General features: G+C 37.7%; 4 protein-coding genes across 6 annotated transcripts; 2 read left to right on the forward strand and 2 right to left on the reverse strand.

Moving 5' to 3' along the window:
- The first annotated feature begins 1,284 nt into the window (after positions 1-1,284).
- On the forward strand, positions 1,285-94,226 carry LOC134796353 (cationic amino acid transporter 2-like). Its single transcript, XM_063768507.1, has 15 exons — positions 1,285-1,588; positions 7,695-7,943; positions 10,821-10,949; positions 11,357-11,512; positions 12,436-12,540; positions 12,906-13,040; positions 13,291-13,439; positions 13,792-13,889; positions 14,183-14,322; positions 14,541-14,643; positions 15,065-15,213; positions 15,954-16,117; positions 16,240-16,348; positions 27,506-29,850; positions 94,214-94,226. The coding sequence occupies exons 1-14, from the start codon at positions 1,495-1,497 to the stop codon at positions 27,631-27,633; spliced, it is 1,908 nt and encodes a 635-aa protein (XP_063624577.1). The 5' UTR covers positions 1,285-1,494; the 3' UTR covers positions 27,634-29,850; positions 94,214-94,226.
- Positions 31,188-80,651, reverse strand: LOC134796356 (cationic amino acid transporter 3-like). 2 transcript variants are annotated; one of them, XM_063768516.1, is made up of 12 exons: positions 47,395-47,608; positions 39,781-40,012; positions 38,392-38,540; positions 37,840-37,975; positions 37,371-37,475; positions 36,770-37,056; positions 35,812-36,049; positions 34,416-34,518; positions 33,806-33,957; positions 33,191-33,342; positions 32,688-32,796; positions 31,188-32,166 (listed from the first exon to the last, which is right to left on the reverse strand). In XM_063768516.1, exons 1-12 carry the CDS (start codon positions 47,434-47,436, stop codon positions 32,057-32,059), a joined length of 1,815 nt encoding a protein of 604 aa, XP_063624586.1. In that variant the 5' UTR covers positions 47,437-47,608; the 3' UTR covers positions 31,188-32,056. The 2 variants fall into 2 exon arrangements, with proteins under 2 accessions (XP_063624586.1, XP_063624587.1); XM_063768517.1 differs by lacking the exon at positions 47,395-47,608 and adding an exon at positions 80,496-80,651 and having other exon boundaries at positions 31,189-32,166.
- Positions 94,227-95,105: 879 nt separating the features above from the next.
- On the reverse strand, positions 95,106-99,097 carry LOC134795952 (zinc finger protein OZF-like). 2 transcript variants are annotated; one of them, XM_063767842.1, is made up of 5 exons: positions 98,846-99,097; positions 98,384-98,522; positions 97,917-97,979; positions 97,642-97,707; positions 95,106-96,374 (listed from the first exon to the last, which is right to left on the reverse strand). In XM_063767842.1, exons 1-5 carry the CDS (start codon positions 98,999-99,001, stop codon positions 95,179-95,181), a joined length of 1,620 nt encoding a protein of 539 aa, XP_063623912.1. In that variant the 5' UTR covers positions 99,002-99,097; the 3' UTR covers positions 95,106-95,178. The 2 variants fall into 2 exon arrangements, with proteins under 2 accessions (XP_063623912.1, XP_063623913.1); XM_063767843.1 differs by lacking the exon at positions 97,917-97,979 and having other exon boundaries at positions 95,107-96,374.
- A 6,067-nt stretch (positions 99,098-105,164) lies between these two features.
- Positions 105,165-122,280, forward strand: LOC134796345 (calpain-7-like). Its single transcript, XM_063768498.1, has 15 exons — positions 105,165-105,445; positions 106,221-106,363; positions 106,756-106,882; positions 107,203-107,359; positions 107,822-107,981; positions 108,298-108,474; positions 108,871-109,017; positions 113,817-113,936; positions 114,485-114,589; positions 114,862-115,106; positions 115,480-115,682; positions 117,268-117,473; positions 118,622-118,695; positions 119,942-120,100; positions 121,242-122,280. Exons 1-15 carry the CDS (start codon positions 105,235-105,237, stop codon positions 121,384-121,386), a joined length of 2,379 nt encoding a protein of 792 aa, XP_063624568.1. The 5' UTR covers positions 105,165-105,234; the 3' UTR covers positions 121,387-122,280.
- Positions 122,281-144,179: the final 21,899 nt, after the last annotated feature.

Here is a 144,179-nt window from a genome sequence, read left to right on the forward strand (position 1 = left end):
AAGCTTACGACGTGAAAAGTTTGGAAAACACTGCGACTGCTGACACTGAGCGAGAAGGAAATAACAATTAACACGCGTTCGACAAGGATGACGGTCAGGGCATGAAGTTATCTAGATCCGAATTGTCAAATGTGACAGCGCTATCCTGTGTTGCCAGTAATGTAAACAGAATTACCCGAACGTCTGAAATTTCTTTCGTGAATCGGAAGATATTGCTAACGAATAATTAAAAATGACGTGTTATTGTAAAATTTAAGATAAAAAACATATAAATGAAAATTATAAAATTATAAAGAAATATTTTAACTTATTAACCATAGGTATAATGTACCCATGTAACATGTTATGTTGCAATAAAGTGGCAATGTTATTGTGACGTAGGCCCGTGTCACTCTGGGAATAGAAGACCATGTTTTATTAGACCATGGTATGTATTATGGTGGGCAACAAATAAATTCGACCAATCATAGTGTCGCATTGCATATGTTTTGTCCCTCACGGAGGCACGCGTATTCCACTTCTATACTCCTACTGTCCTACTTTCTATGTTTACAATGGTCGAATTCCACGAACAGTTGTGGATTTTCCAGTAAAATTGAACGCAGCCGATGATGCAACGTTATCAGCAGGTTGCATTTGACACTTGACATTTGTAGAGTTGTAATAAGTTCATGTTATCGATATCGATAAAAAAAGTATCGATATTTAAATCAGTATTTTTATTGTATTTTCTCTAACAAACATAATTACAAATAACAAACGGTACCTATTTAAATGGTATTCATGTATTTCAGTGTGGATTGTTGAACACTCAAGTCTTACTTTAATATTTTCAGCAGAACAATAACATCTGTTGTTCATCAAATGTAGAAATTTAGTGAATTGAAATATCAATGGATTGATTGTTTTACAACATTGAATTTAAGTGTTGTTGTTAATATATTGTAAATAGATTTTGCATCTAATTTTTTATTCATTGGGTTAAGAACTTGTAAACTCATAGCAACACATATCCTTTAAAATTGCTTTCGTGATTATTTTATCAATATTGCAAATTCGTTTTATGTTTTCAGTATTTTATCTAATTAAAAAAGTTGAAAACATAAAAACTAGTGGAGCTACAAAAATACCAGAGATTAGTTGGAAATGTTGGAAAATAAGGTTTTCTATAGGTTTATTTATTAACATCATCATTCAAAATTTGACGAAAAGTGTCGATATCGATACCGGTATTTTGACTGCTTGCCGTACCATACATCACTAGTTAGTATTGTCAAAGTTGCCTTCGTGATCGGTAGTGTCGTTAGCTAAAATGTTTTATAATTATTAAAATACGCCTTGTTACTTAATGAAAACCAATTATTCGAGGTCTTAGAACAGTATATATCTTCCCGTCATACACAGTTTATTTATGACGCAAGTTTCTTTAGTGATATTACTAAATTAGGTTAGGTGCGGTGGTGTCAAGTTCTAAAGGTTAGAAAAACTACGAAAATGACTTTTCCTGAAGGTCCCGGGTATGCTAATTACGAAGCCGTGCAGCCTAGGGCCGAACCGGCCAACGGAGTTCGACAGGCCTATAAAGATGGTAAGTTTTTTATTTAAAATTATATTCGTAAAAATTTAGACTGCGGTTTACCGCGTTAGATTTTTTTCAAGGTTTCGACGCGTTATTGACACGGCGGTTATAGATATAACTGTAAAATCGTCTAGAAATAACTACCACGTGTTTTACTTATTAAGGTTATGCTTTTATATTTTCGCGCAAAAATATTACAGTCGCAAGATAAGCTACTGTTTACAAATGCATAGGTATTGGCAGGAAGGGATTCTAAAGCCTAATACATGTATGTATTAATACTCTTAATAGTATTACGATTAAACAACACAAAGTTTCCACAAGATACCAGCCACAAGTTTCTCATAGAAATCAAGCTGATATTTGGTGAGGGTACATTCACAGATAATACTGTGTTCCACAGGGGTCAATATTGGGGCCTTTCCTGTTCCTTATCTACATAAATGACTTGCCATTCCTTATTAAGACCCACCATGATATAGTATTGTTTGCAGACGACACCTCACTTATTTTCAAAGTCAAACGACAGCAACAAGCTTACAATGATGTAAACAATGCTATTTCAAAAGTAGTAAATTGGTTCAATGTTAATAATTAACTGTTAAATGAGAAAAAGACTAAATGTATTAAGTTTGTCACTAGTAGTAATGTAAGGCATGTGCAAACAAGTGTCATTGTGAAGGATGAGGAATTGGAATTAGTTGATAGTACAGTTTTTCTTGGTATAACTTTAGATTCTAAACTCCAGTGGGGTCCCCATATTGCTACTCTTTCGAATAGACTGAGCTCTGCAGCTTTTGCAGTGAGCAAAATCCGTCAGTTAACTGATGTGAAAACAGCTCGATTAGTATATTTTAGTTACTTCCATAGCATTATGGCATATGGTATTTTACTGTGGGGCGGTGCTTCAGAGATAAATACCATTTTAGTTCTGCAGAAGAGGGCTATTCGAGCAATATACAAAATGAACCATAGAGACTCACTTAGAGATAAATTTAAGGAAATTGACATAATGACAGTGCACTGTCAATACATTTATGAGAATATTCTGTACGTACATAAAAATATTGTAAATTTTAGGAAAAATTGTGAAATTCATAATATTAATACTAGAAATAAACATAAGCTCGCAGTGCCCTTCACTCGGCTCCATAAAATTAAAAAATCATTCATGGGTAATTGTGTAAGATTTTATAATAAACTTCCAAACCATATTACTGAATTATCTATTAATAAATTTAAGAATTATGTAAAGCGTAAACTTATTTCTAAAGCTTATTATACCACACAAGACTACATGAATGATATTACAACGTGGGATTAATTGTTATTCGAAATGATTATTTATTTATTAGGTATATTTGATTATTGATGAGGAAATGGATATTCCGATGTAATACTATCTACTTCTTTTGTCACTTATGCTTTTTTTGTGACATTTAGATTTTATTCTAGAAATTCTAGACTAGTATTTTTTTATACAATCTTTTTAATGTTTGACGATCCTTTTGTGAAATTTTTAGTGTTAAATTTGATATGTATAATAATCCAATTTTATTATGGAATAATATTAACATCAATAAATTGCTCTGATAATTAGATTAAGATTAATTACGATTCATAAGAGCTTGTTGCTAATACATGAATAAAGTAAATTTTGTTGTTTGTTTTGTTTAATATGGTCCATGCTCTGCACCGCAGCTCTGCACTTGCATGCTGGAGACTCTCCAGCCACATCAGAGCAGAAGCTCGCGTATCCTATCGCAACCAGTTGTAGTCAATTAAGCTACTTTGCCTGGGTTTGACTGCCAAAGATGACAGCTGATGCGTGCAGCTACAGCAAAATCAACCATCATGCATACCGACAAGGTTTATGATGTCAAGTCGCACACAACATGTGTTGCATTTAAAGGGTTAATGTTAAAATGTAGATAGTAATCTTCAAACATTGATCTCATAATCCAAGGCACAATATAGGTATCTTAACAACTTCAATCAATAGGAAGTACTATAGTTTCCATTGACCTTGGAAAGATAACATATCACATAATTGTGGGTTTCCATGTTAGAAGCCAAAAGGTACCTTATACACTTGCCATAAAACAGTTTTTGATTGGGAAATATGCATTCAATGTGACTTCCTTCCTATTGTACCAATCATTGACCGAAGCGAAGCGAAGGTCTACGTTTTGACTCGGGCGTTTTGCTTTTGTATGTCCGGATGTTCTCCTCTACAGGTCGCAATTCTTAACCGATTCTCGTGAAATTTTGAATTCTATGAACAGCCAAAATTTTTTTGTTGAGCCGGTTTTTGAAAATTTTTCAAACTGGAAAAGTTGTGATAGCTCGCGCTTATACAAATAGTCGTATCAGTATCATAAGAGTGTATTCTTTTTGAGATGTGTTTATAGATTGAATGGTTATTGTCCATTTTTGGAATAACCCAACTTACTAAACTATTTATAATTACCTAAATACAAATGTACATATGGTAGTCAAACATGGTCACTCACAGGAGATATCATCAAACGAATTCAAGTATGTCAACGGTCAATAGAAAGAAGTGTCCTTAACATAAAGTTATCAAACAGAGTTAGAAACACAGAGATAAGAAGAAGAACAAGATTTATAGATGCAGCAATACATATATTGAAACAAAAATACAATTGGGCCGGGCACATAGCCAGGATGAAAAACAACAGATGGACAAAAATAGCAACAAATTGGAATCCAAAAATTGGTAAAAGAAAAAAGGGCAAACCAAAAACAAGATGGGAAAAAGACCTAATAGAAACAATAGGAAAAGACTGGAAAGAAATGGCAATAGATAGACAAGAATGGAAGAAAATGTTGGACAAATACTTAAATATATTAGAAAAAGGCGATTCGGAAGAGGCCTAGGTCAAAAAGACCTTACTAACATGCATATAGAAATATACATACATAAAATTATAATTGTTAAATGAAATGTTAACAGTTCGTATAAGAAAGGCTTTAATAATAATAATAATAACCCTGCGGGGGCAGCGAGCTGACGGTGAGTGGCGACACCGCGGACCCCTATTCCAGAGGGCACTTTCATCTGGCCCTCGCCTCTGTGCTTGCCTTGATTGGCCGGCCAGAGTGGAGTCGCAAGAGCGGGACCTATGCTCCAGGTTGGAAGTGTAAAATGTCATAACGCCGGCGGCCTGCTGAACGGATTACCGGGATCTGGCTACCGCAGACTCACCTCTCGACAACCTCACAGCCACTCCAAAGTGTTGCCCTGTTGTCGCACTGTGCGTGCGGCCATTGCGGGGCCCACTCAATGAGTTGGCGAGTCACCACCAGTTGTCTTATACAATTTTGAGACTGATTGTCACGGCAGGTGTCCGCTAGTCTCCTCCCATAGCCCTAAATCCAGTCCATCCAACATTCAAATCAAATAGCCTATGACCTTAGTTTCCATCGCAGCACAAAAGTGCTGCACTGCAATAGTCTTTGCACCTGGCGGGGACCATCTCCGGATGTATCACATTGTGCGTTCGGGGATGGTATCCGCCACGTGTATCCCTTGCTTTTAGATTAAAGTGTCTTAAAGGGCCTCTGCGCTGTTGGCTTCGGCCCCACGTACGCCTCCCAAAGGTCCGGGACCCCATGGTCCCGAGATATGGAACAGACATACAAATAATAATAATAATAAGGATTCTCTGCCTCTGGCTTGCCTTAGCCGGCCGGCCAGAGTGGAGTCGTTAGAGCTATAAGCTCCAGGGGTGGAAGTGAAATATGCATAAGACGCGAGTTGGCACAGTGGCTGTTAACAGCCACTGGGTAGAAAGCGGCGCACACCTCTCGACACCCCTGAGCCGCTCACACCGGTGTTGCCCTTGAGCCATCCTAGATGTCGCTTTTTGTGGGGGCCCATCTTGTGAGGGCGAGTCACCTTCTGCCGGAAATAAAATTGCATACCGTTTTATTAGGCAGGCGTCCGGTTTTTTACCCCATAGCTCAGTTCTTAGTCCATCGCTTTCACCCAATAACCTAGTTCATTTTAGATTCCATCAACTCTCAATAGTCCTTACACCCTGGCGGGTGCTGCCTCTGCGTGCGTCCCATGACACTGGCAAGGGCAGCCTCCGCTCGGTGTACCCCTTACATTTCATTAAAGTGTCAAAAGGGCCTCTACGTGTTGGCTTCGGCTCCGCGCACGCCTCCCAAAGGTCCGGAACACCATTGTTCCGTGATGGGAAAGACATACAAATAATAATAAAATACAAATGTAGATTTATCTTTAACTAGCTTCTGCCTGCAACTTCATCTGCATAGAGGGTTCATAATCAGTGGCGGGTTTACAGTCTTTGCCGCCCTAGGCCCTGTAGTAAGTACTCGCCGCCCCTTTCTCAGGACCCACCATATATACTGCCTCCCCTAAGATCTGGCCGCCCTAGACCCGGGCCTATTGGGCCTTAAGGGAAATCCACCACTGTTGATAATGATAATGATTGATAAAAACTATCCTGATGTTCTTTCCCAGTCCACAAACTATCTCCATACTAAATGTCATTATTTGGTTCAGCGGTTTAAGCATAAAAAGGTAACAAACAGATAGAGTTACTATCGCATTTTTAATATTAGTTGGGATTAGAATGAAATAAATATGAATATGGATCCCTAAAATCTATACTCCTAGGTCATCATAAATAAGACATGCGCCCAAATGCGCACAATGAGCATAATATGATTTACATGCAACATATTGGTGTCAAATGAAACTAACAGCAACACATCAATGGACCTTATGTTATTGCAATAAGGTTTAGAATAGTAAATCTACTGGAATTTACCAGCTAGGTTAGCTGAATCAGCAATAGTTTACAATGGAGAGATGGGATAGTATGCTATATATAGATTTAGATTTTAGATTCTACTTAGATAGGTCTAATATGAGTCAGTTGCATTGTAAAAGGTTTTAAGAGAGAGAGAGAGAGTAGTTATACCAGTACTGCAGTACTCTTTAACTTTAGTGGACCTTAATTATATCTGAGGTCTAAGAATTGCCAGTTAACATTAAGGAAGATAGTACAATCAGAGTACTGTGTCCAACAGTGTACTTATAGAGATTAACTGATAGTAATTACAACTCCCAGACCAATAAAGATTTCAGTCAATGGTTGTTTGTGTTGTGTTAAGTGTTTGAAGTCTAGCCTAGAATAATGTGTGAGTGTGACAATTCCGATGGTGATGATACAGTTGTTATTTGTGATGTTTCTAATGCCGGTGGTAAGTTTTCATGGTGTAGTACCCATTAACCTGTTTTCTCCATATCTTTTTGTTTAACCCCTGTCTTTCCGTTGTACATCCTTGGCGAATTTTGAACAGCGCTGTGGCGCGAGTTTAGCTTTTACTGGTTCAAGTAATGAAGTCTTTAACCTTTCACATGCCGTTCCGTTCCGTTCAGTGCGGATCCACGTCATTAGATATTGAGCTCTAATTAAAACTTAATAAGGATTTAGAACATACTGCACGGACCTACCTTCCGGCATGCGAAAGGTAAGTAGACTGTTTAGTTGCATTGGGAAGTGGCATTCTGGTGGTATGCTACTTATAAAAATTATACAAACTTCTCTATAGTATTACTCGTAGTAAGTTTAATGAGCATTATTAATGCTGTAAGTACCTACCGCTAAAAATGCCGTTAATAATTGGATGCAAATCAATTAAATCTTGAACTGACTGGGCTCTGACCGTAGGCAACTGCCTATAACTGAAATCAGTTGTCTGATTGAGTTGATTAACTGCCGATTCTGCCGAATTGGCGACGGGTGGCCGGGCGAAACGCGCGTGTGCTACGGACATGTGGCTCATGTGGTTGATATGTAAGTGGAAATACGGTTTTAGTAAATTGTTAGTGTGTTATATGTCAATAAGGATAGATGGATAGATTGGATACTTGCAAGAACATTGGAAGAACATTAAATATTTGTGTAGATTAAAAAAATATCCGTCGCTGATTCTGAGCTGAACCTGAAAAGCGGCGCGGTGCACATACTTTCTCGTTCTCAGCTCGAAATTCCTCAAGACTTGCTGTGCGAACTATAGTCTTATAGTCACAAGATAATAATGACACAATTTTCAGGTGGCGTAAAAGCAGGCGCGAGCCGCGCTTTCCGCCTCGCCTATGGAGTCCTATCCCGCCGAAAAGCCGCAGAAGAGGGCGCAGCGCGCCTAGCCCGTGTTCTCTCTGCCTTGGATCTGACTGCACTGGGTGTTGGCAGTACCCTGGGTGTCGGCGTCTACGTGTTAGCTGGAGATGTGGCCAAGAACTACGCGGGTCCGGCGGTTATACTGTCCTTTCTACTCGCTGCAGTGGCTAGCGTGTTTGCTGGTGAGTTAATATCCTCTAGTTGTAAAAAAAGCTTTTGTTTTCAAGTAAATGGCGTAAGATTGCAGAAAATGGTAAAGCGTGGTTACCCAGGGCATTTTCTTTCCTAATGTAAAGCTTGAGAAGAAGAGGCGGCGGCGGCGTGTCTTTATTGAAAGAATGTAAGACCTAAACGGCTCGATTCGGAAAATGAATTAGATTTCTACTAGACTTCAACAAGTTACGATACGGATAATTTAAAGATATTTGTAAGATAGATATGTCAAATTTGAACGATTTCGACAAGTTATGACTTAGATATCCAAGTCACATCTAGTCGATATCTAATGTAGATCTAGTTGATCTCTAAATCGTCTCAAGACCTTGTGATTATCTCGAAATCCGAATAGGCCTGAAAGACTAAATTGAAGCTCTGCATTACCTACCTACGTCATAATTCTGTAAAACAGCTGTGTTTACAATGTTTTCATGAAACGTCAGTAATTTGGCGCTGATTGGAAAACACTGCTACCTATCTGTTACCGTTGGACAAACATTAATTGTTAAGTCAATTTAAATATTATATTGCACCTAAACTGAAAATGGTGTAGGAAATACATATAAGATCTTCAATAATAATAGAATTCTAGTTTGACCTCTTTCTTATATTAAAAACGTGATGAAATGTTTACTTTCACTCCAAAACGAGCCGGTCAACTCAGCAAAAAATCTGAAACGTTAGCTTTAGTGAAATTAATAAATCAGCGCATACGACAGACAGCGAGGCAAAAATTTGTTTTGATTTCTATGCAATTAAATTTCACCAACACTTTCGGGGCGCACCGAAATCGATAAACACTATTTACCTACTACCGATATCGTCTGCTTATACTGAAGTGAACATTAAAGTAGTGATGATAAGGTTAACTTTTCCGTGCGAGAGCGGCATACGACGCATTTGTAAGATTTTTTTAAAGTCACAGATTATTATCGCAATAGTGCCTTTTTACGATCAAAGAATTTTTAACAATGTTTGAATTGTAAATGCTGTTTTATTCCAATCAACTATTGAACATGGTTCCTTTTATTCGTTTTAAGTTCGTTATTGGTACAATAATTATCGAACGAGCGAGCGAAGCGAAGCGAAGTTCTTACATTCGACTTGGATCACGCGGCTGGCTAGCGGCACGTCCCGGCATTTCGATGTTTTTAAGCTGAACTGTCAGAAGATAGTTTGATACTCAAGAACTTAAGTAAATTTGTTCTAATTCAAATGAAATTGGGTAAACGTGTAGTTGAGGGCATTATATTTTAGTGATTAAATTAAGAGCAGGCTCGATCAAGGGATTATTGAGGTTGAAGAGCTTAGAAGGCCAAAAAGTTGTTTGTGAGAGGCCTAGCTATTCTGGTAATTTTATTTGCAAAAAACATGGTCGAATTTAGTATCAAATGAAAGTGCTCGGTTTGCACTTTTATAATATCGTTTTTAAATTTACCTTTTTGAAATAATTAGCAAGATAAAAATAAAATAATATAAACATAATATAGGTATTGACATTTGACAGGAAATTTTTCGGCTTAGCACAGATACAGTTTATTTTAATCTCTATGATTTCTATGATGACTTAAATCCGGGGGAGGGACAGTCGTATATAAAGCACTTTATTCGAAAAAATAGCGACATCTATATTACTTAACGCTAAACTTTTTTTTTATATCGCTTCACTTAATTCGTCAGAACGTCTTAAAAGTCTTGTATCTAATCTAAGGCATGGATCAAACAAAAAAACATCTGTTAGGACAGATTATTTATGGATCCTCGTTGCCATGGAGGCGATTGTCACAAAAAACAACTTTGTCAAATAAAACTCAAAATATTATAACACCCCATTTATTAAATATATTAATACGGGTCACTCACGGAAGTTTTGTTATTAAAACACCCCATTTATTGTCTGTACTATGACATAATTCAGATAAATAAAACTACTTTCAGTTTTACAATGTAAAAAAAAAAACAAAGTTTTCATACGCCATCACAGTTGCTGAAAACTTTATTACCAAAAAATTTAGAAAAATTATGGCGGGTAGATTCACAACCTGCTGCGTGTAATTGTGTTTCGTGGTCAATTGTGTGTTACTCCAGCCGTGTATGATAGTAATTTATTTACATCAACAGTCAAGTTAAAAGTATCTAATCTGTTTTCGTGTATTCATAAATATCCTGAAGCCTTTCTTCAAAGTCAAATTTTTATACGTTCGCAACATACTTACCCCCTTATTCATAAACGTTTACTAAAGTTGACAAGCCGATAATAATCGTTTGTCCCTTTCCATCACACCAATACGTCGGAAAGGGACAAACGATTATTATCGGCTTGTCAACTTTAGTTAACGTTTATGAATAAGGGGGTTAGACGCTATTTATGCCTCTCCCCCCTGATATTGACGTTGATATTTCTGGTTAAGAATTACAGATGGCACTTCAAAATGGATGCAAAGTTCCACGAGAGAGCTCTCTTTGTCCTATATATTATACATACTACTCTTTGCTTAAATCTATCAGTCAAGGACTCCACAGACCTTGCAATAAATCCAGGCGATTTTTGATCAATTGCAGCCTATAGTGCGACATGAAGTAGTAGAAATTGAATAAAATGGAACTCAAAAATGTCCATAAATTGTTCCCATGTGTAAGCATTTTACGTCAAAAATGTGACAGTTACGTAGAAAGTGGTGCTCTCATTTATTTTCTACTATTTCATGACGCACTATACGATACCTAAGTAGGTGCAACAAAGTCAATCGCTCTATAATAATTTTTGGTTAACTGCGAGTTCTCAGTTCGGGGCGAACTACTAGTATATATATATGTATCTAACGAATGTTCGTCTGTTCCAGGTCTCTGCTACGCCGAATTCGGCGCTCGCGTGCCTAAAGCCGGCTCGGCCTACGTGTACAGCTATGTGTGTGTGGGCGAATTCATCGCCTTTATCATCGGGTGGAATCTTATACTGGAGTATATTATAGGTAAACATGTCTGTTTGAACGCGGCTAGGTATTAATTACCTTGTCAATTTATTTATTCGTTAATAATTAGCCTTGCATTTGGATGACGCAATATTTGCTCTGTAAAATTGAGTAGGGTTCATGTTAAAGAATGAATCATCGATACCTTTGCGTTTAGAGTTGCAAACAATCTTATTTGATTTGGACTGAAAAAAATGCTAATGTATGTTTAGTGTTTTATATGATATAGATAATATTATAATATTAAATATTACTTATATATCATGCTAAGTCGCATTGTTCATCGAAAATCACATAAATAATCAAAACCATCGTAAGATAATTTTACGATATTAACGTAAATAAATAAATAGTTTCAAGTTTTGGAAATTAATTTGAAAACCTCACCCATATTTTTTTTTGCCCAGGCGCGGCTTCGGTAGTAAAAGCCCTGAGCGAATACTTGGACTCACTGCTAGATAAAGCTATCTCGACCAACCTGCAGGCGATGATGCCTATGGACTCGCCACACTTAGCGCGGTATCCGGACCTGTTCGCGTTCTCCGTCATCATGCTATTCTCAGGTATACCTACATGTTAGGATTTCACAAATAAGCAAAAATTTGACTCGCTTCTCATTCGGTTAATAATGCCCCTTATTCTTAATGTTAATTTGACTTTTAGACATCAATTTTATGAAGTTGTCTGATATTGTAAAGATAACATTCCGTCTTTATAATTTGAGTTGAACAGTTAAATTGACTTGTCAAAGTTGTATTTAGAGATCATGAATCACTGAACTGATATTGGCTGTTTAATAATGACATAATTTACGAGTGCGAGTCAATAACAGCCGCTGATAGAGCTCGTTGGCTCAATTGAAGTGAACCCGACTGATTAACTATTGCTGGGTCTTTGATTCGTGCAGATTTAACACACAAAATGGGTGGTTCTTTATTATTATTAATGCATTATTTACTGTAAAACATAGTGATACCAAATTTATAATTTTTGACACCACTGTAACAGTTTTACCTATGTTTTACAAATAAACACTTTGAGTTTGAGTTTTTTAAAGCCTGACCAGGAATATATGATCACGCGCCATGTTGCGGAGCTTCACTGGAACTATTTTTTTCATACAATACTGAACTGCCACCCTATACATGAGAGTAACAGCGCCCTCTGGACAATGATCATATATTACTGGCCAGGCTTTACTTTACTTTTAAATTTAGATTCATAAACAATATAAGGATTTTCAGAAAATAACATTGGCAAAAATAGTTTCACATAAATTTTAAATCTAAATGCATCTAGAGTAGTTCCGCTTCATAAGCCTACTTCTATATATTCATCCATCGAAGAGGCATCCATTAATTGACACTTACTAAATTACGTTTCAGTTGATCAATTTAATACTTTGTACGATTTTTTCTAAACGATATAAAGTTTGATGATTAGCTAAATATCTGTTTGTACGATATAATTGTCTGTTTGTTTACAGTGGGTCTGGCATTCGGCGTAAAGGAGTCTACCAAGTTCAATAACTTCTGTACGGGTGTCAATCTCTGCGTTGTGCTGTTCGTCATTATCTCTGGCTCTTTCAAAGGTAGACATGCGCTTTTGGAAGATTGATTTTAAAATTTATTTTGGTAATAATTTCAAATACGCGTTAAAGTCATTGGCACTCGCTCCTTGCTTTACTGTGGCGCCTCCCTGGTGGCTGTCGGACATATTGTTTATTTGACAGTTGGCAGCTGTCAAATAGTATGAAGAAGTCGTCCCCCAAAAGTTCATATTTTCACCACGTCGTGCGCTGGCGTCGCTTGTATTTCCCCCACCACCAACTTCGCATATAGTCAATAGTGATTAGTGACAATCAATTTCGATTGAGTTTCGATATAAATCGTACCTGCAGTTATTTTTAGGAACATTTTTACTAAACTTAATTAATCACAACTTATTGTTCGTCAGCCGACAGCAAGAACTGGCGTATCCCTGAATCCGAGGTGCCTAAAGGAGGCAAAAACTTTGGAACTGGAGGTTTCGCGCCGTACGGCGTCGCGGGCATCATCAAGGGTGCCGCCGTGTGCTTCTACGGGTTTATCGGTGAGTACAAATACTAGTCGCCATCGCCAACCAACCCATATGAAACAGCAATAAATAATTTTATTCCAATCTGAAATGGAGACATTCGCCCTGCGTCGGGCAATAAACGGACTTCGGAAAAATATAATTACTATTAAATGTTAATGACCGATTTCAAATGTTTTAATGCACACATTCTTACTTACTTGCTCTTTAGGTAATCTTAAACATGCCAGCTTGTATTACAATATACATATTATTTTCCCTCCAGGATTTGACTGCGTAGCAACAGCGGGCGAGGAAGCGAGACGGCCACAAAAAACTATTCCTTTCGCCGTTGTGGCATCACTTCTAGTCGTGTTCCTCGCTTACTGCGGAGTGTCTTCCGTGCTGACACTTATGATGCCCTATTACATGCAGGTTGGTTGTCAAAATATAAACACAACTTTGTTATATTAGTGACTTTTTTGGCCAAGCCGAAATGGAGACCCTCTGCTCGCGCTTTCGCGCTTGCTCGGTCAATAACGCCAAGTTTAATTATTATGCTTTGCGAAAATCGAAGCATACAGTAAAATAAAAGTTTCGTGGGGCTTTCGTACTAAGTTTAGTAACGAAGCTACCTACTTATAAGTAGCTCACGCTTCAATCTATTTTCAATTCTGCTCTCTTAACTGATGCCCCCTACAAGGGCTTCGCCAAAGGACAAAACTAGGGCAAGTGATTTAAGAACAAAAACGACGAAGGAGACTCAGTTCATTGGTATTGTTTTCAGGATGAAAAAGCGCCTTTCCCGTTCGTGTACGACCAGCTGGGCTGGCCGTGGGCCAAGTACGCCGTCAGCGTCGGCGCCATCTGCGCGCTCTGCTCCAGGTTCACACTTTAACTGACAATTCCTATACTTTATTGTGAAGACATAGGGTCTAGTGACGGTCAAACATTTCTCAGAGACTTGTTAGGCCCCAAAAAAACCTTATCTTAGGTATAAAATATTTTAGTGTGAAATTTCACATGATCTATTAACGGCAACTATTCGGTTCTGGTTAAGATAACACCGAAAAAGTTTTGAAATTGAAACTGTTTTGTAGAAATTTTGGAAATGGGCCTTTTGAGAGAAAATATAAATATGAAATATTTGGATGTAGAACTTTCTTGTCTTGTTCCAGTTTATTAGGAGCTGTGTTTCCTCTGCCCCGTATCATTTACGCCATGTCATCTGACGGTCTGCTGTACCGCTTCATGGGGCGCGTCAGCGAGAGATTCCAGACCCCACTAGTGGGCACTATGATCGCTGGATTATTCACAGGTATATATTACATACATTAGGTACATACATTCCAAGCTGGTAGTGGGTCCGAAACGAATTCACAATGAGCCAACCTCGCTCGGCTCGGCGATTAACTGAATCTCATCAACGCCATCGCGTAAAATCTGTCAGATTTACTTGATTATACACATGAAGATCTGAATTTGAAGCCCTTATCCGGTCGGTTGACGTGTTTTCATACGAATTATAATTTGCAGGCACATTGGCCATGATCTTCGAGTTGGAACAGCTGATCCACATGATGTCCATCGGGACTCTACTGGCCTACTCCATGGTTGCCTCCTGTGTGCTGTTGCTCAGGTAAATAAGACAGAGAGTATGAACATAAATAAAAGCCGCTATAGTGTTTTTCACATAGCCTGGGTACGGAGACAGCTGTCATCTCAATACTATTTTGCGTTTTAAATATAAATTAATTGAGAACCCCTACCCCTAATTTATGTGAAAAATATCATAGTCTATAGTTTCTGTCCACTATATGTTAATGTAATAATAGATTTTTTTTAATATAAATTCCTATAACGTATAAAGGATTTGCAAAATTGATAAAAGTATGAACATTTTGGGATTTTTGTGGTTTATTTTATATTACCGTGTTTTTTCCTACCTACTGTGTTAAACTCAAACACATTAAAACAGAAACAGAAAGCTTGCATGACCATTTGTGTTGAGCTTTTCCTGTTTATCTTCGTTGTAGTTAAACCATGCCTATTTGTTATAGGTATGAGCGCAGCGTGTCCGCCCATAAGGCTGTGGAACCACTGAACCTCACCATCCGCTCCGCTCTTCGTCAGTTGGTGAACGCGGACAGTCACGCCACACCCACAAGACTCAGCGCGCTGACTGTCAGCGTCTTAGTTACACTCTATGGTAAGAGGAACGATTACATTACATAATACAGGTATTAACAGTAGTTAATACAGGTATTCTTTAATTAATTAATGAAATGAAATTATTTATAATAATGGCTATACATAAATGATCTTATTCTATAGACAGTGTCTCCATCTCATCTTGGCTATGAGTGATTTAAGCCAAAGTCCATGACAAAATCTATTATTCAGTTTAGGAATGCCGCAAGGTCGCAACTTCGGAAATGTTATCTTCAATAAATTTAAAAGTGGAAAAATTACTGTCTTGGGTGAGACTTGAACTCACAGCCTCTGGATCGATACTCCAGCGCCTGCCATCTGAGCCACCAAGACCTCATCCATAGCCAGCAAATCTTTCCACCATATTATAGGTCAAGGGGACCTTATCTTCTTGTTATCTTCAATGTTTCATTTGCTAAATTTTCATTTGTTCGTGCTCGTTTCTTTTTTACTTCTATACAAAACCTTTATTTTGTTGTGAAAAATGCATCCTGTAAATATTGGGTTAGGTTAGATTCGTAACCTTTCTGAAAAGGTTTTTGGGAAAAATGCGTTCGGTCGGACGAAAATATGGCAAATGAAATGACACATCGGACAAAAATGTTTTAAGATAAAGATAAGTAACCTAACCTACCATATTCTCCAAGTTTAAAACAGCTTCGATGAATCGACCTACAAAATTTTGTTAAAAATCCATACAAAACAAATATTAATTTCATCATGACATGTGTTCCTCAGGTATCTGGTGCTTCATAATGATGTCGTGTGTGAACCACTACGGCACGCGGGTGTGGTCGGAGCCCGCCGCGCTGGCCGTGTTCTCCGTCGGCACCGTGCTCGTGCTCGCCACGCTCGTAGCTATATCGCGGCAGCCCGTGTCTGAAAAGAAACTCGCTTTCTCTGTAAGTCAAATAAGTTACTATTGAATTTCATGGACATATCTTTTTTATATTCAATAGCCTTAGGACAACATGTGGCTAGAGTTGTCCTAACCAAACTTAACCTAAAATTCTCAATTGTCCAGGTCCCGCTGGTCCCCTGGTTGCCCGGCCTCAGCATCCTCATCAACGTTTACCTCATGTTGAACCTGGACTACATGACGTGGCTGCGTTTTGCCGTGTGGATCGCTGCCGGTGAGTGAAATGCCACGGACAAAGAGAATTAAGACTAGAGGAATATTGTCAAAGTAAATTATGTAGTCAGTACATTTACTGCTATCTTTCGACACAAATGATTAACAATTTTAGAACGCCATTTGACTTTGATCCTTATTGACGTGAAACGGTAGGTGAACGTCTTTAAAAACCCGTAGTAGAGGTGCCGCTGCCGGACCAAAAACCAAGTGTAACGAAAAGTGTTATGGCGCGGAGGCTTATATCTCCATAACTATAATACCTATATGTATAATTTTGACATCAGTGTATAGAGGAAAGTAGCCATTACTCTGAAATACATGTGCCGCTGACATAGATGGCGCCGATTCTACGCTAGAAACGACGCATTCGGAGCTAAAATGACCCCTATTTTCAGTGTTCATTTAGTAATGACTCATCAGCCCATTAACCGATTTCGATAAAATTGGTGTCATTTGATACATCTTATTTTATTTTAATGAAATATGAGTGAAATAAAGCACGCGGAATTATAATAAGCTTCTAAAAAATAAAAATGTGACAGTTTTTACAGAATTTTTATCACTGCTCTTGTTTGAGGCCACCGTGTGCGAAAAAAAGGGCATAAAACTGACGCAAAATACCTGAAGTAGTAAGATAAAGCAAAAACGGTTCTTTACATACCACTTTTACCCTAGTAAAACATGCTAATCTCGTCAAATAATGCATTAGAATCTATGGCGGCGCAGCAGCGCGAGTTAGTTTGATAGAACACATAGAACGTATGACGGCTGCTTTACAATCTCGAGTTCCTATTGCTAATTACTATCTTAGTTGGGTACTTTCTGATGTACCTATGGGAAAAACATATTTTAGAAAAGGTCACTTCTGTGGACAATACTATAAAAGGTAACGACTCTGGTACATATATATCCCGTTTTTCTCATTTGAGTCTCAAGTACCTACTGAAAAAAAATATTCCGCATGTAAAAGTGCTGCGTGAAAAATTGCTTTTATATTCCCTTATATTTGCGATGGCTACAGGAAAGACATGAACGAATTTGCTATAAAACGTGTATTACGTATAAAATATCTATTCTCGTAATTTTGGGGTGTAATTACAAAAAACCGGCCAAGTGCGAGTCGGACTCGCGTTCCAAGGGTTCCGTATATTACATAATTTTTAACAATCAGTGCCGGATTAAGATATTTTGATGCCCTAAGCATTTCTAGGTGCCCGCTCTCCTAGGGTCATCAAGATTACATTGATTTTTTGGTAAATTGAGAGAAGTTCATTGCCGCATTACAGCTGAGAATGGAAATCAGTCACATCATTTTATCACGAAAATTGACAGTGCCGCAGCAGTAATGTTGCAACAGAGTACCTAATGCTGTTGCAGTCGCCACCCGAATGTCACCTTTATCATAGCGTAGAAAGTAATAGAAACGCGAGCGAAGCGAGCGCGGAAATTTTTAAAATTTTTTTTTATAAAAACGCAATATGATAGACAGTTGTACATTTTTACTTTTAGTATGGAAATCAGTCACATCATTTTATCACGGAAGTTGACAGTACTGCAGCAGTAACGTTGCAACAGAGTAATGTTGCTGCAGTCGCCACCCGAATGTCACCTTTATCATACCTTTTAAAGTAATTGAAAACGCGAGCGAAGCGAGCGCGAAAATTTTTCGATATAAAAACGCAATTTTAGTTTTAGTCCCAACCAGGCGCGAATCCAGGATTTCATACAGAGAAGGGATGGGACAGTTTTCTATCAGCCTAGCTTCGCATAGGGCTCGATATTTAAGGGTCTCAGCGAGGTTGTTTTCATGCATAAAATATGCAAGAAAGCAGAGAGCTTGGAATTGAATTGGCGAAGTGTGAGTAAAGGCAGTAGGCCCAGCTGCGAAAGAGGAAAGCTTGGATTTGGATCCACGCCCAAGTGTAATTAAGGCAGAAGATCAACTTTGCCGTAAGGCAGAAGGCCTCGCATAAGACCTAACGCCGAACCGCAAAAGAATGGGTTGAAATCGAATCTATGCATGTAATCACGACTCTTCTACTGCTACCGATTGTTTCCCAAAGAATTACGCGCCATTATTTTTGCAAATTAGCTTTTGGACAGCTAAAAAAATCGTGTGGTAAAAACGATGTGTCTGTCCCTAATTTTAAAATTTGTTCACCTTTTTCAACCTGGCATTTTGGTGCCCTCCCTCAACGTGGTGCCGTAAGCACGTGCTTGTTTTGCTTATTGGTTACAAAGTCTTTATTAATTCAACCATTAAAGTCGACGAGTACAAAAAACTTTAAGCTAGCTCTCAATTTAACTTTTTTTTTAAACATTATTTTTAATTTGACCTTACAATTACTCGTAAGTAGGTAAGACCGTTAAATATTTAAAAGGATTATCTTATCAGAAAATTATCACCAATTACTCTAAGAAAACTACTACTCTAAGTAATCCGGCACTGTTAACAATGTATTTTTTATGTGAAACGTGAGTGAAATCTCTTTAAAAAATCCGTAGGGGTCGGATTAAAAACTGTAATTAAGTCCGACTCGCGCTTGACTGTACATTTCTAATAGGTTTTCCTGTCATCTATAGGTATAGACCTATTTTATGTATTTTTTTCAAAATTTTAGACCTAGTAGTTTCGGAGATAAGGGGGGGGGAATGGTCATTTTTTGCCTATTTTCTTGAATAACTTCTAAACTGTTGATTCGAAAATTATAAAAAAAAAATATTTGAAATCCTTACAATAAGCTCTTTTATTTGATATGTAACATGATATAGTTTGAAAAATTTTTTTTTTCATTTTTTCATTTACCCCCCAAAAGTGGCCCCCATGTTTAAAATTCATTTGTTTACGTTACATGTCCGTATTCGGGTCACAAACTTACATATGTGTACCAAATTTCAACTTGATTGGTCCAGTAGTTCCGGAGAAAATCGGCTGTGACAGACGGACAGACAGACAGACAGACAGACAGACAGACAGACAGACAGACAGACGCACGAGTGATCCTATAAGGGTTCCGTTTTTTCCTTTTGAGGTACGGAACCCTAAAAAATAGTACCTAATCGTTACATTCATTACTCCAAAATGAAATGATCATATAATTAAATAGGTGTGACGCTGTAATTAATTGTTTTAAAATTACCCATCAAATGCTGTATTCAAGTTCATTTAGATACAGTGAATCATTATGACCTCAAATAATCTTTACAGATAAAATTTAAGATATTACTGAAAAGAATTATAATACATCAAGCATTCGCGAGATGCGCGACATTTCGGTATGGAAACACAAAGCAATAGTACAAGAGTCTAACTAAACGCGAAGGCCGAAGGCTGAGCTCTGCGTAGGACTGATTCGAAGGTCCGAAGCGTCCGACAGACGCGCGCCACCCGTAACTTTTCCAAGTATTTTAAAGTACAAGTGTCTAAATCGCATGATCCAAAGGTTGAAGTCGCGTAGGGCCGAAGGCCCGAAGCATCCAGAAGGTCAGTTCTAAACACAGGTCAATAGTACAAGTGTCTAAATGCGAAGGCCGAAGGCCGAGCTCCGCGTAGGGCCGAAGGCCCGAAGCGTCCAGGATGTCAGTGGTTAAACACAGAACAGACAGCCTGGACGCTTCGGGCCTACGGCCCTACGCGGAGCTCGGCCTTCGGCCCTCGCACTTAGACACTTGTACTATTGTTCTGTGTTTAAGCACTAACATCCTGGACGCCACGGGCCTTCGGCCCTACGCGGAGCTCGGCCTTCGGCCTTCGCATTTAGAAACTTGTACTATTGCCCTGTGCTAAGGAACTGACATACTGGACGCTTCGGGCCTTCGGCCCTACGCGGAGCTCAGCCTTCGGCCTTCGCATTTAGACACTTGTACTATTGTTCTGTGTTAAAGCACTAACATCCTGCACGCTTCGGGTCTTCGGCCCTACGCGGAGCTCGGCCTTCGGCCTTCGCATTTAGACACTTGTGCTATTGCTCTGTGCTAAAGCACTGACGTCTTGGACGCTTCGGGCCTTCGGCCCTACGCGGAGCTCGGCCTTCGGCCTTCGCATTTAAACACTTGTACTATTGTTCTGTGTTTAAGCACTAACATTCTGGACGCTTCGGGCTTTCGGCCCTACGCGGAGCTCGGCCTTCGGCCTTCGCATTTAGACACTTATACTATTATTATGTATTTAAGCACTAACATCCTGGATGCTTCGGGCCTTCGGCCCTACGCGGAGCTCGGCCTTCGCATTTAGACACTTGTACTATTGCTCTGTACTAAAGTACTAACATCCTGGACGCTTCGGGCCTTCGGCCCTACGCGGAGCTCGGCCTTCGGCCCAGTGGCGTGCCTAGGGTTTCTGAGTAAGGCAAGCCGAAAGATATGTTTTCGTAATAAATGTCCAATCTCACTCTTTGGACACAAATGAATTTGCTAGCGTATCGCGGCGAGCTATCATAGCGCACAGGGCATACTAGGTACTACTATAACTACTAGATAGAGTTTTACTTACAAACATACCAGAGGGCCTACCGCGAACACTGAAGTTTGCAAATTGCATGCTTCTTTCTCGGTCACTATAATTACGCCTTAATTGGAGTAAACCAACAATCCTTGTGTTTTGTAAACGGCCGTACAAAGTTTTCTCTTAAGGGGCCGGTATATGACGTTTTCGATTTAGACCTCACTTTGTAACCATAATTTGTTCAATAAGTGTTTAATAATTGCATTAAATTACACGTAAATTTGTTCACGAAGAAACCGTGTACCGACTCTTTGTGCCATTATATTTTTAATTTGCTGTTATTCTCTACAAATCGACACTAAAAGTATCAAAAAATCAAAATATGGAGTTCCGTTTGAGACAGAAGCAAAACAATTTTGTCTTTGACAGTAATTGAATTATTGTATGATTCTGAAAGCTAGATAATTCAGCTACCAATTTATTATCGATTTATATTTTTACTCACAAAGACAACACAGAAATTCAATCTCAAATGTAAACTTTCGAACAATTTCCATACATTGACGACATCACTCAAAATTCTTCTTCAAGTCAGATGCCCGTTGGGGCTACACCGGAGCACACGTGTACTTCTTCAAATGAAAATGACAGCTTGATTTTCTTGCTTTTGACAATTATATTGACATTAAATCATATACGCACACGAGAAAGTATACCAGTAGATAAATTGTATTTCAAAAAATAGGGTACATAAATATCTGCCTTCGTCTCATTTAAATTTGATTTGCTGTTATAATGGTTGAAAACCGCAGTAAACTATCTTAAAACAATACGATTACAGTCGAATTTAAGTATTATGTTCCTTCAAAACTCGCTTAAAATGAAAAAAGTTTAAAGACTCATCTTTACTGATTGGGATAAATTTTTATTATGCTGGTATCATTTTGCGTCAGTTTAAAAACGTATTTGACTTCTGTACGTCAATGAATTTTGATGACAATTGTAATCTTGTGAAAAAATGAAAATGAAAATGAAAATGATTTATTTCGTTCTTACCATTTACAAAATAAGAATCAAGGTTGGAATTTCCTAGTAAGCATATGAAATACTTGTGGCAGGAAATCCCGCTCCTCTAAAATTAGCATTGTCACTATATTACTATAGTACAGGAAACATGCAAATTAAATTAAATTAAATAATATTACATTAAAATTCATATAAAAGCATCCAAATTAATGTAGCACAAAAAAAAATTTAATTCTAATTAAATTAATAGATAAAAGAAATTAAATTAAATTTAGGCTAAAATCAATTACATTAGATTGTTACTAAGTGTTAGCTAACTAAATTAAATTAAATCAAATAACATTATATTCAAATTACATTAAATGAAATCAGCCAAAATAAAAATAGACTATTTTTAAAATTAAAAAACCAATATGCATATTAAGTAAGTTAGTCTGTGTGTTTGTGAGCTTGGGGTAACTAAGTTTTATGATGAAGCCTTGTATAATAATAATTCGGTTCCTTCATAGCCCATTTGTTTTAGCCACTCAGTAAGCACTATTTTACACCTACGGTATTGTAATTCATAAATACCTAACTTATTATTGATTGTGTTGTAGATATATGCAGATTGTGCAGCGTACTGTCTTTTTGCAAACATAGATTTAAATTTAGATTGTGAAATTACTCTAGGTTTACGTCTCCGCGAAGTGAGCATAGGTTTAAATTCAATATTTCTGTGTAATTTCAAAGTAGCGCTTAGCACATACAATTTTCTCATTGACAATTGGTCACTAATTTCATAAAGTTCGCTAGTTGAAAATCTGAACGGCTTAAAATACATAATTTTCAACAGGCAGCGCTGCGCTCTTTCAACTTCTATAAACTTACTTTTTATTGCCCCTCCCCAGACATTAATACAATAAACCATAACAGATTGTGCTATTGTGATATACAGTTGATTGAGGAGTTTTTTGTGAGCGATGTGTCTGAGTATTATATTATACAAGTTTTATCTTAAAATATTGCCTATTAACAGGAAGAGTTATGTAATTCGTATAAGTAATACCTGAAAGTCTTGTACCTAGATCTGTAATACCATGGATTGCGACGAATAAATGATAATGATTATGCCGTTCGTTCCGTCTATATGTATAATGCGTTTACGTGCTGTTCTCTGAAAGTACTAGCGAGTTTTTGCGGCTTTGGAGACCGAGATGAAGCTTACAGGCCAATGGCGCTCTAGTTATTGTTATGTATACCTATGTATCGAATGTTTTATAAATTACCTATAAAAAGCAATGTTTTATTTCGATTAGGTCTACATTTTGTGCATATTGCATATCTGAAGTATTTTCGTACTAAACTTGAAACTTTCGTTGAAACTAAATAAAATAATTATTCCAAATGTACAGTCGCCTGCAATTTATGTTACACAACGAAGGCCGCAAAAATATCTGACACGATCTTATTTGTAGAACCATAAGAACATGTCACATATTTTTGCGGCGTTCGAAGAGTAGGTACCGTCATTATCACCAACTTTGCCCGCTTTTTTTTTTAAACGAATTTCTCAAAAATCATCACATATGACTTTTTTTGCTCAGCACGTCCATTGTGATCAAACGCATCAGTTTATTTGAAAAAAATATATTTTTTACCCATTTTTTTGCGTTTTAGAGGGCGGGCAAAGATATCCGGGGTTTTCGCCAACATTGCCCACGTCAATTTGGTATTCAAATACAGCTCGTATGATGATGATGTCTAAGGATCACTTAAAGGTTTTGGGCAATCCTACCATTCCCTGTTAATAACTTAGCGATAAGTGTAAAAACTTTAAAATAAATTTGCTGGGCAATGTTGCCTACCCGTTTTTGCCCATTTCCAAATAAGGCTCGCCTAAGCATTTTACAAAGGCTAGGGTTGTCACTTTTGAGAAAATCTGTTACAATAGTTTAATGGCCAAAAATATGATTTTTGTTGTGTTTTTCATTCGTTAACGGGATAAAACATCTAAATAAAGGATAATAAGACAAATTAAATACAGTATATATTTATAAACTTATTTTAGTGTACAAACATAACCTTCTTTTACTTGCGAAGTTGGGTAAATTAGATGAAAGTGACAACCCTAATCCGTTTTTGGTGGTGGGCAATGTTGGTATGGATGCCAAATTACCGGATTACTTTGCCCACCGCTAAAACTTTTGTGTATTTAGGCCTTTTTAGTTTAAATCTCAATAGACATAATCTATGCTTCATGTGTTATAACTCAAACCCGGAAATATTTGTCAAAGGGTTCTCAATGTTTTCTACTTGCATTTATTATTTATAAATTTTTTGCCCGCCGAAATATACCCTATATTAGACAACTCGCTCAAATCAAAATTCCCAAGTCAAGTTATGCACAAGTTTGGTATATAGTTTTGTCAGAAATATAACCTATATTCTACTAAAAATAGCAGGGTGGCCATAACTATTATATTTTTTCTACATTAACGAATTTGTTTAAAATTGTCGTTTTGGGCAAAGTTTCCCTGGAGGCAAAGTTGGCGCTAATGACGTAACATATTATTGCAGGTGACTGTACATAAATGTTTCGGTGATTTTGAGATTATTTTTCAGGTTAGTTTACTAACAATCAAGTTATGCAGATACCGATTTCGTGAACGTATAAGTAGTAAGGTACCGCTATTGTTTAGCGATACCGATTATTTTTGAAGGTAAAACTATACCGGTTGAAATATAAAGATATTAAAATTACAGCAGGGACAACCATTTTTTATAGGTGTACCTAAACCATCATTGGCCGAGCGTTAGCAAAGGTCTCCGTTTCAGCTTGGGCAAAAATGCTTTTGTATGTTCTCCTTTGCAGATCACATTTCTCAACTGATTCTCGTGAAAATTTGTAAGCAGGTTCGATAGAACTATTCTGTTTCGCTTTATCCGCCAAAATGGAATTGCCACCCTGCTGAAACTTTATTTATTTAAATTCCTATTGAATGGATTTTGCACCTTATGAAAAACCGTATAGAGTAGTAAATAACATTTTACATCTGACTTAATGACATCTTGTTTTATTCGCTTTAATTGTACAAAACGCGTATCTCGACAAAGCAATATTAGGTAGTAAAACAGTCAACAATCAAATGAATTAAATAGGTACGTCACGTGTGACATGAACAGACAAGGAAAGCAAGATTAAATGCATTGTTTCTCTTTCATCTTTCAATGGAACGCTTTTACCCTTAAAGGAGGCTAGTGGTCAATACTAAACTAAAAGTCCAATCTTAAAAAAACATGATGGGTCACTGACCTGTCCCAGTAAAGTGAGGTAGTGTGCGTGAAGTGAGCTTGTGTGTGAAATGGGGTAAATTGACAGAATCTGAAATTTTACCCACCGCTACCGTCGCCTTAATGCGACTGACTTACCTGAGAATACACAAGTCGGGTGTTGGAAATGATATCCCATTTTTTACAAAGTTTAACGATTTTACCTTGTCTTCGTTGAGTAATACGTGGACGCATCTCATACCGTCACAAGGAACAACTTCATCCATTTAACAATGGACTTATAAACGTCACAACAAACAAACAAATCCACATTCACTACTTAATTCAAATTCATTTAAATAAATTGAGCTTTCGTTATTTTTGACTCGACTAAATAATAATACACTTGAAGTAAACGCGTGCCCGTGTGAACTTATGCAGCTAACTTCACACCAAAAGCCAGGCTTAAATCGCCTTATAAAATTGCTATACATACCAACAAATAGTTACATCGTTATATGGCGGTTTGTAGGCTAAGATCGCCAAGAGCGGGACGAAAAAGCAAGCCCGGTTGCAAGCCGACGAGTGCGAGCAGGATAGCTAGAACATCCTACGCCTGATTTCTTTCGCGCGGACGAGGCGCCACCACGGCAAATATTTGCAACACGCTGGAGCCGCGGTCCGCGCGCCTGTGGCTTGAATTTAATAATACGGGTTCATTTGGCGCGCGGTTTAAAAATAATCTATATTGATTATTGATCTTAGCACTACGTAATTTCGGTAAGGCAACTAAGGCAAGCCCGGCTTTTGGGCTTGTATGGAAGTACCGCCACTGCTTCGGCCTTCGTATATAGACACTTGTACTATTGTTCTGTGCTAAAGCACCGACGTCCTGGACGCTTCGGGCCTTCGGCCCTACGCATTTAGACACTTATACTATTATTATGTGTTTAAGCACTAACATCCTGGACGCTTCGGGCCTTCAGCCCTACGCGGAGCTCGGCCTTCGCATTTAGTCACTTGTACTATTGTTCTGTGCTAAAGCACTGACATCCTGGACGCTTCGGGCCTTCGGCCCTACGCGGAGCTCGGCCTTCGGCCTTCGCATTTAGACACTTATACTATTATTATGTGTTTAAGCAATAACATCCTGGACGCTTCAGGCCTTCGGCCCTACGCGGAGTTCGGCCTTCGGCCTTCGCATTTAGACACTTGTACTATTGTTCTGTGCTAAAGCACTACCATCCTGGACGCTTCGGGCCTTCGGCCCTACGCGGAGCTCGGCCTTCGGCCTTCGCATTTAGACACTTGTGCTATTGCTCTGTGCTAAAGCACTGACGTCTTGGACGCTTCGGGCCTTCGGCCCTACGCGGAGCTCGGCCTTCGGCCTTCGCATTTAAACACTTATACTATTGTTCTGTGCTAAAGCACTGACATCCTGGACGTTTCGGGCCTTCGGCCCTACGCGGAGCTCGGCCTTCGGCCTTCGCATTTAGATACTTATACTATTGTTCTGTGATTAAGCACTTAAATCCTGGACGCTTCGGGCCTTCGGCCCTACGCGGAGCTCAGCCTTCGGCCTTCGCATTTAGACACTTATACTATTGTTCTGTGTTTAAGCACTGACAGCCTGGACGCTTCGGGCCTTCGGCCCTACGCGGACCTCGGCCTTCGGCCTTCGCATTTAGACACTTGTACCATTGTTCTGTGTTTAAACACTAACATATTGGACGCTTCGGGTCTTCGGCCCTACGCGGAGCTCGGCCTTCGGCCTTCGCATTTAGACACTTGTACCATTGCTCTGTGCTAAAGCACTGACATTCTGGACACTTCGGGCCTTCGGCCCTACGCGGAGCTCGGCCTTCGGCCTTCGCATTTAGACACTTGTACTATTGTTCTGTGCTAAAGCACTGACATCCTGGACGCTTAGGGCCTTCGGCCCTACGCGGAGCTCGGCCTTCGGCCTTCGCATTAGCTGTCCACACCGCGTTTCACGTCAACCACAGCGGCTGTGTACCTGATACAGCCTATCTCCATTTTTTTCACTGATATGTGTTAAATTTGTTAAATGTCTAAAAGTATCGCCATCTACTCGAGAGTAGGCCAAAGCTCATCTTTTCGAGCGATGGCGCCATACCTTTGGCCTACTCTCGAGTAGATGGCGATACTTTGACAATATTTCTCTATTTCAAATTCTCTTTGCTACTGACAAACAACTATTCGGCGGGCGGCTCGCTATTTCTTTTTTCTTAAATTAACTCGGATCTGACCTTAATTCAGGTTATTAACTGTCACCAAATTTCAGTCAAATGTGTTCAGCCATTTTTTCGTAATTGAGGAACAAACATGCAAACATGTAAACATCCAAAAATCTAAATATTATTATGTAATTTGCCTTATCAGTAGAACACTAATTAATTGAATAATTTCCAGGTCTTATAATCTACGTGACGTACGGCGCGTGGCACAGCTCGGAGCGCCGCCGGAGCCCCGACGTGCAGCTGTCGGTGCTACACAACGACAGCCACACCGCCTTATTGGCCCACAACGCGCTCGGCTGACCGGAGACCATCGCTACTATCGCTAGTCCTACCGGTACCGTGGTATCATTCATATCCAGTATCTAATCTACATAACCTACAGCTCAGAGCGCCGCCGGAGCCCCGATGTGCAGCTGTCGGTGCTACACAACGACAGCCACACGGCCTTAATGGCCCACAACGCGCTCGGCTGACCGGAGACCATCGCTACTATCGCTAGTCCTACCGGTACCGTGGTATCATTCATATCCAGTATCTAATCTACATAACCTACAGCTCAGAGCGCCGCCGGAGCCCCGATGTGCAGCTGTCGGTGCTACACAACGACAGCCACACGGCCTTATTGGCCCACAACGCGCTCGGCTGACCGGAGACGATCGCTACTGTCGCTAGTCCTACCGGTACCGTGGTATCATTCATGTCCAGTATCTAATCTACATAACCTACAGCTCAGAGCGCCGCCGGAGCCCCGATGTGCAGCTGTCGGTGCTACACAACGACAGCCACACGGCCTTATTGGCCCACAACGCGCTCGGCTGACCGGAGACGATCGCTACTGTCGCTAGTCCTACCGGTACCGTGGTATCATTCATGTCCAGTATCTAATCTACATAACCTACAGCTCAGAGCGCCGCCGGAGCCCCGATGTGCGGCTGTCGGTGCTACACAACGACAGCCACACGGCCTTATTGGCCCACAACGCGCTCGGCTGACCGGAGACGATCGCTACTGTCGCTAGTCCTACCGGTACCGTGGTATCATTCATATCCAGTATTTAATATCTGCAAACTGTCTGTTATCGTATCCTATATTTCTAGTAGTTATAAAAAAGCGATCGGTAATTTCTATTGCCTCGCTAGTGACACCTTTCAAAAATGTCTTGAGTCTTGAGAAGAGGAAGTTAGTATAGCTGAAGTAAGACACCTAACGAACTTAAACTTACTTATAAAGTACTCTAATGAAACTAGGTACTCTAAGATATGTAGTTGTAATTGTATATTAATTCAGTTGTTCAAATAATCTCAGTTCAATCTCACGTGTTAAATATGTTCCTAAAATTAACAGCCAAAGTATTTTAGTATTTATTTACTGAGTAAAGCAAGTAGGCTGGTTAGTTAGATACGCATACGCTATGGAATTTTAGTTTTGACATAAAATGTATTGTTCAATGTACTTATTTATATCTGTATGTTAGTTATAGTTTTTTTTATGTTACGTCATGTATGTACTTATTAAAAAGATCCGTTGCCTAAAAATTGTGTGAACAACATTTATGTCCTACAAATTCTTTAGTGAATCTCTTGCCGTTTAAATGCCTGGCGTTTATGGAAATCATATTTATTAGGTATTTAAAAATAGTTATTTACGATACAAGTGCGGAAAAGAGGAAATTCGAAACGGGCGTTAAGTTGAAACACGATCGAATGGAGTGTTTTAAATCGACACGAGTTGCAAATTACCTATTCTCACGTGTATCGTACAACGTTTTACACATACGTGTATCGTACATATGGCTCTTTAAACTTTCGACATACGCACGAATGGTTTCGAATTTCCTCTTGTCCGCACTTGTATCGTAAGTATTTGGATTAGCATTTTTGCGAACGGATCTTTATAATATTTCTTGGGGAGCGAATTGTATGTTGTGCATTTAAAATAGGTATTAAGTATTTTAATTTTGCTTTTAGATGCGTTGTTGCGTTGTTGCTATGAGCTAAACTAAGTAAGAGGTATGTAAACTAAGCTTCATATATCATTGTTAATGCTTAAAGTATGAAATAGGAATCAAGTTTAGCAAATATTCACGCGACTGCCGGAGGAGGGTTATATATTTTTCGAACGTATCTATGTAAAGTCTAAATATTTGCCATGAGCTATATACATCATATGGTTACTGATTAGTTTTATAGTATATGGTGTTATTACATTCGTCTCTGTTGTGTGAAATAGGCTAAAAAAAAACATATTTTGGCGTTAAAATGAATGTATTAAAAAAATGCAGCCGGGTTTTGAAATTTTAAATTCGACTTGTTTTTGCAGTGGTTTGTGGAACACAATAAATGTAGTTATTAAAGCAAACGTGAGTGATTCCAGTATTACGTAGAATGTGGCTGTGAAACAGCGATATCTATTATATAATTATTTTATTTATAATGCTTATGATGTATAACATGCCTCAAGTTGATTTGATCTTGAAGGGCTGTTTCTGAAATAATAGTTTGTAAGTTTTATTTATGAGTTGCTTTTAAATTTTTAATATGTAGGGGGCTGTCCATAAATTACGTCATCGATTGTTGACGAGTTTTGACCCCCCCCCCCCCCTAAAATCATCCAAACATCATGCTTCGAATGACCCCGTTTCCTCCTACGTCATGCTACCATCATCCGGTGTCCAGACCCCCCCCCCCCCCTAATTTGAAATGACGTAATTTATGAATAGCCCCTAGGTACGTGTACTATCAAAATCGTTGCAGACTTATCTTGGTCTAACTTTAATTTTCTGTTGACAATCTTGATATGGCCCTATTTATTTATATTCGTAAATGTGTTATGCCCCTGTATTGACATTAAATATACTATTGCTACAATATTTTGTCGTTTTACTTACACACCTGTGCACAACTGCACAGTCACCTTAAATTTTATATTGCACATCGTAGCGAACAAAAATGTATGATATGCTCTAATGGGTTGTTTACTGAAGTATTGTTTTAGATATTGTAGGCCGCGGTTTAATATCCAGAAATAAATAAAAACGTTTAATTCATATAATAATTAATATTTATTAATTTTCGACTTTATCAAATCACAGTTTGTTAAATTATTCTAGTTAATAATAACATCATCATAATTTAATGATCACATGATTCTTACCATTACCTACTATCACAAACACACTTACGATCACAACACATTTGTATAAAATTATACATTTATATATACATTACACTGTTTTAATATTATAAGTATTTAATAAAGTCATTTAATGACTTATTGTCACAGAATAGTTGATCTCCAAAATTAGGAGTAACTAATCTTATAAAACTATATTTATAAGGTCAATTAAATATTAATTAATAAAAAAAAACTACAACTAAATTAATAAATAGTGACAATATAATATTCAATTTGCATAACACAATATTTAAGTATTGATATTAACCGTATGATTTTAACAGTTATATGCCAACATTTTTCCAGCAAAGCATTTTTTAACAAAACTATTGATACAGCCAAAACCATAGAAAATCGTACCTTAATTTCTACAACATTTCCCAGTTTGTCACAATTAAATGCAATGACAATACAATGCTAATGTGGATGAGTAATCCGGTGCATGGAATGGCAAGATTGCTTAAACAAAATCATCTTTAAGAGTCGCATTAGTGAACCCGCTGCCAAAATAGCCGCTCTCATACAATCGTAGTAACACTCTCACTGAAACGACGTGCTTAAATTACATGAAACTGCGTGAACATTTAAGTAAAATATATCTATGTCTGATACTAGTGATAATTTATTTGTATTAAAAAATTAAATTTGTATTACAATCGAAAACTAGTACCCTATATTTTAAGAGTAAAATAGCGTCTATTCTAGATTCCCTAAAAATACTTAATCGTCCCTTGTCAAGCACTGCTAATATAATATATCATGCACATAATATGGTAACGGCATCAGCACCAATGTTGGACATTTAGAAATTCTTAGAAAGTAAGATGCTCCGAAGTACCTAATCATGAGGAGTTCTATCCTCCTAAGGCCCAAGGTCCTACCTATACCTACCTATATAGGTACCTACTTATTCAGTTCAATGAAATTTAAATCATATTCGATTGGAAAAGAGTTGCTTTTACTTTGTTTCGTCCAGTTTTTGAACAACCCAAAATCAACTCTATTTCCTACACTGTAGGTTCAAATTTCTGTGGCAAATTTTGCATTTTTCATTTGTATGGCTGGGCATTAGGGGGCTATGAGGCTAATGAGGCACTTGAAACGATATGAGAATGGAATAATCTCAACTAACACGATTTATTATTCACTTAAAAAACTACTGCATTAAGTGCCTGATTTGGTACATCGTGCTTACTTTTGTAAAGTTATTTCTAATTCTAAACAAAAACGAAGTATACGTTCAATGATTATCAAAGAATTCAATCGGTTATCAATTAATTGTTTAAGAAGAAAATGTTTTTCATTAAAAAACTATTAATATTCATAATTGTAGATTGTCCATTACTGGTGCCGTTACGTTACATTATCGTGCAACTTATTTTTAATCATACTTTAACACAATCATTACATTACATTACCTACATACCTACAGTATGCATTTCTTTCCAAACTTGTAGAAACAGGACAGAAAACTATCTTTCTACAATCTTATCCTAAAAAGTCCATGTGTAAATGTCCCATAAGTATAAGGTCCTAACTAGTCCCTCGATCAGAACTTGGTGGTCACCTGTTTGTCCTCGGATTTTCCGTTGCTCGTGGGCACACTAGTTTCGTTCAGAGAACTGTTTCTCACGCCGTAGAAGAAATATATTGCGTATCCTGGAAAATAAATTATAATGTCTTACAAAAAAAACCGGAAACTGATTACTAGTTCGTTCATAAAGTCTAGAAGTCATTTTAAATTTAAGGAGGACTTTTGGCGGAAGGGTTCCTGCGGTTCCGCGGCAGGCTCCCTAATTAAATTAAAAAGATTTAAGCGACGAGAAGATTTAAAATTTAAACTTGATTATTTATTAAGAGTTGACGCCATTAAGGCGTTGCCCCCTATAGTTTACGCACGCTCTCTTGCGCGTTATGAGTCTACCACATGTGGTTTAATCGGAAACTTTTTTACACTTTTGCGTCAATCACACAACAGAGCTTCTGTTCCTATATTATTTTATTATACTCTAGCTAGCTTTTGCCAGAGTAAGAATAGCGCCTGGATAAAGTGTAATAGCAATCATTCAATTTGAGCGTAAGCTTAATTGCTTACATCACCATATATACATTACTTCCTCCACTTTCAGCGGTTTAAGCGTGTAATATTGTATGGATGGATAAAGATGAGTTGGACTTACCTATAACCAGCCACACGATGAACCGCACCCAGGTCTGGTAGTCCAACTGCACCATCAGATACACGTTCATACACACGCTCAGGTACGGAACCAGCGGCACGAGGGGCACCTGAAATACAGTACTAGGTTTAGCAATGGTGTTTGCAAAAACAATATATTTGGTACCTATAGGCCTTATAAAGTAGGTACTCTTTACACTTGGTATCTAGCCCAATCCTCTTCTTCGCGTTATCTCGGCATTTTGCCACGGCTCATGGGAGCCTGGGGTCCGCTTGACAACTAATCCCATGATTTCACATAGGTAGCCCAGTAAGAGGCTTTATTTCTTACAAAAATAAAATTATCCTTATATATAAAAAAGACGATCGACCAAGAGAGGTTCACTTGCTTCGAAATGCAAGTTGGGATAGAAAGAAATGCCCAAATGCGTAATGCGCAGTTCTTTCAGAAAAGTTGTGAAAGAAAGAAGGGCGTTTAGAAGCTGTTATAGGAGTGGTACTTACTTTGAAGCTAAGATGCGCTGTACCCTGCCTCGGCTGTCGGTACAGAATTATTAGCAGCACTAGAAGGGCAGCCCCTAAAGCTCCGAGCGCCGCGTCCAGCGCGCCGCCGTGCTCGTAAGTTAGGAGACTGCAGGTTATCAGAGCTAGGACGACTGAAACAACATAAGTTTTTTGTCAAAAATTTCATTTTTGATACAAGGTTTTATCGCTCACTGTAGTTACTTTTCTTTCAACAGGCAACTAATATTCACCGAATTTTTTTTAACAAATCCAAACACAATTTGGTTACGCTGTTAGGTATATCGCAGAGTTCCTATGGCCACCTCTTGTGTCCATCATCAGATCAGCTCGCTGGTACCATAGAATTGCATAGTCACCTAACTTGTAAAATATAACGTGATTATATATGACCACACAGAATGTATCTAGAGATTTGCCGAAAAAATAGAAATAAGGCTAGAAAATTGAAGCTCTGCTTGACCACGACGTTTCGAGCACGTGTTACTAACACAGTAAGATGGAGGATTTAGCAAAAGAGGCCAACAAGTATGTGAACCTCCTGAGGCCTACAAACATTAAGAAAGTGAAGGTTGGATCTGTTTGGTCTGGACTTACATAATATAATAATGGAAGACTTGGCGATAGAGGCCGACAAGTTTGTAGGCCTCTTCAGGCCGAGAAGGTTAAAGCTCTGCTTGGCCACGGAGTACGGCGTCTCTGGCACCGGTTTCATGCTGGTGATGGAGAGGTCTGGCTCCTGTTCATATCTGAAATACGTAAATAATAAGTTTTGAAAACTACATATGTATTACTTTTTATTGGAGAATTTATTATGATACCTACTCGTATGGATTTCGTAGAGTCCGATATTTTTTATGAAAATATGACCGTTTATAATGACACTCTCACACTTTAATCTGTTCAAATTAACTTAGACGGATTCTAATACGGTGATTAACTAATCATCATCTACAACGGAGTGATATTTGGTTTCTTACGTAGGATAACCACAATAGGAACTGAGTATCTGATGACCCATTTGGTGTAAATGTAAAGATTCTTGACCGCTTTTCGGTAGCTAAATATGTAAACTTGGTTATGGTCATTGTTTTTTTGTCGATGGACACATTATTTATTTTAGGATCTCTTCTATAGGTATTTAATTCAGCAATTGAAGTTTTTAAGGTGATATCATATTACTTTATGATAAGGATTAGGTAGGTACCTTAGAATGAGGACACTGGTAGCAACGATGGTGTAAGCCAGCAGGGTGCCGATAGACATCATGTCGATTAGCTGGTTCAGGTTGAACAACGCCGCCATTATCGCTGCAAAAAAAACAATATTAATTCACATGCAAACGACACACATCAATCATCAACATCATATACTACAACAGCAACACTCTTAACTGTCCATCGGTAGACCTTATGCCTTTGTAATAAGGTTTAAGAACTGTCAGTTAACAGTGTAGGCGATCGTACATATTTAGGTTAGCTTTTGTAAACAAAATTATATATAATAATCATATTGTATAATCATAAGTAGGACGATTTTTAGTTCTTTAGAAACTGAAGTTCAACTTTATTATAGCTTCGTTCTCTTCTAAAGTTGAACAGAAACACTTATCCATGGTACCCTATCACTACCCTAGCATAATCGTAAATATCAAACCATTAACTAGTTGCAAACCACATTTTATTAGACTAGGAGTTTTAACCTTACCTTCAATTTGCATTTTAGAGTCAGCCACATTTGTTCGTAAAAATATCCATCTATTCAATTTTAATACAAACCCCCGCCGTAATTTAGATTTAATTCTGCCGGAACCAAAAATTGATATCTACAAAAAAGGCCCATACTACACGTCGATACAAATTTACAATCATATCCCCAGTTATATCAAATCAGAAGAAAACAACAATACATTTGAAAGAAAATTAAAACAACTTTTATTAAAAAAAGCATATTATACAATAACCGAATTTATGGAAGAAAAGAAATTTTAGACATAGTACGTCCTACAATAAACCTATTGATTAATATAAAATATTCTAAATATCTATATAATGATAAGTTAGTTATACGTTTGTAAAAGCCACTAGAGTTATGTTAGAGATGTATTAAGTACCTGTAACTTAAGTGAATTATGTATGTACTTATGTTTGCTACACCCTTTTCAGGGTCCATGTGATACCATAAGAAATGTAAATACCACCTAAAATGTACCATGGAAGCAAGAAATAAATGAATACTGAAATACTGAATACACTACACCTTATAAAACAAAGTCCCCCGCCGCGTCTGTCTGTTTGTGTGTTTGTTCGCGATAAACTCAAAAACTACTGAACGGATTTTCATGCGGTTTTTACCTATCAATAGAGTTATTCTTGAGGAAGGTTTAAGTGTATAATTTGTTAACCCGTGCGAAGCCGGGGCGGGTCGCTAGTAAGGTTAGATTCAGTGCTGATACCATCGGCGCCATCTTCGCTCACACATGAAATACATAATAGCAAGCCACTCAGGATATAGCAAGAAGTGGCGTCTTGGTCAGCACCCCATCACTCTTGGCAGGGGAAACCTGCCTCAAAATGGGCCAGTTGGCAGAAAAAGTCGCTTACCTGATAGTAATCCGCTAAGGAACGTCGCCAACAAAGGTGTTTTGGTCCACCCATGGATGGTCGCCAAAGGCCTGAACAGCACCCCATCGCTGCCCATGGCATACAGGACTCTTGGTAGAGGAAACATGGCGCCGAGCAGGCTGGTGCACAGAGCGAAGATGGCGCCGATGGTCACGATCCATTTGATGACGGGGAGCCCGGCCTCGGTGAACACGTGCGGGAAGGGAGCGTCGGCATCCTGGAATAACGATTTTATAGGTTAAATATTTATGAGTAAGACGACAACTCTTGGGATTAGTTATACGAGTAAGGATATTGGCGTGGAGGCCGTGAAGTGTCAATGTCAAGTTACGATTTAGGTCTTAAGATGGCAGACCTTCCAACATAAACTTAAAGGGTCCCTATAAAGACTCGCAAAAAAAGAGCCATAATAGGTCAATGCGTTTACCGTCTTAAAAAAATGGGCAATCCCAGTTATTAACTTAGAGAAACAAATGACAACTGTCGACTCATAAAAACGGTTACCTTGAGGAAATAAAAAGATCGTTAATGTAGATTATCTCGTTTGTCACGGTTGCGATAAAAAATAAAACGTTTATCTCCGAGCAAGGTCGTTCATGCCAACTACCTTTTTTTTTAACCTTATTGAAATTTCAGAGATCGCCAATTAACTTTGTATTAATATACCTGTTATCATTTCTCACAACACCATAGTACTTACGTAAGTCGTAGCCGATGAAGCAAAGGCCGGCCATTATGCCTTTCTTTCACACTTACCAGGATGCTAATTTATAGACAGCAGTATAAAAATACGAACTCAGTCATCAACTAATCACTTTAGCTGATGAAGACCTGATTGGAACTGCAGATATCACACGTATATGGTTTTTCATTTTAGCTTATTATACGTGGAATGTCTGTACGTGTACAGTCTCTTGTGTATGTTTAGATAACTAACCTGCAGATAATACGGCCACATCATAGTCAACACCGTCGCGATACTGAAGTATGACACGAAGATCACCACCAGCGACATGACAATCGACAGTGGAATATCCCTCTTCGGATTCTTCGCTTCTTCTCCAGTCGTAGCCACGCAGTCGAAGCCGACGAAGCCGAAGAAGCACTTAGCAGCGCCTGCCATGACGCCGGCTATGCCCCAGGGCATGAAGCCGCCTGCGCCGGCCTTGTCGCGGTATTCTTCGGGGATGTCTTCCAATTTGATTCGCCAGTTGGCTGGGTCACCTGGAGAAAAGGGGATATTTAAGTGTGTATTCGTAATTTGCGCTTGACAAATGCGAATTGCGATGTTTTCTACTACTAATGAGTCCAATCTTAAAATGCAAACCAATCGACACACATTGAGTCAGGGTGAAAACATTGGTGGAACTTGATAATTACCTACTTTAGAAAGATTACAATTAGGTTGACAACGGAATGTCTTCCAATGATTAGTTAATTTAGTTAGGTACCTATATGTACACGGGATTTGGTATTCTAACACTTTATATATGTACCTATTTTCATTTGTATGATATTTATTACTTTTCTTAACTTACTTTTGACAGCTCCAGCGATGATCACAATGACAACAGTCAACATGTTGAGTGCCGTGAACACGTTGTTTAATTTTGTGGACTCTTTCACTCCCACTGCCAGCAGCACTGTAACGTAACGTAACAAAATACCATAATTTAAATTAAATTAATTATAGGACCCAGAATGACAGCCGTTGCATGTGTATGACTACCATAAAACATATCTGGAGCAGAATATGTATTTAAACTACGCAACAGACTACAAGAGGTAGGCCACAGCGAAGTGTTATATCTTGATATACTAAACAGTTATAGAGAATTTCCTTCCACTCCGACATGTCTACGTATTCTTAAGATGTTCAAAAAAGGTGTACTAAGTCCCTGAAGAGCAGCAGCATGCGGTTTGGATGGCACTCCTGGGCTCTAAACTTTATAGGCCCTATAATCGCGTACCATCAGGTCTTTGACGTGGTATAGTATATCCACTTACAAGTGATCAGAAGAACCAGCGTAAACGCGAAGAAGTCCGGATACTCCCCCATGAACCCGATGCGCATGGGCGCCCACTCAGTCATCGCTCGCGCCATGCTGTTGTTCGTCAGGCTGTCTATGTAGTTCGCCATGCCCTGAAATAAATCCAAATTAGTATAATATTACTTAAAACTTAAAAAAAAAAAACAACGGGTTGCATTCCGGGAGTGCCGGCAGAAGTGAAAACTCAATGACATTGTAACAGTTTTTCGATCAGGTCACGTGTCCGTCTTACGAAGCGTCGTACGTCTTACGCTGTCGCGAGTTTATACAACATTTTTCCCCATCACAAAAAGTGCACAGCGCCGCTAAAGAAGCTTTAACTTTAAAAAAAAAGACAATGGTTGAAGAGTTTGAAGATGAATTGTAGGAAAGCGTGCCTTCTAACTACACTCGTGTATCGACCAAATTATGGATAAAGTTGTCAAAAGCCGAACCTTTAGGATACATTACTAACAGGAAAGCTCTAAGAAGAGGTGGGGTTTACAAGTGATAAGTTAGAGTCGCTCACCTTAGCCACACTAGCTGTTCCTATCACGTACTCCAAGATGAGGTTCCATCCTATAGTGAAGCCAACGAACTCGCCGACGCTGACGTAGCTGTACACGTATGCAGAGCCCGCTTTGGGGACTCGGGACGCGAACTCAGCGTAGCAGAGACCTGGAAAATAGACACGTTATGTACGAATCGTATCAAACGGCTAGAGTCGGGGTACATCTAGCTAGAAACAAAAGAATATGAACATTCTCTACCTATAGCAGTTTAAGATAAGGTAAGGAGTTCCTTAATCGATAAATGAGGTTATCGGTATAAGAACTTCTTACCTGTCATTTAATTTTGGCCCCTCTAATATAATATTAACAACAATAACAATATTTAATAATATCGGGGGATGTGTCTTACAAGGCTATTTTGCAACATTTTATTTGAATCATCTCAATTTACTGTAAATTATATTTCAAGACGTAATACATTAATGTAAGCCTGTTAAGCCTACACGCTTTCTGTTAATGAGATAGCGGTTTGTTTTGTATGATATCACGTTTAAGATTTATATAACTACCTCACTACCTGCACTGCCGGATTAAGCGTTTTATGGAGGCGAGGAAAGATTCAGTTTCTTGAAGCAAACCAAAAAAGAAAGCTTGAAAAATTTACCGCCGTAGTTAATTTAAAACGATGGCAATAAGGCTGCCGGCGTTATTAAGTTGGGGAGGAAAGGAAATAAACTTACCAAGAAGCTGACGCTATAGCATCGACCAAGAATTTAGAAGATAGTTCAGCGGGCCAGCGGGTGGAGTGGCGACCACCTTTTAAATTTTCACGGTGCATTTTGGAATTTTAGAAACTCCACCTTCAGTCTTTGCACGCCCTCGATTTAGCAATGAATGTGAGGGACGTGAGAGCGTTTTCACATTGTCCGATCCGATATCGGATGTAGGATCCTACATCCGCGTAGTAAGGCCGCGGGGGCGCGCCCGGGCGCCGACTTTAGCGGTCACGCACACTATAACAAGCATTAAGCCTACACATACGCTAACAAACAAATATTATCGGTCCGACAGCTGTTGGGGGGCTCCGACATGGCTGAGTTTATCGGAAGCGCCTTTCCGATATCGGATGTCGGAAGGCGTCTATGACAAAAAAGCTGCATGAGAGTGCCATTGGCATTAAGTCCGCCTTTTTTGCGTTATTTATCGTTTTTTATATTTTATAATGCATAAATAAATACAAAGAAATACAAATATCTTATCAAATATCATTTTGGGATACTTCCTTCCGACATCCGATATCGGATCGGACAATGTGAAAACGCTCTGACGGTCAAGACTATCCACACCGCTGCATACTAAGCATACTTAATTTGACAATCTAATCACAAGTAGAAGAAGAGGCTTACCGGCAAAAGCTGAAGCTATAGCAGCGACCAAAAAGCTTAACGTCACAGCGGGCCCAGCGACCGTCTTCGCCACTGCCCCAGCTAGCACGTAAACACCAAGACCTAATGTACTGCCTACACCTAGGGCAGTTAGGTCTAGGAGGCCTAAACACCGGGCGAGTTGCGTCGAGTTGTCACCATCTTCGAGACGCTTGCACCGCCGGAGGACGTGCAGGATGCGCGCGCAGCCCATCTGGGGAAAGAAGAAAAGTCTATTAAATCGTGGTGAACTGTTGACCTTTCTAATTAATATTCAAAAAAAAAACGTAGCTTTAAGTGAGATGTAACTTGAGGCTGTAAGGCAGCCAACAGGCTATGGAAGTATGGAAGACCATTAGAATCGTGAAGTTTACCCAAGAAAACGGTAAGAAATATAATGAATTTTGCAATATTAAATAAATAAATAAAAATAAATAAATAAATATTAGGGGACATCTTACACAGATCAAACCTAGCCCCAAACTAAGCAAATAATATAGTAATATTATAGTGCGATAGGGCTGTTATGCGTGTTGAGGCAGAGTTTGTGATACTCTGTAGGTATATATTACTAGGTACCTGAGTATGTATTTTAAACGATAAACAACGCGTTAATATTATTTGGAGCCTGTTATACCTACCTATCACACTGCTGGACAAATACCACTCCTCAAATTCTCCACTGGTTTCGGTGCAGTGCTATTTCTGGTCACTCTTCCAAGAAAGATTCGAGTTCATATTATTAAATAGGTACATTTAAAATAAATAGAACACATAGTGTGTATATACAATTTAACATGTATTACATGTACGTAATACATGTTAAATTGTTCCTACAAGTGTTTCAAGAAGCATGTTTCCAAGAGTGTTTTAAGCCTGTGTCCATCGGTCGGCGCGTCTTCAATTCGCATGTAAACTTGAAGATAGCGAAATGATTAACTCATATCAAGAACGTACTTCACGTCAATGTTAGAAAATCACGGTTGTTTTAATGGCATGGTTATGTAAACTCGATAAATAAATGAGTTTCATTCGTTTTTGGAAATATGTAGCTTTAATACAGAGGGTATATGGGTATTGGGTACTAACAAGATGGCGATTTAGATACACTCAGCATCAGTAGGACACCAATAGGAGAATGCACCAAAAGGTATCAGCCACCCCTATTGTGGAATTTAAAAGTCACAAGTGTCTCTTAAATCCTCATCGTTTTTCCTATGAGCTATTTTACATCTCAAACCTTTAACTATAGCTCCAATGATAAGATAAAAAGAAAATAAGTATAAACGAAAATTGTCTATGTAGGTACACAGTCAGTATACTAACGCTATACATATGTAAATATTAACTAAGTTATACTATTTACATAGATAAATCCTAAATCTGATGATGATGCCCTGATGACTCAAAGTCATGGCTCCCTCGCGTGACAGGCGTGAATGGCGTGATACATATATTTTTATTTCGCAAATAAGCTTGTGTCATGTCACATTATTATGTTTTTAAATGGGCCGATTTTTTTGTCAGATTTCGACAAAATTAAGGGGCCGGTATATGACGTTTTCGATTTAGATCTCACTTTGTAACCATAATTTGTTCAATAAATGTTTAATAATTGCATTAAATTACACGTAAATTTGTTCACGAAGAAACCGTGTACCGACTCTTCATGCCATTGTATTTTTAATTTGCTGTTATTCTCTACAAATCGACACTAAAAGTATCAAAAAATCAAAATATGGAGTTCCGTTTGAGACAGAAGCAAAACAATTTTGTCTTTGACAGTAATTGAATTATTGTATGATTCTGAAAGCTAGATAATTCAGCTACCAATTTATTATCGATTTATATTTTTACTCACAAAGACAACACAGAAATTCAATCTCAAATGTAAACTTTCGAACAATTTCCATACATTGACGACATCACTCAAAATTTTTCTTCAAGTCAGATGCCCGTTGGGGCTACACCGGAGCACACGTGTACTTCTTCAAATGAAAATGACAGCTTGATTTTCTTGCTTTTGACAATTATATTGACATTAAATCATATACGCACACGAGAAAGTATACCAGTAGATAAATTGTATTTCAAAAAATAGGGTACATAAATATCAGCTCGCGTCTCATTTAAATTTGATTTGCTGTTATAATGGTTGAAAACCGCAGTAAACTATCTTAAAACAATACGATTACAGTCGAATTTAAGTATTATGTTCCTTCAAAACTCGCTTAAAATGAAAAAAGTTTAAAGACTCATCTTTACTGATTGGGATCAATTTTTATTATGCTGGTATCATTTTGCGTCATTTTAAAAACGTATTTGACTTCTGTACGTCAATGAATTTTGATGACAATTGTAATCTTGTATTATATTATAGAACTTTTATCTTAAAATAATGCCTATTCACAGGAAGAGTTATGTAATTCGTATAAGTAATACCTGAAAAGTCTTGTACCTAGATCTGTAATACCATGGATTGCGACGAATAAATTATTATGATTATGCCGTTCGTTCCGTCTATATGTATAATGCGTGTACGTGCTGTTCTCTGAAAATCTTCTCTTTCTGTTCTAGACCAGCACTAAGTACTAGCGAGTTTTTACGGCTTTGGAGACCGAGATGAAGCTTACAGTCAAATAGCGATATGGCCTGGTTATTGTTATGTATACCTATGTATCGAATGTTTTATAAATTTACTATAAAAATCAATGTTTTATTTCGATTAGGTCTACATTTTGTGCATATTGCATATCTGAAGTATTTTCGTACTAAACTTGAAACTTTCGTTGAAACTAAATAAAATAATTATTCCAAATGTACAGTCGCCTGCAATTTATGTTACACAACGAAGGCCGCAAAAATATCTGACACGATCTTATTTGTAGAACCATAAGACCATGTCACATATTTTTGCGGCCTTCGAAAAGTAGGTACCGTCATTATCACCAACTTTGCCCGCTTATTTTTTAAAACGAATTTCTCAAAAAACATCACATCATCATGGACCTAGAATACTACGGACGTAGTTTTGCTAAGACAAAAACTGTGATTCCATCATCCACCAATTTCCTTGTATTTACGCGTGACACACACACATTGACAGTTATCTCAATGCCCTCATCCACCAATTTGCCGTCAGACGGATCGAAACGTCAGTGAAGTAAATTTGTCCACGAAAAATGTAAAATATGCCGGCATGCGTAGTTAAATCCTGCAAGAATTGTACCGATCGAAAGAAAAAAAGTGACGGAATAACTTTCATAGCTAATTTTATCAATTATCACGGTATAGTACATAAAATCTCCATATTTCATTGTTTATAAATGCGAAACAGGAATGTGACCAGTAAGTTGAATAGGGTAATTTCCCGAAAGTAGGGTAATTGATGCCCTTCTTATTATATCATTATGTATATAAGAGATAATTTAGGATATTTAGGTAAATAGCTAAATTATTGATTTTGCATTTTTAAACTAAAGGAAATTAAAGACGTTTACATGAATAATGTTTGATAGTTAACGTATGTAAGGTAAACATACTCATGGTGCTCGACGCGGTCCCAGTCCAGTACATGTCATCTTGAAACTTAAACCATTGTCAATAGAGGTGACAGCAAGGTGTCATCTATTGGACATTAACATGTCGAACACTAGTACATTTACCTTATATTTATTTTTTGTATAAAATCAGATGTGTTACAAGTTAAATATCATTAGGTATTGCAAATAATTTTTGCACAAAGTAATTTGCATGTAATTTGCAAGTAATGCGCATTTTCAAGACCTATAAAATCAGTTAGCTACACACTTTTTTATTGTCTAACGTAAAACTGTCCTACTTTCATATTTGAAAACAAGGACGATATTGAAAATAATTGTTTCACCATTAGGGGACAATTTGTGTTACATGGTATCACTCGTCTACACGCACACTTTCAAACCGTCCGCCATTGCAGTGTCACAATTTGTCTTAAGTGACATTCCCTCTGTCAAATATATAACTCTATGCACATCATATGACTTTTTTTGCTCAGCACGTCCATTGTGATCAAACGCATCAGTTCATTTGAAAAAAAGAAACATATTTTTTATCGTGTTTTTACTCATTTTTTTGCGTTTTAGAGGGCGGGCAAAGATATCCGGGGTTTTCGCCAACATTGCCCACGTCAAGTTGGTATTCAAATACACCTCGTATGATGATGATGTCTAAGGATCACTTAAAGGTTTTGGGCAATCCTACCATTCCCTGTTAATAACTTAGCGATAAGTGTAAAAACTTTAAAATAAATTTGCTGGGCAATGTTGCCTACCCGTTTTTGCCCATTTCCAAATAAGGCTCGCCTAAGCATTTTACAAAGGCTAGGGTTGTCACTTTTGAGAAAATCTGTTACAATAGTTTAATGGCCAAAAATTAGATTTTTGTTGTGTTTTTCATTCGTTAACGGAATAAAACATCTAAATAAAGGATAATAAGACAAATTAAATACAGTATATATTTATAAACTTATTTTAGTGTACAAACATAACCTTCTTTTACTTGCGAAGTTGGGTAAATTAGATGAAAGTGACAACCCTAATCCGTTTTTGGTGGTGGGCAATGTTGGTATGGATGCCAAATTAACGGATTACTTTGCCCACCGCTGAAACTTTTGTGTATTTAGGCCTTTTTAGTTTAAATCTCAATAGACATAATCTATGCTTCATGTGTTATAACTCAAACCCGGAAATATTTGTCAAAGGGTTCTCAATTTTTTCTACTTGCATTCATTATTTATCAATTTTTTGCCCGCCGAAATATTATATTAGACAACTCGCTCAAACTCTAAATTCCCAAGTCAAGTTATGCACAAGTTTGGTATATAGTTTTGTCAGAAATATAACCTATTTTCTACTAAAAATAGCAGGGTGGCCATAACTATTATAATTTTTTCTACATTAACGAATTTGTTTAAAATTGTCGTTTTGGGCAAAGTTTCCCTGGAGGCAAAGTTGGCGCTAATGACGTAACATATTATTGCAGGTGACTGTACATAAATGTTTCGGTGATTTAGAGATTATTTTTCAGGTTAGTTTACTAACAATCAAGTTATGCAGATACCGATTTCGTGAACGTATAAGTAGTAAGGTACCGCTATTGTTTAGCGATACCGATTATTTTTGAAGGTAAAACTATACCGGTTGAAATATAAAGATATTAAAATTACAGCAGGGACAACCATTTTTTATAGGTGTACCTAAACCATCATTGGCCGAGCGTTAGCAAAGGTCTCCGTTTCAGCTTGGGCAAAAATGCTTTTGTATGTTCTCCTTTGCAGATCACATTTCTCAACTGATTCTCGTGAAGATTTGTAAGCAGGTTCGATAGAACTATTCTGTTTCGCTTTATCCGCCAAAATGGAATTGCCACCCTGCTGAAACTTTATTTATTTAAATTCCTATTGAATGGATTTTGCACCTTATGAAAAACCGTATAGAGTAGTAAATAACATTTTACATCTGACTTAATGACATCTTGTTTTATTCGCTTTAATTGTACAAAACGCGTATCTCGACAAAGCAATATTAGGTAGTAAAACAGTCAACAATCAAATTAATTAAATAGGTACGTCACGTGTGACATGAACAGACAAGGAAAGCAAGATTAAATGCATTGTTTCTCTTTCATCTTTCAATGGAACGCTTTTACCCTCAAAGGAGGCTAGTGGTCAATACTAAACTAAAAGTCCAATCTTAAAAAAACATGATGGGTCACTGACCTGTCCCAGTAAAGTGAGGTAGTGGGCGTGAAGTGCGCTTGTGTGTGAAATGGGGTAAATTGACAGAATCTGAAATTTTACCCACCGCTACCGTCGCCTTAAGTGGAAAGATAGAGTTCCCTTCATACAATTATTTCGAGACAAGATTGATTTTGTATAGCTTATTTCCGCTGAGCGCCTACCGCGAACACCAAAGTTCTTAAATTGCGGGCATCTTTCGCTCTCACTCTAATTACTCTTCAATTGCTTTTTTTATATTCACTGAATAGGTATATTTCTCTCTCTGCACCAATTGTAGATGTCTGTTTGGCCCTATGGTTGACTGGTAGAGAATGCCATTTGGCATTAAGTCCGCCATTTGTACATTTTTGTATATACTTTGTGCAATAAAGTTTAAATAAATAAATAAATAAAAGAGAAAGATGCCCGCAATTTGCGAACTTCGATTTTCGCGGTTAGCCCAGATTTAGGAGCTCTTCAAACCAGCCAGATTGTATACAAATGAAACTAAAAATTCAAGAACAACATAAAAAGCGGCCCAAATATTTACATGATTTATTTTGTCCAGTCGTTTTGGATCTTCCCACCGAAAGTTAACAAGAGTCTGCCCACGCCAATATAAGGCTTATTAAAAATAGGTAAGTAGTCGTCGAAAGTTATGGCCGATGAAATTATATCATTTGTCAATGAAGCAATCAATTTAATTCTTAAACATTATGGCAGTAATGACGTCGGTACTTAAAGTAACTAGTCAATAGCCAGATAACTAAAGTACCTATTGATAATAATAGTTATTGCAATTGAATAGTTGCGTCGACGCTGAACATAAATTCGATGACCTATACAATATCTTTCAATGATTGACTTTTTATATCTATTTGATAAAAATAAACAATTTGAATTAAATGTTTCTTTTTAAGTTTTATTGAGACATCATCAAAGAAAAAAGGAAATAATATTTCAACAGGTTTACCTTCGTATTTAGCGCATTGGCTCGGGGACTTACCTAACTGATATGGATAGGCATTTTACAAACCTGCCCTTTCTTCTATAAATACGTGTTTGCAATGGGATTTACCTAACCGCAAAATCAACTATCATACTTTTTATCAATACTACTCGAGGTAGGTAGATATTGAAGTTACATTCAAAGAATATAGGAGACTTGCCCAGATAGGAGACTTGATTTTTTTTTATAAAAAAGTAAAATATTTTTTTCCGTTTTTGGCATGCATGTGTTATCCCTGAAATTAATATTATGATTATTGCACTTTGTAAAAAAAAAAACTCGCACTACGCCTACGGCAAGTCTCCTAGGCTCACATTTCCTTCTTATTTTTATCACAAACGATACAGGTACCTACAAGAAGGTTTTAGGCTATAAAATAGTCCTCAACCTAGCCCAACCCCAATGGACTTCACTCACAACTTAGAATTTCGTTGCAGCGATTGTACAATATTTTCCTACACCAAATAGCCACTAGTACTATCAAATAATAATTTTTATAGGTACCTACTTATAAACATACATTTCAAGAAGCCGAAGGTCGAACCCACGGACTCAGGTATAATCTTAAAATGGAAGACGCATTTAGGAAGCCTCACACTTTAGGCTACAACAGTGCTATGTAATATATTGATTATTACATAACAGGCAGTACCATTTACAGGATTTTCTGTAATTTTTAGTTTTATACGTGTTTTTATTCCAAAAAATAGTTGCTATTTAGTTAAGTAGTAGTTTATACGCGATTTTCAAAAGATAAAAAAAAAACTGTCTCAAAATTTTATTCCTATTTTGCGTTTGCCATAAATAATAAATGCAATAAAATACTTACACTTAAATACGATTTTTCACTAAAACAATCGTCAGAAGACATTAATGCCCAATTTAACTAACAGATATTAAAATAAATAAATACGGAATGTACAAATCACAGTGACAATTCACCAAACAGTGACAAGAACAAATGAAATGTGTCTCGTCATGAGCTGTTTGTTTCTACAATCTCATCGCCTGATCCTATAGCAAATACTATTATTCTTAGCAAATTTTATAATTATTTGATTGTCTGCTTTGTGTTATGTCTGTTAAAACGTCTTTCGGAACTGTATTTCCTCTCTAACCTAAACTTTCCCCTGATAGCGAATCAGAAAACCAGTACAAGAGTGGCACAAAACCAAGTTATGGCGTCAGTCAAAAAACCCGAAAACTCTGGTGCTGGTTCGATTTTAATGACATATCAGCCGGCCTAGCCAAGGTGATAATCGCTATCGCTTCGACAACGAAACGGTTTGTGTCTCTCTAAGTTCTTCTAAAAAAGTTCTTTGTCAAAGTTTTGTTTTGTATGATTCGCGCAGTAATTGAACAGCACAGCGATTACGATGATTCATAACAACACTGCGTGCTGCGTACTGCTCCTGCGTTTAAAAAACTCACGTTCTTTTATACCGTATTTTCACACAATAAAGTCCAAATTCAAACTAATTTTACAACGGCCGGTAGGTACGGCTGTTTTGCTTGGTGTAGAAAATGCCGGCATCATTACTTCGATTGCATGCTATCGTATTTACCCTATTATTACATTATTTCTGTAATAGAGACCCATTATCACAACCAAGGTTGTCCATACATATTCGCATCATACGCACATTACGTGTATGAAAAACTATACCATTGACACAATAGAAGCACCCTAAAACTTTAAAAAATAGGAACTTGATTTGATATTGCAACCAAACCAACCAAAATGTTCGCACTCGCGCACTGTGCGGTTTCAGAAGAATTTCCTACCGCTAACAAACGCTCGGGCTGTAAATTGAACTCTTAAAAAACCTACATAAAAAAGGGAGTGTGCAGATTCTGAGACTGTTTACGATATTGCACAGAGCTGTTTGCCACTGACGTGGTGTAAAAACACAATATAAAATACCTATTAGGTATGTGGAATAATGTCAAATTAAGTTAATATTTACAATGTTAGAATGCTACATGGACTACCGAAGCAGGCGAAGCATGACACTGACAAATCAAATTAGCTTCAGCCAAATCGAAATTGGATATGTGTGGCAAATTGCTACAAATTAACAATGAGCCTTTTCGACTCGAGTCAAGGTATATTTAGGATGTCCATTATGTAAATTGAGTTAGGTAACGTATTTTTCAATAACTGCTGGCAGGCTAAAGCCTGCTGTTGTATGTGTCCATAGACTTAAGAATCTGGTAAAAGGGGTCACATAAAGATAAAAAAATCAGAAAGTATGAACCCCCAAAAATGTATCCAATCTGAAATTTGATTTAGGTATATTAATTTGTTTTAATATAGGTAGGTACCATGACCAAAACCACAGCATTCCCTAGTCTTACATATCAGCAGTATCATTATACAAACTAACCAAGCCAATAAAACAATATAGAAAGCATAAAGAAAGTCTTGTTTCATTGTTTGATCGTCTGTTCACAGGATTTTGTTTAGCAAACATCGTTTACCAACTTATCAATGCCGTCATCGCAACCTTGTTGCTACGAATAGAGGTAAACTTCAACTCGATTCTTTGACTAATTGTGAATTTTATCTCTTTGTAATAGGGTCTATGGATGTTCAATTGACTTTGCTATAGTTAGTTCGATTTGTAGTTTTGCGGTATGCATCAAAATCGTCGAAGACAGGAACATCGACCTATGAATGAACGTCACCTAGAGGGTGGCTTGGAGACAGTGTCTGTTCTACATTACATGTGATGACTTGTGTGACAACTTTGTAAGGTTGTAGCAGATGTTCATTCTAGAATTGTGCAATTGTGATATGAAAACACATGAAAATTTATAGTAACAATCAAGAGCAAATGATTAAAGTGCATTTCTGTATACGATCTTAGAGCGATGTTTAACACGGTAGTTACAAAGTTAGGGCTAGGATAGGGTTTTGTAAATTTTAGGAAAAATTGTGAAATTCATAATATTAATACTAGAAATAAACATAAGCTCGCAGTGCCCTTCACTCGGCTCCATAAAATTAAAAAATCATTCATGGGTAATTGTGTAAGATTTTATAATAAACTTCCAAACCATATTTCTGAATTATCTATTAATAAATTTTAGAATTATGTAAAGCGTAAACTTATTTCTAAAGCTTATTATACCACACAAGACTACATGAATGATATTACAACGTGGGATTAATTGTTATTCGAAATGATTATTTATTTATTAGGTATATTTGATTATTGATGAGGAAATGGATATTCCGATGTAATACTATCTACTTCTTTTGTCACTTATGCTTTTTTTTTGACATTTAGATTTTATTCTAGAAATTCTAGACTAGTATTTTTTTATACAATCTTTTTAATGTTTGACGATCCTTTTGTGAAATTTTTAGTGTTAAATTTGATATGTATAATAATCCAATTTTATTATGGAATAATATTAACATCAATAAATTGCTCTGATAATTAGATTAAGATTAATTACGATTCATAAGAGCTTGTTGCTAGGCCTACATGAATAAAGTAAATTTTGTTTGTTTGTTTGTTTGTTTGTTTGGTTGCCATAAGTGTGGGGACTCAGACCGGGACATTTAAAGAAAACCGGCCAAGTGCGAGTCGGACTCGCGTCGCGTTTAAAGGGTTACACAATTTGTAACAATGTATTTTTTCATGCGAAACTTGAGTGAAATGTCTATAATTAAGTCCGACTCACGCTTGACTGCACATTTCTAATAGGTTTTCCTATAGATAGGTAAAGAACTGTTTTGTTTTTGTTTTTTTTCAAAATTTTAGCACAGTAGTTTCGGAGATAAATTTTCCATGTGTTTAAATGATTATTCATTGACCAGTCAAGCTACCATGTAGATTCAGGGGATTCAGGGTCAACCAGCAAAAAACGCGAGCGAAGCGAGCGCGAAATTTTTTTGACAAAATTGTGAAAGCGTGTTAAAAAGGCCGGGCCGGGCCTAAAAATCCGAAGTTCCCCAGTGAGGCTAGCTTTCATGCGAGGTCGAAGCCGTGCTTCAGGATAAGCTCAGCTAGAGCATAGACGCCAACCAATGTCCATTGTATTAAAAAGCGAAACCGTAGGCCGAGCTTGGCGCAGCGAGGTCAAAGGCTAAGCTGAAGAAGACGAGATTTGGAAGACAAACCAAAAATTTAGGTAAAATGTGAGGCTGAAGGTCGAGCTCAGAAATCTCCACATTACTTAATAAGCCCGAAGCGTACTTATAACCAGCGTGGTGAGCTTTCATGCGAGGCAAAAGGCCAAGCTTCTCAAATCAAATTTTTATATTTGTTAAAAATTAAGCGACGCTGAAGGTCGAGCTGTAAGAAAGCAGCGCTAGTGTTACTCAACAATAATATGTGTCATATGTACAAGAGTTACTCGGAGGGCCGAAGTTCCATTGATGAGGTTTTAGGCCCTTGGGAGCCTGAAATTCGAGCTCTACATTACAGACTTTAAAAGCTATAAAATAACATAATTTACTTAATCATCTAATTATTGTGTGTCTGAGAAACTGATATTGGACATTAGGTAAAAGTAGGTACCATAAAACATTTTTTTGAAATTTTAGCCATATGAAACGTAGAAATGTAGGTTATTATTATTTACCAAGTCCAGCCCCCTACTAAATAACTATGATTTTTAAACCGGGACAATTTTCTTATCGGCCGGGACGCCGGGACACCGTGCTTCAAACCGGGACATGTCCCGGCGTACCGGGACGTATGGCAACCCTATAGGATAATGATAACTATGATATACATGACAAAGTACAAATAATTATCGACGGAATTCAAAATGTTGGTTAGAATTAATTTATGTAGTACAAAACGTAGAATTAATTTATGTCTTCATAAACCACTACGACGCAAGTAGGTTCTGAGTGTTTAGACTAAGTTTTATGTGACATTATGGGAAAAAACTTTTGTTGAACTCCAAAGATAATAAAATTTAGTTACCTAAAGTAAACCTTTCTTTTCTGCTTTATTGACAGGCAAGTTATGATACCACCACCATTTTGCCACGGCTCATGGGAGCCTGGGGTCCGCTTGACAACTAATCCTAAGAATTGGCGTAGGCACTAGTTTGTAAAAGAAATGCATACCAAAATTGAAAGAATGAATTTAATGTATGTCGCGGAATGCGTGCCCTATCTAAACGAGGTAGGTAATAATATTTTACCTGAGGACCAAGGCAAACGACATGCCTGGTTAATTCAATTGACTTTAATCTCAAAATTATCCTGTTTGCGAGGCTTTGACCCCAATATTACTCCAATACTCGTACTAAGTTACCGTTATACCTTTATTTGGATATTATTATATCATTACAAAACGGAATATTTTGGTTAACAAGGTCTCTCTTCTCCAACTCCAACAAATCCCACAACCATAATTTGTAGCAAAAATATTAACTACATTTCTTTGTAGTTTTCTATCTGCCGATCAATTCTTAGAAATAAAACAAAAGTGGAAACTCACGACTCCGGAACACCATCCCGCCGCTCGCTCTACCAACTGAACTGCCGAGATTTACCAGTTTAATTAAATAACTATTAATTAAAACAGAATGGTCGGCCATTATTTAATAAACAGCTCTCACAACAGTGCGGTAAGATTGATAGATCACGTCACGTTAGATTGGTACGTAACACGCACTCAATGAATTAGATAACTATTAGGCAATCGTCTAGAAAAAATGCCGACTACATATTACAATGATAATTATTAGTTTTCAACGTTTAACAGAGTATGTATATAAAAAGCAGTATATCGTCAAATGAAGTTGCACGACACGATTAAACATGCACGAATTAAATATTATTAGGGGACATCTTACACAGATCAAACCTAGCCCCAAACTAAGCAAAGCTTGTACTATGGGTACTAGGCGACGATATACATACTTGTATAGATAAATGTGACGTCCCACGGTCAAAGGTACCTTATGGCGGGTATGGAGTTATGCATACCCCAGTAATCTACAATAAATAAGCTATCGATAACACAAAAGATCAACCTTCTAGGTTGCGTAGTTACAGAGATATGATTTTTTGAAAATAATGTTGTGAAATGAGCAACTTTACGATAGAGAAGTTTTAAGTTTAGCCGCCTAAAAAACTATGTTCCTGAAGTAAGTTACATAGTTGAGTACAAATAATAATACCTTATATATCTGAGATTAAAAAAATATTGCGACTTGTTCTGTAATGGAAATAGAAACTTTTGATATCGACTGATTTATGTGTATACTAACCAATCTCTTGAAAATAAAGTTTTATTTCATTTTCACGATTGATTGCAATGAGCTCTCAAGATTTAAATTTTATCTATTAGAAAACGACACTGACAGACAGTTTAAGCAAAAAACAATACCGATTTAGAGGTGAAAATATATTTTCTGACTTTTTCATATAAAATCACAAAATTGAATATTTTTACTTTTAATGTGACACACAATCAATTTTTCTGAGCACATATGGAAGAAATTCTGTCATTCAAATGAAATAAATCCTAAAACCCCAACTAAATACTATATTTAACCCCTTATGCCACTTTAAACTTACATAACAATAACAGTATTTGCTCCATACATTTACGAAAAGGTACCTTATGGAAATAAATCTAATAATACATCACTACAAAATATCAATCATATTACAGTTTATCTTTTATGAATAGAAAATATTAATTTACATTAAAATGCCCCAAATTTAATTAGTTCTTCGTCATAATAATCTTAAAAAGTCCAATAATTTGTATGTAATGAAAAGGTACCTTGTGATTAAGTTACATGATGAGGCATGATGATGATCGAACAGTTAGGATAAACTAATAATATTTTGGGGTTAAGATGGTATAAATCGTCTATTTCTTATCAATAATATATTTCGGTTGCTATTGAAGATAAGCGGCATTGAGGTTCAATGACCTCAGATATTCCATAAGGTAATGCGTCGGGTATTGGCATTTTTCAGCAAACCAATGGCTGATTTACTGCATGCGACCAAACCAAATGAAGATTATTCTAGTTAAGAAAGACTTGATGAGAGTAACTTTGGTATAATAGCAGGCTACTTGGATTTGTGATGTCGGTCTATGTACGGTTATAATATTTGCGAGGCGCCCCAACCAGAACTGAAATTATCAAATTAGTTTTGCAGAATGCTAATACAGTTCTCTACCAAACTTCTTTTCCCGTATTGACTAGTTTTTTTGGGAATTTTCAATCTTTTTTCCATAAGGTACCTTTTCTACTAAACTCTGAGACGACATTACTAGGCTTATAACTAACTTATAACAAAAATAAAAACAGGTAAACAAACGTTACGCATTAAGGTTTCAGATCACACAATAAAAAAAAATTGAGCATTTTTTCACCTCTTTACAAAACATTTCATATCTCCGAAACTAGAAACCCTCATAAGGTACCTTTTCCCGTGGAACGTCACAAATACATACTTATATACATATAAAACAACCATGACTCAGGAACAAATATTAGTGTTCATCACACAAATAAATGCCCTTACTGGGATTCGAACCCAGGACCATCGGCTTAGCAGACAGGGTCACTATCCACTAGACCAGACCGGTCGTCAATTGGACGTAAAAAGGCAAGTGATGAAGACTGTAAAAACACCAGGACAAGTGCGAGTCGGACTCGCCCACCGAGGGTTCCGTACTTTTTTGTATTTGTTGTTATAGCGGCAACAGAAATACATCATCTGTGAAAATTTCAACTGTCTAGCTATCACGGTTCGTGAGATACAGCCTGGTGACAGACGGACGGACGGACAGCGGAGTCTTAGTAATAGGGTCCCGTTTTACCCTTTGGGTACGGAACACTGAAAACAACTGCGGATTTTATCGCTGTAGTTTTTTGTGACGATGCCCGTAGCTGATAGTAAATTTGTGTTCACCTGAAAAAAAGTAGACACACAGAGTGTGTGTACATACACACAGAGTGTGTGTACATACACACAGAGTGTGTGTACATACACACAGAATTGTGGAACAGGGAATAGTCGTGACCTAGATTTGAATGTCGATACATAATTTCTAAAGGGTCGAAAATAGGGTATACCTATATTGTCTTTATTATCTTACGGTTTTAGGACTTTTATTTTAGGTAAGTACACTTACATGGTACAAACAACTTACAGTTTCATACAGTACAAGAAATTGATTTCTGTGAAACTTTGGATACATTCATACATTTATCTTTGTAGCCGAGATAAATTGAGAGCAACTTACATAAATCCAGCAGCACCTTGGCGTACCACGTGGGGGTCTATGTAGGATGATTGGGAAATCCTCTGCTTTATCGACAGCTGCATATATCCATAAGGGGCACTGGGTCACTAATTAGTCTCTGGTTGATTTTCACTTAAATCGCAGCGACGGGAACCGAAATATGAATTATTTTAATCGGAGCGCGGGTCGATCGCGGCCATTTTGTTTTAACGGCAGGTGAAGAGTTTTTATCCTCGCTAGGTGGCGCGGTTGTGTCGCGCCGGAAGGGCTTTTGAGATAAATGCAGTTGCCAGTTCAAATATCTAGCTACTACACGAAAATATATTCTTTCCTAATTGTGTTGCTTTGTATGTAAGAAAAATACCTATTTAAATATGCATAGAAAGTAATTAATACTAATCTGTTCCTCTACGGAACATGCCGCTCACCTTAAAAGCACGTAGTGTCTTTTAAAAGAACATGCGAAAGTTCAACAAGATAAAGAAACTTATACCTAACTTAAATGCTAACATTAAAAGTCGTAACGATTGTAGAAATTATTCTAAGGGTAAGGGACAGACCTTAACTACGGGTCGTTTGAACAATGTGTTCCCACTTTTTAAAGTTACGACGCGACTAACTTGATCAGTGCCCGGATGGACAGCATGAACGCGCGCGAGTTTCCACTGTAACGGCGGCAAGTGGTCATCGCATACCACAACAACAGTGCCTTCACGGATGGCGGGACCGCGATCTTGAAGCCACTTTGTACTCTGCTGCAGTTGATGGAGATATTCACGACTCCATCTACGCCAGAAATGCTGGACAGCTTGTTGTACCCAGCGCCAGCGCGTAAGACGACTAGGGTTTTCGTCGATCAAAGAAACGTCCGGTAGGGCCGTTAAGGGCTCGCCGATTAAGAAATGAGCCGGCGTAAGAGGTAACGGATCGGAAGAGTCTGAACTTAACACGCAGAGAGGACGACTGTTAAGTACCGCTTCGATTTGACAGGTTAGCGTGTGCATAGAATCATATGTTTGCGTCTGTGTACCTATTACGCGATATAAATGGGTTTTGAAACTCTTAACAGCCGCTTCGAATAGTCCACCGAAATGGCTAGCATACGGTGGCTGAAAATGCCAAGTTAATCCTTGTTTTAAAGTTTGTTGGTTGAGAGCGCTCATGACCGAATCGTTACGTAAGAACGCGTATAATTCTTTAAGGTAATTATTACAACCAACAAAGTTACGTCCGCAATCGGTATATATATCTGTACAATATCCTCGGCGGGACGTGAAACGTCGCAACGCAGCTAAAAAACCTTCTGTGGAAAGTTCGGAAACTAATTCAAGATGTACAGCCTTAACGCTCATACATACGAAAACCGCAACATAACATTTTATTATTTTTGCATTACGAACTTTATTAGCGCGAACGTAAAATGGCCCGCAAAAATCGCACGAAGTTTTACTAAATACGCGCGCGGGGCGCAAGCGGACCGAGGGAAGCATGCCCATGCGAGGTTGCACGCGGGTAGGGCGTGCGCGGAAACATGGAATACAACGATGCACGCGTAGACGCACAATATCGCGACCTGAAATAATCCAATATCGCTGTAAGAGCGAGTTTTGCACGCACTGCGGACCGGCATGCAATTCGTGTATATGAGTATCGTCAATAATAAGATTTGTAAGAGGATGTCTTTTAGGTAAAATTAATTGATGTTTTGATTCATAAGGTAAAAATGATTTATGAATACGTCCGCCGACGCGTAATAATCCCTCACTATCTAGAATAGGCGCGAGACGCCGCAAACGTAAGGAAGGGGATTTATTTGACGAGATATTTTTTATGTCGTCTTCGAACACTTGTTGTTGCGTAATCAATATAAGTCGCTTTAATGCAAAGTGGTACTCTGGTACGGTGATGTACTCAGGGAGCGTTTGTTTATGTTTTCTACATTTGTGGTAAAAACGAAATATTAATGCCGTGACGCGAACTAATTTACCTAGCGACGAAAATCGCGTAATAAGAGTATCATCGTCCGGGAAAGTAGGCAATGTGGAAACACATGCGCAATTAATATTTGTTGATTCAATTTTATTCCGTTTTTCTTCCGTTGTGTTTACTACCGGTTTTTGTATAGGCCAGGAGTCGTGACTTTGTTGGAGCCATGTAGGACCATGGAACCACAAGTCATTTTGTACGAGCGCGGCGGGCAGCAGACCGCGCGACGCCGGGTCAGCGCTGTTGTCAGCTGACGGGACGTGACGCCAGCAGCTCGCCGGGACACGGGACAAAATCTCACTGGTGCGGTTAGAGACAAACGTTTTCCATTCGTGCGGGGGTGACTTAAGCCACGCGAGCGCGACGGAACTATCTGACCACGCGTACACTTGATTGGGGCGAATGCGATCACCGTAAATGCGCATTACTCTTTCTATCAATTTTGACAGGATCACGCATCCCATTAATTCCATTTTCGGAATAGTAAGGCAAATCCGAAGTGGAGCTACGCGGGTTCGAGCTATGACTAAATAAGTTTGAACCTTACCGGTATTGTCCGTAAGACGTATATAAACACAGGCGGCATACGCAATTTGACTTGCGTCTGCAAATCCGTGAATTTCGATTGAATGGAAGTCGTCAGTATTAAGAGCGCTATTACATTTCGGCGTTGAGCGAGTTTAGGTATTTTACGCGCTGCGGCAGGCCGTGCGAGCTCAGTACGCCGATCCCTTCTACCACACTCGCACTACAATGATGGATTAAACATTCTTGATCCTTCGCGAAGCATATTGAAATCAACCATAACAACACTAACTGTACTTAACTTTTAAAGTTCTAAAACTGTTATTTGGTAAGTACGAAAATACTAAATGCAGTGCAAATGTACATAGGGGCTGTTCATAAATTACGTCATCTATTTTTGACGATTTTTGACCCCCCACACCCCTCAAATCATCCAAAAATCAAGCTTCGGATGAATCTGTTTCCTCCTACGTCATGTTACCATCATCCGATGTCCAGACCCCCCCCCCCCCCCCCACTCCTCCCATTTGAAACGACGTAATTTATGAATAGCCCCATACTCGTACTTATGAAGGTATATTATTACTCCTCTTATTCTCTCTCTCATATTGCTACTCTTTCGAATAGACTGAGCTCTGCAGCTTTTGCAGTGAGCAAAATCCGTCAGTTAACTGACGTGAAAACAGCTCGATTAGTATATTTTAGTTACTTCCATAGCATTATGGCATATGGTATTTTACTGTGGGGCGGTGCTTCAGAGATAAATACCATTTTTGTTCTGCAGAAGAGGGCTATTCGAGCAATATACAAAATGAACCATAGAGACTCACTTAGAGATAAATTTAAGGAAATTGACATAATGACAGTGCACTGTCAATACATTTATGAGAATATTCTGTATGTACATAAAAATATTGTAAATTTTAGGAAAAATTGTGAAATTCATAATATTAATACTAGAAATAAACATAAGCTCGCAGTGCCCTTCACTCGGCTCCATAAAATTAAAAAATCATTCATGGGTAATTGTGTAAGATTTTATAATAAACTTCCAAACCATATTACTGAATTATCTATTAATAAATTTAAGAATTATGTAAAGCGTAAACTTATTTCTAAAGCTTATTATACCACACAAGACTACATGAATGATATTACAACGTGGGATTAATTGTTATTCGAAATGATTATTTATTTATTAGGTACATTTGATTATTGATGAGGAAATGGATATTCCGATGTAATACTATCTACTTCTTTTGTTACTTATGCTTTTTTTTGACATTTAGATTTTATTCTAGAAATTCTAGACTAGTATTTTTTTATACAATCTTTTTAATGTTTGACGATCCTTTTGTGAAATTCTTAGTGTTAAATTTGATATGTATAATAATCCAATTTTATTATGGAATAATATTAACATCAATAAATTGCTCTGATAATTAGATTAAGATTAATTACGATTCATAAGAGCTTGTTGCTAGGCCTACATGAATAAAGTATATTTTTGATTGATTTGATTGATTGATTACTCGAAAGAAATTATAGGTACCTACTCGCTTATTTACATGTTTCGTCATTGCATTTGGTACCTATAGGTTGTAAAGTTTGTATCAACGAGGGTTTAAAAACGAACTGGTACTGAGGATCTGATGATGATTAAGGTGGTCACGGATACCAATCAACCATGTAGTAACATGATTAGGCTCGTTTGATTCGTCTCAACAAGATCTTTGACACTGAAGATACACAGGGTCTGATGATGGAGCTGGAAGGTGGCCACGGGTACCAGTCTATCATGTAACTAAACAACTTCGTGTTTGGGCTCGTTTGATTCGTCTCAACAAGATCTTTGACACAAGACAGTACTCAGGGTCTGATGATGGAGCTGGAAGGTACCATTACCAATCAACCATGCAACTAAACCACATCGTGTTTAGGATCGTTTGATTCGTCTCAACAAGATCTTTGACACTAGGTGATACTCAGAGTCTGATGATGGAGCTGGAAGGTGGTCACCGGTACCAATCAACCATGCAACTAAACCACTTCGTGTTTAGGCTCGTTTTATTCGTTTCAACAAGATCTTTGACACAAGATAGTACTCAGGGTCTGATGTTGGAGCCGGAAGGTGGTCACCGGTACCAATCAACCATGCAACTAAACCATTTCGTGTTTAGGCACGTTTTATTCATCTCAACAAGATCTTTGACACAAGGTAGTACTCAGGGTCTGATGATGGAGCGCGAAGGTGGCGACGGGTACCTGTCTATCATCATCAGCTCCATCATCAGACCCTGAGTAGTATCTTGTGTCAAACATTTTATTGCGACGAATCAAACGAGCCCAAACACGAAGTGGTTCAGTTACATGGTAGACTGGTACCCGTGGCCACAGTCCAGCTCCATGATCAGACCCTGAGTACTAACTTGTGTCAAAGATCTTGTTGCGACGAATCGAACGAAGCCAAACACGAAGTGGTTTAGTTGCATGGTTGATTGGTACCGGTGACCACCTTCCGGATCCATCATCAGACCCTCAGTACTACCTTGTGTCAAAGATCTTGTTGCGACAAATCAAACGAGCCCAAACACGAAGTGGTTCAGTTACATGGTAGACTGGTACCCGTGGCCACAGTCCAGCTCCATCATCAGACCCTGAGTACTAACTTGTGTCAAAGATCTTGTTGCGACGAATCGAACGAAGCCAAACACGAAGTGGTTTAGTTGCATGGTTGATTGGTACCGGTCACCACCTTCCGGATCCATCATCAGACCCTCAGTACTACCTTGTGTCAAAGACCTTGTTGCGACAAATCAAACGAGCCCAAACACGAAGTGGTTCAGTTACATGGTAGACTGGTACCCGTGGCCACCTTCCAGCTCCATCATCAGATCCTGAGTACTATCTTGTGTCCAAGGTCTTGTTGAGACGAATCAAACGAGCATAAACACGAAGTGGTTTAGTTGCATGGTTGATTGGTACCGGTGACCACCTTCCGGCTCCAACATCAGACCCTGAGTACTATCTTGTGTCAAAGATCTTATAGAAACGAATAAAACTAGCCTAAACACGAAGTGGTTTAGTGGCATGGTTGATTGGTACCTGTGACCACCTGCCGGCTCCATCATCAGACCCTGAGTACTATCTTGTGTCAAAGATCTTGTTGAGACGAATCAAACGAGCCCAAACACGAAGTGGTTCAGTTACATGGTAGACTGGTACCCGTGGCCACCTTCCAGCTCCATCATCAGATCCTGAGTACTATCTTGTGTCCAAGGTCTTGTTGAGACGAATCAAACGAGCCTAAACACGAAGTGGTTTAGTTGCATGGTTGATTGGTACCGGTGACCACCTTCCGGCTCCAACATCAGACCCTGAGTACTATCTTGTGTCAAAGATCTTATAGAAACGAATAAAACTAGCCTAAACACGAAGTGGTTTAGTGGCATGGTTGATTGGTACCGGTGACCACCTGCCGGCTCCATCATCAGACCCTGAGTACTATCTTGTGTCAAAGATCTTGTTGAGACGAATCAAACGAGCCTAAACACGAAGTGGTTTAGTTGCATGGTTGATTGGTACGGGTGACCACCTTCCGGCTTCATCATCAGACCCTGAGTATTATCTTGTGCCAAAGATCTTGTTGAGACGAATCAAACGAGCCCAAACACGAAGTGGTTTAGTTGCATGGTTGATTGGTACCGGTGACCACCTTCCGGCTCCATCATCAGACCCTGAGTACTATCTTAAGTCAAAGATCTTGTTGTGACGTATAAAACGAGCCTAAACACGAAGTGGTTTAGTTGCATTGTTGATTGGTACTGGTGACCACCTTCCGGCTCCATCATCAGACCCTGAGTACTATCTTAAGTCAAAGATCTTGTTGAGCCGAATCAAACGAGCCCAAACACGAAGTGGTTTAGTTGCATGGTTGATTGGTACCGGTGACCACCTTCCGGCTCCATCATCAGACCCTGAGTACCATCTTGAGTCAAATAAATACATATAGAATGTCAGGTCGTTTCAAATATTTTTAATCCTGTCCGGTAGTTTATTAAACTGTACCATTATAAATTATAATACTATAAAAACAGTGCTAGGATCAAAGTCTCTCGTTGCGGTTTACACGCACACAGTATAGCGTTTTACACGGCGCCCGCCGCACACAATGATAAAAAACCTCGTCGTCGCCGTTGAAAATGTGCGGAGCCGACCGACACACGTCCTGCCTCTACAAGCTCTGCCGCGGCACTGAGCTGGCGCAGCGCGCGTCATCGGTAATATAGAGTAGTTTTCAAAAAATTGCCAAAAAATTATAGTAGAATTTCATAAACACTAATGTATACCAACAGTATAAGCAAACGTTGCAGATTGCTTGAGTATGAAAATGACTTGGATATTAAGTAGATTTTCGTAGGAATTGACACTTGTTTCGGAGAGAAAATCGAGTTCGTTTTACTTTGATTTTCTCTTTCTCAAAGGTATGTAGGATAAATATAGTTTGATATGCCTAAAGTACAGGGTATTAGTAATACAAAATAGCCAGGTTTAGCAGAGTAAAATTCTCAACATTTCCAAATAAGAGCTCGCCATTCAGTGCTTCACGGGGTTTTTCGGAAACGACCATCAGAAAAAAAATCATTACTAATTTAATAAGTCCTTTTTCTAATATTTACAACGATATTTATAAAGATAAGAAGACGCTTTTACTGGAACAAGTACTCATTGTTTCTAATAATGAGCGCAAAGTCCTGAATTTTGTCGACTAGTATCATCAATTTTGCATTATTTCGACTTTTCTTGTAAGAGCGCTCTTAAAAATATGACGAGGAAATGAAATTTGAGATAAGAGCGGGAGCTCGCTAACAAAACTCGTCCATGAGTTAACTATATCGATAGGGGCTTCGGAGTCCCAAGGAACCTTTGCTAACCATAGCAATTGAATTAAATGTTTGGCAAACAATGTCACCGGAGATAATAACCCGAGTGGGTCGTAAATTTTTGCAATTTCCGAGAGAATAGCCCGCTTCGTACAGGCCCGAGAAGTACTTTGTACTTTGAAACTAAATGAATCTGATCCCGGATTCCATTGAAGTCCAAGGACTTTGACCCCTTTGTCATTTTCCATTTCGGCAAAATGAACATTTTCGCGCCGCTCACCATGAGAATCTGGGGATCGCGTAACAGCGAGAATAGCTGGCGAGTTACTTTGCCATTTACGTAATTCGAACCCGGCCGTGGCACAAATACCTATCAGCTCCTGCTGCAGAGCGAGAGCCTCGGCTGTGGTATCTGCACCGGTTACCACATCGTCAACAAAGACGTCATTGAGTAAGACTGGGGAGGCGCGCGGGAAACGCTCACCTTCGTCGTGAGCTAGCTGTTTAATTGTGCGCAAGGCGAGATAAGGGGAACTACTTATACCGAAGGTAACGGTACGAAGCCTATAATCGCGCAGAGGCTCCTCGGGCGATTGGCGCCAAAGGATGCGCTGAAAATCCCTATCACTTTCACGCACAAGAATATTGCGATACATCTGTTTGATGTCGGAACAAAATGCAATGTTATGCACTCTGAATTTTAGAAGAACGTCAACAATGTCTAAGTGTAACTTAGGACCTGTTAACAAAGTGTCATTTAACGCGTGTCCACTTGTCGTGCGACACCCAGCGTCGTAAACTACGCGTGTGCGTGTAGTTTCGGAAATTTTTGACACACAATGGTGGGGTATGTAATAACTCGCGCCAGCGGGGGGGTTATCGTCCGCGAGCTCCATGTGGTTGAGATCCACGTACTCCTGGAGGCAAGCGTGATAATCCGCCTCAACTGGGGGTTACGTTCTAGACGGTATTCCAATTTATGGAATCGTGCTAGGGCAATTTGCCGAGACTCGCCGAGCGGCGGTGCATCGGGCTTGAATGGCAGAGCGACCACGTATCGCCCTGTTTCATCACGCGTATGCGTCTTTTGAAAAAAGGATTCGCATAGCTTTTCTTCGGGAGTGTAACTCCGCAACTCTGGTACTGACTCCAGCTCCCAAAACTTCTGAAGATTGTCGTTGTCAAACGACGTAAAGCAAGTATGGCGTGGAGTCGAAACATTGGAAGTAAAGTTCACTTTACCTCCTAGCAAATAACCAAACACACTATTAATTGCGGTGGGCGTGCCAGGTTTACCTCTGACAATGCCATCGCGAACAATATCCATGAAAATGTCCTCGCCGAGTATCATGTCGACCGGCTGAGGTTTGTGAAATTCAGGGTCGGCTAAAGCGAGTCCCTGCAAATGAGGCCAATCAGCGAGAGGTGCTAGTGGTACACTAGGCATTTGACGGGTTAACTTCGCCAGAATAGACGCCTCTAACGGAATGATTGGATTTTGTTTGCCCTTAGGCGAAATTGAGCACACGAAGGTACCCCTAGGTTCCAGCGGCAAGTCGCCGACACCGACCAGCGGTTCGCTAACATGTTGTCGCGGTAAATTGAGTCGTTGCATACACGATTCTGTAATCAGAGCTGCTTGTGAACCCCCATCTACCATACATCGAATCGTCGCAACTTTGTTGCCTTCGTAATAAAGGTCAACCAACGCTGTTGATAATAAAACCGTGCTAGGTTGTTTCCCTAAACTACCTAAACTCTGTTCATTCACGCCGTGAACTGCTGACGGGCCGCTAGGGCCGGGCTGCTCCGTAAGAGCGAGCGAGACGGCAACTGATTCCGTAGCTTCATTGATAATCGGCTGCGGAATGTTTGATTCTAAATGAATTAAAGTATGATGTCGTTTATTGCACTTACGACATTTAAAACTTGATTTACAATTCCTTAAGTCGTGCCCGGGGCATAAACAATTGTAACATACATTATTTGTTTTAACAAATGCAAATCTATCTTTCACCGATAGGTCTAAAAATTCTAAACATTTATTGAGGGAATGCATTCCTTTACACTTCAAGCAAGATCGAACCTTATTTGTATCGGCATAAGGTCGACTTTGAGCTGACGCCGTACTTGTTGCAAAAACACGCTTGGGTGTTATTTGATTTGAAATTATATTTGTGTTATTTTTACTACTTAAGGAATTGTTTCGAGTGGACTGTGTGTGGGAAACTGAAATCATCTGTTCCGCTGAAAGTTCGCGTTCGAGGAAAGTAATTAGGCCCTGAACTTTAGGTATTTCGCCCGGGTTGGTTAAGGAACGTTCATATTCTTTTCGCGTATTCACGGGAATCTTACGTAATAATAAATTTAACAGAACGAAATCCCATTCCTTAACCGGAAAATCCATGACTTCGAGCGCCTTTATATTTTCGTGATAAACATTAAGTAAATTTCTCATGGCAACAGCTGATCGCGCGGAACAAATATCTATATCGAACAACTTATCTAGATGTTGTGATGCAATAATGCGTTTATTGTCATAACGGGATTTTAGAATATCGAGCGCAATTGCATAATTACTTTCCGTTATGGGAATTGACTTAATTAAATTATGTGGCTCGTTTTTGACAGAAAGGAGCAAATACCTAAACTTCTCCGCATCCGTGTAAGCATTGTTATTGTGTACCAGCGATTGAAATAAATCGAAAAAGGCAGGCCAACCAGTCGGTTCGCCGTGAAATTCGGGAAGCGATAATTTTGGTAAATTTCGACGATCGTTGCTAAGCGTTTCGTTGGGGGTAAGCGCGCGGCTCGCGCGACGCCTTTCTACGTCTACCTCCTTTAGGTTATTTAAATGTGTAACTATCGCGTAATACAAGTCATTAAAATCGTTACGAATCTTAATATTGGCTTCTTTGTTGAAGCTTTGCAATTTAATTAACGCTTTTTCGATTTTAGTTTGAATCTTAGTAAACTTTCGCTGATGCACTGTTAAATCTGTCGTTCTTGAACGAAATTGATCTGTATTTGTCGCTGCGAACTGTAACGTTCTCTTTAATTCGTCGAGAATTAGATCTCGTTCGAATATGTCTTGTGTAATACACGATGTGTCGGCTTCAGTATTGCCGTCTGTAGGGTTAGGAACCATTTTGCGAGACAAAGATGGCGACAATGACAATACTAAATTGAACTACAAACGTGTCTAAACGAAAAAACTGGGTACGAAATACCGCAAAAATCGCAAAATACAAGAGCAACACAACCAGAGAAAGAAAAATCCGGATCGAACGGATCAAAAAACTATGTAGCCGAGATAAATTGAGAGCAACTTACATAAATCCAGCAGCACCTTGGCGTACCACGTGGGGGTCTATGTAGGATGATTGGGAAATCCTCTGCTTTATCGACAGCTGCATATATCCATAAGGGGCACTGGGTCACTAATTAGTCTCTGGTTGATTTTCACTTAAATCGCAGCGACGGGAACCGAAATATGAATTATTTTAATCGGAGCGCGGGTCGATCGCGGCCATTTTGTTTTAACGGCAGGTGAAGAGTTTTTATCCTCGCTAGGTGGCGCGGTTGTGTCGCGCCGGAAGGGCTTTTGAGATAAATGCAGTTGCCAGTTCAAATATCTAGCTACTACACGAAAATATATTCTTTCCTAATTGTGTTGCTTTGTATGTAAATATGCATAGAAAGTAATTAATACTAATCTGTTCCTCTACGGAACAATCTTATTAAAACTATTTTCATTGAAGACTCCTTTTTGAAAATTAACTGCCAGGAACTTAATAACCAATTAATCAGGGGGTGGATTCTGTCTTTTCTGTTTTCGTCTTATTTTGATACGACCTCGAATTGTGTCATCAGGGTCGTTAATTAAATGTTCGACTAAGGTACATGCTGCAACCCTGGCATTTCAATAAAATTTCACCACTGATAACGTGGTCTGCTCATTAATAATTTCATATAGAATCTAGTATTTTGGGGTTTTAGAACGAATTGTTTTGGTTTTGAATTAAGATCATTCTATTATTTAACAAAATGTTAAATAAGTGCGACATAATTTACTCAGAGCCTAAGTACTACTTACTAAGTAAGCATAGAACCTAAAACTACGAGGTTAGCGCAACAATCTTCTTCTTAGTCGGTTCCTCAAGGCTGAGGGCCGTGACCATCAGGAGTGCAGTTCTTCACCACCGCTCTCCAAACCCCCCTGTCTTGGGCCAGCTGTATTGACCCCTGGATGTTGACGCCCGTAGCGTCGCGTATGGCATCAGACCACCGAGTTGGAGCCCTGCCTCTACTCCTTCTCCCTTCAACGCACCCAACCAGAACGAGCTTTTCAAAGCTGGACGAGTCTTGGCGGGCCACATGGCCAAAGAAGGTCAACATTCGCTGGAAGCATGTAGTTGAAAGCCGGGTGGTAATATGTAGCTCTTCGAGAATAGACGCGTTGGTGCGGCGTTGCGTCCAGGATATGCCCAACATTTGATATGCCAAACAACAGCGCAACAATGCTGCACCGAAATTGCAACAATATTTAAGATGTCAGATCGTAACATATATTATATAACTATAATTAAATTATTGTATGTAGTTTCAAAGTGTATTCGTGATAAGACTGTAAGGCTGTGTAAACTATAAATAAATCAATAAACGATAAACAATATGGCAAATATGGAGGCCGATTCTGTTTAAAAAAATTGATATGATTTTCAACATATTTTGATAAGGTCAGGGGACCGTGAGCAACAATCAGCGTTAGCAGCTCAGACTGATTGGTGCTGACAAAATACAATCAGGAGTCGTCTAATATAGTTTATCAAAGGACTGTCGCATTTCAATCATAGACAGAGAGAATCATACTATCTTTGTCTTACACTAGTACTAGCACCCAAAAGAAAAGGATGAGTATAGTTTTCCTGGTTCTTACTGACTGACAAATTGATTTGACCAAGTATAGTAATAAGGCACTTATTGGTCGTGGCCTTAACATTGCAAATATGAACGTAGGTAATATATGTATGATCGTCATCATGTAATCAACTGTAGCTGGAAATATCCTCGCGCCCGTATCCTGCGTCTCCAGACATCGCTATTTTTAGATAACGGTCATGTTCATTTGATGTATTGCTAGGGGACGTGTTTGTGGGGTCTATGGAAATAATGATTAAATTTTTATGGCAAAAAGAAAATATATCTCAGAAAAGGTACTACGTAAACACTACGTTATAAAGAAGCAATCAGCGAATCCTTATTGGGAATTGTAATATTGTGATTTATAGTCTTACTTGCATGAATTAAATTTTAATTGTGTAAATGATAACAGTTATGCATTTAATCCTTCATCCATAATTTTATTAAAATATTTTTTTATAATTTATTATACATTTTAATCTTAATTGTAATCTTTAATCAATGTCGACAGTGTATGATCAGTACCAATAAATAAATATATCGATCAATCTATCAACTAGTGCTTATTATAAATGCAAAAGCAACTCTACTTGTCTGACACTTTGTCTTTTAACTTTTTTTGTTTTTCACGGTCAAGCTTTAATTTTCATATTTTTTTTGGGCGAAGGGAACTTACTTTTTGAATACTTATTGACTTTTGTGTTTAAACTGGCACAGAGTAATCCTACGCGAGCGGAGCCACTGTACCAATAGTATTTACGTAAATATGCAAAAGCAGCTAGAATAGTAGCATATATAATACTTCTATGGATTATCGTTTACCTACAACGATCAATGGCATGTTTTATGCAAATAAACAGCTTCCTCAAAAGAGAAAAAATATGCAAATCACATTCATATAAATGTGGGTTTGGCATAGATCACTAGGTCAAGTTTATTTGTGTACATTTGGTTTGTTAACTTATTTGCATATGACTATTAGTTGATGTGTTTTAACAAGGTACCTTTAAGTACCTAGGTATATTGCATTTATGGTCAAGTGGTTGCAGGCCTTTTGTAAGCAAAACAAGCAATGAGCTTGAATGAGTACACACTACACACGCCAATGAGGTTTGAGAATTTGACGGCTAAGGCAAAACAAAACGTTACGATTATGACTTTAGTAAGCAATCTATGTATTGTCAAACTAAATATTTCTGTGCCACTTTGTACACAATATGAAAGCCGCTAAAGGATCTAATATTATTTTTACCGTACCTTGGGTACGTATGTTTGTGTTTTATGTTCCAACTTGTCATCAAATCTACTGAACACATTTTAAGGTAACAATAGTATTTTGGTGGTTCAACTGATTTCCAAACATAACGAGGTTTTATACGAAAGAAAAGAAACCGTAGTCAGCTCAGGTTAGTATTTTAAACATTTTTACCTATTTGTTGTCGATTACAAGGTACCTAATATAACATGTATTTTGCAAAGTTTGCGATTAATATTGTATAATTTTACATCATCAGCATTGATAAATTAAATAAGGCAGACAGGTACCTAACGAATCTAACAATAACTAATTAAAAAAATCAAATTTGGTTACAGGCACGATATACTCGTAACTATTAATTTCTTATGGAACAAAGAGACAATAAGACTACCTACCGCTTCCGTACTAAAAGCACAGAATAAATAATAGTACTAGGTACAGAAGACTCACTCCCTAACAAAACGCGTCCGTTACGATCAGCACAGATATGGCCGCTAGGTGGCGACAACGCCACGCGCGGCTTATGGCTTTCCCCAAAATTGGGGCCGACGAATGTACTTTTAGCTACCTGTAACAAAGCGACGAAATCGCGGAGTGAGTCACGCCTGCTAAAAGATACTCTTCAAAAAGATAATAAAAGAACATTGGCAATGGTCATTATGTAAAAACGCCAAAGTGTTATTTTAACTACAATAATTTGCATTACCTCTTAACCAAAAAAGTTACAGAACAGGGAATATTAAAAAAAAAGATTTCGTGATTTTGAGATTATTAGTAGGTACATATTCAAGACTTAATTAGGTTTTTTTTTCCGGTTCAGCCCTTGTCATGAAAGAACTAATACATAAAGATACGAATTTATTTATTCGCTGCAAATGTATTATTTTATTACAAGAAATTTCAGTTAACGTCATCCGTTACCTAGAAGATGCCAATATTGAGTTATTGAAAGGTTATTGTATTGTTAAAGAGTTATTTCATTAGTAATTGTACCAATATTTTATCAGCAGTTATCAAGTGGAAATTAAACAAAGTATAGGTGTGTGTAGATTGTAGAGTAGTTATAATTATAAATTAGTTTAATAAACTTTGTGGATAATTACTATAACTCTCTATAAATAAGCCACAAGAGCGTGTTACATTTTTTTGCGGCCTTCGAAGAGTAACATATTATTGCAGGTGACTATACATATCTATGTATGTACAATATTGTAACTATATTACACAAAATATATTGAAATATAATTTAAACAAAATCTCTACTAAACCTATTACATAATAATAAATATTATAAATGCGAAACTAAATCTGGCTGTCTGTCTTTTATTTATTCATGCGGAAACCGCTGAACCGATTTAGATATAATTTGTTAAGAAGACAGTTTGAGGCCCGAGAAAGAACATACATAGGGTAGTTTTATCAATCATCATCATTATTGCACGCAGACGAAGGCCAGCGCAAAAGCTAGTAATATAAGTATAAAAGAGTTATTTACATGCTTAATGGACCGTTTTTCTGGATGTCGTAATTAGTAATTAATGCGGAGTAATATCTGCCTTTTAAAAGGCCTCTCTGTATTTAAATATCATAATAATTCTTTCTAACATTAAACATTAGCATACCAGTTTCCATTGTTCAAGTGTTATTCACCATAGTTTTTCTTAATACAAGTGCATAGTTACCACAAAAATATTACGAACGGAAATTAAATAAATTCCTAGTTTAGGAATTAAAATTTTCCTTCATTGTTTAGCTAAAAGAAAGTGAATTAGCCTATAGGCGATAATGTTTGTTGACACAGCCAGTTTGTAAAACAGTATTTACTAACACGAGATTGCTTTCGATCTAATGAATGCGTTTACGTTCCGGTTAAATGTAGGAACATGGAACTGATTCGGATTTATTAACTTGTTAAGGATTTGAACTGGTTATGATACGACCTATACAGCCTTTAACTTTTAAACACAATTTTGTGTTTAACCCATCAAAATTTCAATTTTGTTTTAGCCCCCCCTGGATTTTGCCGAAGTTGGGTAAAATGGTAGGTAAAAATTGGAATAAATGTTTCCTAATGCAAAACAGTCAATCAAAAGGAAAATTTTCTACACAAATCCACAACTTCCTTGAACTATAATAAGACTTGTCCAATTATAATTATCCAATAAGTTGAAAATAGCCTAGGCTCAGTTTGGTAGCCTAGGTGCGACCAGTTCTAGCCGCATGTCCTAGAATCTAGAAACATCGATGATATAGAAAGTAGTTATGTTAATATAATATTACCAATCGTAGAAGAGCCTATGCTGAATTAGGCCCATGTATGTAACTATTCAAATAGGTTAAATACATTAAAATATCCAACGGTTTCTTAAAACCAGCATTTAAGTAAAATATGAAATGAAATATCTGACGAAAAAATAGTTGACGATTGTATACACCTCTACAACTATATCCCTACTAAGTTAATAGGTAATAATGCGAAAGTAACTCTGTATGACTGTCTGTCTGTTACTTCTTCACGTTTAAACCGATTTACATGAAAGTTAATATAGAGATTTATTTTATTTATCTTTTTAAGCACTATTTCGTAAAACTGATATGGGTTTAATTTCGTGATAAAATCTTTACTATCTGTGGACAGATACGATTACAATTATGAAATGGTGTCCATTTCGAAACAATGCCCTTCCATTCTTTAATAACGTCCTTCGTGCAATATTACTGACAAATGACAGACTTGAATATTGTGTAAAGCAATAATGTGGACTATCATTATAGTTTCGATAAGTCACAGAATCTATTGTTGAACTACATGTAGAGTTATACACGGTGAGCTTGAGTAACCCGATAGATTAACCACGTGAGGTCGAGGAATTTATTTGATTTCTGTGGCACTTTGTTTAATGACAATGACATGAGATTATCAAACTACACAACGGGACTTTAAGATTAACAAACAAGACCAAGTGCGGGTAGTTCGAAAAACTCGCGCGGCTAGAAGATGTTGATGTCAAGTTGAGCCAGTCTTCTCCGAGACCACGGGGACAACGCCGTCCTCGAAACGTCGGAAATCTTAAAACTTAAATACGCGATTAAGTCCCGTTGTGTAGTTTGATAATGTTTAATAATCGTGAAAGTTTAAATCAGTGTAATGACATGAGATCCTTGCGGCTTTTATTAATTGTGACAAGGCACGAAGTATCACTGAAGTCAAATTCCTCCACTTCATACGTATTTACTTATAATGTCAGTCTGTTCGGAAAAAGAAGAGTCGTGGAATGGTATTTGGCCCCAATGGCCCCATACATTCCACGACTCTTCTCTTTCCGCACAGACTCTACCAGTTAATATTGTTATACATAAACGTTTATTTATAAGGTAGATACAAACATTAAAAATAAAATAAACTAACTTATCTATAAAATAAAACTAAATTAAAACTAATAGTAAATAAAATTAAATTAAATAAAATTAAAATACGTCTAAGAAATTTGGGCCCCTTTGGCATGGTGCCGAGGACGCTGGCAGCATTTCCCCGCTGTATTGCGAAGCTAATACGTTGAGCGTGAAAGCTGCCAGCTCTTCGGTCACCAGTGAAATCGATAAGCCTTTTTGAAAGGTCTTTAAAAAGTTGTAGGGCATTAGGACCCCACGGGCCAAGGATCTCAACCCCAAATGGCATAAAAATATACTCGGGGCCGAGACCCCTGTACTTATGGAATTTGAGCTTTTCGGCCGCTTTAGCCGCCGCCCCTGCTTGGTGACTGGTTCCCGTGAGGTGGGTGTTATACATATATTAGTATCCAAGTAGCTCCAATTTTGTAATTTTCGGAAACAAAACGTGTAAATGAATTTCATTTTCATACATTCCCATATAAAAGTATTCAATGTTTCTTCCCGAGTTACTAAGCCTGCCTAGGTACATTTTTCATCATTTTACGCGATTGAGAAACCAACACTTAGGTACTTACCCCCTTATTCATATAAGTTTATTATATAAGCCTCAATTAGTTAATTTATGTGTTACCGTTTCTTATAAATACATAAAATCGAATAATAGCTAATTTAGGCCTGTAGCGAGTTTATGTGATATAATGTAAAATTCAAACGCAATGTACATATATTGTTCTATGAATAAATGACTATGACTTTGCCCTTCGCTAAGGGCGAGGCGAGGTTGCTATAGTTTTCCTCGACGGGCAAGACCCCGCGCCATTTTAGATGCTTTATGCACGTGTTGTTTGAATATTATACTACTATTATTATTCTGTATTTATTTTTCTTCATAAGTTAGGTTCTTCATAACATGAATATAAAAGTAAAATACAAAAACACATAAAAACAAAAAAAATAATACATATAAACACATTATAAAAAACCTAACCTAGGGTGCCGCCAGCAGCGGGGCAGGGCCCAAGCTACCGGTGGTCAGGGCCGCAGAGAGAGGAACCGGCGGACTATCCGCGCCGTGTCCAAGATCACCGCCTTCTGCATCTGACCCTTGATCCAACCACCTAGCGAGAGTCTCTCAAGATGTTGGTCGAGACTCTTCGCTATTAGACCGTTCACTGAAACGACTATCGGGACAATTATCGTCGAATCAACATCCCACATACTACTATTATTATTATATTACTATTGTGTTTGAATTTACGAGTCTTGTGACAGTTGTAAAATGTTTTTACCTATTTTATTACATATAAAGTGAATTAGTTATTCAACATCTAGGGGTGTTAAAATAGAGTTCAATGTGGCGTAGGCCAGTCTAACAGAAGTAAAAAACCTAAGTAAATCCCAAACTAGAAATGCTCGTAGTATACGTACGAGTATACATACCTACGCACATTATATTACAACTCTTTTTTGTATGCGGCTCACGTTTGGACAGAAAGGAAAAGACACTGACTTGGCCTTCGTTTTGGTTCCGCTAAGCTAAGGCACTGTCACACTCGGCTATGTAATGTAATCTATTCAAGTATCATGTTACAAATTCTATTAATTATCTTAACAATACCTAATTTAATTTTATGTATATAATAAGTGTAATAACCAAAACTAATTACCAAACTTTTATTATAGAACTCTTTCTGCGTTATAATGTTCGGCAAAAAATATCAGCTTAGTCGGGAATGCGCACGAGTTGCAAGCGTCCATAGGCTACGGTGACCACTTCCATCAGGCTCGCTTTGCTTGTTTGCCACCGACGTGTCAGTAAAAATAAGGCATTGCTTAATAACATACATTGTCAAAATCCTCAAGTTTTAGTGGACATCTTTTGATTGACATAGTGACAATTATTTTGGCAATTGATGCAGTTATTGTACACTGAATCGAAAATTTGACAAACAAAAACATAGCGGCCTCGATCAAACAATCACAAAGATCATGATGTTGAAAAGATATACAATAACGCGTTACTGCGTTATATACGAGTATTACAATATTTACAATCTACATTCCTATTCACAGTTTTGATAGTTTTATGCAATCACCAATGTTGTGTGGCCGACTTAAGGAAACGTGCATTTGATGTTGCAACTCCAACTAAAATGTAGTGAAGTATTTAATATTAATTGATGGAATTTACAGAGAATTGATTGGTACTTTAAGTTTGTGGGTTGCCTAATTTTAAATAAGAAATATACCTAGTGATATAAATATTGGATGTAAAGAAGAACTATTTTCTAAAAAAGGTCAACGTGGGGAAGAACGGCATTGTGGTCAAATGCTTACCTTTTTCCAATAAAAAAAAAAAACACTACCTAGTGTCCACGACTTACCACGTGAGTGTTGTGGTCAGCTAAAACCTACAATCAAATCGTGTGAATGTATCAAGTATCATTAAAATCGAAGCGATACAGAATAAACACCCTATAACTGACCACACACGATAAGCAACACTCTTCAATAAATATATATATTCCAACTGATATATCAGTTGGAATTTATACCTTAAATTGATTGAAGAATGTTGCTTATCGTGTGTGGTCAGTTTGATGTGAAACAATAGCCAATGATTAAGTCATTATGCGGTTAGTGCTAGGTAATTGAGACAAATCTATTTACTTTTATGTATGTGTAATCTAATTCAGTCTATTAGGACATTATCGTAAATCGTAAATGTCTATGCCTATTAATTAAATAGCGTTGAGTAAAAATATCTAACATAAGAGGAATGAACTTCATGTCATGCGTTGCCATAGGTTATGTTCTCATATGTTATGTTATCCTATTTATACTGTAACTGATTCCCAGCGATACAGGCGTAGCCTAGTGCGGAGACCCCTGACATATTCTGTTATGTGTTCTTTTGAAAATAAACTTATTCTTATTATTTGTCCCCTACGTGACATAAGACAGGGCCAAATGGGGATGATTTATATGAACCGCCTATTCCGATCTGTGCCCTGCGCGGACAAAAAGGAATACACCATTATACATTTTTAAATATGCATTTTAGCGGTAGTTGTATGTCCGTTTGATAATGGGTCATCTACCATGCATGTTTGTAGAATGTAGTACTTACCTATGGTTTGTATTAACTAACTATGGCTAGTTTTGTTATTTACTAATATGTACATAGTATGAAATAAAATGTATTTACAAACAAGATATATATAGTGGTATTACTAAAATAAATTAATAACTAGCTTAAATCTAAATAGGCCCTTGAGGCATTCAGCGAACAATACAGTCAGCGATAAAAGCTTGTATAAAAAATGAAATTTTCTGACAAAAAACTTATTACTCATATCAGTTTATTGAACATAACAAAGTCACAACACCAATAAATATTAAAAACTGTCAATTAAATACGAAAGACAAATGTTTTCAAGTTAAAAAAGTAATCATACTGATGATGTACCTATTTTTACTCATCAGTTGTCTAAATGATGGAAACCTTAACGAATGCTAATTATTTAATATTATAATTAGTGATAATTTATGTATTCTCTTACAAAGAAGACATTATGATTGACGCTTCAGAAACAATAGGATGGTAGCAATATTATGCGCAGGCGACGCGACGCCACAGATAAAAATATGTTTTTGTCTTTTTATTACAGATTAAAGTCCTACAGTTATTTGTTCTACAAGGAGGCAAAGTTGTTGTTAACCCCTCGTGCTAATATCCGAGCAAGTGGAAAATTAATCATAGCGTGTGGTTCGAAAAATGGAATCTTGAGCATTGCGAGGGTTGCAACTCGTTGCAAGGCACGAGGGTCAAACAAACTTTGGTACCAAGTGAAACACCATTTTGTTTTTGACCACACAAACGCGAGGAAAATACTAAATGCAAAACATTATAAATCAGTCCAAATGAATGTTATTAAATATTTATCATTAATGAGCGTTTCTTTTATTTTTTGCTATTTTTATTGATTGTGATCTTTTTTGCTACTTTTGTGTTATTTCTATTTCTAAATTTCTAAATAGAAATAACACAAAAGTGGCAAAAAATATCACGAGCTCTTTCGATCCTAATGGGATAAAAAAATGTCCCAGAGTTTTTTTCCTATTGTGTTACCATTTCCCCATACACTTTGTGTGGCGGTAACAAAAAGGAAGGTTTGAAAAATGTATGGAAATTTTAGGACACTTTTGTCTCCTATAAGGATGAAAAGGTCTCGCGATCCTGACTAGAAATAACACAAAAGTGGCAAAAAGGTCACAATATATAAAATGGCAAAAAATAAAAGAATCTAATATCATCATTTAAAAGTCATTACGCCAGTCAAAATGAGGAAACAACTCAAAATTTTCATCAAATTACTTTGGCACTCTTGAGGATAAAGGTACTTACCTAAATTAGCTATAGTTCACAAAAGTTAAATTTAACAAAGAAAAGGACAAAGCCGGTAGCATTAAGCTATCTGCCAACGCGGTTCGTTAAGAATTACTAAGTAGTTTTAAAAGTATAACAGTTGTCTAAGTATGCATCGATATTTAACAATGATACATATAATGCTGCCTCTAAATAATATAAATCGTCATAATTATCCGAGTAATAAGATTTGAAATCACACAACGATAAATTTCGTATGCGTGTTGAGTTTCTACAATTCATCAAATTTTACTCAAGCATTTGATTTCTAGAACGAATTGCGATTCGATTCATTGATTTCTCAGGCAAAAACTTAGAAACATTCATATAATATGTATGCAAAATACCATTGTTGAATGGTTATAATAATTTTATTTTATTATTTCCATAAAATTCGCAAACGTGTGTAGTTCAGATAGAATCTAATTTCATAAAAAAATTACATTTATACTGAAAAAAAACAAAAGATGTTTATTCTCCTATCTATACAATTACTTACACCACCGGTTCGATACTACAGCCACGAGAAAAAAACGACAGACTTTATGGAAATATGCTGTTTTGAAAATTATAGCATATTTATTAAGCCATCATTTAAATGTCACACCAATAACATTATCGACATTAGTGGCGTCAAAGACATCGCTAAATATACTTGAATGTGCGTTTTTTATCCACCAACTCTAAATTTAATAATCACCTACGTTTTCGCGAAGAATCTAAAATGTCAATAAGAATTTTTGCAACATTCAACTTGTTCCATCAAAGACATGACAGAGATTACAACAACGAAAAGCCTTATGTGGCATGTTTCTAGTGTGGAGTTTAGGCTTTTTAGTTTAATGTAAAGTAGCAGAACTGACAGATACAATGAGAACTCGATTAGTTCCGCCCGCTATTGTTATTTCAGGTGATAATAGTAACAATGTCATGACAATTCTAAACTAGGCCTTATTTAAAGGGAATAAAGTATGAAAAGGCTTGTATTATAGTTGTTTGCAGCTAATACATTGATAAATTAAATTATTTACAAAATATAACAAGTGCTGATGCTGGTGCCAGAGCTGTCGATATGTTGATATAGCGCCAGCTTTTGTGACCCGATGAAGTAACATTTGACGTTTTGAAATTGGTCTCAAAGTTAGAGCAATTACTTGACTTATTTTGCAACAGAATTCAATAGCAATCATATCACACAGGTAAATCAAGTTATTAAGTCGACCAATTAATGTAGTAATTTAATCCTTGTAGTTTTAGGATTACGTAGTCAACAAGGAAATCTAATAGTTTAGCCACCTAGGGGTCAGTCTAAGGCCCTAAGTGTCTGTCCGTCCATCCGCGCCTTAGCTCAGTTACCCATGTCTACCATATGCATATGATATTAGGTAGGTAAGCAGGTATATTATTAGTATAAATTGGTAAGCAAAGTAAATATATGATATAATTATAGGCAAACTGAAAAACACCCCCATTTATCTACGATCTAGTCATCACTATAATTTAATACTGTGATGTCACTTTGGACGCGCAGTTTCATTTCTGCGATCATTTTCAGCGGTGTTCAGTGTTCAGTGTTCAGTGTTCAGTGTTCAGTGGCCGGAACGGGCATTGTATTGCAACTATTGCAAGGTCGGTTAGGTATTATTACAGCTACTGTTAATTGAATAGGTAAGTCAGGGGACGGAGCCAAGTGATACTTACAAATACAAATGCGTTTATTTCATTACTTTTTACATAAGTTCTTAGGTATAGTATAAGGGTTAGGTAGGTAATTAGTCCATCTTAAGTATAAGGAGTAAGTAGGTAAGTATTAATCTAAACATTGTGCAACAAATTGTGTAAGTAATGAAAAAGGTGCGGGTACAGCTTGCTGAATTTAAACCCGCCCTTGGTCAGCTAATTGGAATGGTATTAAGATTAAATAATATTTAAATTATGAAGTTCACATACTTGATACTTGTTTATAGAAAATGCCAATCGAAACTTAACCTTTCATAAGTAGGTATGTATGTGGTGGTCAAAAATCGTAGGTCTAAACTAGAGATGCCCCGAATAGTGGTTTTGGCCGAATACCGAATATTCGGCCCCTCTCTCGGTCGAAACGATGCGAACATTTTAAGTCCCAATTAATATGAAAACTGTTCGCGTTGGCGAATAACAAAGCACAACGCACAAAGCACGTTTGGTAAGATATATTTTTATTTGAACAAATTAATGAATGTAGTTGGAGTCAATCGAATCAAACTCATGATAAAAATAAAATATTTTGTAATCAACGAATGCTCAAAAAAGGGTCTTCGTATTTAACAACTTTCCAAGAATACATTTTAAATATTAAATATACTTTTTGGTTATTTTTATTGTGTAATTTTTCTTTCTAGGTAGGTGCAACAGGTTTTGTTGTATAGAGCAGAAAAAAATGTTCTCGAAACAAATGCAACAAAGAGGACTAAAATTCCGGTGAGCCGGTTTTACAAAAGTTTATCTTATTTAACACATACGCAACGGAGCGGGTTGTTAAAAACATACACGTTTCACCTCGCGAGAAATCGGGGCAAGTTCGCAAGCTCGTAGTCGACGCACGGATCTTCCTTCCGTCTTGCGTGCTCCGCATACTGTCCCCTGTTAGTAACAGGCTGTTACTCAACACGAGGTAAACGTGGCGTAGGTCACACGGTGACGTTGCAAGGGTTAAACCCTGGCCGAGTGCTAGTTTTAAGCTGAAATTGATGTCATATATACTAAATGACCAAACCCTCGAGTGTCCGAGGCCATAATCGAACCGGCACGGCATATTCTGGCTTACGTGGTTAACGTCCTAACCCATATAGGTACGTCCTACGTCCTCTGAAGACCTGGCGTTCGATTTAGTATTGAAGGACTTGGTCACTTCTTCTTATGTTAAGTAAATTTATTTTTATTTGTTCCCTAGTTCTTGAGTGCTAGTTTTTTACAAGATGCCCTCATCTTCTAAAGCTAGAAGAATAGTTCTAATGTCAAAAGAGTTGTGTGTTTTACCGTGCCGTACAAAGTAGGTACCTACTGAGCGAATTTTGTTGAAAGTAATCGGAAAGGGGCGTCAATGGATGCGTCTTAATAGTCCGGGTGACATAGGCTACATTTTAAACTGAATTTCAAAAAAGAATTTACTTGTTTATTCAACTGCTGTCTAACTGCGACTATTTCATCAGAAACATTACGAAATGAAATATACTGTACCTAAGTGAATATTTTGATTTTACGGAGGTACCTATAAGTCAAAATAAAAATAATAACAATTTATCATTTCTACTTATACGTACTCGTCTTGATGTAGGTACCCAAAGCTAAATACAGTCAGAATACAACCCCGTATCCGTAACAAATCCTTACCATTTAAAAATGCCACTTACACAAGACATATCATCGAGAGAAGTGATAAAAATGTATGCCACGAGACTGCGCTAAAATTGCACTTATAACCACGTTTTCAATAACATACATGTATGTTGACCATAATATTTCGCCATTAGATTATATACCTTAAGCCAAGGAGACTAAGTGGGAATCGAGTATGACAGTAAAAGTGATTGTTGATAATATTGTCTAATAGTGAAACCAATTAAGTAATATATTTAAAAGTAGGTGATCGAGTAAGTATTCCGTTGGGTTGGTGTTAGATATAGATTATCTGTCTGTGATTACGATGCATGTTTAGTATAACTATGAATGATTTAGATTTATTTATTTCATGACATAAATTACAATTGAGTAGGTATTGTAAATTTGCCTGTTTAGTTGTCAAAAATATACAAATCTTCAATATGTGATGCTATTTTCGGTATCTGCGGTATATTAAAAACATTTGATTAAAATTTGCTATACTTATTTATATAAAAAAACTTAGGACTAAACACATATGAGTAAAACCGTGAGATTCATTATTGTTTTCACAAACTACTCTAACTCTAACTAAAAAGGGTATCAAATGTAATTTAAAAGATGATCAATATTTGTAAAATAAAATAAAAACTAAGTAAGTATTATAATTATTACTTAGAGACAAATTACTGCTGTTTAATTTCATTTTTAAGGGGTCTTATAACTTAATGCGAGGTAAAGCCGGTCTTTCCTTTATTTACCTGTACCTACCTATTTCCTCCTAGCATCAGTCAGTCGTAAACTTGCTCTTCAAAACCTATTAAACTTATTTTAATAACATTATAACTGATATACTTAAAACAAAAAGTGATACAGAAACCGATGCAATATCCGCTCTACGTTTTATCGCCTGAAAAAACTAACACTTACCGTAAAGTCAACAATCTCCGGTACTTTTAAAAATCACTAACACAAACAAAAACTACACACAATTGGTTAAACAGACTCGCGAATTCCAAATTTGAATCGTTCTAAACTCGCGCCATATTGTGTTTGTAACGGACAACTTGCGCGCGCACGGTTTGAGATGAGACTGACTCGAAGGCTGCGCGTGCTACTGTTTTTACTTTCGCTTTGCTTACTGCAGTCATTATGGACTTTATGTTGATGAGTGTAAGGTTGGAATTGGAGGTTAGCAATGTTTGTTTTGGGTTTTAATGTTTGAGGGGTGGTAGTGTGCCGGCCAAGTTCGGGGATGTTAAGTGAGCTTAAGTTTTAGTAACAAATATACAGATGCCATTACATTTGACGTGGCCAAGGTGTTCAAAAATATCTTAACATTCTAAACTAAACATGCACGCCAATGAATTGAGAATAGAGGCGTGTACAGCTTTTTTGTCAATATCATGTTTTAAGCCATTTTGTCCCATTTTTTTTCACGATGTGGTTCAGCTGCAATGTAAATTAGTGTTAATTCCAATGAATAGGCATTGTAAGTAAATTATTCCTTAATAATTTAAATTAATTATACATATTTTTATTTTGTTTCACAAATAATTGAACTTACGTATTTCTACACAGTCATACTTGGCAATTTCTCTACGCTTCTCCAGCTTCATTGATCTTTAGACACAGCTTTAGTTGATCAATTTAATTAAATAGCTGCAAGGAATGGAAGGCCAATAGTGACGCTTATAGACCGACAAAATAATTAAAATTATGTACACGATTCAAATTATTACCCCAAAGAAATAAGACATATTATTGCATAGTTGTTTTATATGACCTCGACTGTACCAATCTTATTAAAATTTTCAACAGCAGAACCCTAAGTCGAGGAAGTCAAACATTTGTACCTACTACAGCATAAAAGAAAATGATGTTAACGACATTAATGATAATACTTATGGCTTTGTCCTTTCAATTAAATTATATTAAGTATTAAATTCAAAAGTATCTGCCACAGTCTAATTGTTTTGGTTTTGCATAATATAGAGGTTCTCGAGTGGCGAGGTGGCGACCACGTACCGGAAGGCGCAGCGTGGGTAGACCTGGTTAAGGTCGCAGGAGTCCGCTGGATGCGGGTGGCGCAAGACCGGTCTTTGTGGCACTCTTTGGGGGAGGCCTATATGTCCAGCAGTGGACGTCCTCTGGCTGATATGATGATGATGATAATATAGAGTGTGATGAGATGAGTGTACGTTCGAATTGGCCTATTAGTCGAGTCACTATGTCGTCAAAAATATTACTATGAGTATGGTAGGTTGTTCAACCCGATTCGCAAACAAGGTATCTATCTAAGTAGGTAATTGAAAATTTCAATATCAAAAGAGACAATTGACATTCTGACGCGTTTTGGCTGTGTAAGAAGTTTGTTGGTGTAAGGTACTTGAGTTTGGGCATTTAAGTGAACAATGGCTTTTGGCTATTTAACTAATTTTTGGTATTTAATGAACGAATAATAATATACTTAATTCAATATTTTTGGATTGGAAGTCCATTTTATTTCTGTAATTTGTTTTTATATCAGCAAAAAAAACACTGAGAAAAGTTCACTATTTGTCATCATCAGGTGAGAGGATTTCCCTTTACGTCCAAGGAAATATAAGAAACCACTGTAACCAGACTACTCATTATTTCTACGACGTACTATCATCACTTAACTGACCAATGATAGACCTTATATCTTTACAATAAGGTTTACGAATAGTTAGATAAATAAATCAATGATGCACCCAATACAAGTGTGCGTTATATGCGTTATCCTCGTTGGACCTTGTCAACGTAAGCGATGACTTAGTAATACCGTCAGCATCAAATTACTTATTAGTCACGGCCAAAGTGGCCAAATATATCGTAACACACATAGGGTTTAACGATGTGCCCTGTAGGGTGTAAGGATATTGGGCCACTTTGATTATCACTATATTTTTGATGCTAACTGTACAAGGGTCTTAGATTGGAATTATGGTGTTTATGTGTTAAATTAGGGACATAACATAAAACTGCAATAATGCCAAGTACCTTTTTATAACATGCTTGAGATTATATTATTGGAGTTTTCGTAACGGCTTCGTCTGTTTTCAGGCTGTCATAATAGTCATAATTACGTCTTTGATTGTGTTACTTCTTGCATCTATCTGTATCATAAGTATAGGTATACATATACATATCATAGGTACACAGTAAAATATAAAAATCTATAAGTTAACGTCATAGAAATAATAATTTAATCAAATCGAAAGATGTCAAGCGATAATTGTCTAAAATAACGAAAGTAACCCATTTCAATAATTATACTAAAAATAATCTCCAGCAATTCAACCCTTTAAAAGTTTATTCTCTTTTTTCTTTTCTCTACGTGCCAATTAAGTGAAAAGACAATGTGTTTCATATTCAAAATCAGATGTTCTGCTGGATTTTAAACATTCTTATCTCTATGTTGTAACAAGCCTAGAAAGTAGACCTAGGCACACACGGCATGACTTATCAATTATCATTTCATTATCTACACCACACATGTTGTAATGGTTAGAAAGTCGTCCATTCGTTGAGATGGTTCGTAGATAGTTGCAGTTTTATACTAAGAGCTAGCGCCGAAAATTGAAAGGTTTATTCGGAATTCCGAAAATGGACTCCGATGGAGTTGACGAGTTACCGGCATAAATGTTACAAGCCTCCTAGCCTAGTCGACAGTGCCCCGTATATAGCGGTTCGAATCCTGGTCAAGGCATTTATTTGTGCGTTGATTACTTTTATTTGTCGGTAAATCCAGAATTATATTGGTAGGCAAGGAGTTGAAGGAGTATTTGTGCGTTAGTGTAAGGGTAAGTTTGTGTCGTGTGATCCACCGTAGCGTCGAAACAACCGAGCCGATTTTTACAATGAGGTGTCAGGTATAATATTATGAAGCTTATATATCGCTCTTTAGGATTGATTTCAAAACAGCAGGCAGACGACCTGATTGTAATAAATAGGGATAGTAAAACAAACTAAGAAGGGTTTCGTTGCATTGATATCTATTTTCGGGACTAGCTCTCTGTCTATTTGCATTACTGTATGTTACATAATGTTCGAAAAATATCGGTCAGTTTAAATAATTTAATTTGCCTGTCCGTCAACAGTAAATACATATGACGAAATACAATTCGGTACGCTCCATTTTCCATAACTATTAGGAACAGAACTGGCTTGTTTTAAGGCTAGAGAAGACGGGTTATTCCCTCTAGTTACCACCAAGTTGTGATCAGTGGTAACTAGGTACTGGGAAAAAAACCCAGTAGTTACCACCAACTCGGTTTGATGGTAACTAAAAACTAGAGTCCGTCTAAGCTGACTTTGCACCGACTTGAATAAAACAAAGTGAGAGTGTGTCATTAAAGTCGTATTTTCATAAAAAAATTACAATCATGATGACATTGCCACACTTTGTTATTGCAAATGCTATGCACAGTTATCTTGGTCCGAGTCTAGGTACCCTCCAATTTTCCATAAAGTTTAGGAACAGTAAAAACTAAATAGGTAGGTAAGTATGTAAAAAACAAATGCTTCGTGATCTAATCGCGTGCTGCGCGTGCGACTACAAAACCTTCACCTTCTATCAGCTTATGCAAGACCATAAAGGAACATGTGCCTATACAAGGTGTATGTACCTACCTAGTTAAATACAGCCGTTTATTGAAGATATTCACTATACTTAAATGGAGTAATGATAACTCTTCACGTGGATACACTTGACCACCGCATTATCGTTACTTATGTTGTTGAATAATCAATTTATACAATTGTGCATTGTGCATGAACATAAGATAAGTGAATTTTCTTTATTGTGCACCACATAGGTAATATTATAACTATAAGATCGAAAATACCCACAGCAACTAGGTAACAACAGCCATGTTGACGAACACAATATTATGCACTGTGTAACCAGCTGTGTTCTCGTTGCACCAATTGGCATTAATTTATTCGATAAAATGCCTCTTGACGGTGAAATGGGAAGGTTAAACCAAGTATTGGAAATTTGACAGTATCAAAATATTCATCAGTTTCCGCGAGTGTTACATGTATGTTTTTAAATATACTTATCACATAATTTTAGGACTTTGAAGCAATTAAGTACGAGTACCTACCTACTTCCGAAAATATTTCGGAAATATTAATAATAATATTATAAATATTTCCGAAAATATTACTTCATCAAAAATATTTCGTAAGACACCTATTGATTAAAAAAAAAGCGGCCAAGTGCGAGTCGGACTCGCCCATGAAGGGTTCCGTAGCAGCAAGTAACATAATAAAATTGCGGTTTACGATATATGACGTATTAAAAAAAAACTACTTACTAGATCTAGTTCAAACCAATTTTCGGTGGAAGTTTGCATGGTAAAATGTACATCATATATTTATTTTAGTTTTATCATTCTCTTATTTTCGAAGTTACAAGGGGGACACACACATTTTACCACTTTGGAAGTGTCTCTCGCGCAAACTATTCAGTTTAGGAAAAAATGATATTAGAAACCTCAATATTATTTTTTAAGACCTAACCCCCAAAATTTATTGTTTTTTTTTTCTATTTTTGTGTGAAAATCTAAATGCGGTTCACAGAATACATCTACTTACCAAGTTTCAACAGTATAGTTCTTATAGTTTCGGTAAAAAGTGGCTGTGAGATACGGACGGACAGACAGACAGACAGACATGACGAATCCATAAGGGTTCCGTTTTTTGCCATTTGGCTACGGAACCCTAAAAATGTCACAACAACCTCTTCTTCCTCGGTCCCTCATTGCTGAGGATCGCGACCATGTGTGCTCCGTCTTCTCCACAGTGTACGATCATAAGCCTTATGGGTCACGCACTGCATGTTGCCGCCAACCACCCTCTTCACAGCATCAGACCATCTCGTGAGTGCTTTTCCTCGCGCACACTTACCATCTATTTGACCCAAGATAATCTGCCTTTCTAGGTCATGCTTTTTAGACCGCATGATATGACCAAAAAAGCTGAGTGCGAGTTCTTGACATATTGTAGAGAGCCGGGTGGTGATTTTCAGCTCCTCTAGGATGGACTTATTGGTTCTCATAGCCGCCCAGGGTATGCGTAGGAGTCTTCGCCAACACAGTCACAGTCACAACAACACTTCACACGATAATGTTAAAGCGAACAATCCCTCATAAGTGATTATCATCATGATGTGTAAGTGGCAGACAGGACACGTAAAGTGGGGACGCTTTTTTTATACTTAACCTACTTTATTTTACTACTCGTCTTTACTAACGATCCCTAAGGGTGGTATTCCACTTGTCCAAGATCTTTGTCCAATATCCCTAGTAGCATTATCGTTGGGGCCCACGGTGCCAACGGTAGGGAAAACGTTGGGATGAGGTTTGTTCCGTAGCCAACATTAATTTTGTATTGGCCCACCATCGCATTTACCAACATTCGCTGTGGCACAGATGCCCAACAATGGGCCTTTGTGTATTTTGGTACCGTTGGCTAAACAACGATAATATTCGTTGGCCCAATGATGACATATATCGCATTTACCAACATTGGCAGTGGCAGTGATGCCCAACAATGGGCCTTTGTGTATTTTGCTACCGTTCGCTAAACAACGATAACATTAGTTGGCCCAATGGTGACGAATACCGCATTTACCAACATTGGCTGTGGCACGGATGCCCAACAATGGGCCTTTGTGTATTTTGGTAACGTTGGCTAGTCAAGGATATCATCCGATGGCCCAATGATGACAAATATCGCATTTACCAACATTGGTTGTGGCACTGATACCCAACAATGGGCCTTTGTTTATTTTGGTAACGTTGGCTAATCAACGATATCATACGATGGCCCAATGACGACAAATATCGCATTTACCAACATTGGCTGTAGCATTGAGGCCCAACAATGGGCCTTTGTGTATTTTGCTACCGTTCGCTAAACAACGATAACATTCGTTGGCCCAATGGTGACGAATACCGCATTTACCAACATTGACTGTAGCATTGATGCCCAACAATGGGCCTTTGTGTATTTTGGTAACGTTGGCTAATCAACGATATCATCCAATGGCCCAATGATGACAAATATCGCATTTACCAACATTGTCTGTGGCACTGATGCCCAACAATGGGGCTTTGTTTATTTTAGTAACGTTGGCTAATCAACGATATCATACGATGGCCCAATGACGACAATATCGCATTTACCAACATTGGCTGTAGCATTGAGGCCCAACAATGGGTCTTTGTGTATTTTGCTACCGTTCGCTAAACAACGATAACATTCGTTGGCCCAATGGTGACGAATACCGCATTTACCAACATTGGCTGTGGCACGGATGCCCAACAATGGGCCTTTGTGTATTTTGGTAACGTTGGCTAGTCAAAGATATCATCCGATGGCCCAATGATGACAAATATCGTATTTACCAACATTGGCTGTGGCACTGACGCCTAACAATGGGCCTTTGTGTATTTTGGTACCGGTGGCTAAACAACGATAACATTCGTTGGCCCAGTGAGCACAAATATCGCATTTACCAACATTGGCTGTGGTACTGATGCCCAACAATACCAGTTGAGTTTGCTTGTGGCGTCACTAGATGGCGTTACTGTCTCCAAACATCGAAGTTATAGTTATTTTCTCGATTATTCCGGATATAATCATAATATTTTTTAAAAGTAACTTATAAATCTAATAGCTATAACTATAAAATTTATACATAAATTTAAAAAATTGTATTTTACCAACATTTTCTCAATTTAAATCTCAAAAAACATAAATCTCGCTTACGAAGTTTCGAAGTGCGGTTAGTATATATACAAATTAGAGTGTATAGTAAGTGTACTTGCTTCGGCAGTACATATACTAAAATTGGAAAGATACAGAGAAGATTAACAACAACTGCTGCCTAGCCTAGGGCCTTCATGTAGATACAACCAATGCCTACCGTAGTGTAATTGTAATATTTATCAGCAAAGGCCCAACGTCGTATTACACAACCACTTACTTAACGTAGGGTAACTGTAGGACTCGTAAACAAAAGCCCATTACATAATTAGACTGTAGGCACACTATAAATTACACAACTATTTACCTACGGTAGTATTGTAAGAATCCTACACAAGGCCCAACGTTAAAGTTACAATGTTGGCCCTTTGTGGGACAAGCTGTGTTGGGCCTTCAACCTGGTGCACGACTACCTACCGACCTACCTGACTTGCCGTTGGGTAATTGTTGAATTTGCAAACAGAAGCACAACGAAAAAATTGCCCTTTTTTATTTTTTTTGCAGTTGGCCCTACAGCAAGCCATACGGCCAAATGTAACAATTAACCAACCATCAAACAAATGTGTATAGGCCCAACCACGGCCCAACCAAAACCACCACCGTTGAATAATTGTATGATTTATTTAAATAGGCCCAACGAAAAAATTACTCTAATGGCCCTCTGTTGGGAATCTTCGGGAGGGCCTTTGTCGGGGGCCCTCCAGCAAATCGTACGGCCAAATGTAACAATTAACCAACCATCAAACAAATGTGTATAGGCCCAACCACGGCCCAACCAAAACCACCACCGTTGAATAATTGTATGATTTATTTAAATAGGCCCAACGAAAAAATTACTCTTATGGCCCTCTGTTGGGAATCTTCGGGAGGGCCTTTGTCGAGGGCCCTCCAGCAAATCGTACGGCCAAATATAACGGTTGCCCAACTAATACGTAAACAAAGGCCCAACAAAATCCCTACAAGAAAATGCTATTAGGGATGGGTGTGTAATGCTTAATATAATTATAAAAAAACTATCATACATTTGTTAGAACGCCATTTGATATATTATTGTATGTTATAATGTAATTTTTATTACACGTTTCCTTTATTATATTGTGATTTCATCTAAACTGTCATTGATATAATGCCTAATGTAATATAATTTTCAAATAGTATATAGACATGTTTTATAATGACATTTGTTATATTATATTTTTGTATAACGTAATACTTCATACAATTTTATCAAGTATAAATACATATATTGTATAACATTTTTTGTAATATTTCATTTACGGATAACGTAAAGTTTTACACACTTTTTATAACTAGTACGCAGGCCTACTGTTTTTGCTAGCTATTTTATTCTAGGGAGGTCGCAGTTCTAACCTAACCAACCAATTTTTTCACAGTTTTCGTTCTGCGGGGGCCGCAGTTCAAACCTAACCTAAACCTCTTTTTTGCTAGAGTATTTTATTCTATGGAGGGTCAAAGTTCTAACCTAACCTAACCCTCCTTTTGTTAGGTAGTTATTCGTTTGTGCGGAGTCGTAGTTCCAACCTAACCTAACTCATTTATGTCATGCAACTATTATGCCACACAAATAATTATGTGATGTCACTTGTTATAACAAATTTTATGCTTTAGAGTATGTAATAATTATGGCAATGTATGTTAGACTAAATGTAAATATACCTTATGACCATTATACCAATAATAACATTATATATACCGTTAATTAGGTATTACGGTAGTATGCCATTTATAACGTTATTCAAAATAACAATATAGCAAACTATAATATATGAAAAGTAATTATAACAAATGTAATACACCCGTCCAATATGCATTTGCGTCTCACATTCTGCCTAAAAAAAATGTGGGATACAATGCACAATTGCACATTGGACAAATATATTGGACAGGTGGAATATGTAACGGGCCACCCTATGTACTAACTACTTTAACCCCACTTAATTACACTCTTTAATTAGAAAATTACCTGTGTCTACAATAAAACTAATTTGGCCAAAAGAAAATTGTGATCGTCTAGTTAATGGTAGGATTCCTAAGTTATGTGTAATAATCCAGGTTCTTTTTACATTAGAAGGATTAGTTAGCCTGTTAAAAATACCTAGAACTATTTTATAGAGAAAAGTACATGGAAGAATTTATGTATTTAAATAGATTGCTATGTTTTTGTAGAGTTAAGTATATTATGGTAAATTTATCGATGATAATTGGAACAACATTATAGACTTCATCATAAACAGAGTACACAGTAAAGAATAATATATAATATTAGTTTTTTATAAAATTGGGTTAAAATCCCCTACTCACCGAAAGGATATTAATAGGTATTTATCATCTATAATATCTCCTCAGCTGAAGCGTTTGAACAAATGGAGTTGACGGACTCTATTTATATTCATAAATTGAGTAATTAGGTTCCTTAGAACATTTAAGAAGGGTGATTCTGTCATAGTGACATAACACTTTTGTAAGCACTAATTATAAGTACTACAAATCAATAAATAAAGTAAGGAACTCTTACTCCCTTATATAAGTTTGTATCGTGGGATAATTTCATAATTCAACTCCATTATCTATCGTCGAGATGAAGGACGGCTTCATTCCTATTTTCTAGTTCTAGCAAAGAAAGCGGACCTCCTTCAGGATAATCCTAGATGGACCTTTATCATACAGTCATCTTTTAATACTAACCAAAATCATTCTATTGAGCATAATCTCATCAAATGGCACGTCCTTAGACTCAGATACCCTCAAATAAAATAATGTTAGACCAGCCTTAGCCTTTATGTAGATATTCAAACTTCCAGACTATAAAATTCCACAGGCATGTAATGAAACCACATTCCAAGTTTAGCGGATCACTACCTGACATTGTGTTACACATAGTCAGTGCCAGAATTTGTCTATCATTCTGAATAAATCATTATCCTTTAATATAAATTGTTAGGAGGAACTATTGATCCTATTACATGCCATTATCAGTAATTATACTGTATACAATCTGCTTTAATGTAGATTGAATACTTGATTTTACTTGCAACCTTTCAGTGATAGAGACGAAAACCTACCATAACTAAATGGCCTAATATTGAGATATGTGAACTTTATTAAATCACTAAAACTTTACTATATCAAATTAGTTTTTCAATAGATACATACTAATCTAATTCTTCTAAGAATAACAAAATTAAATTATAAATCCACCCCTTCTTACTTGTTGATATGGAATTTTACAACCATTCTCAAAGATTAAAGGAATCACTTCAAAACTCTTAAAATAGTTCTATAATTTGGATAAATTGTATATGTTAAATCAAAATGGTCTTATTGTCAGTTTCGCTAATCTTGTTATGTAATGGAATGCCAGAAATTAGCCAACTCTAATTTCCCTTTTCGAAAGCTAGCTACGAGAGGAAATAAGTATACATAATTTAAGTATATAAAATTTATAGAAAATAAATAATTACATTTTTAATAAACATAGATTGAAATTGACGTTTAATTGTTTTAGAATGTAGATGGAAATTTGAGCAAATAGCTCAATAGGTTAATGAAATAATAATTGGTTAGGGATAATGCAGATGTTAAGTAAAAGTTTAATTCTGAAAAATAAACGCTCTGAAATTTACACAAAATTAAAATCATCTTGAAACGTAATCGCTTTCAATATCTATTTTAAACACTCTCAAATATTGAATTTATCTATAACGCCCTAAAACTGAATAAAGAATTACATAATCCTGAAAATAATTACACACAAACACATTACATAATTAAATCGTTATCATTCACTTCCTGAAAATTAACACAATAAGGGTCGGTTGCACGAAACTGTCCGTATCGTTAAAGAGTTCTCTACATTCCTTTTATGTACGAAAGGTTCCATAGTAAAGTGCCGAGGAGAACCGGCTGACGTAGATCAGTCTGTTAAACGTGATTCGTACAACTGGCCCTAAACTAAATCACAGTTTTTCTAAATAATCTCTTACCGAATCAGGTTCGTTTCATTTCTCGTACCACTCCAAATTCTATGTCAATCTGACTTACGTTAGTATGCTAATACTTCCCTACTTTAAAAATGGCATCTACCTGACAATCACTTCGAATCAAAACACTCTTCTGAAATCACTGAAAGCCTCAGGAGCTTCGTTGGCACAGTTAGTATCAACCCCTCAAGACTAACAGTGCTATTAGGATTAGTACACAGTTATATTTATTTGAGGAATTAATGGAACTTTAATTTATCAAATTCAAATCTATTTATTTTGTTAGAAAAAACTTTAATTAGTAATTATTTATCTGATATTCTAAATGAAACTATTCTATATGAAAAAGGTATAATTAAAGGTCAAAAGTCTTTCTTCTAGATATTTACTGAATTTAAATAATATCTGAATAATTAATATGTTACTTGTTAAATAGATGAATTAACTCACCACCCCGCCGAATTCCCCCGCCTATTCTCTGGGTCTACTGCCTACTGCTCTCCGCTGAAACACCAACCTGGACCCTACTGCACCTCTATTTCTGTAGCTCAGCTACTCTGCCACCTTCTCCTCTCTCTCCTTCTCTCCAGCCAGCTCCTCGTTGGCTCCAACTCCTAACCGAAACTCAATGTCTCACGGCGCGACGGCAGAGCACCCGTTGAACTTTTTCCACTAGGGTTCCTCGAAGCCCGCACTAACACAACGAACCGGAGCTCAATGTCTACCGACACGAAGACTGAGCTATGCTTAATTAATAGAACGGTTATAGATAATTAATGAATACCCGCACAAATAAGACTTTCCGTAAGAGATCTAGATCTAGGCTCAATGTTATACGCACTAACAGAGCTTCGCCTTTACACTTCTGAATATCTAGGCTCAATCGGACAGAGCTTCGCCTTACACGTCTGAATTTTGAAAATTGAATGTCCCGCCAAATAAAATGCCCTTCTATTTATAGCCAATTTTCTCATTCCATTTCTATTTTTTCAAGTTAATCAAAATCCTCCCTTATTTCAATACCGTTACGGTTCTCCTACATTTTTTTGTTTTAAAAGCCACGCTTTTCCGAGAATCCCCTCTCTTCTGTCTATTCACAGTATTCGCAGTTACCAGTGTTTCTATCCTCCCAAATTTAAATTTCCCAATAAAAATTATTATTTAATTAATGAAAACAGTGGGGAAGTTGTAGTTGCACACTATATTTGTATTAATTGGCGGAAGTTGACTTTAATAACTTTATTAAGACATATGAAAACAATTCTGATTGAAACTACTTCCATTATTCCATATAGAGATTGATCCTTCTGTTTTATCATGGTAAGTTCGCCTATTTTACTTTCGCATTAAAAGATTCTACACATTATCATTATCATAGTCTTGACCTTAAGCAAACCAAGTCTGCACCACAGATATTTGTTAACGACCCATTCCCATATATTTTCATTCAAATATCCTTTCGTATACATAGAAAACTCCCACGATCCAGTAACAAACACACATGACCATCCCATGTTATACAAATATTCCCCATCGGGACTCGAACCCAGAACCTCCATGTAAGACTGATTTAATAAATGACTAATTTTTCAAATATTAATAATTTATCTACAAACAAACTCTCACAGTGGTATTTGCCATTTTCCTTTTCACAATATATATATTTTTTTTATTTGACTGAGTACAATACAAGTAAATAAAAAGCCAATTAGTGTAAACTCCTTATGATAATTTAATATTTTTAACTCTAATTGTCCCCAGAGTTGAACAATTCTCCCGACATTCTAGGGTAATTTTAAATATATGGCATCCCAATCCCGCGTATGGTAACCATGGCGACGGCCTTGACCTACATTCTCCAGAGCGCGCCTAGATACCAAAGTCACATTCCATTGAAGTTTACAGATTATGTTAATTTTTATAGCATGTTTTTATGTTTTAGAGTTTTGCCGACTTATTTACTTGTGAAACTATATTTTTATAAGCTTGTTTATGGGGTTACGATTCTTTACGATTTGATGACGTTTTTCCTAGACATTAGAATAAAATTGTCTGTTGACCTACTGTCATATTTACCAAAATAAATGTTGATTATATACATACTCTTAATTATACTTGTTATATACATGTAATATAGTTAATATTTGTACGGGAGCCCGTGTGATCCGTTACAAATACCACCCTAAGCTAAGCATCAGACGGATAGACTGACGGACCTAGTTGACTACGGAAACCTGGCTATAGGTACTTTAAAGGGCTAATCATTGGGTATTTCCTAAATAGGTACTAATTTATAATTTATATGACAAACAGTGATGCAAGCGTCAGAACCATAAAATCAACGAGCGGTTACGTACGTACCTAATTATGATTATACTAATATTAATTTACCAAGCAATTTATTTACAAAACTGAAAGAATATGACGCGTTCGTTGACATAAAACTATTGACGGATAGTTTTCCTTCCCAAGCGAAACGAATTAGCAAAAACAATGTCGCAGTCAATATACTATGTAGTACTTGTAGCAAGGAAATTCTCACAATGATCCATCGGTGCGCAATTACTACCAATCTTATTTACAATGACGCAGATTTTATGCTTTTTTAATGCTTGGGTCATACACATTTTGTTGTAGGTATGGTTAACTCGTTTGCGTCTTTCCTGTAGACATAAAGGGAATCTAAAGCAAATTTTTACACTGCACCCTTATAGAAGGGATACATTTTTACAATACTTGAGACTAATGTAAGAAAAATGGGATATACATATATGTATCAGAGTCGTTCACTTTTATTGCAATGTTATTGCTATTTTAGCAATTCTAATGATAATTTAAAACATAAAGTTATTACGGGGATTTTGATGAAATATATAATAGTTATCAGCCGAGGTTATATTCACGGTCTCCCGATTTTATATGTTCTTACTTATAGAAATGAAACGCCTGTAGGATTTTTAACAGCAGTTTCAATGAACACTTTAAACTCTCGCGTTTTGTACACATATTTAATTACACAAACGGGTCTACCGCGATATAATTTCATTGTTTTTACCTTTAATTCCGACGTTTCAGCTGAGTTGCACCAGCTGTGGTCACGGAAAGACCACAGGAGGTACCGGAGGTAGTTTTTCCGTGACCACAGCTGGTGCAACTCAGCTGAAACGTCGGAATTAAAGGTAAAAACAATGAAATTATATCGCGGTAGACCCGTTTGTGTAATTAAATAAGTTTCAATGAAACCAATATTAATCCATTAATACAATTTTGTTATCTTTTTTTAGTACCATGACGGTGGTAAATAAAGTTAGGTACGGCCCGCCTATGTCACCGTAGCCTATGGATGCAACACCAGGGTGCGTAGCCAACATGCCAATCGATCGTTTACACTCCGTAGCGAAGCAAACACAACTGTCACTGTCGCACTAATATGGAAGAGTGATAGAGAGACACGAAGCGTTTTGCTATCGTAGCCCAAGCGATTTTCACCTTCGCTAGGCACCCTGGGGTGTAACATACGCGTTGCCGACCTTAAAATATTATGAACAATAAACAAAACACCATTTGTTGAAAATATAGTTTTATTACCTACACGAAGGTATTGTTCTTATCCGTATTACTTCCTTAAATAATATGTACAATAAAAGTCAACATTAGGAATTTTAATTTTGATGAATATTCATATTCACTTATGTACACTACGGACTAATAACACGTTTTAGCTAGCAGATGAAATAACGGCCAGCATTATTTTAACAGGGTTTGGCCATCTTGGGCTCTCATATAATCAGTCCATAATCACTTTTCTAATATCACCAAGGATATGTTTTCTCTCTATGTATACGCTTATGTTTTCTAAAGCTTGATGGATGGGCAAATGTTTTATTGCAGATTTCGCACTTGAATGGCTTTTCACCAGTATGGACACGACTGTGTAACTTTAATCCAGAAAGTATTCTAAATTCCTTTTTACAGACTTCGCATGTGTATGGCTTTACCCCGCTGTGAAGTCTACTATGAAGATTTAAAGCAGATTTATGTGTAAATTGCTTATTACACACTTCACAAGCATGTAATTTTTGCCCAGTATGTATCAGCATGTGGCTTTTTAGATGTGTTCTAGTTCGAAATGGTTTGTGGCATATATCACACAAGAAGGACTTCTCACCAGTGTGCGTTAGCTTATGAGCTTTCAAGTTACTTTTTAATGTAAAACCTTTGTTGCAGATTTCACAGAAATGTGGCTTCACACCCATATGTCCATTCATATGTCTAGACAGTTCGCTTTTACGTAGAAATTGTTTCCCACATATTTCGCAACTGAATAATTTATCACCAGAATGGGTCAGTAAATGTTTCTTTAAAGTCGATTTTAGTTTAAATTCTTTATTGCATATATCGCAAGAGTATGACGTGTTACTTTCAGAATGTATAAGTGAGTGTGTTTTTAAGTTACCTTCTTGTGAAAACTGTTTTTGGCAGACTTTACAAGAATATGGTTTTTCACCAGTGTGGACACGCATATGTTTAATCAAGTAAGCTTTTTGGGTAAATCTTTTACCGCATACTTCGCATGAGAACCGGTAGTCCCCTGTATGGTATTTCAAATGAGCGTTTAATGTACATTTTTGTGTGTACCGTCTGTTACATACATCACATTTATAACGTTTTTCACCTGTGTGGGTGACTTTATGAATGTCGTAACGTGATTTGAGTGTGAATTTCTTGTTGCAAATTTCACAGGAGTATCGATAATTGTCCGTATGACATTTTAGGTGAGTGTTTAAGTATCCTTGATGTTTGAACTCTTTTTTGCATATGTCACATGAGTATAAATTATCCACTTTGTTATATTCCGTAGTGTCTTGTGTTTCATTCATAGAGTCAGTTTCCTGGCCATGCGCGTGGGTTTCGAGGGAACCTTCTTGATTTAACGTTTGTTCGCAAATGTGGCATGTATGCTTTTCACGGATGGCGTCGGGATCAGTCGTTGAACGGTCCAACAGTCCTGAAAAAGGACAATAAGATAACCAAATTGTACAAAAATAACATAAATAAGTAATGTGTACTCGCATATAAGTTTTGTTAGGGATCCATGTATGCTATACATTTTCCAATAAGTAAATGAAATGGAAAATACTCCACCGACAAGAGGATACCTCTTTTGAAGAGGGAAATAAAAATAAAACTTTTGGTTCAACTAATTACTCGTAGATATTACCGTAGAAACTCTTCTTCAGTGACGTGTTAAAACTATTAGTTTTCTAAACGGGTTTTTACCGTAGCATATTATAACGATAAATAATGTGTGGGCGTACAAATAACGCCAATTATAAGGTTATTAAGTCAATCTAAATGACATTATCATTAAGATTCTTTTGTGAAATGATTGCCCTGCCTTAGCTAGAAATAAAATTAATTGTAATTGTATAATAATAATATACGCCCCCGCAGGGCAGCTTGTGGCAAGCTATTGGGGAGTAACGACCCCACGGAGCCGAGTGCTCCCGAGAGTCGGTCAGGGTCTCCATCTCCGGCGTGTCTTCGTCGGTCGGAGTGGACCCCAAGGGGACCCGCAGGACTCTCGGCTATGGCTTGCCTTCATTGGCCGTCCAGGGAGGAGTCGTTAGAGCTATATGCTCCAGAGGTGGAAGGGAAAGATGCATCAGACTCGACACCCCTGAGCCGCACACACCGGTGTTGCTCCTGGTCGTCTTCGCGACGGCAGTTTCAGGGGCCCAACTAGTCAGCGGCAAGTCACCACCTGCCTCGACAACGTGTGGTAACATTGTTATGGCAGGTGTCCGGACTTCTTTACAATAGCCCAGTCTCATTGTCCACCCAAACTTCAATCCATATATTGTTATTATATATAGGGTATATTGTTCACTTTTTCTACAATAGCCCCAATGCCTGCTGCAACCAGTTCATGGGTGTTTATTGTTGCGCCTGTGAACGGGTTCCAGCAGGCGTTCTACTTGACATTAAAGCTCTCCAAGGGGCTTCTACGTGTTGGATCTATATCCCCACGCAAGCCTATCAAAATACTGGGATTATTAAACCCGTGAAATTCAAAATAATAATATTTACTATGTATTTTAAACAACAAAACATATCACAATGTATGAAAAGGCAAATATTATTTTCTATCATTTCCTGTTTCTTATGTATGGTCTGTGTTTCTTTTCTAGCAAACAAAAGTAATAGCCATACAATTCAATTACAAATCTCTAAATGAATTGTTATAAACACATGTTTAACAAAAAAGTACTTACGTAATGCTAAGTCACCATCGCTTTCTCGGTCATCACACCTCTCCATCTTAACAGAGGGCTCATCTCCTGGGAGAATAACAAAAACATTTATTTACATACAATATATATACAGTGGTACTACTAAACGAAATTAATAACTAGCTTAAATCTAAAATAGGCCCCTGAGGCATTGTACCAAGGATAATATAAGTAACAATCTTAAAACCAAACAAAGATTATATATACAACCTTGACAGGTTTAATGACTCATATGACTTTTGATAGTTGTTACTTACGTAGCATAGCTTCATCAGTTGACGTGTCTTCATGAGACATCTCACACTTGAGGGCTTTTTCGTCTAGAACAAATATGAAATATATGTTATAATATAAGTATGTTACAAATATATGTTGCAAGATCTAAGAGGTATTTGATAAAAATATAAAATTTTGCAATGGAAAAAATGTTTGTTTTCATTTGGTTTTACCAATAGAAAGAAAACAAACTAACTGCTCCTTTGCCGTTGTTTGGTTTTGCATATTGGATCATGTTTCTTTTAGTTAAACCTTGAACCGCATTTCTCCGTGGTCTGATAAGTAAGGCAAAACTTTGTGTAACTTTGTACCGTCCGCAACTCAAGCATGCTCAATGAAAAATTGTATGGTGGTTAAAAGGTTAAGAACAAATACAATTAACAACAAATCACAAATGAAATATGCTACCTTATAAAGCAATAATTCAAAGGGGTCATAAATAGCTTACTTTTTCTTTGCAATATTTTTTCCATGCAAACCCGCAGCTCTTTCTGGCTGCGCTTCACTTGCTTTTTGAAGTCACTCACACTCCGGAGACGGCACACACACATCTCACAGATGCCACAATCATCATTGCCTAGGGTAAGCTGCAAACAAAAATAGTAGTACTGATTACCAAGTACTAAGTACCAAATAAAACCATAGTGTTGCACAATAGTAGGTATATGATCGCACACTGTGGAGACGTAGCATACATGGGCGCGATCCTCAGCAATGAGGGACCGAGGAAGAAGTAGAAGACAACAATTAGCTTAAAACCAATGATTATGCAAGGAAATGTCTTTATAAAACGCGCTAAAATGTACTATCTACAATTCTACACCACAATGAGCTAATTATGATTTCGATCTTTAAAATGTAGGAAACATTATAAATACAGAAGCTTATGGATTATTAAACCTATATTTACATCTACATCGAAGCAATCGGTGAGCATATCAGAATATATCTCAGTTTTGCCGAGATGCGTGTACAGAGTTTTGAGACCCTTGTCTGGCGGTCGTAGCAGGCAGCAGCGACACGCTTGCAATACTTCCATAGTATCAACATCTTCGAAATGAATCATAACAATAGTCAACTAAACAAGAACAAGATTATTTGGCGATTTGTTAGTTTAAAAAGTGATTTAAAGTCCATTTAAATTCGTATCGATTGTGTGGTATTGGAATTTTTTTTTTTTTTTTTTTTTTTTTTTTTTTTTTTGGCTTACTCCCTGGAATTTTGCACAGGGTGGATTTGCCAATGTCGGTGTTGACTTTCACACGTGAGGAGAATGTTCGGTATAATAATTTTGCATTTTTGGGAGGATGTAGTCGGGGAAACCTAAAAACAAATAATTGTTATGAACATCACAGACAAACACATGACGAATACAACGATTAGCAAAAAAGCGGGAAGCGAATGACAGAACGTTAGTAGTGCCAACATGAAGGAAGTGGAAGAGAAGAAAACGATATATATAATATAGAAATATAGAGTTTAGAATAAAACGAGTATAGATTGACATGAATTATACGCATTAAATTAGAAGAGATAAGACAATATTTAGAGTTTTATGTTATTTGTTTGTAAATATTTAATTAGAATAGAAGTTAGCTTAGTATCCATGTGGCAAAGAAGCGAGCTAAAGCATATAGGTCGTGGAACATTTTCGGGTAGTACATCGTATAGTGAGTAGCTACATTTTGTACAAGCAAAGAAGATGTGGTCCAAGTTGCCCTCATCCAACCCACATTCACACAATGAGTTCGCACGGACACCAATCATAGCCAGAAATAACGGAGTACATACTTTGCCTAAGCGTAAACGGCAAATGGTGGATATTACCCACTTTGGAGAAGTACGGAATCGATAGAACCATGGTTTTCGAGTAATTCGAGGTTGTACACAGCCATAATGTTTACCAGTCTCCAATCTAGAGATATCCCATTGCCTCTGCCATGTATTAAACATATCAGATAGTGCACAACTCAACAGGTCAGTACTGTAAGTTTCCCGTTTTAGTGAACCAATCTCAATCGCCCGTTTTGCCCATATATCAGCCACCTCATTGCCTCTAATACCACAGTGGCTTGGAACCCATCCGAGAACAATATGTAGGCCCCTCGATTCACACCTACGTAGCACAGCTTTAATTTCAAGAATCAAAGGAAATTTGGCTTTAAATTTTAATTGATTGCCTACTATTGCCTGCAGGCAACTCCTACTGTCAGAAAAGATAATTGTTTTTTTAATGTTATGTGTGTCTGCATATTTGACAGCCTCAAGAATAGCAACTGCCTCACCTGTGAAAATGGACGCTTGAGGAGGACATTTAAATGGAAGGACGATATTGTACCGTGGAATCCACACCGCTGCTCCCACACATCTTGCAGGATCCACCTTAGAAGCGTCAGTAAAAACCGGTAAGTAATCTTGCCATTTATCTAAAAATTTATTAAATTTATTGTTTGCTCCTGGATCATCTTTGAAAATTCCTATGTCTAATATGACCTTTGGTGAGTAAATTAGGGTCTCAAACGCCACTTCAAATAATGGGTTAGCACCAGATTGATATAAAGTGGGGTGGATATTAATTAATTTTGAAAAAGAAATTACTATTCTGGGAAAGGCTTTATATGTCCAATATCTACTTTCAGTGACCTCCAGTGCCAGCGCCTGCAAGCGTGGGAGCAGCAAGTGGTTGTTGTAAGAGCTGGCTTTGATCAAGAACCTGTCGGCGAGGTATTGTCTGCGTAGAGCCAACGGCGGTTCAACACCTTCCACCTGCATGCCATTTTTGGGAGAGGGAAGCATAGCACCTAGTATGATCCTTAAACATTTAGCCTGTATAAGATCTAATTTATCTAGACCATCCTTATTACAGGGTTCCATTAAAAATGCCCCATAGTCTATATGGCTACGTATGATGGCATTGTATAGTAGCTTCTGGCAATAAGGATGGGAACCCCACCAGACACCCGACAATGCTCGAAGAATATTAATATTTTTCTCACATTTACCCAGTACATATTTGTGGTGTGAGGTGCCAGACATTTTATGATCTAAAATAACACCTAGAAATTTTACTGACTCTTTATTTGGAATCATCACACCACCATAACGGACATCTGCGTCAGGCATGGTCCTTCTGCGACTGAAAGTCACTACACAGCTTTTTGTTGGCGATAGGGTCAAACCATGTTCATCAAGCCAATCCTTGAGGTAACCCAAAGCTGTATTAAGACTAGCAGTGGCTTTGTCCATTGACTTTGCTGAGGTGTATAAGACTAGGTCATCAGCATACTGCAAGATATTACAGAAGGATAGGACAGATTGCTCCAAGTCGTAGGTGTAGATACTGTAAAGCAGGGGGCTGAGTACCGATCCTTGCGGGAGACCACGCCACAAAGTTCGAGGTGGGTAATAGGAATTACCATTCCTAATTTTAATTGACCTACCCATGAACAATTTGGTGACAATATGTACAATCTTCGCGGGAATGCTCAGATGTAGCATTTTTGCCCTGAGCACCGGAAGAAGGACATTGTCGTAGGCCGCAGAGATATCTAGAAAACATCCCAGCAGATATTCGTTTTTTGAAAGGGTTAGTCGGATATCAGTTGCTAAGATATTTAAGCTGTCCATTGTACTACGACCCTTTCGGAAGCCAAACTGCGTGTCAGCTAGAATACCCTTGTTTTCCACAAACCATTCCAATCTATTTTTAACCAGATGCTCTAATATCTTTCCCATTGTCGCGGAAAGAGCAATCGGGCGATATGAGCTAGCTTCGTCTGGGTTTTTAGACGGTTTTAGGATTGGGATAATAACTTGGGTCTTCCAGTCAACTGGGATCTCTCCCGTGTCAAAGGCATGGTTTAGAATACCGAGCAGATACTCCTGTGAAGATGAATTGAGCTTAGACAGGAAACAGTATGGTATGCCATCCTCTCCAGGTGTAGTATTTCTCAATCCACTAAGCACTAGACTGAGTTCTGAATATGAGAAAGGCATGTCCAGTGAGCTCAAGGTGCCTGACAGCGGGGGAAGTAACAAGCAGGATGCTTCAGGGACAGTTGACGGGGCAAGTCTATCTGCAAAGTCGGCCAGCCAAGGAGCATCTGTGGTGGGCATAGACTCTGGATGAAATGAACCCCTGAACCTCTTTATGTTCCGCCATACAAGTGATGGAGGGGTTCTAGGAGATAAGCTCTCACAGAATCCCTTCCATCCCCCCTTTTTAGCCTTTGCTAGGAAGCGCTTTGTACGTGCCGAGATTTTTTTAAAAGAAATGTAATCATCTAAATTTCCGGAATTGTTAAAAGTTTTTTCAGCGGCATCCCTTTCCTTAACGGCTGCCGTACAGTCTGCGTTCCACCACGGGGGTGAAGGGATTTTAAGTCTAGCAGGTTTCTTTTTTGGTATAAATTTATCGGCGGACTCTATTAACACATTTTTAAATTTTAAATATTTTTCATCTTGACCCATTTCGCTCGTGTCCCACTCTTTCATACTTTCCTCTACAAATAATGCGTAATTGGGCCAGTCTGCTGATTGAATTTTGTGTTTTAAAAGAGGTTCAGGGGACGGAATTGGAAGAATAGAAGAAGGCTTCGTGATAATAATTGGGAAATGGTCACTGCCGAACGACTGGCGTAATACCCTCCAGGATAATAAAGAAGACAAACTAGGAGAACACACAGATAGATCGAGGACTGACTGGGGGTTCTGTCCTGGGTATACCCGATGCGTGGGAGTACCGTCATTAATAACTCCCACATTGATTTCATCGAATAAATCCAACAGGGCTGATGAAAATGCATCCGAATGGTATGACCCCCATGACATATTGTGACAATTGAAGTCCCCTAAAATCATAAGAGGAGGTGGAACCGATTTGAGAATAGATTTTAATTCATATATATCAACTACTTCAGGATGGGGAATGTATATAGAGATGAAATTAATGCCCATAACCTTGGCAGCTACGGCATTAATCCCATCCGAATGAGGGGGAATAGAAATTTGGGCGAAAGGGTAACCGCGTTTGATGAACAACGCACATCCGGCGCGTCCATCATTGCGGTCTTCCCGGAGACATGAGAAGCCCGGCACTCTGAAAAAGGAGCCTGGGCGTAACCATGTCTCCGAAATGGCCGCAACAGTCACAGCATGATTGTTGATGAGCTGAATAAGGTCAGGTTTCTTTGGTATAATGCTTCGACTATTCCACTGAAGAAATGTGACCGGGGGGGCCGTTATGGAATGTAAGTCTTTCCGCGAGTGTGATCATTAAGGGTGCAACGTCGTCTGGTAGGCAATCGCTCCACTTAGCGATTATGTTTGTCAAGAATTTTAGACAGAGCTCCATTAGGTCTTCATTAGGAGTGATTCTATTGTAAGCAGAAGAATCTTTCAGAGCTTGGCCATTGGGCAGTTGAGGTGGGGGAGTTCGGACAATATTGTTGTGAGCTACTCTATCATAACCGGGGGAGAGGGAGACCCTCGTCCGGGGCGCTCGATATACGGTCTTACGATATGAAGTGGTGGGCGGAGGGGTTGGCATGAAAGTATCAGGGTGGCATGGGGACTGGGAAGATCGTGAAGAGTCTGTAACCGGCTCAAACATGACTCTTGCTACATCTGAATATGGCCTGCGAACCGCTGAGAACTGTGCTGCTGCTTCTGCGTATGAGATATTCTGTTCAGACATGGCAAGTTTAATGGCCTTTTGTCGACCATATTCATTGCATACTTTTTCTGTAGCAAAGTGTCTGCCGGAACAAAATATACATGTCACATGTTCTGGAGCTACATTGCATCCATCACCGGGGTGTTTTTGTGCACACTTATAGCATCTGGCATCAGACCGGCACTGTGTTTGAATATGTCCGAACCTAAGGCACTTCCTACATTGAATAATTGGCAGTTGATACACTTCTACAACTAGTGAGGTGTAGTATGCGAAGATTTTTGATGGTAAAGATTGCCCTTCAAAAGTAACCACCACTGACTGGGTTGGTACCCAGGATGAGGAGCCATCATCTTTTGTCACCCTTTGTTGCAGTCGTCGAGCCTTAAGGATTTTTCCTTTACCTTCTTTGAGGTTTGTGCCGTTGACTAACTCCTCCATCGACCAATCCGAAGGAACTCCTCGCACAACTCCCATACGCGACACATGGTATGAAGGAATATCAGCTATAAACTTATGTTTGTCTAGTAGCGGGTGTTTTAGGAAACTATTTGCATCAGCTGCTGTGGAGAAAGTTACTGCTACTCTGTTGCGACCTACTGATTTAATACCACCTTCTTTCTGGATATTATGAACATTTGCTTGAGTAAGCAAAAGGCCTACATTGATGGGTTTTAGAGAGGCATTGGAAGATGGTGCAGACTCTCTAGAGACATGAACTATAAATGGTCCATCATCTTCGGCATTGTACTCTCGGTGTTTGCTGTCTAGACTGGGGTGTTTGTATAAATGTGGGTTGAACTCATCTGAATTATTTTTGTGTAAATCAACTGTATTAATTTGACTTGTCTCGGCTGGATCATTTTTGTTTAACTCAACCACAATACTGTTGTTCGACTCCACTGTATTAATTGTATTACCCGATTGATTGGCGACCTCTGACGGGTCGATTACAATTTTTTTAGGAGAAGGCTCCAGCTTGGTCGGTGACAAATCCAAGTTACGTTTACGTGAGACTATCTCCCAGTTCATGTCATTATCAGCCTCGTCTGGAGGCTTCTCCTTCTCGTTACCATCCATCTAAACGCCTATAGGATTAACCTACAGTATTATATTTAAATATACCACCACCTGATTAGTAAACAAGGAAAGTTGTTTTATTTAAGGAAATATAACCTAAAAACGAACCACTCACTCAACGCGCTACTCCTCAAAAAAATGACCTGGTATTGGAATTTTGGTTGCAATTTGTTTTGACACTGACAGAGGCAGCGCTACCACAGACAGTACAAATTTTGTTGTCACGATGTTGCGCAATGTATGCCACAAAAAAACTTGGCTAGGAATTTTCTCGCATTATGTTAACTAAGCTAGGCCGGGAAAACGCTAGGTTGAAGAAGAAGATTTTAATTAAGCTGAGAGTGGCTGAGAGACTTTACTATTAGCACTATTAGGAAAGAACAAACTCGGGAAATTATAATATGTGCAAAGTTTAATATCGTTTCGAAAGACGTCTCAAAGCCGTCAGTGTCAAAACTGTCAAATAATTGTTTTTGTGGGTCAAGCTGAGGATGCATTTCAATTTATAACATTAAATTAAGACTGCAGATGCTGATATAGATAAAATGAGTGATTTTGTAAACGCTACGGAGGCAGCATCGCTTGCTGTTACATTCGATCAAGCAGGACAGATAGATAAAGCGGTAGAATGTTACAGAACAGCAGCGAGACTATTGGATAGAGTTCGCGATCAAGTTCCTCCAGAACGGCAAACAGAACTACGTGATAAAGTACGACAATACCTTCAGAGAGCTACCCTCCTGCAGGAACAAAAAGGTAATTAACACGCAGGTGTATATTTTATGAATTAACACAGGTTTAAATCCAGTGCGTTTTTTGTCAATATCATTGGACCATGCATTGTGTGTTGATGACTCACGCAAGTATGAGTGTCGGAGTGATTTTTATTGATTTAAGAACGGTCTGTGAACCGTTATCTGGCCTAAGATTTTCATAGGACTGTTCATTTAGGTACTGCAAATTGGTATAATTTTAATAGTTGGTAATAATAGTTTTATTCTCCGAATTAATATGAGAGTAGGTACATAACTTTCTTAAATTATTTACATGCTACTCTTATAACATCAATATAGGTACTTAATTACCTACTACTAGAGATCATACAAATAATGTAATTAGATTTTTTGCATTCTTATTACTTAACAAATGTAAGGTCCTAGATACACAGAGTAATCAATAGAAATGTGTTCTATTTGTTATTTTGCTATGTTTAAGATTTATGAAACACTTTCTCCATAAAGCTTGTAACATGTGTCAAATATTCAATATTATTTTTAAACCCTATACACCCAGTCTGATATGATCCTGAGAGTTGATTACAGTTAAATGTGAATGTTAACACATGTTAATAGAATTAATTTTTAAGCTAATCTCAACTTTTCAGTTGGAAAGTGTTAACCCGTTACGAGATGATTATCTCTTATCTCATCGGTTTAAAGTAGTTTAAAATAAGACTGCTTTATTAAATCATGTTTTCACTGTTTTATATTAAGCTACAAAACTTGGTGTCATCTCATGAGCCTTATTTCAGACAATGCACAGCAAGCAGAGTGTGAGCGAGGGCTGCAGCAATGCTACTTCCTCCTGCAGCAGGCTCTGGATGCGGATGAAGCTGGACTTGAGGATCTGGCGCTGCAGTTGTACACACAGGCTGTGGAGCTGGCAGTTACTATAGTAAGTAAATGTGACTAATCCAAGATTGAAGGAATTCATGTAGACATAGCACTTTCGAATCATCAGTGGCAAAACCAACTTGTAGTACCAATTATTCTTATTCTTGAAAGAAATTAAATTGTTATAAACTATAAAGATGTCATGTTTTATCATATGAATTTTACATTAAGATTGTAAATAAAAAAAATACTAGTATTATAGAAAGTTTCAAAAATAAAAAACAACAAAAGTAATTCATTGAAATCTCAATTTAGTGTTTTATCAATATCATTTATGTTGTGTGCTATAATAATATACTAATAAGATTAATAACAGACAAATAATACTATTATTAACTTTATGAGTTGTATAAAAAAACGATAGTTTACAATTATCAATGATAATGATTTCAGAAATCAAGTGACCCAGACATACAGACTAAAGTAAAGAATTTGGCGAGACAGGCACTGGATCGAGCTGAGGAGTTGAAAGGGATCAACAAAATAGGAGCCATGTCGCTAAACGACCCAAAGAGGCCGCGTAAGTATCACAATACTATAATACCACTTATGGTCGATGAACGGACCATACAGTAATTGATAATACATTTAGGGTTTAAGTTAATTTCGTCAAATTCTTATTATACTTAATATGAAATAATACTCCATGCAATGTTAACCTAATTATGGCGTAACAATGAAATATTTGTGAAAAAAGGGTTAAAAGTTGTCTTGTATATTATGTAGGTAATTTATTAGGTCCAGCTTGAACCTTGGCTTTTTTGTGCACAGTATTCAATATTTTTTACAATAGTAGCATAATTGGCTGTTTTTTGTATTGATTTAGCTACATGTTTTCAGCACCAAACAAAGCCCAGCTCCAAAGAGAACAGAGTGTTCACTTAAAAGTGAGTGGTAAGCAGATCTACTCTAACGAGGAGAAGGAGGTTCTGAGGCAGACATCAAATATAAACAACAACTGCTTTCTGCCGTTCATGGATATTGATCTTTCAGAAAGGTGAGGTTTTTTTAGGTACAATGTATATGTAGTAAACATATTGTAATTAGCCTTTATTATTGAAGTCAGTTGGTAGGTTGGTACACAGTATATATTAATTCGGTTTCATAACTATAACTTCAACTCGTCCTTTGACGTAGACCTCCTCCATAGCTTTCCATTTGATTCTTACTACATATATTAAAGCGGAACATTTACATTGTATAACTTGAAAATTGCTCGACTTGTTTCGCTCTATAATGTGGAGCTTTAACAGGACAGGAGCCACATGCGTTACCTGACTGACGCAAACTTTGACTGCAGCTCACCGCGAACGAGTATTAGGTGACAGCTGCAGCAAAGGTCAACACTTAAATGCTACTAATATTCATGTAACATTTTGAATATTTCGGTGTTGGAACCCTCAAAACTCTCCCTCTGGGTACGCCCGTGCTTGCCACTACTTTCTTTTTTGTTTTACAGGTTCCAGTACGCAATTCCCTTCGAAGACCGAGCGAGCGAGCTAAAGCTGTCGTCCAAGCAAGCCAGCGAGTTCGAACGCTGGGTGCGACCGCACGAGATTTGCTCTGACCCCAAGATGATAGTCGGCGATCATGTTGACTGCTTCAGTATTAAACAAACCGTAAGTTTTATAAAAATATATAAATAAAACTACAATCATGGCAAAAGTGTACTAATCATAGACAAATAGTTAGAGGACAGGTTTTTAGGGAGGATGGCCGAGTGTTAGAAAAGAAAGTGTCATCATTCGTGAAACGGAATGCAAAGTGTAATAGAAATTATTTTTGGTACAATCATCTTGCAAATAAGCTAGTGAGTTTGACCTCTGGGCGCTGGAATAAAACAATAAGTTTACTTATGGTGGACCAGATTATCAAGTTCGGGGTAGTTATTTATGATAGTATCATTGTTTTATATTTTGTCCTTGACTTTTCCAGATAGTGTCAGACTGTTCATTTGTGGCCTCCCTCGCCGTCAGCGCCCTCTACGAGAAACGGTTCAACAAGAAAATCATAACATCCATCATTTATCCGAAGAATAAGAACAAGGATCCTGTGTACAACCCGTTTGGGAAGTACATGGTCAAGTTACATCTTAACGGAGTTAGGAGAAAGGTTAGTTCGTATAATTAGGATGTATGTATTATTAAGTTGGTCAGCTTCATAAAACTTATACACTCACCTGAATTAATAATTAGAATTCGAGATAAAAAATATACTCAGTTTTTTTTAGCATTAGGAAGAACTCCACAGTAAGCGTGCAGTTTTTATCAGGCTCAATTTCTATCAGGTCAATATTTATAATTTACTTCAAAATTTTAACGCAAAAAGGGCTTGATTTGGAGCCACAAGCTTACTTCTGCGAATTTAAAAAAAAATTAAGTAGGTATAGTGTTAATATTAGGACCATCTTATCCCGACGGAGAGATCCCAGTAGAATAAGGCGGTAGATTTGAAAAAATATTGTGCTGACAATATAGTCTACTATACCTAATAATGATTTGTTTTCAGATCATTATCGACGATCGATTACCATACAGCCGTTACGGCCGCCTGTTGTGTTCGTACTCGAGCAATAAGAATGAATTCTGGGTGTCGCTACTTGAGAAGGCTTACATGAAGGTCATGGGTGGATATGACTTCCCTGGGTCCAATAGTGTGAGTACATATAGTGGGTCAAGCAAATCTTGTCAGTAGCAATGTAAAGCAAACTAAAGTAGGGCAACACTCAAAGAGTAGTATTGCGCTAAGAAAAGCAGCAATGTACAATGTACATCGACCCAAAACTTTTTTTCCCGCTGAGCGCGCCCTACGTACGTCAATTCAAATTGTCACTCGCGGTTTATTGAAAATGTTTGAAATTGTTATTAATAGGTATGGACGGACAGTTTAAAAAGCGGTGTAAAATCGATGTGAATAAAAATGATTAACAAATTTGAAAATCTCATAATAAAATTAGAAGCGGACTGTGCCGTTAAACAAGAATGTATGAATAAAATCATTGCTTCCGCAGGTAGATGTCCTACTGGATTTTAATATTTTATTAGATTTCTCAGTTGGCACTGTAGGCATTGTAAGCACCTTAGCTTTGCTTAAAGTCATACACAATCTTATTAAATTTAATACCTATATTGGTATTTAATGGTGACACTGCAGAAATATTTCTTGAAATAGAAACGATTCAGAATGTAAACAAACAAGATGATAGCTGTTATTTGATTTTACAAAAGACAAATAGCTTTATCGCTATCATATTTACTTGACATTTCTGCCAAGAATTTGGCAGACAATTCTGCTCCTATTGAGCAGCCCAGTATGAACATGGAATTGGTTCCAGTCATAACCAATGATTTAATAGATTTAAACTAGGTGTTAAGACAAAAGATTCTGTCTCTGGCAATTTAGTTTTAAATAAATATAATGAAAAATACTGCAAACATGGAAAGTATATCCACCTGGTGCATCAAAATATTCAATGTATTAGAGGAAAAAATTTACAGATAGAACTTTTTTTGAATGATTTTAATATTGATATTTTATGTCTTACTGAACATTGGTTAAATAATAATGAATTAATGCCCCAATTTAATAATCACCAGGCGGGAAGTTCGTTCACCAGACTTAGTTCCATACATGGTGGGTCATTAATTATATTAAATAGTCAGTTAAAATTTAAGGAACGTAAGGACATTGTATCCATGTCTGTTGAACGGACTATAGAACTAAGTGCAGTAGAATTAGAGCAATTTATTGTTGTCTGTGTGTATAGGCCGCCATTAAGTAATTTTGAATTATTTGAAAACATAATGGAATCTGCCCTACTTAAAATATCATCTTCTAGTAAGAAATTGCTTATATGCGGCGACTTTAATGTAAATATTATGGAAAATTCAACAATGTCTTGTAGATTATTGAATCTTTTTAAATCTTGTAATCTCAACCACATGTTTATGGAGCCCACTAGAGTGACTGCTACTAGTGCAACCTGTATAGATAATATTTTCACAGATATTTTTCCTATTGCTAAAAAAGTTATCAGCAATTTAGAATCAGACCACTTAGGTCAATTAATGGTATTTGAGGCATTAAGGAAAAATACCATGAGAAAACAAATAACTTTTGTACCAGTAACCTCGGACCGCGTGGAAAGAATGAAGCTAAGTTTAGTTCAGGCGCTACCCTTTTGTCTTCCGATATGAGTCCTAATAGTATGTATAATTCATTCTTTCACACTTTTATGGATCATTATAATGCGATATTCACCTCAAAATCGGTCGTAGTTAGTGGTGCATCAGTTTTTAGTGAGTGGGCTACTGCGGACTTACATCAAAGAAGACGTGAACTGTATGCCTTATATGAGGAACGGCGGTTTAATCAGAGTGATGAATTTAAAGAACATGTGAAGGAGTATTCGAAGAAGTTTAAAGTAGATTGTCATATAGCTAAGCGAAATTATTTAAGTCAGAAAATAAAAAGTAGTTCCGACATTGTTAAAGCAACCTGGAAAGTTATAAATGTGGAGACTGGTCGCTCTAAACACACAATTAAAGAGCTTAAACTAAACATTGATAACAAAATTATAGATTCCAATTTAGAAGTAGCTACAGAATTTGAAAAATTTTTCACCGAGGTACCAGTATCCACAACTAAGGATTTAAATTCATCACCCTCATCTGCTGTTACATTATTAAAACATAACGCTCCAGAGTGTTGTGGAGACCTTCATTTTGAACATGTTTGTACCTCAGATGTAATAAAGGCGTTTAAATCAATTAATGTCAAAAAAACTAATGACCTCTGGGGAGTCTCTGTCCATGCTGTCAAATCCTTAGTTGAAATTGTAGCGCCTGACTTGGTAGTTATATTTAACAACAGTGTTGATTGCGGCGAGTTTCCTGATCTAATGAAACATAGTAAAGTAATTCCTTTATTTAAATCTGGTAGCAGCTCTGACCCCACTAACTTTAGACCGATATCTGTGCTACCAACATTTAGCAAGATTTTTGAAAAATTAGTTCTTTCTCAATTAGTACGACATTTTAACGTTAATAATTTGATGCATAATAAGCAGTTTGGTTTTACACGGGGTCGCTCAACAACCGATGCCGGTGTTGAGCTAATTAAGCATATTTTCGATGCCTGGGAGGAGTCACGAGATGCTTTAGGTGTCTTCTGTGATTTATCTAAGGCCTTCGACTGTGTTTGTCATGAAACATTAATCAGGAAACTTCATTATTACGGAGTTAGAGGATCGGCACTGAATTTACTTAAGTCCTACTTAAATGGTAGAATACAAAGGGTCGATGTGAATGGACAGCAATCACCTGGGTCATTGGTCTCTATGGGTGTACCACAGGGGTCAATATTGGGGCCTTTCCTGTTCCTTATCTACATAAATGACTTGCCATTCCTTGTTAAGACCCACCATGATATAGTATTGTTTGCAGACGACACCTCACTTATTTTCAAAGTCAAACGACAGCAACAAGCTTACAATGATGTAAACAATGCCATTTCAAAAGTAGTAAATTGGTTCAATGTTAATAATTTATTGTTAAATGAGAAAAAGACTAAATGTATTAAGTTTGTCACTAGTAGTAACGTAAGGCATGTGCAAACAAGTGTCATTGTGAAGGATGAGGAATTGGAATTAGTTGATAGTACAGTTTTTCTTGGTATAACTTTAGATTCTAAACTCCAGTGGGGTCCCCATATTGCTACTCTTTCGAATAGACTGAGCTCTGCAGCTTTTGCAGTGAGCAAAATCCGTCAGTTAACTGACGTGAAAACAGCTCGATTAGTATATTTTAGTTACTTCCATAGCATTATGGCATATGGTATTTTACTGTGGGGCGGTGCTTCAGAGATAAATACCATTTTTGTTCTGCAGAAGAGGGCTATTCGAGCAATATACAAAATGAACCATAGAGACTCACTTAGAGATAAATTTAAGGAAATTGACATAATGACAGTGCACTGTCAATACATTTATGAGAATATTCTGTATGTACATAAAAATATTGTAAATTTTAGGAAAAATTGTGAAATTCATAATATTAATACTAGAAATAAACATAAGCTCGCAGTGCCCTTCACTCGGCTCCATAAAATTAAAAAATCATTCATGGGTAATTGTGTAAGATTTTATAATAAACTTCCAAACCATATTACTGAATTATCTATTAATAAATTTAAGAATTATGTAAAGCGTAAACTTATTTCTAAAGCTTATTATACCACACAAGACTACATGAATGATATTACAACGTGGGATTAATTGTTATTCGAAATGATTATTTATTTATTAGGTACATTTGATTATTGATGAGGAAATGGATATTCCGATGTAAGTAATACTATCTACTTCTTTTGTTACTTATGCTTTTTTTTGACATTTAGATTTTATTCTAGAAATTCTAGACTAGTATTTTTTTATACAATCTTTTTAATGTTTGACGATTCTTTTGTGAAATTCTTAGTGTTAAATTTGATATGTATAATAATCCAATTTTATTATGGAATAATATTAACATCAATAAATTGCTCTGATAATTAGATTAAGATTAATTACGATTCATAAGAGCTTGTTGCTAGGCCTACATGAATAAAGTATATTTTTGATTGATTGATTGATCACGATCCACATTCCACAGATCAAACACAGATGACACGCGATTTTCGAATTATTCGAACACAGTGTTGCTAAACCGCGATTTTTCAAATTTGCCGCCGTTTGCTACTGACAAGATTTGCTTGACCCAGTATATCTATCATACTTACATATTATAGCTGTGAAAGTTTGTTTGTTTGGACGGATTTTTGCAAGCAAAAATAAACGTGAACGGATTTCGATAATTGCAGATGAGTTTATTTGCAAGAATATTAGGATACCTATAAAATAAGAACACTAGAAATTGATTAAGACACAAAAACAAACAAATTAGCGGTTGTCTATGAAAATTTGTTAATGCTAAAAAAATTGTGGGGATGTCTTTGTTGAGACTTTCGTGACCCAAGAGACAACGAGTATTGTAGAAAAATGTTGTAAGGATTTCCTCACTGCCGATTTCCGTGTGATAGTTAAGTTAATAGGTATGTACTATTACATTATTCCTCAATAGTGACCCAAGAGACATTGCAAAGCGCTTCCCATAGCACCCATTACATACGTACCTACGCTTTCAAAATAACAGTCATAGTATCAAGTAGGTTATGTATTGATGCTTGCATCAGTTATTTATTTATTTAAACATTATTGCACACTATAAACTTTTACAAAAGGCGCACTTAATGCCTTCTCTACCAGCCAAACATTGGTTGCGTCAAACAAAAACTTAAAATTCGTATCCGCGTAGGGCCGAAGGCCCGAAGCGTCCAGGATTTAAGTGCTTTAACACAGAACAATAGTACAAGTGTCTAACCTACTTGTATAACCCAATGAGTTATATTTCTCACAGAATATAGATCTGCACGCACTGACCGGCTGGATCCCGGAGCGGTGTGCGATCCGCAGCGAGCCGGATTTCAACAGTGACGCCCTCTATGAGATCATACGGACGAGACTGCAGCGAGGCGAGGTACCTACGCATTCTCTGAATTTTGTTAATTCCCTACGATTTTGACCTTGATTCTACATGACTTGTGACAAATGATTTTAAAAGTATGTATTTCTTAAGAGCGAAGTAATTACATTGGCCAGTGGTGGGCAAACTTTCTTCAAGGGGGGCCAGAAAATTTAAGAAAAGAGGACGGCCATAATTGCTGCGAAAATGTATTTTGATTTGCAATTATCGTCTATCAATCTATCTGGCCTAGTCTATAGACCAGAAATGAATACATGAGCGAGATTGTCTTTGCATTCTAGATAAAAAGTTGTCGTTGGCAGTAAAAGTCAGCGATACTGTCGTTTGTGGCGCATAAGCTATCGCTGCCAATCGGACAGCTGCTAAAAATGGATTTGGACTTGATAGCAAGGATACTTCCCTTCATTGAATTTAAACTGTCGTCAGTCATACTAACTCAAGCCAAAAAATACATGTCATAAAACATACATGTCGCGCGAGTGACTAAAATTTTATTACGTGAGTTTAACCGTATTTTTTGGCTTATATTTTCATTTGTTTAGGTACTGGTAACAGCGGCCACAGGCACTTTAAGTGACGCGGACGGCGAACGAACGGGGCTTGTACCCGCACATGCGTACGCCGTACTGGATGTCAGAATCGCTAATGTAAGTATTTATAGGTTAACTTAACTCAAACAGTTGTGGAGTTATTTTTGTTGACTACAGCGTGTTTAAAGTTAAACCTTGCTGTAAAATTGCTAAATCTAGCACGATATATAAATATGCTGAACTAGGGGGACTCAAGAGACAACTGTAGTCTTTTATATCGATGTGTTGATTTTTGTAAGTCTTACAATTTTTTTATATCAAACTTTTTATTTCTGTCCCTTGAGTCATTATATTACAAATCTAAAAGAAATCGTAATTCAAAATTCCAGGGCGTGAAACTCTTAAAACTCAAAAACCCCTGGTCCCACCTCCGCTGGCGTGGAAACTATTCCGAGCTCGACACCCACCACTGGACCCACGACCTACGATCACAGCTCAACTACGACCCTGACAGTGCGGCGCAATATGATAATGGGGTGTTTTGGATAGACTACGCGAGTATTTTGAACTTTTTCGACGTTTTCTATCTCAATTGGAACCCGGATATGTTCGAGTACACATATTGCATACATCAGTAAGTATTTTACCACATAATAGTCTGTTTGGTGCAATGGTCCCTGAATAACCAAGCTAAATTCTTATTTGGTGCTATTAAACCATAGTTTCAAAGTGTGACCCAGGAGACGTAACCATGGCAAAATAATTGATTCACCCAAATTCAATAACTAATGTTTACAGTAGTTACACTACTAGGAACATGAATGAACTGTCATGTTCTAGCAGATCTGCACTAGCAGATCAATATGACACTGAGATTGATATTCGAAAAATCTCAATATCGCGAAGTCTGTCCAATACGGGATGTATTGGACAGACTTCGCGATATTGAGATTTTTCGAATATCAATCTCAGTTTTTTTTTATTTAAAATTGGGTCACTTTTTCCAGAAAATGGGATGCCGGCAACGGCCCAGTGAAAGACGCATACAACATCGGAGAGAACCCTCAATTCTCTCTCCACGTGCACGGCAAGGGGGCCGTGTGGTTGTTGCTAACCCGGCACATCACGCAGATTGACGATTTTAGGGACAATAAGGAGTATATCACGTTGTTGGTTTATAAGAATAATGGGAAACGAATTTATTATCCATGTAAGTACTAACAGAAAAAAACAAAAAGTTAACCTCCTCAAACAAGCGTTGCAAACCTTTAAAAAATAAAGGTGCATTGATACTATTGATATCAGCGCCATCTATTAGTATTGCTTTGAAACTTAAGGAAGCGTGTCTGAGGACAGTTACATTACACTGATTTAAACTTTCACGATTATTAAACATTATCAAACTGCACAACGGGACTTAATCGCGTATTTAAGTTTTAAGATTTACCTCCGACGTTTCGAGGACGGCGTTGTCCCCGTGGTCTCGGAGAAGACTGGCTCAAGTTGACATCAACATCTTCTAGCCGCGCGAGTTTTTCGAACTACCCGCACTTGCCGTATGTAAAAGGGGTAACGGATAAAGTTGGCACAGTACTTGGAAAGTACTCTATAAAGACGGTGTACACACCTTTATCCAAAGTAGCAGGGAGCCTAAGGTCACCGAAGGACGTTATTCCGTTCCAGTCACCTGGCGTTTATAAAATAGATTGCAGTTGTGGTAGTTCCTATATCGGAGAAACTAAGCGCACCATAGCAGAAAGAGTTAAGGAACATATCGCAGCTGTCAAAAATCGTCAGGTCAACAAGTCTGCGGTGGCTGAGCATTTGCTGGAGTCAGGACCAAACCACTGGATTGAGCTGCATAACCCTAAAATCCTCTCCACGGATCGCCATTTCTACAGTAGAAAAGTGCGGGAAGCCATTGAAATCAAAAAACATTGCAATTTTAATCGGGACGAGGGTTTTAAGATCTCATCCACATGGAATCCAGTCATTAGTAAATGTAAGCGGAAACGAATATCGACAGTCGATAAATCGAATATCGTTAGTGTTGTGTGTCGACAGAGTGACATCCCTAGTGCGCAAAACGTTCAAACTGATAAACAAGACCAAGTGCGGGTAGTTCGAAAAACTCGCGCGGCTAGAAGATGTTGATGTCAACTTGAGCCAGTCTTCTCCGAGACCACGGGGACAACGCCGTCCTCGAAACGTCGGAGGTAAATCTTAAAACTTAAATACGCGATTAAGTCCCGTTGTGCAGTTTGATGACAGTTACATTATCAGGACGGCCGAGTGTAGGGTATGATTTCTTGAGATATTTTTGTTCATTCACTGTTTTGAATATCAAGTTACCGCAAGCAAAATAACTTGTAATTGGTAGAATCAGTCTAAGCTAACTCTGCGGCTGCACCGTTTTGAACATAGGTGAGGGAAGGTAATTTTAAACGTCATGTTTTCATATAAATTTTACATTAAGGATGACATTGCCACGTCATTGCAAATGTCATAGAGATTCTTGGTCCGACTCTAGGCCTTATCACAGAATAAATAATAGTACTAGGTACAGAAGACTCACTCTCTAACAATACGGTTACGGTCAGCACAGATGTGGCCGCTAGGTGGCGACAGCGCCACGCGCGGCTTATGGCTTTCCCCAAAATTGGTGTGGAACGGATGTACTTTTAATCGCGGAGTGAGCCACGCCTGGCCTTATTGCGAAGACATTAGGACTAAGATGGTTGGTTAGTTAAGTACCTACTGGTCCTTTATTTTTTTTATTAAATATCTTATTTCAGACGAGCCTCCCCCCCACATCGACGGCGTCCGCATCAACAGCCCCCACTACCTCTGCAAGATCATCGTCGGCGAAACCAGCGCCGACAAATACACGCTAGTCGTCTCACAGTACGAGAAGTCACGGACGATATACTACACGTTACGGGCCTATGCGACTTGCCCGATTTCGATGGAAAAGTTGGAGAGCTATCGGCATACTAAAACAGTAAGTAACCATAACCCGTAAAATTACTTAGAATTCAAAAATGTTCTATGGCAAAATGACTTCACAAATTGTCATTTTTTAGACAGAGGGAAATCTTAAAATACCTATATTATTATACTAGTTTTTGCCCGCGACTTCGTCTGCGTGGAATTAGTGACAGCAGCTAAAGTAGGTATAGCGCCTGGATAATGCTAATAGCAATCATTCAATTCGCGCATTGCTTACTTCAATTATTAGGCAATTAATTAACTCTTTCAATTCCACCCCCCTTTGCACTCTCTTCAGGGATGATTTCCGACATAAAAACTATCCTATGTCCTTCCCCGGGGTTGTCTATTGTTTGTCCGAAAATTATATAAAATAATACTCATATGCCCGAATTTTATTTGCCCGAATTTCATTTGCCCGAATTGTTTGTTTACCATAAAAATGATGTGACATACTCTTTGTTTACCCGATTATTAGATTCCAGAACGTACGAGTGCCATACGTGTTATTGTCCATATTATTAATTGTAATAATATTATTTAATAGAATATTTAACCTCACCTAACCCACTTTTCCAGTAGTATTTCTTTTCTGTAAGGGTCTCAATTCAAACCTAACCTAACCCACTTTTCTGATAGCATTTCTTTTCTGTAAGGGTCGCAGTTCAAACCTAACCTAACCTACTTTTCCAATAGCATTACTTTTCTGTAAGGGTCGCAGTTCAAACCTAACCTAACCCATTTTTCTAGTAGCATTTGGTTTCTGTAAAAAAAATATATTATGGCTAGTGATAATTATGGCTTACAATGATGATGACAAATGATATTATTGAAATTGATTTTATGGGAAACAAAGTTTCTGGCACGTGACTAATATAGTAAACAATAAGTATTGCATATGTAATTATGGGAAACAATATAATGGCTGTTGACTATTATGGCAAATTAAATTATGGCAAATGAAATTCTGGCAAGTGGGTGTATACCCTTCCCCGGGACTCGAACTATCTCTATACCAAATTTCAACTAAATCGGTTCAGCGGCTTAAGCGTGAAGAGGTAACAGACAGACAGACAGACACACTTTTGCCTTTATAATATTAGTATGGATAGTATGGATTGTCTTATTAATTATCTTTTTTAATTTACTATATAATTTCAGATCTCAGGCGAGTGGGTGGGGCGGAGCGCCGGCGGCTGTGAGAACCATCGTGACACTTACAAGAACAACCCGAAGTAACACTTTCCTTTCACATTTTAATTCTTATGTCGTGGGATACTTATTATCAGAGTGCGGAATTGCTCATAGCAAAAATCAAACGTCAATAGAGTTGGAACGTTGAATTTTATCGACTTTTTCAGCTATCGATAAGTTCAGTCACCTATTACATTTCTGACTTTAACAATTAACCTCTTTGATTAGCTAGTTGACTAGTTTTAATAATGCAGTACTAAGTTAAGTAGTTTTTAAAATTATCGTTTTATATTGTCTTTTATTTAAATGTTATTCCGTAATGTTCATATGAAGTATATTATTGTTTGCTTATGGATTTGAGGTTTAGTTTTGTTAATAAATAAATAAAGATACGCTAGGTTAATATAATTTCAGTTTATTCGATAGTCGATAAACTTCAACGTTCCAACTCTATTGACGTTTGATTTTTGCCATGAGCAATTCCACCCTCTGCTTATTATTCAAAGTTGAAAGAGTTGCACCAGAATTTGCTGCACAAAGTTCAACAGGGTGGGGGCAGCTGTCATTTCATAGAGAACTGTTAAATTTACATACACGCAAATGTTAAGGAAATACGATGACGTTTGCTGACGGTTTACTGCAACCGGCGCTAAGGCTCTTTAATTAAAAAACCGGCCAAGTGCGAGTCGGACTCGCGCACGAAGGGTTCCGTACCATTACGCAAAAAATCACGTTTGTTGTATGGGAGCCCCACTTAAATATTTATTTTATTTTGTTTTTAGTATTTTTTGTTATAGCGGCAACATATTAAATACATTATCCTTAGAGGATATAACCAACGGAGACGCCATACCTATAATTTTCGGTACAAAATAGTCTGCCGTTTTTTGCGGGGGAGGGGCACATCAAATGTATACGTAACGTAAACATAGCCATGTCAGATAAACGTCAGTCCATACATGTGGTTGACATGTCGTTGACCATTGGCCGCCTATTTTCGACAGAGGGGGACGCCTGTTAATTACCACTCCGTTGGTTATATTCTCTAAGACATTATCCGTGTAAATTTCAACTGTCTAGCTATCACGGTTCTCGAGTTACAGCCTGGTGACAGACAGACGTACAGACGGACAGCGGACTCTTAGTAATAGGGTCCCGTTTTTACCCTTTTGGGTACGGAACCCTAAAAACGAACCAGTTAAACAATCTAAAAATAATGCATTTTAAGCTTCTGGAATCTCTGAAAATCTGTACATTAAAAAAAATAATAGTCTATCGTCTTGCCAGGATCTACATCACCGTGCCAGAGAGCAGAGTGCCGTGTCGTGTAGTGGCGCAACTAAAGGGTCCCAAGCAGTACCAGATGGGTATGGACGCGAGGGTCGAGTCCATCAGTGACCCCAACGTTACAGCGCCCTTCGTCAAAGAGTCCTCGGGCGCTTACAGGTAAGAAATAAAAGAAAATTGGTCTACAAAGTCAAAATAAAAGAAAGAATATGTAATAAAGTAATAATGTAGCTGTGAAAAATTTGCGAAAAGAAAAACTTATTTAGGAAAAAACCGGCTTAAAAAAACTACGGGATAGGTTTTTTACTGTAAAGGTTTTGTTTACAGACACTGATTTGACAAGTGAGGCTTCTTTGATAAGTTTTAAGTTATCAAAGATGGCGTTGGTGAATTTTGTCGTGTATTTTAGTTTAAAATTACTTCTTATGCGCCGTATTAATGTGGTCTTCTAACAGGGCTGAATCATCATCATCTTCCTCGCGTTGTCCCGGCATTTTGCCACGGCTCATGGGACCCTGGGGTCCGCTTGGCATCTAATCCCAAGAATTGGCGTAGACACTCGTTTTTACGAAAGCGACTGCCATCTGACCTTCTAACCCTGAGGGTAAAGTAGACCTTATAGTCCGGTTTCCTCACGATGTTTTCCTTCACCGAAAAGCGACTGGTAAATGTCAAATGATATTTCGTACACAAGTTCCGACAAACTCATTGGTACGAGCCGGGGTTGAACACAACACACTAACAGGGCTGAATAATAACAAGAAATAGTTGAAACCCCCTTTCTTAATTTGTAAATTCCACAGATCTGGCTTCGTAGTGTTAGAGTTACCAGTCGTTAGGAGAGGTGGTCTATAAACTTGATCTTCAGAAACCCATATTTTTTGAAGATCTTTACTTAGCTTTTATTTTCTGGGTTTAAAAAAGTCTTGATTATTTCGATAATTTGTCGTCGTCGTTTAAAATCCTGGTTTGCTATTTCTTGGTCTCAAAAAAGGCATATTGAAGGTCTTGCAATTAGGCCATAAATGTTTTAGTTTTAACCTCCTGAGACTAAATCATTACAATGTACATATTCGTGCAATCTAATTTGAACCTTTCATAAACCAAATAAAGTAGCATTTCTTTTACTTCATTGCTTATTAAAAAAAAACGAAATTCGTTCTAATTTACTAATAGAATAAGGTACAAATTAAAAATTTGAAAACTTTATATGGTGGTTCTTACGAGGTTAAAGCATTTTGGTCTTAATTTTTGGCGTTATTAAGAAGTCTTCTTTTTAAATTGATCTTCTTGTTTGCAGATCCGGTTTCGTAGTGTTGGAGTTGCCAGTCCTCCCGGCGGGTCGGTACGTCATAATGCCGTCGACATACCACCCGGGGCAGGAGGGGCCCTTCATACTGGAGCTCAAGTCCACCATAGAGCTGGCGTGCGAGGCGCGCGGCTAGGCGAGGTGGAGCAGGGCGAAGACTGACAATGCTATATATTAATATTTATACATTGAGAAGTGTTTCATAAAGGTTAAGATTTTTTAAGAGTCTTAAGGCCACTTGTACCATTCACTAACCCGGGGTTAACCGGTTAAACCTGGAGTTATCATGGTTACCAGTACAATTTGACACTGCGTTAACGGTTTAACCGGTTAATCCCGGGATAGTAGGATGATGCAAGTGGCGCTTAAAAGTAAAATTGCAGCGCAGCGCTGGTGCAGAACGCTTTGCTGCCAAGTTGAATGACGATGTACTAATTAATTTTTCTTGCAGCATCGCTGTTGTAATTGGAATATTACCTTAACTGGCGACAGTGGTTACATTACAAAGATTCTTGTCATTGGTCAAATACGAATCAAGATATTAGACTTATTAATATTAAGGCCAATGTGGAGAAGACCGGCATATAACATTTTTGGTTGGGAAGACCGTCATAGAGCAAGAACTCTCGTATTCGTACACGTAGTCAGAAAGGAACAGCTTCACTCCATCTGTTCTACCGATCTTCTGTGAGTGGAGTATGCGTATAAACGCAAAAGTTAAAAGCGACGAAAGAGCCAGTAGACGGTCTTCCCTTATAGACGGCCTGTCCCACATTGCTCTTATTTAATATTAACATTTGCGTCCACCATAATGTAATTTACGGTTATTTGGGTCAATAACAAAAAAATCTGTTTAATGTATTTTATATTACTGCTTTAGAATTTATAGATGATGAGACATTCAATATTAGACCATAAGCCACTCATTTAAGGTTGTTTTTGTCCTCGCTTCTCTTAATACCGCCTAGTCGCATTTTCTCACGTCTATTACCTACTGCACTCTGTGATATGACACGTTACAGTAATATTTTTTTAAGTCTTAATAGCATAGCCACCGCCATACAATAATTTTAAAACGACCTCTAGAAATAACATCAAACTTGACATGAACATTATAGGTATTTTTCAAACAGCATGCGTACGGTGACAGATATGTCATCTCAGTACTATTTTGCGAGATTTTGCGTTTTAAGGTTATAATTTGTATGGAGATGACATCTGTAACCGTACCCATGCTGCTTAAAAATATTATAAAGTATCATAATTATGCATCTAACATTCAGGCCTATTCGGATTTCGAGATAATCACAAGATCTTGAGACGATTTAGAGATCAACTAGATATATGTACATTAGATATCGACTAGATGTGACTTGGATATCTAAGTCATAACTTGTCGAAATCGTTCAAGAGGACCTCCAGAATCGCGGAAACGTCAAGTTTGACATATCTATCTTACAAATATCTTTAAATTATCCGTATCGTAACTTGTTGAAGTCTAGTAGAAATCTAATTCATTTTCCGAATCGAGCCGATTGTAACTCCAAGAAAATAGAGCTAGTAGAAGTTTTATCATTTATTGTATGGCGGCGTAAATTCTTATGACTTTTAGATCCCGAAAATTAGTTGCAATAGTTTAAATTATTATTGAAATTTAATTTGGTTGGTTTATTTTAGTTTTAATTTTGTAACAGAAATAATGACAGTAAAATATGTAGTTTTTCTAATGAATCTCTAAAACAGTTTTTATTATAATTAAATAAATTTTAGATGACGAGATTTAAATCACAGTGTCTTAAAATATATAAATGTAACAATCGGTTTTATTTGCGTTTTGTGTGATATTTTGTAGATTGTAAGCATCATATAAATGAAGTTGTAAAAAATATTTTTATAAAAGATCGTTAATACCTAAATATTTTTATACAATAATATTTTGTTTTATTTTTTTTATCGACGAAATAGTTATTTACGATACAAGTGCGGAAAAAGGAAATTCGAAACGAGTGGCGATAAATTAAAACACGACCGAAGGAAGTGTTTTAAATCGACACGAGTTGCGAATTACCTATTCGCACGTGTATCGTACAGTGTTTTACAGTACCTACATAATATATGGCCCTTTAAACTTTTGACATCGCACGAAAAGTGCTATTTTACGCAATAGTGCGGGAAAATAGGACTATTATGTACCTCACTGTAAAATATTATGCCGTATCTAAATCTATGTATATCGAATAGGTAACCCTGAATTTTAAAAGCTCCAATAGGCCTCCAGCGCAAAATCAATTAAGTGTAGAAGGAAAAGCGGCTTTCACACTCCATGAAACTTACATACATACAAATACATACTTCATCTCACACTTATTCCCCTTTATAAACTAACATATTCCACGCCGTTTTCTACACTAAAGAACACTAAAAACGGGTCATTGTGTATGAAAAAATGCACACAAACTGACCCATTTTCATGGCACTTAAGTGTACGGGCTGACGGCACAGTACACTAAGAACAGTAGTGAATCTAAGGCCGCTCGGCAAGTTATTTACCTACTCTTGCGTTGGCGCTTAGGGTTGTCACTTTTATTTTTAGTTAAATATTATTTGCGTATTATGAGTAACACTAGGTTTCTATTTATATAATATAATGAAATGTTCTAACAATTCATAAATGACGTATAAATAAAACGCTTTTTAAATATTTACATTAGGAAATGGCATTTATTAAAAAAATTATAAATTCAATACAGAAAAAAGTTCCTCCGGTTTCTGCATGTTTCGGAACGCTTTACTGTTAGCGGTTAAAGTAAAGTAAATTCTCATCCTTACGTATAACATTAGTACAAAGGTTTTAGGGAAGCATGGGCAGGGCATCGTAAATTCTATGTCTTTTAATTGTTCCTAAATTGACGTGCCGATTTTAATGTTGATGTGGTCCTTTTCAAACGCTTTGCGAAACACCTTCGCCATCCTTCCTATATTCACGACCAAGTCATCGGGTGGGACTATGAATAATTTCGATCTGTACCATAATTCCTGTAATTAATGTATTGTGAAGAATGACAAGTCCGGGTTTGAGGAGTCGTTATTGTGACACCCAAAGACACTACGATATTTTTTTCCTCTGTTCGAAGTCATGATCAAAAAAATTAAGGCCGTTAAGAGCAGGCCAATGCGAGTGGGCGTGCAGCGTACTCGAATGCGCGCGATCACAGTCGCGGTACGGCCCACACTGCCGCCACCGTATTCCCCCGTATATTATGCTAATGTGTGCGTGGCAGCGCGTGCGTACACGGCGCCCGGCGCGCACGCACACATTCAAGCCGGCAGCGCCACATTTCTATGAAGATTCACTACTGTTCTTGTACTGTGCTGACGGTAACCAAATCCACACGTAATCTTAGATCAAATACTCGTTTGCATAATAATTCTGACGTGCGATATTGAACTTTATGGCGCTGGTAATAAGGAAGTTTGAGTTTAATACGAGACCCTTTCGCTTATCGTTGTGTGGAGTGGGTAGCGTAAGTTAAAGGAAGTAGCGGAATATAATAATGTAAGTACATAGGTACTTATTTATTAAGAACAAGCAGTTTGCACTAAGATTTTCTTGTGAAAATGACACAAAAAGTGACACTGACTAAAAGGGGTTTTTGCAAATTTGCTCTATGCGATGTAGATATAGTAGGTTCAATAACTTAAATTAAACTAAAACTACTACTTAAATAACTAATTTAGCCCAACAGGCCCCGTAGCCAACGTGCTAATCGCTTATGCTCCGTAGCGATCGAAACGCAACTGTCTCTGTCGCACTAATATGGAAGAGTGATAGAGAGATACAAAGCGATGGCGAAGCGATATCGATTGTCACCTTGGCTAGGGCGTCAGCATTCTTATTGTCCATCTGCATGGCGTTCCACTTTCTGACTCTCCCTAGTAGCATTTTCGTTGGGGCCCACGGTGCCAACGGTAGGGAAAACGTTGGGATGAGGTTCGTTCCGTAGCCAACATTAATTTTGTATTGGCCCACCATCGCATTTACCAACATTCGCTGTGGCACAGATGCCCAACAATGGGCCTTTGTGTATTTTGGTACCGTTGGCTAAACAACGATAATATTCGTTGGCCCAATGATGACATATATCGCATTTACCAACATTGGCAGTGGCAGTGATGCCCAACAATGGGCCTTTGTGTATTTTGCTACCGTTCGCTAAACAACGATAACATTCGTTGGCCCAATGGTGACAAATACCGCATTTACCAACATTGGCTGTGGCACGGATGCCCAACAATGGGCCTTTGTGTATTTTGGTAACGTTGGCTAGTCAAGGATGTCATCCGATGGCCCAATGATGACAAATATCGCATTTACCAACATTGGCTGTGGCACTGATACCCAACAATGGGCCTTTGTTTATTTTGGTAACGTTGGCTAATCGACGATATCATCCGATGGCCCAATGACGACAAATATCGCATTTACCAACATTGGCTGTAGCATTGATGCCCAACAATGGGCCTTTGTGTATTTTGGTAACGTTGGCTAATCAACCATATCATCCGATGGCCCAATGATGACAAAAATCGCATTTACCAACATTGGCTGTGGCACTGATGCCCAACAATGGGCCTTTGTTTATTTTGGTAACGTTGGCTAATCAACGATATCATCCGATGGCCCAATGACGACAAATATCACATTTACCAACATTGGCTGTAGCATTGATGCCCAACAACGGGCCTTTGTTTATTTTGGTAACGTTGGCTAATCAACGATATCATCCGATGGCCCAATGACGACAAATATCGCATTTACCAACATTGACTGTAGCATTGATGCCCAACAATGGGCCTTTGTGTATTTGGGTAACGTTGGCTAATCAACGATATCATCCGATGGCCCAATGATGACAAATATCGCATTTACCAACATTGACTGTGGCACTGATGCCCAACAATGGGCCTTTGTTTATTTTGGTAACGTTGGCTAATCAACGATATCATACGATGGCCCAATGACGACAAATATCGCATTTACCAACATTGGCTGTAGCATTGAGGCCTAACAATGGGCCTTTGTGTATTTTGCTACCGTTCGCTAAACAACGATAACATTCGTTGGCCCAATGGTGACGAATACCCATTTACCAACATTGGCTGTGGCACGGATGCCCAACAATGGGCCTTTGTGTATTTTGGTAACGTTGGCTAGTCAAAGATATCATCCGATGGCCCAATGATGACAAATATCGTATTTACCAACATTGGCTGTGGCACTGACGCCTAACAATGGGCCTTTGTGTATTTTGGTACCAGTGGCTAAACAACGATAACATTCGTTGGCCCAGTGAGCACAAATATCGCATTTACCAACATTGGCTGTGGTACTGATGCCCAACAATACCAGTTGAGTTTGCTTGTGGCGTCACTAGATGGCGTTACTGTCTCCAAACATCGAAGTTATAGTTATTTTCTCGATTATTCCGGATATAATCATAATATTTTTTTAAAGTAACTTAGAAATAGCTATAACTATAAAATTTATACATAAATTTAAAAAATTGTATTTTACCAACATTTTCTCAATTTAAATCTCAAAAAACATAAATCTCGCTTACGAAGTTTCGAAGTGCGGTTAGTATATATACAAATTAGAGTGTATAGTAAGTGTACTTGCTTCGGCAGTACATATACTAAAATTGGAACGATACAGAGAAGATTAACAACAACTGCTGCCTAGCCTTAGGGCCTTCATGTGGATACAACCAATGCCTACCGTGTAGTGTAATTGTAATATTTATCAGCAAAGGCCCAACGTCGTATTACACAACCACTTACTTAACGTAGGGTAACTGTAGGACTCGTAAACAAAAGCCCATTACATAATTAGACTGTAGGCACACTATAAATTACACATTTACCTACGGTAGTATTGTAAGAATCCTACACAAGGCCCAACGTTAAAGTTACAATGTTGGCCCTTTGTGGGACAAGCTGTGTTGGGCCTTTAACCTGGTGCACGACTACCTACCGACCTACCTGACTTGCCGTTGGGTAATTGTTGAATTTGCAAACAGAAGCACAACGAAAAAATTGCCCTTTTTTATTTTTTTGCTGTTGGCGCTACAGCAAGCCATACGGCCAAATGTAACAATTAACCAACCATCAAACAAATGTGTATAGGCCCAACCACGGCCCAACCAAAACCACCACCGTTGAATAATTGTATGATTTATTTAAATAGGCCCAACGAAAAAATTACTCTTATGGCCCTCTGTTGGGAATCTTCGGGAGGGCCTTTGTCGAGGGCCCTCCAGCAAATCGTACGGCCAAATATAACGGTTGCCCAACTAATACGTAAACAAAGGCCCAACAAAATCCCTACAAGAAAATGCTATTAGGGCTTGAACAATCTAAAATTCTAAACTGTCAATAACAGTATTCAGAAGGCTGCTGGGGCTAACATGCGAGCTTTTTTATTCAGTTTGCGAACTACCTCGAATCTCCCGTTTCCTCTTATGCTTTACCCAGACCAGAGTGAATGTTTTATAAGGGTGTGCATCAAAATTTAATTCCGGTGCGAATGTGGCCGGCGGCAGTTTTTGCCGTCGCGAGAACGTTTCATATAAGTCTTGTGTGTTTGTTTACATTAACTCGACATTTGCTAAGCTAAGCTACCATTCGGAGTGCTAGCGTAGCGTGTTATTTAACATTGTTTTTCCTGTGACGAAATCATATATAGGTACCTCTATATATGATTTCGTCATCAAATGTTGTTACATTAAAATCTAGTTGCCAACGGTAAGTAGGTAGGTATTTTATTACCTCGACACTAGTAAAATCAAAATCAAAATCAGGCTTAGCACTTTAAGTGTGAATGGAAAGCGGGATTTACATTACAAAATTAGTGGCGTGAAATTGATTTCGTGACATTGATTTTATCAACAGTTTCACGTGTAATTTAATATTTTCGTAATGTATGCATTAATTTCATGAAGGCAAATCAATTTCGTGCCCTGCGCGATTTTTTGGTTAAATTAGTGTCATGCAACTAATTTCGTAGTGTAAATGCGACGTGAAAACTCAATAGCGTCGCGAAAGTGTCTGCGCTGTGCGGACGTGTAGCTTCGATGCTGATGGGGCCATATGGTCACTGCGATACTCAGTGAATTTCACGAAATTACTTTCGCATATATCGAAACTACTTTTGTGAAACTGATTTCAACATGCATGACACTAATTTCGTAATGTAAATCCCGCTTTCAGACAGACAGAGTTAATTTTGCACGTATTTAATAGAAATAATTTATTCGTGGCAAAACATTATATATTATTAATTTATTATATTAGTAGGGATGTGTCTTACTTAAGCCCCTTTTCTTTGAATCTACACATTTATAATAAAGACATAGTGAAAAGTTCAGGAGGAATGCAACTTAGTTGAGGTCGTAAACGTAACGTGGACGCTGTGGGAATAAAAATAAGTTTGGAGGTTTGCTTGTACATTTTTCACAATCCTTGGAACTACCGCTGTATATAGTAAAAGTTAGGTTATTTCTTGTGACGGTCCGTTTTATTTACTTCCTTACTCCCCTGGCGTAGCGACCCAAAGTGTGTCTTGGCCTCCAACACAACTGCTCGCCACTGATCCCGGTCCTGTGCCATTTCTCGCCAGTTTTCAATCCGGAGCTCGCGCAGATCAGCGTCCACCAGATCCGCCATCGATACCTAGGTCGGCCGTAGGCTTGAGTCGGTCCTGAACTAAGAACTATTAAGAATGAAATCCCATCAAGGACCGAAAGGAACTAAATCTTTTTGCGCGCTCTTAATCGGTCTTTAGGTCCTTTAGTTCAGTGGGATTCGAGAGCGCTTGACTGAGTGAAACGTAAAATAGACGGAACAAAACGGTTGTCAATGTCGCTAGCACGAGTGTGAACGAGATGAAAGAACGACGTGACACTCCTAAGCCCGTAAAATATGAAGGAAAATCAAATATATTTCGACATATTTCACATTTTTAAATTATGTTAAGGTGTTTTAATGTTTAATACCGACACATCGTATCGTACAAGTTGAATTGTATTCAGTTACCAAAGATTGGAAAGAAACCAATGAAAAATCGACTCCTATTCATTCCCGGCTCTCAACGACCGAACTGAACTAAAGGAACTAAAAGACCGAACTAGTTCGTTTGACCCATGGTATAATAATATACTCCGCCTGGTACTCCATTCCCGTCTTTTCTAGGTCACCTAACTGACACGGGCCTACGTCATCATGCGACAGCGCTATATGATAATATGCGATAGCGCTATATATAGCGGCCATGTTGTTGTGACGTAGCCCCGTGTCACTCTGGGAATGGAAGACCATGTTTTATTAGACTATGGTTTGACCGATTGACCGAGAGCGGAGCGCTCTCGGTAGTGACCGAGCAGGCACAAGCCTAGTCGGCCGACCGGGCGGCGTCCTATAGGTTTTATTTAGTATACAATAACTACTCTAAACGAACAACTTTAAGGAAATATAATTAGGTAAGTATAAGTATGTTAAGATAAAATGCCGTAAGTGATATCGTAAGTAGGTATTCGATTACCCACGGTCAAATTTGAAATTAGTAAGAACTGCACCAATCTGGATTTTTTAGCCTTTTTTTATGATGTAGGAGGCAAACCAGCAGATGAATCGCCTGAGGGTAAGCAATTACCGTAGCCCATGGACACTTGCAACACCAGAGGTACCTACGCTCTTTTCTTGAAGGTTTGGAGGTCGTATAATTATTCCGGAAATAGTGTGAGCTGTGCGAGGCAGGAAATTTCTGGAGAAACGCACAGTTGAGTACTAGGAATTTTTGCATCAATAAATATTGTGTAGGAATATTCTCTGCTTAATTTGGCTCAACAACTATGGCATGGTGATAATATATTCTGCGGTCCGGGGTCCTACAATTGTATACGGAATTCCTTCTCAGTGGAGACTTCACGGTCGCAGATTGCTTGCCTACTCGATGAAGGGCATTCCACAAAACGGTCTACTTTGTCGGGGGCGTGACGTGACGCATATGGCAGCTACCTTAATAACCTACAGAAAACTGTATTATATAACGTTGAATTTAAAGCTAAGTTATCAAACGTTATCGTGCCAAATAACGGCTATTTAGCTTTTCTGGAATTTAGAACAATTCGCTAGCAATTGTTTGTTCATAACATGTATTGGCGCGGTCGCGCACGGGAGAATGATAATAAAATGACTGATAATAGAATGATAATAAGATGAGAGTGAAAATTTTGACATCAAAATGTAAGTTTGAATTAGTCCCAAAAAACAGCTATCCTCATAAAAGGTACACAATTACTATCTTAATTAGGTACTAGGCGGAAGATAGAGAAGCAGCCCAGAAAAAAAATATCGTTAATAAAGGTGTGCCATTCACGTAAACGCGTTAAGAATCAGAGTCTATGTGTGGAAGTCTGTGCGTAGTGAGTATTCCTAGTTCGCAGACCGCAGACAATATTAAGTTTCTCTGTGTTTGCGGCCAACACCGGAACTATATTAACGGTGCTGCCCAGCACAACTCTATACACGCTGAAATTGTTTTTGTATTGGGTTTATAACTAGCTTCTCCCCGCGGCTTCGGCTGCGTAGGATGATGATGATGATGATGAAAACTATCCTATGTCCTTTCCCGGTCTCAAACTTATTCCATACCAAATATCAAGTAAAAGGTAGAACAGACAGACAGTTAACTACTTTCGCATTTTATAATATTAGTAGGGAATTAGAGGTGACTGTAAAATTTAAGCATTGTACGTTATTTCCGTGTTAAAAGAGATGCAGCTAGCCATCGATCGGTTTCACCACTACAGTCACGATATAATACCATCTATCGCAAACACAAGACACCGGACGCAGGCCTATGCGAATAACAGGTTACGAATTTGATCTGGATTTGATATGTTATGTCAGTGTCGAAAGTGACTTATCTGGGTATTTATTACAAATCAAATGTCGTTTTTTTGTATGGTGGGCCTTAGGAGGATAAATCAAACAGCGGAGTGAGCCACGCCTCTATAACAAATTAAAATCTGAGTACTAAGTACCTTGACATATTATGACATCACATGGATACAATTCAATTAAGTAATAATCATTTCAATACAACTCGCTTTTATTTAACGCGTGTGGAATAGATGCCGAGTGCAGTGGCAAATTGTTAACATTCCTCCTTAGTTAATTATTAACACGTAGAATATTCCACCTCTATTTGAATCGTTCGGTAAATATATGTACAATATGTACATAGGTACATAAAAAACATTCACAAAAAACAGACCATAGCATGCCCCGAATTTGTTTTTCGCTTGTCAGTTGCACTTTCAATTTTAATTTCAAATTATTTATTCGTTAAATATCGAATTAGCCTGTACCTGGCCTCACTCAATGCCCGTATTAAATAATATAGGTACCTACCTTTAAATACGAGGCTTTTGCCTGTCAATAACCATAATTATCATAACAATGTCAAACACTATACTAAACAAACTCATAGCACATATAACGACCCTGTTTTTCCCAATAGGCCGGATAAAATTTAAATGTACATAATTTGGCAACAAATGTTAACGTCAGTCGTAAAATGTGTCACCATGTTTTGACCGCGCCCCTGAGCCCGATTCTGATTTAGCGACTTGTTACGGTTTTGTTACAACAACCATACAAGCTTGAAGATCGCTAACGCTGATCGGTGCATGCGAAATGAAGTGACAATCGCGCGTGAGATGCACGCCAATTACCAAGACGAACGTCAAGATATTTAACGACATGACCGGTGCCCTGTTTATCAAAAGCTTGTAATTTGTAATACAAGCGGAAGTCCCTTTTTGACAGCTTTTGTTAGAAAGGGACTTCCACTTTAAGGGACTTTTGATAAACAGGGCACGTGTCTACCACGGTATAATTTCATTATTCCGACGTTTCAGCTAGATTGCACCAAGCAGCAAAATGACAATGGGGTTAAACGACACTAAACTACTCACAATTATATCGCGGTAGACCGGAAAACGCAGCAGGATTGCCCACAACAAGATTGTCCGTCGATCGTCGGTCGCGGGGAGCCGATGGATGAGAGCGGCGCAAGACCGGTCCTTGTGGAGATCCCTGGGGGAGGCCTATATCCAGCAGTGGACGTCTTTCGGCTAATATGATGATGAGAGCCGTTCATGTCATTAAATATAAATACGATCGTCAAGGTCGTGTCAAAACCATTTCAAACCTATAACAAGTGTAATGTTAGAATCTACCTCCATGTTTTGACAGCTCTCGGCCCCTGTTTTATTTGCTATAAAGCCGTAGTATAGTAGATAATAGTGGAATTAAAGAGTAGTAATAGTAGGGTAATGAAAGAGCGTTTAATGTTGATGAGAGCCATCCTTTATTGCCTGCACGAGTCATACTAATTCTATATGTGATACTGATTTTTTATTATATTTTACTAAATTACATATTTACGATCATATCGTTTAGCAGCACACTACTCAACAATGATAATAGAATATTCCTGTTTTTTATAAATTAAGACGCACATAGGTACCTGACCATGGAAATCTAAAACAAAATCTTTAATTTAGGCAAATTACCTACAATGTGCCTATGAATATTGAATATCAGATGAAAATCTACTCTCGGCGGATCTAACTTATACATCTATTAGGTAACCCAACAATATGATTACAATATTCGCGGGACTTATTTTTCTAAACCTTTATTAAGTAGGTAACTGTTTAATAAAATACTATTATAAAATGTTGAATGTGCACTAACTAAGTTACAGTAACCACAGACGCTAGGTAAAGGGGCCCACTGATTAACAGTCCGCCGGACGGTATCGGCCTGTCAGTTAGAACAAAATTTTGACAGTTCCGAACAACTGACAGGCCGATACCGTCCGCCGGACTGTTAATCAGTGGGCCCCTTAACCAAAGAAGGCTCATAGCCACGTCGTCCAGGGAGGTGGGTCTGTGGCGGCGCGAGTACTTTATGGCCACAATAAAGAATATGTACTTACTTACTAAGGTCAACTTACCTACTACAACTCAAGTCTTTCCTAGTGTTTCTTGTATATTAAGATTAAAGCGAAGTACAATGCCACAGTTCACACTCGTACGCTAAATTAAAATAGCTCTGTAAGCCCTGACTAAACCTTTACACTCAAGGAAATTTCATCCTTTTTCTTAAGGAAAAAAGATGAAATTCCTGAAGCAGAGAAACTGAGATTATTAAGTTACCGGGTTATTTCATTACAAATGCTTGCCGAGTATACTGTACTTATACCCTAAGTTCAGATCTTCAGATGAAGGTTCTCATGGAATATTTTATCATTAAATGTAAAAATATATTTTTTTCTCGTTCGCGTTCCCGTACCTGTGTACGTTGCCATATTTATTCCTATTACCATTCCCACTCCTAAACAATAGCTGCCAGTCCTAGTCGGAGTCCCGTCAAAATACTATTATCCCTAAAAATATTTCTGACTGAGATCTTGATTAAGTTCAAGAAATGGAATCGGGAGACAAAAGCAGGTTTAATGAAAATTTAAAGTAAAGTAAATTTATTTAAGTAGGTACACACATGATATTGGACATATACTAATACTAATACTAAAGTTTAAGAAGGAACTTACTGAAGATTGAATGAACTCACCCAAATTATGGACTCGCCTTTGCTCGCGCAACCAAGCAGAATACAGCGCCAGATTAAGTGGGAACTTACACGTTGCATGCAGAAAGGTGAAGCCAGTGTAATCCCGCTTTAGACGAACTGACCTTAGTTGGGAATAGCCTAGACTTTACACAGCGTAGCTCAACGGAGTCATTTTAAAATGGTCTATATAATGCATAATTTATGTTATTAACGGGTCTAACGCGATTAAATTTCATTACTTCACCTTTTTTCCGACGACGACAGGGTTGCACTATCTGTGGTCACGGAAGACTAATAATAATATGGTTTAGTTTTTGATGACTTCCCAGTATTTCGGAGCGGTTACAAGCACCTCTTGCATGTATTAACTGACGTGATCTATGTCATAGTCTAATAAAACATGGTCTTCCATTCCCAGAGTGACACGGGCCTACGTCACAACAACATGGCCGCTATATATAGCGCTATCGCATATTATCATATAGCGCTGTCGCATGATGACGTAGGCCCGTGTCTGTTAGGTGACCTAGAAAAGACGGGAATGGAGTACCAGGCGGAGTATATTATTATACCATGATCTATGTTATATTTGTTGTGTATCCACAAGAGATCTACCTTCTTTTTGGATTATTATACCTAGTTAAGTTTTAGATACACTTTTTGTCGTGTAACTTCGACCAAAAGAGTTATTCCTTTACTACTTACCTGCTATCTCTCTCGTGCTAGGTCTATTGGCAATCGCTATAGGTACTAAAGGCCGATTGCATCCAACTGTCCACTGTCCATCAAAGTCATTATTAATTAAAATTTTCTAGTATGAAAAGTTTGACAGACCTCTATGGACCAACATATGCCACCACCGTATTAAATACGTTCAATGATAGGTACATTGACTGAGTAAGATGCGTAAAATTTATAAGACAATTTCGTGCTTCGAATTTGACAGGAAAACGAGATGGCGCTGTATCTACAGCTCCAATCATTTTGCGGTAACTCTGATTGTCAAAAGTTGACGTTTGACAATTATTCAGTGACCGCAAAACATATGGCGCAGTATAGCGCCATCTGTTTTGGATGTCAAACTAAGAGCACGTTTTTTTATTAGACTTTACCTCTCTATTAATCAATTCTCTTTGATACATTGGATCGTTGTTTGTGCGTGCCTTAACCGATCGGGTATATGAGTGCCTATTTGTTCTGAATTTCTAGGTCATATTTTATTAATTACTGACTGGCTTTTCTGAGCTCTTTAGTCTGTAACGGCCAGTCAAGAGAATTTGCGAACTAGTTCGCCGGAGTAGGTAAGTATCCAATAACAACCCTCGTGTTTTAGAAATGACTTCACCAGACCTGCACACGGATTATATGGTTTAATCTGTTGTCTTAACATCGTGCATGAATTTATTTAAATACGGTTCCCTTTATTTTACATAATTATTGAAAATCATAATGTAATAATTGTCAGATTATCATTAATCATAATTCTGAAACCGTTAATTTTTCAAGATTTTTGTAAGGTTATCCTATCTAGATAGGTTAAGTAGGGTTAGGTTTGTTTCATGGCAATCCTGAAAAGTAACGCGTTTCTAAGTAAAATCAAATTATGACTAACGAGAAGGCGGACAAACAATACATTATGACTTAAAACTTTATGGGAAACAATAGAGACCCATTTAAATAACATTATCTTGTACCTTAAAGTGTTGCCAAGAGGTCGAATCTTGGGAAACGTGGACAAAATTTTATTTGTAATGAAGGGAGGATCTTATTATTTTTTTATTTTACTTCATCTAAGACGTTATCCTTATCAATAATAATACAAACTAATGTCGGTGCAACGTAAGAACCAATATTTGTCAGTTTTAAACTGCAGGTCTTACGCTATTATATATTACAGTAGTCATTCGGTCAAGTTATGTTCTAATACCAACCGATCGACCAAATCAAAGCCAGTCGGCTCGATTCGGGAAACGAATTAGAGGCTCACTAGATATGAAATAGTAAAGATATGTGACGTTCCACTGCAAAAGGTACCTTATGGCGGCTGGTGCCGCGATTCGGGAAATGAATTAGAGATTCACTAGATATGAAATAGTGAAGAAATGTGACGCCACAGCCACAGTAAGCGAATGCTCACGGAAAGCAGCTCTACGGGAGGAATGGCGACGTGTCGTTAAACGAGTCGCTCAAAAGTCTACATAATGGCCTCGACCATTCTGTCAAGAGTGTAACAAAGAAGAAGAAGATGTTCTAATGCTACTAATGTATGGGGAAGACAAACAAATTATAGCCAGCATTCAATGAATGTAGTATGATACCTTTGGGTATGGTGCTTTACGCACACTAGTGTCCCATCCCCTCCCCCTGACGCAACCCCCCCTTTTTGCATGAAATAAGTCCCGGTTGACGGTTTTTTTAATTTTTTGGGGAAAGTATTTACCTATACAATATAGGAAAAAAGTGTCAATAAAAGAAATAATCCCTATTAAATTCTTAACAAAAAAGGTTATATTTCTTTTTGATATGATGCACCGTATTCATGTTATGAGCGGTCCCTTGGGCGTCGTTATAACCGGACTCTACTGTATATTAAATAAGGGTCAATTCATAACTCGTTGACATTTTTGTGTGTCTAAAAAAATGTAAATCACCTAGGTGTGTGAAAACCTATTTCAGATATTTATTTTATAGGTTATGAGTTATTATTTATTTTTTATCCATAATTGGGTTTTCACCAATTATGTACCTATACATATAATGTTGTTAATACAAAAATGTGTCATGCCTATTTTCTACACGTATTGTAAAGTTTGTTTCCATTACATCTATTTATAACTCTTCGCACGCTCTCGTGAAAAACTAATATCAAAACAAGCGAAAACATAAAACAAATTATCTTTTATATTAAAACCTCTGGCACAATAAATGAAAGCTTGAAGAAGCACAATTTTATTTACCACCACTTACGAATGCTTTTCGTAATAACAGCTTTATTCCAACTTCTCAAAGTATCGTTTTGAACAGCGCGATAAAAGGAACGGTATATTTAAGTTGGTGAAGAGCTGTAACTAGCCACTTTGCAAATCAACACCTAAATATCGGCCCTTTACACTCGCAGTATCGTATCTAATTCGCGCGATCATTCAAAATTCAAACTTATATCCTTGAGTTAAGGTTGTAAATAGATTAAAGGTTTTAATTGAATTTTGTGTTTACGAAGGTTGTGTCTGGATATATTAGGCACTTTTTCGTCGGCTCTGGCAGAAGAGTGATGGCTCATTTGGAAGTGACGTGGACTGGTAATCGGAAGGCCCGCGTTCAAATCCCGGCGCCAATAACTTTTTCTAAATTGGTTCACGTCGGATTGGGGTGGTTTGATAATAAAATACCTTTTAACGACTGTGGGCTTAGTTTCTGTATAATTTTGGTCGTTTGACACATTATTAGCAGTTTGAAGGCTTGAGTAAGCCATCGCCCGTTGTAATGTACAGTCGCCATCAGATATATCGGAGCGGCCAAGGTGCTCACAATCATCTGAACACGCACTCTAAAGCTTTGACAATAGAGGCGTGTTCAGATATTTGTGAGCATCTTGGGCGCTCTGATATATGATATATGATGGCGACTGTACGATATTATAATATGACTATTTAGACCGCGGGCCGAGCGCTAATTTCGTCAGTCATCGCATCCAGGGTGAAAACTCGTAAAGTGTCCAAAGGCGATTGTATAATGAGCCCTCGTGGACGTCAGCTGCCGCTTTGTTGGTGGATTAAGGAACTGCCACTCAAACAGATAAAAAAAATGTCTTCGCATCCCGATTGAAACTTTGTCAGATGATAGTTTAGATGCTTAGCGCCATTTGCACTATTCCATTAACCCGGGGTTAACCGGTTAAACCTGGAGTTATCATGATTACAATTTGACACTGGGTTAATGGTTTAACCGCTTAACCCCGGGTTACTGGGATGGTGCAAGTGGCTCATAGTAGGTTATAATAGGTTTAAACTACATTACTAGGTTAAGTAGGTTACAAAAAAATCTCTATGTTTTTCTTCACTCACTAAGTCGCTAAGATAACGTTCCGTCACAGGCGTGCCACATAATTATGACGTCGTGTGTCATCGGACACAAATGACGCGTGCGATATTCGCCACTCCGTCACTGTTCCAGAAAAATGATACCATACTTTATTGATCGATTGACAAAAATATAGAAGCGTCTTGGGGTAACATAATACGTTTGCCCGTAAAGTTCAAAGTATGTTTGCCCGATGTTTAATTTGCCAAATTTTCATTTGACTGAACGTGTTTTTTTATAAACCGTTAATTTGATTACTGACTCCTTTGTCTGTAAAGGAGTGACAGATTATGTTTTGAAATTTGTGTAGGTATGACCCATCGGTTACCATACCAAGGAGATCGTTTTTAGATTGGAATAATTATAGATTAGAATTAGTTTATATTTAGTTACAGGCTTCTGCCCGTGACTTGGCCTGCGTAAAATGATGATGCTGATGCCTGATTAAAAACTACTCTACGTATGTTAAGTCCTTCCCCGGGCCTCAATGTTCATACCTTTCATCAGTTTCATCTGAATCGGTTAAGCGGTTTAAGCGTAATTACCCTAATGACAAAGACCTAACAGACAGACAGACCGCAGACACGGTGCTTTCGCATTTATAATATTAGTACCTAGAGATTACTCGTACGTTATAATGATGTCGTACTACATATTCCTAAAATTCATTAGAGTTATAGTAGAGGCCGATAAAATCTTATTCTGTGGCACAGCGGTACTTTTTAGCTAGGTGAATAGGGGCCGTATCTATTCTTCCTTATTTTATTTTCATCTAACCTTTACGGAACCGATAGACGATACAAAGATGATATAATGCAGAAATTATTCGCCTAGATGAGCATTGCGGGCATTCGTCCATTTCTTGTGGCTATTTATAACGTGATTGCGTTGATTTGTTTTAGCTAGTGCCATCAGTTATCATTCGATTGTTTACCTTATCTTTGCCCAATACATTCGAACTAAATTAATAATTATTATGATTTATTTTATATATGTGTATATAAATGTTACTTCTTGAAGGTCGCAAAAATATCTGACACGCTCTTATGGCTCTACAAATAAGATCGAGTCAGATATTTTTGCGGCCTATGTTGTGTAACATATTATTGCAGGTGACTGTCCAAACTAGACGCATTGATACCAATTAAGCAATAAAGGTTCTGTGAGCTGTAGACATTGATGGCTCCACTAATTTGAAAATATTCCGAAAATTGAATCGATATAAAAATGCATATTAATTATGGAACATGCTTACAAAATCTCACGACAAATGCTGACAGCAGCAGGACAGGCATTCCTATTAATTAGGTATGAAAAGATTTTTGCTCAAGATCTTCGAGCAACACGGAAGGGAGGCGGCATTCGCACTATTTCCCCTCTGCCTAGGTACAAGATCAACTGATCTAGCGCGGGTAATAAAACTAGTTGCGCTCGGATTAACTAGACCGATTCCAGACGCGCGCGTGAACACAGCATCAGAAAAATGCCTAGTTTCTCGGTTTTTAGTTGTAAAAAAGAGGTCGGGGACAACAAATTTACAAAAAGAAGGTGTTACATTTCACATGTAATATTTTTTTTATATCATACGTTTAATTACATTTAAACACAATTATTATATTTTAGTCTCATGAAATTTTTGGATTTATCGATTTTGCTCGCCCAGTACAAATTGCGGATCACCCGAGCGACAAATTCGACTTCTCATCTCTCAGAATACAATAAAATTCTTCGACGAAAATGTGTTAGTGTGCGTGTTGTGACACTTGTGACTCGTCCGTACACAAGAAGAGATCGAGGTTTGCAAGATTTGTCTTTGACGTGTGTCATTTTCTAAGTGTTTGTGTCGTCACTACAGATTGGATTTTGTATGTAAGTGCGTGAGAAGTGCGACTGTGTGTACCTTTCCCCCCCCCGCAAAACATGGCAGAAAGATTTGTACGGTAAGATATCGCCCTTCGAGCAACACGGAAGGGAGGCGGCATTCGCACTATTTCCCCTCTGCCGAGGTACAAGATTAGCGCGTCAATCTAATCTAGCGCGGGTAATAAAACTAGTTGCACTTGGATTTTTCACTAGACCGAGTCCAGACGCGCGCGTGAACACTGCTGCACAAAAATGCCTGTTTGCTCGGTTTTTTGTTATAAAAAGAGGTCGGGGACATCAAATTTACAAAAAGAAAGTGTTACATTTCACATGTAATATTTTTTTTTACATATCATACGTTTAATTACATTCAAACACAATTATTATATTTTAGCCTCATGTAATTGTTGGATTTATCGATTTTGCTCGCTCAGTACAAATTGCGGATCGGTCGAGCGACAAATCCGACTTCTCATCTCTCAGAATACAATAACATACTTCAACGAAAATGTGTTAGTGTGCGTGTTGTGACACTTGTCACTCGTCCGTACACAAAAAGAGATCGAGGTTTGCAAGATTTGTCTTTGACGTGTGTCATGTTCTATGTATTTGTGTCGTCATTACAGATTGGATTTTGTATGTAAGTGTGTGAGAAGTGCGACTGTGTGCACCTTTCCCCCCGCGAAAAATGGCAGAAAGATTTGTACGGTGAGATATCGCTTGGGCCCCTCCCTTCCGATGTGTCGGAAGCCGGTGTTGCTCGAAGATATCGCCCGTCGCCACGTCGGAAGCCGGTGTTGCTCGAAGCTCAAGATGAAACGGAGCTGCTTCGCTCTCGCTTCGTCAATTAATAATTACTTCCCTAGTAAGGATACTACTACCATTTAAATTTAGCTGACGGTTCGTAATCCTTATTACAAAATGCATAAGGTCCACCGATGGACAGGTAAGGGTGTTGCTGTTGGTACGTTCTTATCAAAATGATAACATACGTAAGTATTCCATTTGCACAACAATAAGAGATATACATATACATATATGTGGATAGTTACGAACTAACGATCATACCAAAATGACAAATATCACGAATTCAATCTCGATTTCAATGCGTACCTAACTGTTTGAGGCTGAAATCACGCTTAAACCATTAACGACGATTGTTACAGAAATTTGTGTAATCGGGTAGATCTTGAAAAGTCTAGTAGGATTTAGGTTATAATCTCTGGTATTCTTACTTGTGGTTATACAACATAATATGGTGTTACACTATCTTCTATTTCCTATACTAAATAGGCTATGAGTAGGTAGGCTAGGCTAGCTTATTCTTAGCCTACTTACTCGGTAGTAGTACTTCGATATCATCGTCCAGTACCTATTAGACAAGCCTTTGATGTGGGACTAAGTCGATTTGTGTAAGATTGTCTTCCAATATTTATTTATTTTAATTTGTCTATGGGACAAATTACTTTGATATATTAAGGTAACTTTCGCATGATAACTGCAGCAGCGTTATGCTGATGCCCTGTCTTTTTTAACTGCAGCGATTAAGTATAACGTTCAATAATCTAAGAAACTGATTGTGACATTGCCCACATCAACGTTGCAACAGTAATGCTGCTGCAATCATCATCTAAGGGTAACATTCCATTTCTGACCGCAGCTGCACTACTAGTACGAAGGCGTCGGTGTTATTGTCAATTTCCATAGTAAAATGAATGGTAGTGCTGCTGTCATTGGAAATGGACTGTCACCTATAGTGGCAATAATGCGGCGGTGAATTTCACTCATTTTATCAAGGATATTGTCAGATATAGCGGCTGCAACACGACGCTACAACAGTAACGCAGCTGCAGTTGACATCGGAACGTCACCTTAACGTCCCCGTACCGTCACTTATCTTTCAGCCCACTAAAGTTAACATTTTAGTTTCCCAAATATTTACAAAACTTTATTACAAACTGTTTCCACTTTTACCCGCAACACAGGTGTATAAATGACGCTGCGTCATTAGTTACATCGGATTGACTAACGACTGGTCATTGTCACCGTGGAATTGTGTATTCATTATTACAACTATTACAAGGATTTGTATATGGATAGCTGAGGAATAAATACATACGTATATCATAACATAGTTCATATATCATACTATGTATAAGTATACATAAAGTGCATTGGGATAACTGGGACAACGGGGTAATTTTGAAAATCACTAATAAATATCTACTAAACTAGAACCATTTCATAATTTGTCAACACTCACGTAACGTTTATTAAGGACTCTTGCTCCAATATATAGTAAAAGTACTTCTAGTTAAATAGATATTAGCGATTTTCAAAATTACGCCGCGTTTAAAGTTATCTTAAAGCACCTTACAAGCATCGTGAGTACAATAAATACAAATACAAATGCATTACTTCATAATTTTTTTACCCTTTTTAAAATGGTTCATCTCCCATGGCAATTCTCCCGGCCTCCCCTAAGTACTCGTGTGTCGATTTCAAAACATCAATCTTAAAATGTAAGACAAGAAAGAAACATCGCACCATTTAGTTAATCTTTTAAGAAAACTACGCCAATAACTATAAATTACCCATGTTTCCTCATCCCATTCCTTCCCTAGGGTGTCGTAAGGGACGACAAAAACCGGGTTGATTCCGTACAGTCTTCTAGTGTTGGTAATAAAGATTCGAGAAACTGTATTTTAGGTCTCAAGTTTTTTTTAAGGTACGCTATAAAATCTTGGGGTTTACCAACGAGCCATGGAGCGCAGCACATTATGTGTAAAATTAATGAATCGTACCCGAAACCCCACGCCGTGCTACAGAATACAAATCATCAAGGTTAGTACGGAAATCGTCAAAGCTAAAATGAGACTGGGCTGGTCATGTCTGCCGCATGCCGAGTGAGCGGTGGGACCAGAGTGGCAGCCCAGCTCATAATGGAGCAACACAATCGATTTTAACATTTGCAATGCAATTTATTTTAGCCGTGTCAGTATTTATGCCAGTAATATCGCGCTACAATACTGCATCAGTGATGCTGATGTTGTCTGAATCCGACCGGTACCTTTATTTTCAGATGTATGAGCGCTGTTCCGACATCTAAAGGGAAGGAAAGACAAGGGAGCTTTAATTTTTTAACGGACTTCATATTCGAATGAGATGATATTCCTCAGTATTTACAACGAACGTACTTACTATTCCGTACATTTCCGTAAGAAGAAAACAAAATGGATCCAAAATACATCACAAAACTCCACGTACTTACTTACCTATTGTGTCCCGAGAGACATGTACTTTAAAACCTTTTATCCGACGACAAAGTCGCACACCCATTTGCTTAATCTAACCATTTCCAGAGCTACGCAGTCCTAGGCATTTACTACGAAACAAGATGGATGATCAATCACAGCATGAGAACTAAACGTACTACGATTTCCAGCCCTCTTTTACATCCATTGCTGCTTTAGTGAACAACTTCAATAGTAAAATCTACGCTTGACTCGCAGTGGATGTGTTACAGGCGATAGATTAGAGATGATGTAATTAATGTGAAAGATCGACTAGTGACTTTCTAAACCTCATTTATCTCTGATTTGTATTTTGAAAATGCGCTTTATTTTCTAAATCATTAAGTTGGTTTCTCAATAACGAGTGGTCGAGATAGGATTGTGTGAAGGTTTGGTTAGTACAGTGATAGGTTTGTGGGTAATGGGGACTGAGTTGATCTGATGTATGGTGCACGGTCTATTGGTTGGAAGACAGTGAGATATCGTTGTTTACGTTTAAAAGGAAGCCATTTTACGTATTTTGTCAAGCTTGTTAGGAGAGTTTTCTAAAAAACGTGGCCTTTTATTATATTGACTCTTTGAGTGTTTAGTTTGATGTCGAAAACAATATCCATCAAGATTTCTTAACATTTCAAGACAATGACTCCACTATTGTCAGTTACGCCGTGAACGTTGCTATATTAAGATATTCTTGATAAAGAAAACCACGACGGACCAATCCTCCTGAATTCATCTAAACTCAGCATTTCATCCTTGAGGACTCATCTCCATCCCAACTGTTTCATTAAAAATGCGATTACAGAAACTTGTCAACTTGTTCATAATTTGACCAACTTATAAACTGAGTAGCCTCCCTTATAGTTATTCAAATAAGGTCCAAATTATATTGACTTACTGTTATCCTGACAGCAAAGTTAAGATTGGTACATCATTCATTCATTATAGCTCGTCACACAGGGATGACAGAGAACCTCGAAATGTTCAATTTGTT

The sequence above is a fragment of the Cydia splendana genome, chromosome 13, assembly GCF_910591565.1.
Source record: "Cydia splendana chromosome 13, ilCydSple1.2, whole genome shotgun sequence".
NCBI lineage: Eukaryota > Metazoa > Arthropoda > Insecta > Lepidoptera > Tortricidae > Cydia > Cydia splendana.

Coding starts and splice junctions, on each gene's coding strand:
- LOC134795952 (XM_063767842.1), bottom strand. CDS start 99,001: ATGATTCATTTCGAAGATGTTGATACTATGGAAGTATTGCAAGCGTGT. Junction 97,980..98,383: donor AAAAATATTGCAAAGAAAAA/GTAAGCTATTTA, acceptor TATTTGTTCTAG/ACGAAAAAGCCCTCAAGTGT. Junction 97,708..97,916: donor AACTGATGAAGCTATGCTAC/GTAAGTAACAAC, acceptor TTATTCTCCCAG/GAGATGAGCCCTCTGTTAAG.
- LOC134796353 (XM_063768507.1), top strand. CDS start 1,495: ATGACTTTTCCTGAAGGTCCCGGGTATGCTAATTACGAAGCCGTGCAG. Junction 13,890..14,182: donor ATCTGCGCGCTCTGCTCCAG/GTTCACACTTTA, acceptor GTCTTGTTCCAG/TTTATTAGGAGCTGTGTTTC. Junction 14,323..14,540: donor GATCGCTGGATTATTCACAG/GTATATATTACA, acceptor TATAATTTGCAG/GCACATTGGCCATGATCTTC.
- LOC134796356 (XM_063768516.1), bottom strand. CDS start 47,436: ATGTCTTCTGACGATTGTTTTAGTGAAAAATCGTATTTAAGT. Junction 37,976..38,391: donor GAACAGCTAGTGTGGCTAAG/GTGAGCGACTCT, acceptor GATTTATTTCAG/GGCATGGCGAACTACATAGA. Junction 37,476..37,839: donor GCTGGTTCTTCTGATCACTT/GTAAGTGGATAT, acceptor GTTACGTTACAG/TGCTGCTGGCAGTGGGAGTG.
- LOC134796345 (XM_063768498.1), top strand. CDS start 105,235: ATGAGTGATTTTGTAAACGCTACGGAGGCAGCATCGCTTGCTGTTACA. Junction 106,364..106,755: donor TGGAGCTGGCAGTTACTATA/GTAAGTAAATGT, acceptor TAATGATTTCAG/AAATCAAGTGACCCAGACAT. Junction 113,937..114,484: donor CGAGACTGCAGCGAGGCGAG/GTACCTACGCAT, acceptor TCATTTGTTTAG/GTACTGGTAACAGCGGCCAC.